General features: G+C 34.6%; 1 protein-coding gene across 2 annotated transcripts; it reads right to left on the reverse strand.

Moving 5' to 3' along the window:
• Positions 1-22320: 22320 nt before the first annotated feature.
• On the reverse strand, positions 22321-108532 carry St8sia4 (ST8 alpha-N-acetyl-neuraminide alpha-2,8-sialyltransferase 4). 2 transcript variants are annotated; one of them, XM_003479392.5, is made up of 5 exons: positions 108059-108520; positions 101568-101699; positions 93952-94209; positions 68511-68804; positions 22321-26676 (listed from the first exon to the last, which is right to left on the reverse strand). In XM_003479392.5, the coding sequence occupies exons 1-5, from the start codon at positions 108169-108171 to the stop codon at positions 26394-26396; spliced, it is 1080 nt and encodes a 359-aa protein (XP_003479440.2). In that variant the 5' UTR covers positions 108172-108520; the 3' UTR covers positions 22321-26393. The 2 variants fall into 2 exon arrangements, with proteins under 2 accessions (XP_003479440.2, XP_063101482.1); XM_063245412.1 differs by lacking the exon at positions 68511-68804 and having other exon boundaries at positions 108059-108532.
• Positions 108533-144179: the final 35647 nt, after the last annotated feature.

Here is a 144179-nt window from a genome sequence, read left to right on the forward strand (position 1 = left end):
TGGCAAACTATTTTCTGACTGTAGTTGCTTCGAGCATATCTCTCCTTGATGTTCTTGCTTTCTTCTGAACACCAACTGCCTCTCTAAGTTCTTATCACTGATCAATATATTCAATGTATTTATCTAAATCCTTCTCACATTAATGTAAAAATATATAAAACTTCAACTTATATACAAAGCTCTTCACCCATCACTGCCCCATTTGGATCCTTTTCTGATGTTCTTTTTTCAATGCATTATATCACCCTGCACACTGTTTTACTAGCCACAGACACAGGAGCTCACCTCCTTCTTTTCACAGGAAATTCAGTCCAATCATTGCTGCTGAGTTAGTCAAAGAAGCCTTGTTCTTTCCTTATATTGCCAACCACTTCTTAATATCTCTAAACAAGTAATTTTCTTCCTTCCTCCCTGATTTCTTTATTGCAACTACAGGAGTCCTTATTCCCTTTATCTTTATTGACCTGAAATTCAATATATTCTTAAAATCTCAGTATCTCCTGCTCTTTATTCAAATTTTTCCATGATTTTCACAAACCTTCAATTTATGTTAGTTTTGATTAGTTTTATTGCGCTTTGATTGTTCATGATTCACAGGTGAGAAAGCTAAGGCTCAAAAAGAGGAAACATTGTTCCTGACATCTCCTATTTAACTGGTAACAAATCCAGGTTTGGAAATCAGTTTTCAGAGACTCAGAGGTCATCCCGTCTACATTACAGCTCCTGCACGTCACAGCCTGTCCTTGACTCCAGTGCTACCCTGTTGCATTAATCTTGTATTTCCATTATTCTGTATTCCATTCTGAAAAAGAAACTTTTTTAAGGCAGAAAATTCTTGTTCCAGTACTTTTCTCTAGGATCGAGGAATGTGGTGCTGACTTCTCAAATTTATAAGTAGTTGCTTGCAGCATAAAACTTACCACTGAGGCAGATCTCAATAATTATTAGTAAATTATGAATGTACTCTATTTTACCACTACTAATAATATCTATTTTCTATCTCTTATGAAGATAGAAACCTTCATGAGTTTAGTTATATAATCTCTAAAATATAATTCTAGTTGTTAATCATATTATTAATTTTTGAAGACATAAACAGATTCTTTCAAGGAAATAGTTCTATAAAATACTTGGGGGGGGGGCTGGAGATTTAGCTTAGCGGCATAAGCGCCTGCCTTGCAAGCAGGCAGTCGTGAGTTCGATCCCTGGTACCGATAAAAAGGAAAAAGAAAAAGACAAAAAAAAAAAAAAAAAATACTCAGAGGGAAGTAAATTTTTACAAATCATTGAATATATCATATAAAGTTCATGGCATGTTTAACAATACGCAGTGCAGAAATATTCAGAGTCTGAGTTCAGAAGTTACTAAATAAATACCAGCAGTGAAAAGAAAATGACCATAGTTTTCTTATGAGTGGTAAAGGATGTGTTCAGTGGCTCAAAATGCTCAGTAAAGTCTCTCTTGTGAAACCTAGAAAGGTCATGAGGTGACCTGCTGGGTATTCTTAATGACCTACGCACCTCCTCCTTCACCCATTGAGCCCGCCTACCTTGGAGATAATAGATAGGTCAGTCTCTGGGTTATAAATGAGTCTAGAATACTTGATGAATTTGAAATTTTGGGGATTTTTTTTTCCTTTTCTTTTGAGACAAGGTGTCATTATGCAGTTCAGGCTGGTCTTGAGATCACTTTATAACCCAGGCTGGTCTCAAACTTGCAATGATCCTCCTGCCTCAGCTTCCTATGTGCTGGGATTACAGGCATGAACCACCGTGCCTAACTTTGCATGTGGCATTTCGAATCTGCCAGGGAAATTCAGTGTATTGCCAATGACTGGATTATCCTTGCTTCCCAATTTTCCACTACAGAAAACAAAACAAAACAACACTAAAGCTCTTTGCTATTCTTCTGTCACTAGTAAGCACCTCTCTACAAGGAACTGAATGACTGGACTGGAAATATGACTTGATTGCGTTGGTCAATATGTTTGAGAAAAGTGCTTCCCGGGAGGTTTTTGAAGATTTTCTTTTCACCATGTGTTGTCCTCAACTTCACACTGTTATCATATTTACTCTGTTTTTTGAAGTCATTCTTGAATGAAGAGGTGAGAGTGAGTCGACTTCATGGCATCCACTAGGAATCTGATTTCGACTACATAAGCAGGGTCCCTCAGAAGTGAGGGCTCTGGTCCTCTAGAAAATTGCTGAGTTGCTGTGAAAAAGAAATCCCCATTCTTACAGCCAATAGCTATCCCAGAACATCTAAAGACAAGAAGGGGGAGGGGTCAGGTATCCAAAGCCAGAGCTAGGCAGGCATACCTCTCCACTGCCACCTCCATCTTTCCAGAGACTCTGGACTTCCCATCACACTACCTCCCTGGGTGACTCCTGACTCCTGTGTCATCTCCACTGCTCTTCCGTCTCTTTGGACTATTTTGTAGTGAGGACTGTGAATACAGCTGACATACTAGCTATTGTGTTTGCTGACTCTGAGTTCTTGCTTCAATTTTCTATAATGTAGCCTGTATTAGTCAGGGTTTTACTAAAGAAAACATACATAACACCAGATATACAAATGTATACGAAATTACAAGATTGGCATAGGCAGGTCAGTCAAAGAGTCAGATGAGGAAGTGTGCAGAGGGTATCTGCACACTGGAGGCCAAAGGATTCAATCCAAAGTCTGGGGTTCAGACCAGTGTCCCATGCAAATCTGCACCAGCAGGCTGATGGGTCTGCAACACAAGGATGAAGTGGCTGTGCTGGAAGGCTAAAGAGTCTATGCCCGGAAAGCTGGAGGATCCAAGGTACAAGACAAAGAGTTTGCACTGAAAGCCAGGAGGTGACATCCAAGCCAATTGCAAAGACTGGAGCTCTACCAAAGAATGAAACTCATTCATTTTTGCCCCTTCCTTTGTGTATCATCCAGGTGATGAGCCACCCTAGGGCGGGTCTTCTACATCCTAAACTGTAGAATTGCTAAACCAATTTAGTTAAGCTTCTAAATGTCTCAAGTCGACATAGCCAGTGAACCAACCACTACATAGTGTCAGATTCCTACTCAATAAGATGAGATAATGTTAATGTTAAATGTAAAAGCATTACATTTAAAATAGTAATATTTATAGGACAGAGCCAACTTCCAGTAACTGAAAAAAATATTTTTTTATTATCTGAAACAATTTATGGATGATGTGAGATTATGATTTGAATGAAATTTTGATACAAAATGTCTTGTGTCCAATGCCAGTCTTCTGTCTCACTCCAAGATAACCCATAGTTCTACAATGTATTTCTGGATGGATTGGAAAACATTACAAGGATAGAGAAATAGCCTTGATACTGAAAAAGAGTTTGCCTAAGGAAAAGGATGGGGCAGGAGCATAGAAAGAGATGTGAGTTGGCTCTGTCTAGGAACTAAATTTTAGAAACTTTGGGACAGATTTCCAAAGAGCAGAACAAACTGAGATTAGAAAAGTACTTAGGGCCATATAAGCAAGATTTTGCAAAAACACTTTAGGGAGACTTGAATTTGTCAGAAGGCATTTTGAAGGCATTAAAAGCAAAGGTAGATATAATCAGTCTTCTCTTTAAATCTATTTCTGTGTGATTGTGCAATAGTAAATTCCAGGACTCTGAGAGTACCTGCATAAAGAAGCATCTTGGAGTTAGCTTTTCTCTCTCTCTCTCTCTCTCTCTCTCTCTTTCTCTCTCTCTCTCTCTCTCTCTCTCTCTCTCTCTCTCTCTCTCTCTCTCTTTTGTGAGAAATTATGTAATCAGGAACTATTAAATTGTCAAAATGTTTGGAGAGAAAGTTATCACTTCAAAGATAGTACAGTTAAAATAAATTACATTCAGTCATTCATAGTGACTGAAAAAAATCAGATGAGTCTCAGTTTAAGGATGAGTAACCAAGAAGATGATGATAGCATCTGCTAAGGTTAGCAGCAGGCAAAGAAGCAAAGGACTTAAAGCATGGAAAGGGTTCTTGAGAATATTGCAGTTGCTCAATGCTTAGCCTTGAAGTCAGGAGGAAGATTCAGGCAGAAAGATCTGCTGTTAAAGATTTTGTTATAAAAAGTCCACTCCTAAAGGCATGGAAATAAAACTGATTTTTCTAGAGAGAGCACACGGTGCATGAGGAGATGAGAGATGCAAACCTGCCTACACAGAGTAGTTTTGTGCAGGGAATTCGGCCTGTGGTTGATGTTCATCAAGTCAGAAGTTAAAATTTGCTAACAAATGAATAAAACCTAACTTAAAAAGGCCTTTTCAGTGTAAAGGTAGACTATCGTATGCTAAAATATTTAATGTTTATGATCAGCTTCCAGTGTGACTTGCTGGCTCCCTGCATGCAGGACTTAGCTGGCGGTAGCCTGACACCCTTCCATGTCTTTAAGGGAAGGGTACAGTGATCATCCCTCTGGATTCCAGAAATAGTTCTCTGTGAGTACGGTCATACAGGCAATGTCTTCTTAATTGTAGGTCCAATAAAAACATCAGTCCTACTAAAATAATGGAGGCTGGTTTTTTTTGTTGCTGTTGTTTTGTTTTCTTTTAAGATACCTTAGAGGGGGTAGAAGAAAAGTAGAACTATGGAATAAGATCAATTAATGGGCTATCAAGGAAATTAAATTATATGGCACAGAAAGAACAAGGTAGGTCCCTTAGACCTAAAACAAAATGCTAACCATTGCATGTGACACTGTTCTTCTTTTGTTGCTACTGATATCATTATCATAACATTAATCTTTCAAGTTAGAATCCACAGCTTTGTATCAAAGTACATTTTACTCACAACTCATGTTTCCTACATGTGATGTTTTAAAATTTTAGAAACGAATTATTTTTTAAACTTTGTCAAGGTATATAAATCATGCTGGGAGACACACACAGCCTATTGGCTGCCCTACTGTGGGTAAGGCTCTCTTCCAGGATCATTGTCTCCTTTCTGACCTTGCTAGGTAGAAGGAGACCTCCTTCTGAAACACAGTCTGCCCAATCACTGGCCCTCAAAAAGTGCTGTGCATTTTGCTCTGAGCTACATCAGCGACTCAAAGGAGGTTTTCTTCTGAGATCTCTCAGATTCTCAAGGACACAAAAGTATGACTTTGAAATGGTGGGTGACATTCTGCTTCTCGTAGTGTTTTCACGCAATGTGTTCTTTGACCCTATTATTATTTTACATGAGGAAACTCCAATGGAGAATATGTTGACTGTATTTTCAGGCACAAACAGAGAAGCTTTCTTTGGGAGAGCCAGATTTTGAGTTTACTCACCCAATTTAGCAATAGTTCACCTGGATGCAAATCTACCATGTGCCACATACTTTCTAATTGCCTTTTGCCTTGCTAAATATATTTATAGATTGCAATGAGCAGTCAGAAAAAATGTTAGGTAAAAAATATGGAGTAAAATAAAGTGTTGGGTTTTTTTTTTCCCACACTGTGACTTTTGTTACTGTGTTATAAAAATGTAGGTTCAAATGAAATGAAGTAGGTTCATCTTTTAATAAAAGTCACCAGGAGATCTGAAGTCAAATATTCTGTTCTCTTAGCCCATCTCCGGTGTGGAGCTGACCTTACAGTTCCATCCTAGAGGAATCTACTGTGATTATTTTGGACACAGGCCCTTAAGGACCCCACTTGAAAGAGATACCAAAGTCGGCATGTCTCTTTTAAGGCTCCATTGTCAGAGTCTGTGTTTGTCAGCTTTTCCAGAAAGCGAAGGGCAGAGAAGATCAGGGGCACTGTGTGAAGCAGCAAGTAGTGAGTTCTCAGGCCATTGTTAGGAAGCTGGCCCCAGAGGTTCACAAGGCCAGCTACAGTACTTACGTGTTGCTCCAGTGGTCACATTAAATGAAGACTGGAGACTGGGCCAGTTCATATCACAGACTTCTCAGATACTACCCCTGCCTGGGACCTGTGCAAGGGAATGTCCCCTGAAAACAAGAATCCTCAGTGTATGGCACTAAAAATTTCTTTCTGGTACCATTCCAGCATAGGGGCACCTGAAATGATGGCTCAGGCGCCTGCACAGGAGGACAGTAATTTAACAAAATGCTTCTTGTCTTACTACACAAAACAGTAGAGATATAATTTTTAATAATTAAGTTTATTAGTACATTTGATAAATGAGTAGACAGATAGCTAGATTGCAGTCATCATAGAGAATATGTACCTGTACACGACGTATCTTAATTCTTAATTTTTCTCATTTCCCTGTCTTGAATGAGCCCTCTTCCTCTCTTTATTTACAAATCTTTGTTTCCATTTTATTCTTCTTTTCTCACTTTTTTCTCTTCCTTTCTTTCCTCTCATAATTTCCCCTCCCTAATTTCTCTTCATATTTGAATATTTTTTTCCTGTTTCACAGAATCTACTTACATTTTGGTTCTTATTATATTTTTGGTTTCTCACACCAGAGAAACAGTGGAGAAATAATTTATCATTCTTTTTCTTTAGTTCCTCCTTGCATGAAATTCAGAGTTCATAGCAGAGATGTAGATGCACACTGACGTTGGAAAGAAGGGAAACAGAGGAATAGAGGTGAGAAGTACAACATGAGAATAATATTTTGGAACAGGTTATTATTAGGCAGCATTTCTCAATTATCTAAAATAGTATACACTGAGGAAATATAGCAGTGAGAATTTTGTGTCAAAAGTGACTGTAATTTCTTTGCCCAAATTGACTCAGTCTGACCAAGTAATGATCTTAATTAGAAATAGAAACAGATTAAAGTTTTCCCAGAAACTTCATGATACTAATTCCTTTTCATGAACAGATAGGTGAAAATCATGACTGTTTCATCACCTGCTGTAGACACCACACTGACTTCTTAGCACCCTGATCTAGGATGCATCACAATGTCATTGCTAGTAAACAATGTTTCATTTATCAGAATGGAGGACTTTACATTTTATGTGCATTAGGATAAACTTGCCTTACCATCAATGGATTTTATGTGCAAAGGGAAAAGCAAGCCTGAAAAATGGATTTGGGAAGATAGTTTTTATCAAGCTTTTGAAAGAAATTATCAGTGCAGTTGTACACTGTTCCGCATTTATCAGTCATCTTAGTGAGTGGCCACACAGACTATTTATAGGCTTCAGTGTATAGATCTTCTCTTAGACTGTTTCTCTAGATATTTCTTTGTAAAGATATACTAAGTGGAATTATGTTCTTGATCTCAATTTTGGTTAAGTTATTTGTGTATGTATGGGACATACACCTTTGTGTGTTAATTTTTTTATTTGGTAACTACTGAATTCATTTATTATATCAGATAATTTTTGGTTAGAGACTTGGGGATCTTCTATTTAAAGGATCCTGACATCAGAAATAAAAACAATTTTATATTTTCATTTCTGGTTTAGAAGTTTTTAATTCTTTTCCTTGTCTACTTGCTCTTGATGGTGCTTCCAGTACTATTTCTGCGTAGGAAGAGCAAGTATTTTCATCCTTGTCCTGTGAGGGAGGGAGAGAAAGGAGACGGAAAAAAGAGAATTGAACCAAAAAATAGGGTTTTTACAAATGAGAGGGCACTAAGCATTCAAAGAAATAGGTAGGGGTAGAAGAGGTTGGGGACAGAAATATTTTAAGTTATGTATTGTACATATACCAATTGCCCACAATAAGTGTGATCATTATTTGCTTCAAATACATAGTGATGAGAAAGTAAATAAAATGAAGAGCTTTTACTACCTCCCAATTGGTTATGATATTAGATGTGAAGTAAGTAAAGGATCCCCATAATGTTAAGGAAATTTTTCTATACATAAAAGGTCAGAAGCTCTGGAATTGTGCTGCAGTATGGATATGGTTCATACACTGGAAGCTTGGTCTCAAGTGTTGGAAGCTTTAATAACTGGTGTTCAATGGAAAATGATTAATATGTTGGAGGTGCTTCCCTTGCAAAGGGTGAATGTTGGTCTCAATGAATAAGGTAGGTTTCATGAAAGTGGGTTGATGCAAAACAGCAGAGTTGATCTCACATCCTATCTGGCTGCCCGTCAGATAATGTCACCTGTTCTGAGCACATCTTTACCTCTGGGATGCCTCCCACATGAACCATCATCAGAGCCAAACCAATCCTGACGTCAGCCTCTTGCACTTTAGAAACCATGAGCTATGTAAGCCTCTTTTCTTTACAAGTTCCTCAACTCAGGTTCTCACAGCAGTAGCAAACAGACTAGCAATATGTTGTTGAATGTGTGTGTATCTGTTTGTGTGTGTAATGTTAGGGTCATGTGGTTTGTGTTTTTCAATCTGTTAATGTCATGCATCACACTAATTGATTTGAATATTTTAAACCAGCCTGCTGGCATGGCGTCTGGATGTTCCCAGAGCCTCATGTGGTCTCGAGGAGTGAGCTTTTTGGAGGTAGCTGAATCTAGAATTTATGATTGATTCACTCTAATGCTGAGATTAAGGGTGTCAGTACTACAACCTCAAGAGTGGGTAGCCTGCAAACAATATCAGGAACAGAAAGAGGCTTACTTTCTTTTCCTCTGGTTGTTTTCGATGTTTCCACCACTGAAAAGGGTTGCTTCTCTACCATATGACACCCTGCCTTTGAGCGCACTGATTATAGACTAAAACTTCTACGAGCTATGAGTTGAATAAACCTTTCTTCCTTTAATCTTGGGTACTGGGTATTTTTCTCAGCCACAAGAATAAAATTAAGACACAGCCTGATTTATGAAATGTAAATCTCACTTCCTCAAAATAAATAATCTTTTTTATTTGATGTTAAATTTGACTTACTAAGGTTTTATTGATGATTTTGACATGAATGTTTACAAAGATATTGGTCTCCTCACACACATATGAGAATATTATTTCTAGTTTAATATTAAGGTGATATAAATAGAGTGACTTCTGTTTTGCTTTTAATTTGCTTTGCTTTGTTTTCTGTTATTTGAAAAAGTGTAAGAAATACTGATATGAAGTTTTCCTTGAAATTTTGTTAAAACGTGGCTCTAAAAACATCTGCTACTAGACTTTTCTTTGTGTACAGATTTTTAAATTACTACTTCAATCATTTTAAATATTGCTTTGTTTATTTGCTTCTCACTGGTTTGACATTTGTAAATTGTTTTTATTTCTGAATTTATGTATTTTTATCTAGGTTATCAAATTTGTTGGCATATAACTATTCTTAATAAGCCCTGGGGACCACTTTTACTTCTGAGTCATCTATTGTAATGCCTCTACTGCCACTTATGATTTTATAAATTGAAGCTCTTTTTATTGCTCTTTCTTGCTCTACCTCTCTCTCATTTGTCTAGTCAATTTTATTTTTTTAATGATTTTTCAGATCTCTAGTTGATTTGTTTTTGTTCTGATAATCATTGCTTCCTTCTTTTTGCTAACAGTGAGATCATGTTTTGCTTTTTCCAGTTTCTTAAATATGATGTTATTTATTTGTAACATTGCTTTTTCAAATGTAGGCATTTATCACTATGAGGTTCTATCTTTGTTGATTTTGTTGTGTTTTTACTATTATCTTAAAATATTTTAAATTTTCTACTTGATTTTTACCTGTTTGCTCTTCAAAAGTATATTGTTGTTTTTTACACATTTGTAGCTTTTAAAATATTTCTCCTTTTACTGATTCCTATAAGAATACTCTTGTGATCATAAGCAATGTGGAATATGATTTAAATCTTTCTAAATGTGCTTAAATTTTTTTCTGGCTTGCTATATGGTGTATCCTGAAAATTTTACAATTCACACCAGGGAAGCAAATATATTTAGCTGTCTATGTATACTTAGCATGTCCATTTTGTTTAAAGTGCCCCTAAAGTCCAATATTTTCTCATATTTTCTGCCTGGTGGATGTGTGCATTGTTGAAAGTGAGTGAACTTCCCTGCTAAATTGCACTGCTGCCTCTTTCTCTGTTTATGCCAATTAATATTTGCTGTATGTGGCATGTGTTTTAACATTGGGTGCGTGTTATGTTCTGTTATTGCCTCTTCATGAACTGAACTTTTATCACTAGTTATAAGTTTTGCCTTTTATGATAGATTTTTACCTAAACCCTAATGCATGCTGTTTAATTATACAAATACAGTCGTCATTTGCATAGAATATTTTTTCTATGCCTTCACTTCCTGCCTGTGATTGTCATCAAGCCTAGAGTCACTCTATGTATCCTTCATCTCTGTCTCTCCCTCCTCTCTCTCCTTTCTCTCTCTTTCACTCTTGCTCTTCATTCCTCATTCTTTCCAAAAAATAATTCAAAATAAATTTTAGATATAAATAAAAATTTAAATGTAAATACTCTGTGTAAACCCACATTTCAGTAATGTCGGATTGCATAGCCAATCAAAAATTATTCATTAGAAAGACAGTCCATCAGGGGCACATATTCCAGGAATTTGATATTAAAAAATTGATAATTCATCTTGAAAATCATTTTAATTTCTTTCTGGTATCTTATGGCATATTAATATTTCTACTTTTTATTTCATATGTAGTAGGCACTATACTACATTATGGTTGAGGTCTCTGAGAAACTTCCTTATTGCTGGTTAGAACTAACTTGTTTTGTGGTCTCAGTTTGTGGATAATCTTGCTGTATTTAGTGACAATATTTATCAGTAAGGTATTTCGACTTCTTATTGATCAAACTTTGAGTTTTAGCAATTTATAGTCAAACAAGTTAATACTATATTAAAGAAATAGTGAAACACTGGTCTAAAGAATATAGATAGTACATAAAGGAACACTAATTGGTGATTAATAACAGATTTTTACTACACTTATTTGTTAAATTTCACACATAATAGGCAAAAGATCTTTCAAACTTCAAGTACTTTCATCAACCATCATTTCTTTGTAGAACCAATGACGTGCTTTCTTTCACTTTATGTGAAATTAAAATAGAATAAACCTTCAATTAATTGCCAATGTTAAGCAGCACTCTCATTTCAGAGAAGTCACAATATTCAAATGTGTCATTTGCAGTCAGTTAGACATAGTAAGTAATTACTAACTGTATGCGGGTTTATTGTGTATACCTAAATATATGGAGGACCTAGTGTACGCAACACTAGTGATAACAATTAGCATTAATAAGATGCAATCTGCATCTGTAAGCTATTAACACCCTGTAAGAAGAAAACTACTTACATAAGTGATAATAATAAGGCTTGGAGAGTATTGTTATAGGGGAAATATAGAGCGAAGTTTAAGACCCGAATGGTAAATTGAGGTTAGATTTCTGTGGGAATTGATTGTCAGGAAGGACATTTAACTGAAAGAAATAAGACCAGAAATAGAAAAAAGATGGTGTATTTAAAAGTTTGAAAAAAGTACTAGTGCTAAAACATACAATTTGGTTCTGGCAAAGTTCAGAGAATCTTATCTTAACATATAACATCTTGACATTGGAGAAAACAGCGGAAGCAGAAAGGTCACTCTTATGTTTCTCTAAATCTTCTTCCTTGAATCAGGCTACAAAATACAGTCCGGGGAGATCACTGGGACTTCCTTTCACTTTTCTCTGTGGGAGCAAGTCAAAAGTTCTTTGTTAAAGTTACCTTCCCTGTGCCCAGACGAAAAGAGTGTCTTTATTTTCAAAAACACAGTATCATGGAGAAGAATGTGAATAATTAGGGTGGGTTAAGTTTCAATATTTAATTGTACTAAATTGTGCCCTCTTCTAATTTTGTCTCATAATTGACAGCACTTAATCATCATAAGCATAAAAGTATACAGGTTTCCCTAGTTTTGTTTTGTTTTTTTGCTCCCGCACATTGTAAAACTTAAATAAATTTATGTGATTTTTTTCTTGTTAATTTACTATTATGGTTTATAAGTAAAACTTCCACCCAAAGTTTCACGTGTTTGAGAGGTGTTTAGATCATGGGAAGCTAAATTCACTGGTGGATTCCTGTACTGATGAGTTCAGTGGTTCCCATGCTGTTAGAGGAAGGACTTGGTGAGAGAGGGGCCACAGGGGAATGGACTAGAAAGGTTGTCTTTCTCCCTGACCCTCCCCTGCCAATCCGATTCCTGGTTATTTTGGGGTGAACAGCTTTCCCCACGTTCTTCCTCATTGCTGCTGCTTCTTTGGAGCCGTCAACCGTGAGTGGAATGAGATTTCTGAAACAATGAGCCCAAATCTGAGTATTTTTCCTCTGTGACAGGAAAGTGATTCTGAACATAAGAAACTGATACCAGAAAAGTGGGGTTGCTACTGACTGCATCTGACCAGAAGACACTGGAAAAGTTCTGTGGGAGGAATTTGGAAAAGTTTGGAGACAGAGATTACAGAAGGCCTAAATGTTGCGGAAAAAAAGCTGGACAGGTGATTTTGGTTAGCGCCCAAGAGACCAGAGCACTGATGGGCATGTGAAAATTTCCAATCTCAAGAAATTTCATTCGAGAATAAGGATTTCACTAGCTGTTGGGCTAAGTGTCATATTTGTTATGGAAAAGTTGTTTTCATCTTGTCCATGTCTTAAGAACTTGTAGGAACATACTAACTGATTTTGAGACATTTCAAGACATCCCAACATTCAGGCTATGGCATGAGCATTTATGATTGCTTTTAGACAGATCTACAGTGAAAATCTAGAACTAAAAGCAGACCAAAACAAGTAAACTGTTTATAATTTTGCCAGAAAGAAAACACTTGAAAGATGGGGCAAAGGAGGGTGGCCTAGTTGCTGAAAAGGGTTAGCATTAAGAAGCAGCTGAATACTTAGCATTAGGATAATTGGAAAGGTGATGTGAAAGCATCTCAGGAATTGACCAGAATTATTATTCTTAGGATCAAGGATATACAAAGGTAAACAGCTCTGTGATAATTTGCTTTAAGAAGAGAGTGTCAGGGAGCTTATTGCATTCAGAGTCAATTGTGAAAGAATATGCAGGAATTTAGCCATACAGCCTCTCAGACATCCCTACAGCCATGGTTCAGAGGGGTCTGGCTACTGCTTCGGCTGGCAGCAGAATTTGGCATCCTCTACATGGTGCTGGTTTTCCAGCCATACAACATACAAGAATTATAGAGGTCATAGAGATTTACACCAGATTTCAGAAGGAGCCCTGCCGCCAGCCGAAGCAGTAGCCCGACCCCTCTGAACCATGGCTGTAGGGATGTCTGAGAGTCTGTATGGCTACTTTTCTCTCATGACTAACACAAAAGACCTGACACCTAAAGTTAAACTGACACCTAAAGGAAAGTTTTATTTAGTTCCACTTTGTGGAGGTTTCAGTCCATAATTGGTTGGCTCCAAGGCAGCTGGCATGGCTGAGGGGCAACTGTCCATGGCAGTGGAAGACTGCAAAATCACTAACATCAAAAAAAGGGAGAGCAATCCTCTCTTTTCCTCCCTTATATTGTAAGCAGGCTACCCCCTAACCCCCGCACAGGGCAGGTTTAGGACCCATACAATTTCCTTGCCCTCATTTTGCACAGGATGAGGATATTTACAAAGTGAGGCCCCTGACTCACTGCTGAGTCACTTAGTAGAACTTTTAAACTTCTCAAATTGACACAAGGTATCAGTCATTAGGTCCCAGCAATGGCAAAGGGACTAATACAAACTATTGTAAGGGTCTCAGCCGTAAACCTAGTAATGAGCACAGAAAAGTAATCTTTTCTCTTTACATGTAATAGAGTTGAAGCACCAAGAAACTCAATGAAAGAGACAGAGAAATTTTGAAAGGCTGATGAGCAAAGAACAACAAAAATCCACATTTAGTCATGTAATAGCTATCATTTAATAGTCAGGGAACTTGTCACCCTGCATGTATTTTCTCCTTGACATAATCTGTTTCCTTTGGAGAAAATAGATTTAAATGTTCATGATGAAGGAAAATGTTTACCTAGAGGACCACTCAGTAATTAACAGAACTTTTTGATTTGAGACATACAGGTGTGCTCAAGGAGAGTATCTTGATACCTGCTGCGAAATTGGCTTTGTGTCTGGAAATCTGGAAGCAGCTTTTCTCTAATCCTTTTATTTGAATGCTTCAGCAGAGTATATAAGACAGGGTCTTTCTTCTAGTTCAGGATAGATCTGATTTTGTGATATTCTTGACTCAGTTTCCTGAGTGCTGGGATTACAGGTCTGCACCACCATACCCAGTTTAAGATTTTAAAATTTATATCCATTCAGAGAATATTAAATATCAGAAAAATATCATCAAATGGTAAGACATACAACATTACCAAAAGGGCTCACAAATATCACGATAACAGAAAAGTTCAGTGGAAAAATGATAACAATCCCACTTTTCTTGAGCTTAAAAGCTTAAAATAAATCACATATCAGTTAATAGTTGAACATGGTGAAATTATGAAAAAAATTGAGGTTTCTCTACTTTACTATGAATATATTTTTAAATTTGTTATTAGTTTGTGTTTTAATATATAATGAATGCATTCACTGTGGGGAGATTGTCCATATGCATATCACATCTTTTCTGTTGCTTTTATTTTGTATTAGTATATGTTTGCAATGTTTAATAATTATTTTCATTGTGATACTTTGGTATATCTATGTGATGCATTTTAATTCATTCTCTTTACTTCCCTTCCTCTCCTCCCTCTTTTGAGTCTTTCCCATTTGAGAAAGATCTATCTACTTGTATATATATATATATCCCATTATCTATCTTTTATTTGGCTCTTTATCTATATTTTGGGTTTAGATAGGAAAATAGATGTTTTATTAGGTTTGTGTGAGATTCTTCACAGAGAAGTCCCCCCAAAAAGTCCACCAAGAAACTCCTAGAATTAATAACTCAATTCAGCAATGGATCAGAATACAAAATCAACAGACAAAAATGACTTTGTAGGGAAATAAATTAGGAAAAACTAATATTCATAAAAACACCAAGAAAAAATTAGATTCTTAGATGTTAACCTAACTAAGAAAGTGAAAGACCTCTACAAAGAATCTTTAGTATTCTGGGAAAGAGATCAAAGAGGAAATCAGAAAATGGAACTAGATCTGCTGCTCTTGGATAGGTAGAATGAATGTAGTTAAAATGATCATATTTCCAAAACTGATATAGAAGAAAGGCTTAATGAAATCTAATTAAAATACTAACAGCATTTTTACAGAAGTGGAGAACACAGTCGTAATATCACATCTTACTCCTTTTTACTTCCAATGCCCTCCACTCCTGCCTGTGCTGCTTACGTTTCTGTGTACTGTTTTAACACACATTATTTGTTAAATAGGCACCATTTCCACTACATTATCCCATCAACATATCACAAAATTTTTCTCACCAATACAATAATTTTCTGTTGATTACTAATCTCTGCATGTCTAAGTGTCAGACTTTATGATGGCATAAAGAGTTTTCTCAGTAGATGAAGGAGGAAGCAAAATACCAGGTCTTTTGCTATGTAAACTGAAGTTCCAGCCTCATAGAAATAAGCTGACCACAGACAAGGAGTGTACCCACAAGCTCGTACACACGCACGGTTTGTCAAAGCGGGAAGATTTTGAGCTGCACTGTCAACTCAGCAGTCACTAGCCCTGTGTTGCTATCTCCCACAATGAGTGTATTTCAGGAAAATTGCAGTTTGTCAGCCTGTGTGTCAGACCCTCATGCTTTCCTATCCAGGACCTTGATTTGACAAAATTAATTATTTTGAGTGAAAATTTGATCTTCTTTGTATCTGGGATATTCTGCTATTATGATGATTAATTTAGGGACCCTAATTTCCCTTCTCAGTGCAGAAGAATATGTAGGTTTGGCCTTGTATAGAGTCTTTTATCACTGCTACCTTTTTTCTGATTGTCTATTAACTGGTGGTGACTTCTTACTATCTTTTTAATAGGGCATTATATTGCATAAAAATAGCATTTCCTCCTACAATATTTATAATTGTCATCTCCCATATTCTGCAATGTACCATATCAATTCAGAGTCAAGATTTACAATAGCAGGACACAAATTTATGCCGACAGATATTTATGTTCAATCACTAAAATTAATAAAATGAATTCATTTCTAATTAGATGGCATCTTATAGCTTGATTTCTCTAGTACTCCCAGGACCAACCATCTTTTCCAGATTGAGTTCTCTCGAAGCAAATACTGCAATGGAATTTTGTAAACTAGGTATTTGTTAGGAACTAGTAGCTATGAATTTAAAATGGGAAAGGTTGTTTTGGCGGAAAGCAAAATCAAACTCCATTGTTTTAACTGAAGCTTGCTGTGGAGATGGCTTGCTAACCAATGGGATGGATAAAGGTTCCAGAACTTACAGCAGTTTTCATAATTGTCTCAGATTGATTCCACGTGATGAAATCTTCATGGCCTTGCCTCGGTCAATAACTGATATGTGAAGCTTTGATGCTGGGGATTAAGGGAGCTGTCCTCTACTGATGTAAACCCTAAAAGACTGATTATTGAAGTCCATATAATAAATCTAGGATAACACATTTTTGCCCCCACAGTGCTAATTAATCACTTTTCCCTATCATCTAAATGTCAGACTCAGATTTCCAACTTTTGCCATGATACCTTAACTCTACATGAGCCCTGCACTAAATCTGAAGGTTTCTTTTCTTTTATTTTTCTTATTTATTTCTTTTTGAGACATGGTCTCACTACATAATGCAGGCTAGCCTTGAACTCGCTTATGTGACTCAAGCTGGCTTCGAACTCACAAAGATCAACCTGCCTCAGCTTCCTGAAGGCTGGAATTAAACCTATGCTCTACCAGGCAAGGCTTGAAGCAGACTTATTGATACATTTCTTCCTTCATATTGACATTTAATTTGCCAAGCAACATAGCCAACCATTTCATTCTAAGATCATGCCCCTAATGTCAAACCACCTGTCCCCATGGTTAATGTGATTTACTAAAGTCCAAACCAGCATGACATTTAAATTTGAGTATTAAACTATTGCCTTAAGAATCTCACTGATTCCAACTTGTTCAATTCAGCAAAAATGGTCTTATTAATGCGAATACTCATTTTCTTAACAAAAACCTTACCTAGGTCTTCCAGGAAAGGAAATTATGTTCATAACCAGTCAGTTCATGACAAATTGTTTCTCACTTTATCACCCATTTTGTCACTCTCTAATTTAAAGCCTCATTCCTGTCACACTTGTTCACTTTACCCCCAAGTGCATTGAATTTTTGATACTTTAGCCATTTGCACATAGATGTTAGCATATAAATATTAGGCCGACTCAGTCAAACTATAACAAGTTCAGTCTGATCAAGGCTGTAGACAACATGAGTTATACAAATTGTGGCCCCGAATCCCATTTAAACTACATTAATTGAACCTCTGTTTATCCTCAGTTCATATCTATGCCCTTCTACAGAGTAGGAGCAAGTAACACATTAAAAAAAAAAAAACAGGCTTGGTTCTCCAGTGCATCAGCTCAGCAGATAATGTGAACCGAAAATGTACTCTGATGTAATTACCCCCCACTCTGGCATTGTTTTAGGCGATACTGGTGGGGTGAATCTTAACCGTGACCACAGTTAGTAGTCATATTCTTGGTCATTCCCTTCATATCAAAGTGACAAGTAATTATTACTAGTTGAATTGGGATTTAAGCTCACAAAGATGGGTGAAACAATAAGCAAGTCCAAGGTATTTTATGCAGTGGATAAGGAAGAAAACATAATTTGTGGATTACTATATGGCTGATAGTAGTATCTTACAGAGCCCCTCTTAGCACAAAGGTGAAACAACGATAGATGATCAATCATGGTTTATCCTGCTCATATCAACAGCTTGCTTCTTAGCTGCTATAGTGTTCATGTAGTCAATCTAACAATGGGTTGTCTAGGATGGCAAGGATATGACAATGGGGAACACCATAGAATAGGCTGCCTCTCACTGAGGCTGAATAGACATTGCCATTGCCAGACAAACAAACTGTTAATGACAGTAACAAAACATACCCAGCCAATATGGTATCACCTATAACTGAATGATTTGCAGGTATTTGAAATGAAACAAGCTGAAGGTCTACTGAATGCTTTGGAGAAGTCAGTAATTTAACTATCAGAATTGGTATGATTCTGGGTATGAATTTGCTTTCCGAGACATAGAATTTTTTTCCAATCTTACCAAAAAGGCACTTGCAAAATCATTGTCAAACAGTTTCTAAATGAACTATTTCCTAGTAAACAAGAGGAGGTAATGGGTGTATTATAATTACCATGGGACCCACTTATCGCGCTACACATTTCATGATCACAAATTACTATAATTAATACAATGAGGTGACCTCTCTGTTCCTTAGCTCCTTAGCAAAGTGACATACCCCATCAAGACATCATGTAGAATTGGAAAACACAAGGTACTGTGCCTTCCAAATCTACACTACTAGTCCTACAGACAAGGAATAAGAGTACCATTGGGCAGTCTTCCCATTACTTCTGTTAATCCAATGAGGAAAACACTGTTTCTTGGATGCAAAAGTTCAAATTTTATTATATTCAGTGTCCTGGTTTTTAACAGGGTGGTAATTCATCCCCAAGGGGCATTACAAATCACACCAACTTGAAACAAAGATCGCCACCTTATAAATTTGGACTTCTCCTTATGCAGCAGCCAGTGGACAAGGAAAGGTGTAATCCTGCTGGTGGGGGTAAAGGGTACCGACCATGAGAAAATGTTGGAATTCATGATGCACAGTGCAGGAAGGGAAGGTTATGTCTGGATGCAGAAAAGTCACTCAGTATCCTTTGGTGCTTTCATTTATAAAAAATAAGTAGATAATTGTGGCAATCAAAATGCTACAAAATGATAGCTAACTGACCAGATTCTTTAAAGCAAATGTTTGAGTTAAGAAACTCATACTTACTGAAGAGTGGTCCAGAATGAATGCTGAAAGAGGATAATGAATAGAAATAAACTTAGAATGACTTACAGACAGAGGAACTATAATTGCTAAACTGACCACTTAGAAATACTAGTTCACAGCATATATCTTGAGTATTTGGGCATGTGGAACTGTAGATTTGTACATTCTAAAATGATCTTAAGGCAAATCTTAAATTCATGGAAAATTTGGAAATCTCAATTAAATCAACTAAAATAAATCATTTAAGGCATTCATTACTTGGAATTAAGTATAAGACATTTTCTTTTATGGTTCATTCCTTCAAGCTGCAAATACAAATTGAATAAGGACAGTTGTATCATAGATGATCAGAATTTCTATGTTGTTCATGATTCCAGCATCTAAAATCAAGCTGCCCAGATGAAGCTGTGCTAGCTCCTGGAGTTACACATGATTAACAAACATTTCATAAAGTGTTTACCACATAGAATTAAGCATGTCTTTTAACACTCACTTCAGCAGTCACTGGTCAGAAGCAGTTTTCTTTTTTTTCTCTAGGCCAGGATTTATAAATCCATCTACCAGTATTCTCTGTGTTTCCTTAATTCTCTGGATACACTACAAAAGTCTTGTCACCAAATGAAGATTTTTGTTTTATGTCCATTCTTTAAGTTCTGACAAACACACACCTGTAGAAAGGAATTCCTCACATGTAGGAGAGTAATTAATAGGTAGCATTACTTTTGAAATGTTGAGTAAGTGTAATATTTTTATGTGAGAATTTATTTTATCAGAATGCGGAATCAAACTAAGGACCTCACTCTTGCTAGGTGGGCGAAATGCCCTTGAGCTATACTCCCTGCTGCTGATAACTTTTTTTGAGACAGTTTCTCACTACATAGTTCAGACTAGCCCTGAACTCCTTACGTAGTCCAGGTTAGCTTGGAACTCACAGCAGTCTTCCTCCTTCAGCCTCCCAAGTGCTGGGATTACAAGTGTGCATCACTACACCTGGCTAAGATATTTTAAAATGTTATAGGTCATCAAGTTTTGCAACTACATATGTATCAATTTAGTTTATAAATTTTTGTAACAAAACCATGCTATGAAGTCCTGATAACTCAATCAAAATTCATAAACAAATGCTTAGGATCTTTTTGATTAAAAAAACAGGACTGTAAAGTATGGATGCAGCTGAGTTATTAGAACATTACCCAAGAACATTAACTTGAATTACACCAATAACTATAGAAAACCAGAAAGAATAGTTTTTGCCCACTAAAACTTAACTATTATCTTGGAGGAGCTCAGAAAATAAGATTTGAAAGTAAAAAAAAAAAATGTTTTTACTTCACTAAATTCTTGACCTTTTAAGGTTTCCTTTAGTGATGTCTCTAAATGCATATTTATAGTAAATATTTTACAAACATTTAAGTGTTCACTCACCCTGTCGTTGCTGTCTACCTAAGAGACAAATGATCTGTTTTAACTGGATGGCCTGATGCCCAACCACAGAGATTAACTAACATAGAATGACTCCAGCGGTAGTGCTCTTTCCTGAAAAACATCTGCCAGCAGCTGAGGATGTTTACGCTATTGGCAGCCCAGGCGGATGCACTCATAGTCAGCCCATCTGTGTAGTATGGGAGGCCTGGGCTGAGGAAGCTGGGTTGGACACACAGCAGTGAGTGTGTGTAATAATCCGACTTGTTCCTGAGAATGCAAAATAGCACCTCACAGCAAGGTTTCCTTCCCATGCCACCAAATGCCTTAAGCATAACTGATTTGTGTGTATTCCCTAGAAGGACCACTGTTTAGTGGAACGACTGCTCTTGGAAATGTAACTGTGACACACAAATATGTACAAAAGAAAAATCATTTCCATAAAAATAATAAAGTATGTATGTTTAAATATTTTTAATATTTGAAAACATAAAATATTTACTTGAAGGGAAAATAGAAAATTTAAGTATCAGTTTGTGCAAATGAAAAATGTTTTTTACTTTCATTATAAGAATTGTGTTCTTAGACATTAATTTCATAGCTAAGTTATTTTAGAGATTATGACTTTTTAGAAAATAGAAATTTCTGTTTTTAGCAAGATAACGGTTCTTTCACAGTTAATGTATTTTCTGAATTTTCAAGAGAGAGATTCATGGAGATGTTATTCACTAAATATGTCTTCTTGGAGTTTATCATGGGCTGCTGTAATTTTGTGTTTGAAAAGTTTTACATTAGAAACTGAGTCATGAATTACCAGGCTGGAAACAAAGGAAATAATTAAATGTCTGTATTTAAGAATTGCACATGATTAGATTATCGAACCTCTAGTAATTTAGGAAGTCAAATGATTGAAACTTTCATTTTTTAAGAATATGTCAAATGATAATTTTCTTCCTATAAACAGGATTACCTGGATTTCATGAATTCGTACACAATGATGGGAGTACATGGAGGAGGTCATGAAATTGTTCATAATTTGAAGATTAATATCTTCTATCCCCAAGAAGAAAGCAGGAAAAAAAAAATCTATCAAAATGAGAGGTTTTTCCCATCTAGAGATGTTTAAATTTAAAAGATTTTTGTAAACAGTTGCTAATGGAGATGAGTGAAACACCCAAATTCCATAGAAATATTTGGAGAGGATCCTCAACTTTCAAATGACTACAATGTGATGAATTTTGTGGTACACAAAATAAGATTCTAACATAAGAGGAAGCTGACTTGATAGATATACAAATCAACGTGACCAAGATTCATGTCAAAAATTTCTAAAGTTTTCCTATAAAATCATAAAAGTGAAATTTGCATGATGAGATGTGTTTGTTTTCCAATAGGAGCAATCCATTTCCAGTGGATTTTGAAGTAAGAGGCAATTACATAGATAGAAATAACATCTATGTTCACTGTCCATTATTGGTGATTCATTGTAGTCTACTGAAAACATTTCAAAATCACCGAATGCTGAAAGTGACCTCATGGAATGAAAGTATTCTTCAGAAAATAGTTTGGTATAAAAACAAACTTTTAAGTTACAGAAAGATACGGGAAAAGATTTAAGTATGTAGACTTTCAAAATTATGACCTAGAAAATAATACAAAGTGTACCAATTTGCATGTAAAACCACAAAGCAAAGGCCAGTCCTAAAAATCCATATTGTATAGGGATCCATTGACCTCGTCATCTGTAGAGCTGAACTGACAATTATCTCAGTCAGAGAGAGTACAAATTGGCTATTAAAAACCGTCATTTGTGTAATATTTCATTCCCTGAACCATGACCAGAATGTACCACATTCAAAGACACTGTTCAATTCTATGTCCGGTGATCACAGGAACATTTATATTGTGTACATTCTGTTGCATTGCATATTCTTAAAAATTAATGAATGATTAGCCTCATTTTGTCAATGAGTGGGGCAAAGAAGAGAGGGGAAAACACTATTAGAAACTTGTCTAAAATCGTAGCCCACTATTGACCTATAAAGTGAAATCAAAGACTTCTATGTAAGAGATGGGAGATTTAAAAAAAGGATTCAATTTATTTTACAGTTTTACAAATGATAAAACAAGAATACCCAATTGCTGTACAAGACAATAGGGAAACAGATTTGAACAGAATGAACCAGACAGAATAAACCTCATTTTTTAATTTCACAAATGGTATAAGAAATATTCAGTAGCAATTATCCTGTGCAGCAGTGCTATCTCTGTAAACTCTTTTTCTTCCCACTATATACATTGGAAACACTTGTGCTTATGCCTACACACAGAAACTGTATTTATTAAAAGGTGCTACTTAAATGAGGAACACAAAGGCTGGAGCCCCAATCTGCAAACTGCAATTCAAATACATTGCCAACTTGAAAATATTTTTTTCTTTTTTTTTTTTCATGTTTTTTTTTCCTTTAAGGTTTGGACACACTGTTTCTCATTGTAGCTACAGGTATGAACAGCACAAAATTCAGATAGAAAGTAGATCTCTCGTAAAGCAGATTTCTAACAGAAGTCTCAAAAGAACTTCCTTATTCTAAGGTGGTCTTATCTCCAGGGCAGTTCAGAGTGCAGACCCTGAAAATATCAGCATAACACAAATCTAGTGTGTAACATTACAGACTCAGTGTGTATACACACAGATACACATATATAACATTGTATATATGCATGGCATGTCTATTTGTACTATATAGGTATATCTATAGCACATATAGAATAAAATATCTATTTCTAGGTGGGCTTTATTTGGATTTTCTGTTATCAAATACAAACAATAACCCTCACTCAGATTTTAAAACGTTGGTATACTGAAAATATATTATGGGGAAACTTCCAAACTGGTAGAGATAACAACTAACTATACACAACTCTTCTTATGTTCCTTCCACAATTATAGACAGTCCTTACAAAAACCACACGATGACAACCCTTTCATGAAGCAAACACCACATTATGTGCATTATGACTAACTGGCTCAATTGAAAATAAATTACTTTCTTTACTTTTTTTCCTGTGTAGTAGCTTGGAAACTAATTGGTATGTACACTATTGATAGCACTATTTAGATAGATCACATCCATAAGCAGATATGTAGAAATTCTCACTAACAGTTGGTGCACAGTTCATATGATTTACAACGCACAGAGATGTTGGAATCCCTAGCACCTTCTTTCAGACAGAAAAACAAAAAACAAAACAAAACAAAAACCTTCCACAGTAGTTTCTTTAATCTTGTGGGCTGAATCATCATATTTGCCCTGAAAAACCTCTTACTGAATTTTGTTTTCTAATTCAGCAACTTAATTACTGAACAGGCTGGAGAACAATGATGAAAATGTTTCCATGGCCTGTTCACCTCAACAGCACAGTAACAACTACATTAAGTAAATGACAGGAATGTTTCATAATTAGCAGCCTGAGCATTGCCAGGTACAGGATTAATCATGAAAAATAAATTTAAAAAAAATGAAAGCTGTAAATATATGATATCTGCAAAAGAAAAAAAAAACACTTCAAGTATGTGCTTATGATTGGATCTTGTTATGATCCTTTATGCCCATTGTTGGTGAAAACTCAATTCTGTTTATCATTCTTGATGGTCATTTTCAGTGATCTCCTTGAAGTACGTCTGTCTTTGTAAGGAGGCCACAGGTGATGCTGCGGGAGAGCAGATGGCACAGTTTACACCAGGGAATGAAATGGTCCCGTAGACTTTGTCTTCTTTGAACACTAAATAACTTTAATTGAATTCATTCGAGTATGGAAAGTTCCCTGAGATGAACAAAAGTAGTCTCAGTCAATACTGAAGCCCTTTTATTTTATGCTGAATACTTTCTGAACTGGGCGAGTATCTAGAGAACGCACAGCGTAGCATAACAGAACAACAAGAAGAAGCTAAAAAGGCACTACCCAATGCATCTAGAAGATAAACTGGAGGGTACAGAACACTGAAGGGCTGAGATGGATTTGCTGTGGCCTTAAGATGTTTTGAATGCATTTGTTGAAAACACAGTAAAAATGGCAAGGTATTTGTACATTACTGCTGTTTGTAAAAGACATACTTTGAGTGAGTGTTAAGTTGGATTTTATATGTAAGAATTGGCTTGTGATTTTCTGATTTTTGTTGAATTCAAGTTAAAGGTGATTATAACAACATACTATCTGCACATAGTCCAAAGATTCCATGAACCACCTGTATTTTATTTGTCAAGTAAATCAGACTATTCAACTTTACATTCAAATCATGTAACTATTTCTTTTAAAAGTTCTAACAGATAAGAGTTTCACGATAAAAATACAGTAAAGTCCTGTTCATTTTCAGCTGTGGATCTTCCACGTGAATTTTTTTCACTTCGCTTTCTTAGAGAAACGGGAATGTGCACAAATACTGTCTTCTGCATCCCTGTGTTCTACCATACAATATTTTTAAAAAATAATATCACATATTATTAAAAATATTGAAAACTGTTCTATGGTGGATGTCCTTTCCCATGATAGCATGAATATAAATATGCATTTATATTCATACATATGCTTTGTATTCATTTTTTAGAATGCCGTCTCTAAGAAATAAAGCATGTGTATTTCTCCTGCTATTTCTTCTTTTCTCAGATTGCCTTCACCAAGAAACAAGAAGCACATTAAGTTGTCTCTGGTGAAGAAGAAGTGAGAACACAGTGCTTCTGCTTTCTAAAGAAATAAATTACATCAGAATTACCTCTCAGTGTGTTGCCAGAAAACTGTTTAATACTGGTATATATCAAACTGTTTTAAATCACTTTATGAACTGATTCACTTTCCTTTAAAAACACGATGTGACTTAATTTAACTATAGAATACTATTGGGAAATTGGGTATATTTTAGGTGCAATTTATTGACACACAGTTTCATTGTCAAATGACTTAAAATTAATCACCTCTGCTATGAAAACAACACTGTATTAATCATGTTATTTCTGCACTAAGACATTTAATAATGATATAAACAATGTTTGAATAACAGGAAGAATACTTAAGAACTACAAATCAGCTATATCAATCAAACATTTATTCTAAGGGAAAATGCTCCCATAAAATTATGAAATCTAAAAAGTATAGAAGTTCTCCTTTAAATAAAATAAAATTTTGAACATTTTATAATACTTAGAGACAACTTTTACATTAGTTGGATGATAACACATTCATGTAAATAGCATTATTTTCATGAAAGGAGAACGGTTTGTTGTGTAGAAACATGAATATAATCTTTGGTACCATAAGTGCAATTTTTGTCTGCTTCTTTTACCATCTCAGGTGACATGAAACTTCTTAGTTTTAGAAAGGTTCATTATTACTGAAGGGTACAAATTAGCTGGTACCTTTTGCAATGCTAAAAAATAAACTGGAATTTTAAAGTTATGCAAAGTAAAACTTCAAAAAATCTTTGTGCGATTGATTGATATTTTTAGAAAATATAATAAAACCATAGAGATTATCACTTGACATTTCCCTTATTTCATATGTATTTCTTATTTGTGTATCTCAAAAATGATTTCTCATCACTCACTATTCCAATCAAAAGAGATTCTAGAAGACAAAAATAAGCACAAGCATAATTCATGATCAGACCAGAGTCCTAACCAAAGGCATCTGCTTGAGTTGTTTATTCTTCTGGATTTCATTACTTAAAATGTTTCTATCTTGTTTTCTGCTGGCAAGGATGGTTTGATTTTCCAGTGGCTGAGTTGTGTTTCTGGGTTCCTCTTCCAATGTGCTTGGCATTTCAGGGGCAGCCCGACAAGGATGAACATATTTGCTTCTTTAATTAATGAGAAGTGCATTGTTGGATCTTGTAAACACTACTGATTATACATTCAAACTGTATTCTTAGTGGAAGTGGCACTTACTAGGACCCTTGAAGTCACAATATTTACTTTTTTAGAGCACTTTGCAGGTATTTCATCAGCTGGTAGTGGATTTCACATGAACTTTTATCAACCTCTCAGTTAATTTGCCAATGCTTAAGTCCAGCTTTGATTTGGATCCTATTATCAAATCTTCAGAAGCATCCTCAGAAACGAAGTGCATATTGAATCTGTTTTCATGTTTTAAAATGTGCTTTATTGCTTTATACACTTTCCTGTTGTCAGTTTTAGAGCTCCTCTGTTATGTAGCACATTTAATGTTTTAAATTCTAATGGCATTCTGTGAGGACCTGCATTAGAAAAGTACCTGTATTTTAAGTCATCATAGTAATGATATTTAACAGCTTTTCCATTCAAATCCTTAGGGAATGGCCAGAATCCATACAGGTGAATTTCATCACAGAATCTTGTAGCAAGTGTGTACATGAGGAGACCCGTACTGGGTCTTTTGATGGGAACTTTGTTTGTCAGCCAGTAACTGAAAGAAAAAAAATCAGAAGAGGAGAATTTAGAGAAACATGTAACATATTCTACAGCAACTATTCTTTGTTTTTTTATTTTGAGGAAAAAAAGACAAAAATAGCAATGAAACAAATTTTCAAAATATTCTACGTAGAAAATTTTCAACAGTATCTCAATAAGACATATTTCAGGAAATAATGGGAAAATAATATTTTAGGCATTTAAAAAGTCGCATGCTTTTTATGTCCTCTATCCTTTGCTGTTTATTCTTGAAATCATAAAATACACTTGTGGGATTTGGAGTGTAGTTAAATATTTCTCTTGAATCTCAATTTTTTTTAAAAAAGCACCAAATATTTATAATATACAGAATCAAAATGACTTCTAAAAGTTAAATATGATAGCAAAAGCTACAATAATTGGGTATAGATGAAGTAGTCTCCCTAGAAAAAAACTAATTTAAAGTGATACCTACAGATATTCAAAATATCAAATACTTCAATTAAAACTCCAAATAAATGTTTAAGCTCCATAAGACAACTGTTTTGTTCAGTCTGAGTAGTAAAAATCACATTGCACTTCAGGCAAATTAAAAATATTACCTCCACCAACAGAAGAAAAACAACAAAAATAAATAAAATACGATCATAGAATAATGGAGAAAAGGCTCATTACAGCTTAAAATCTTGTTAAATAGGTAAGCTGTATTCATATATAAAGTAATAAAATAATTTAAAATGTTTACATCTAGGATTGCTGCCAAACTGTAGAGCTGAAAAAGCACACGAGCTCTCAAATTAATCAGAAACTCTGGAGGGAAGGGGGCTTCCAACACTCTCAGAGTATTTATTTCTTTAAAGACAGCAATCTGATGTGAAAATGGTTCAAAGAGGAAAGAGTATAGATTGTCTCCAATTTTAAATGTCATCTAACTACAAATACAATAAGTTTAATAAGACATTTGTTCTTAATACAGTAAATTAAATACAATTTCCTTTTATTTTTGTTGCTGTTATTATCAATATCATGTCCTACTTGAATAACTATACAGTCATTAAAATGTAATGGGGAGTTTATGTTAGACTCTAGCCGTCGCTATGGTTAATATATTTCTTTTTTTGTTTTGTTTTTGTTTTTGTCTTTTTTGTTTTTATCGGTACCGGGGATCAAACTCACGACTGCCTGCTTGCAAGGCAGGCGCTTTAGCGCTGAGCTAAATCCCCAGCCCCAATATATTTCATTGTGGATTGTGCATAGTAGTCTTCCTTTTTTCTTTCTTCAAAGCTTTTATCAAGCTTTCCAGAGAGAAATCAAATGTATCTTCAGTATCCTATATAAAAAAAACTCGAAGCTTAAAAAGTTTTTTTAATTTCAATTGCTTATAGAAAGTTTGAACTTTCAACCTCACCAGAAATATACAAAACAGGGAAGCTATATTTAGTCATCATCATTTTCTATTTGAATCTTTCTTTTTCTCTCTTATTTCAACCAGCATTAAACTTATACATCTTTTTTTTCATTTGATGAATGTCATGGGATGATTGCGCAAACTATGCAAATTGCATTATAAAACATTTTACAATTGTTTTGAGAAAACTTACTCTGTGAACATTTACAATGGAGTTTCAAAAGAGACCACGTGAAAATTTTCTCATCTAAAGGTAGTTGAAAGAGTAAAAATCAGAATCTATATATTGTTAAAATACAGACAGAAATTCAATGCAGGGAGTACGTTAAACTTCAGTTTGATGGCTTTGAAAATAATGATGTGGCTGAGGATCTCTGAGTCCTAAAAATTCAGACATTTTTAATATAAAATAATTATCATGGAGGGTTTTGTCTGGTCTGTGAATGGTTATAAAGGTTATCTGATGAAGTTGGCTAGTTTAAAATGGGTGTATTTATAACTTTTAAGGTAGACTAAGTAAATTTAAATTCAGTCATAAAATGATTATTATTATAAGGTTATCAAAGATTATGAATAATCTGTCAGTATGAGTGTTATGGTGAGGCTTTCTAAAATGAGAAAAAATATTACTAACAGGAAATAATATAATATAGTTTCATTATTTGTATAGGATTCCATGATCTTATCATCAGTAACTGTTTTTCATTCTATAACTCTGGTAAGATTTTATAGAAGTCCATGTAACTGTGTTTGGACATAAATAAGTACCAAAGCAACTTCTGCATGTAGTGTGAGTTAGTAACTGTGAAGTCAGGAAGAAAAGCTAAAGGCAAACTTTTGTTTTTTTGTTTGTTTGTTTTGTTTTTTGTTTTTTTTTTTTGTACTGGGAATCAAATTCAGGACTTTGTGCTTGTCAGCAGGTGCTGTGCCACTGGGCTATATACCTGCCCCCGGGAAAACTTACTAATTTAAATTCTTCAAAATAGTGTCACGGGTGCTCAATAAGGAAAATAAAAATCTGGGAGGACTCATAAGATACCACAAACATACAAGTCAGTAAAGTGGTCAGTAAAATATCCTGAAAATTAAATTGATTGCAAAGCATTCTGTTTGAAAACAAAGAATACAAAAGCTTCAAAAACAATGTAATATTTTTCAAAATTAAGTTATTCAATGCAGTTAACATAGATTAATGAATTTACCTTTAGAAGTATAGTAGAGGACAAAACTTTTAGTGATTGGCTTGCAACAACTAGAATAACTTCAAAGAAAACTAAACTACCCACTCGTCAGATAGTGTTGGAGAAACAACACAAAATAAATGACATTTAATTCATTGATTGCCAAAAAAGGATCAGTGGAAAATAGATGTCAATAAATGACACTGATTTGTAATAGATAAGTTGATAGAAACCTTAAGGCAGTGCACCACATACAACTCAAAATTTCCTTTCATGAAATTTAAAAACAGAAACAGATACAAATACAGTGAGATCTACTATAATTCTTATAACATATAAGAAATTCTACAAATCAGTATAAATTATTGAGCTGTAAGTATCTGACCAGAAATAAATCCCACATTAGCAAAAGACAAGCATGTAATTCTTTAATTCTGTAGCACAATCAGTTCAATAATTCTGGTAACTTTACAAACAGTAATTTTGTAAAAAAAATCTACAGAAAATATTCATTAAATATGGTAACATTTAAGAATATTAATGTTCTGAAGAATTTAGCTAAAGCATCAAGAATATTAAGTTGTTTTTTAAAAATTTCATTAGGAAATCGTGAAAATAGTGCGCTGACATTATGTTAAGTGAAATAAGCCTGACTCAGAAAAAAATATTATGTGTTTTCTCTTTTGGTGAGAGAGAGAGACAGAGACAGAGACAGAGACAGAGACAGACAAAGTCAGAGAGAGTTAAAGTCAGAGAGAGGGAGAAGGAGAAAGAGAGAGAGGTTGACGGAGAGGGAGAGGGAGAAGGAGAGGCAGAACAGGAAAGCAGAAGAAATATTAAACAGGAGGACAGAGAGGAGAGAAGGGCAAGGGGGTTACTGGAGGAGGAACGCAGTAGGTTGTTTGAAGCTCCTTGTTTGCACATGCCCGTTATTATGAATAACCACTGTGCATCAAAAGAAAATGTATTGCCACAACAGTGAGACATTTACACTCCAATGCTTTGTCTTTTTTACATCACATTCAACTGTTATTTTATAATTAATATTTAGCAATGCTTCAATAAATGAATTGCCTGGTTTTCATGTTTGTATTTCTTTTTAGGTAAACTGATTTTCGGAATTAAACATCCATGCAGATTTCATGTAGGAAATACCAAGAAAAATAAATGTTTGAGGAAGAATTACATCTGTTCTCATTGACAGGCCTGGTTGCTGACACCATATTTGTTATTCAACTTCTTCAGCTGATTAGAACCTCAATATATGTTATGCTCATTCGCAGACATATACGGGCTACTTGTATTCAAGGAAGTCTAGTTTTAATACTGAAAGTATTTCCTCACTCTCCTTTTTCTCACCCTCCTCCTTTCTTTTCCTTCCTTCTTTCCTTCTCCTCCCTTCTTTCCTTTTACCTCAGTATTACAATAATCTCTTTTTATGCAACAAAATTGCTCTGAATATTATGTTTAAATTGAACGTTTATTACATTTTACAAACATGATATTCTTCATGGATTTCATTGGTCCCAGTAAGGAAGCTCTATTCTTGCAAACCAAAATGTTTTAACTACTCTTCCCAACAATTAATCCCAGGTTCTACTTCAAACAAACACAAAACTTGGAATGCCTCTCTCTATCAAATCAGTAAGATACAGGAGACATTATTTACAGTTGGAAGTTGTGGTTCAAATCTCTGACATAATGATTATCGTCCTTGGAAAAAGCTGCTCCATTTCTTTTTTAAATAACTTTTGTGGAGAAAATTGCAAAAAATTTCATAACAAAATAATAGGAAAATAATAATAATTAGTAGATTCAGTATTGCTACCTTTAGTTACTCAGATATGGGCGTAACAAACTCTCCAAATAATATTAGCACAAATATTTCTTTGCAATGAACTAAGAGAAAATAGTTTAATTATCTTGTATTTTTTATTTTCGTTTTCTCCTAGTTCCTTTTAAAGAATTTTTCCTATTTCACAATATCTATTGTACAATTTAGACCTTATCTACTCTTTCAATTTGTCACATGAGGAAGATAATGTGATGTCTACATATATGAATCTGATTTATTTCCCTTATGAGTATGGTCTCATATTATAGCCAGCTACTATAAAAGTCTTAAGTTTATCTTTCTTTATGGATGAGTAGTACTCCAATGTATAAAAACATCACATCATTTTTATCCCTTCTTTGGTTGATGGGCATTTGGGTTGTTTCCAAGATTGAGTTATCAGAAGTTGTGGTGTTATGAACATGTAGGCACACATGTGGCTGTGGTATGATGCTTTTAATTCTTCTTAGAAGACACCCAGAATGGGGATTGCTGGGTCAAATGCATCTCTAATCCTAGTCTGTTGGGGAATCTCAAACTGATTTCCACAGTGATTGCACCAGTCTACACTGCCACCAACAATAAAGTGTTCCTTTTCTCCATAGTCTCTCCAGCATTTGTTATTGGTTGATTTTTGCAGTGTAAGATGGAATTTGCATCTTACAACAGATCAATGATACTATTAATTCTTTCATATATTTATTTGCCCTTTGTATTTTTTCACCGGAGAAGTGTGTATTTATGCCAGATGCCCATTTTTGGATAAGACTTAAGCTAATAATTTTACATTGAAGACTGTTGCTGTAATATAAAAGAGAAATCCCCCAGGAACCATAAGCATAATGTGCCACCAACAGGTAGTAATAAAAAAATTAAGAAAAAACAAAATACATAAACAAATACAGCATAATACTTGACACACAGTAGGTGTTACTAGTTAACACTCAACATATTTTAACACAATGCACTCTTCAGTTCCACACACAGCTCCCACTTCTCCCTTCACTCATCTTTCTTAGACCTACAAGTTATGGTGACAACATTAACCTCAGTGAATGTGTTTCCTTGGCTGAGAAGCATAAGCATTTTTTAAAAATTTTATTTAAGAGGAAAAAGAGAAAAACACAAAACAAAACAAAGCGGTGTAAGGTTACAAATAATACAGAACTACCAAAAAAAAAAAAAAAAAAAAACATAACAGTAAGAAATCACCTGTTAATAGATTACGTATTATCATCTTGGAAATAGTTGCTCAAATCACAGTATTAAAGAATACAAAGTGGACATTCAAACAGAGAGACTGCAAACAGCTGTGTTCAGTGATCCAAAAACATTAATATAGTCAGCTATTTAACACCCCTAAACATACTTGCTGTTATATCCGTTAGAGCTCTTTTTTTTTTCCTCCCTCTCTTTTTTACAACAAAATTTACACATTTTGGATTTTATTACTCCTTAGTTCTTTTTACTTTTTGGGGTGGGAGATAATAAAGTCAAATATGGCAAAACAAAGCTGTCAGTCAAAACCAAGGATAGACATAGCACATGATGTAGAACAGAGTACAAGGTTATCAACAATGGTTATCAACGTTGTCTCTTGTTTCCTTAAAAAGAATTGTCTATCTCATTAGATATTATAAAGTTGGACAAAACAGTAGAGAACAAGACCAATAAAACTGAGGCATTGTAAACATTACAGGACTTCCAAAGGAGACAATAGTCAAACCAGAATGGGCATTCTCTCAGACAAGGGACTCTTGTCTAAAACATATAAAGAAGCATAAGCATTTGATTCAAAGGCTTGAGTTTCCTCTATTCATGAAATTCTTACTGTGACTTAAAAATCTCTCTACAACCACCTGTCAAAAGCCTTGACTCCTACTCTGATTCTACCTCACCTTTCTACTCTTTTACCTTCTTTCAGACTGTAATATATTTCAAAGCAGAGAATGCACTTAATAAATTCCTCATTTGAAAGCTAGTAATAATTTAATTATAAAATCAGATGATTCTCTGATAAGTGGAAGTTCCTGAGGATTTCAAGCAACCAAAATTTTAGAAAAAAAGCAAAAAATGCTATACTTTAAAACTAAGTATGCTGATGTCAGTTTATACCCAATATTGGCAAATGAATAATAATATTCTGTATTTATAAAGAGATCTAAAAGTTCACCAACAATGTAATTCTCCCTTTAAAATCCTTTTCTTACAAAAGATAAAATAGGACAATTCCTAAAATAATTTTATATAAAGAATGGAATCTCACTGTGGAAATGTTTTAATTTAATGCTTTATTATCAGCAAAGTTTCTTTTTATGAGTCTAGAAATTCTTCTGACTAGGAAGTGAGATGATGCAGGAGACAAAGTGCATCTTTGTGTTCTTTGTTCAGATTCCTCTTACATTTATAGTCTCAAAGCTGAGCTTGTGCTTGATTCCATGAAAGGCTGCGAAAGTAAACTCCATGGGTCCTGGCCCTTTTCTTTTTAAAAGAATTTACTTCCTACCCTTCCTCCTTGCTGGAGATATCTGCATCTCCATTCCCAAAAACCTAGCAGAGACCATCCATGATGACATGACATCAAAAATTACTCTATACAGAAATAAACGGATTCTATGGGATATTGAAGTCTGCATATTTTTCTCAGTATGTTAGTTCATTCACATGTGGAATATATGTAGATCAACCATACAGTACGAAACTTAGGCAAAGATTCCAGTTGAAATAGAATATATCCGCTGTTTTCTTCCCAAATGTTAAAATTTTCTTTTCAGCATATTCCTGGTATACAATAGACTACATAAAGTAAATTGATTTTTTAAAGTGTATAAAGCTTAATAATGTTTTGAAATTGTTTTGGTAACTTTAATTATATATTTTAAGATTATGTGATAGTTTCTGTTACCACAAAAATTAATAGTAAGTTACTTGCAGAAAAATGGAAATTTCAGCAATGTAGTCATTGAGAATAATTTAATGCCATATATATCAGTCTTTCAAAGAAAGAAGGAGGAATAGATTTTTAACTCTTAATTCTAGTGTGATGAAACAAAGACTAAAAGGCATATTTAATGTGATTTGACAAGCTTATAGTAAAGCTGGGGCTATTGTGAGATTGTGAAGAGAATAATAATTTATTGAGTATTTACAATTGACCAGACACATTTCTTGTCTTCAACTCTACATTTCTTTTTTCATTTACTTCTCACACCAAATTCTGAGTAATTACTATTTGATAAAGAAAGACAATGAGACTCGAGGGGGTAGGCAAAGTGAAATAAGCAGTTTAAGGTCCTAGAAAATGTGACAGGAACAGAATTTAAATTGCATCTATCTGGCTGCAATCGGCTCAGTTTCAAGTAACAAGGAATTGAAAGTTTCAGTTCACAGGAGCACACAGCTTGGAACAGCAAGTCATGGAGAGTATTTTTTAACATAGAGGTCACCGGTTTGAAAAAGAAATATCTGTGTGATATGGTGATTAACAGGCTGATGTCAACAGTGACATATGCCATGCAGGGAACTTTTTTGAATTTTATCCGTAAGGTAAATAAGATATGACCAATATAATAGATCCACTTTTTCTAAGGTAAACTCTCAAAGTACGTGAAGTCAGAAGACGAATTTGTGGTTTTAATATGTAATTTACTTCACCACACTGCAAATGCCAAAGGCAGTGCCATTATATCAAAGGGTAAGAATTTCCCTTTAGTTATGGACAAGGCTTCCTGAAGTATTATGAAGTGTCAATAAAACAAAAACAGAAATTTCTAACCTCAAGGGGTCTTTTATCAATATTTTTTCTATGTGCTCTTTGTACGCAGAGCTCTGTATTAAGTAGGAGATTTTTTTTTTTAAAGAAAGAAAGAAAATAGCCTTTTCTGTGCAGGCCCTTCCTACAATACAGTGTTCTATCAATGTTACAGATTTCATATGACAGAGTTTAAGCCTCTTTACGAGACTCCCAAAATGCAGCAAGGATTAGGCATGCTATGTATATAGAATTGATTGAAACAGTCACTGTGGAATAATGATTTCTATAGAATAATCCTATATTCAAATTAATAATATGCATGGTACTTGATGTCTACTAAAGGAGAGAAGCTTTGCTCTTGTTTAGCTCTGAATGTCACACCTTTCTTTTTAGGTGGCTATGAACGTTGTCAATTTGATTGTAACTGAAGTTTCAAATTATATATTGGTTTGCCTGGTTCCTCCCATATTTTATCAATCAACAAATAATTTGTGCCATTGAGAGACTGATAATTCTCTTCATAGTTTCACAATACTTTTAAATAATCCTCATACAATTTTGCAATATATATTAGATTCTATGTACATAATGAATATCATCTGTTTCAGAAAAGATAAATTTATAGCTCAGCAAATAAAGTAACTATTCTGCTCAATCAACTTTGTACAATTTTATGTACACAAAAGTTTAACAGTAGACAGTGGTAAGAGACAGACTATGCTAATGATGTGCAGCATCTGTCCATTGCTGTGGTGTAAATATCTCCAACCCTGCTGATTTCACTCTTCCAATTTGACACTTGTGAACATTCATTTGGAAGAGATGCACCAGATAGCTCCAGAATATCCCTGGCAGCAGAAAAGAGTCAGAAAACATTTGTCCTCACTGATACTGCAATAAGCCTGGGTCAAGGGAATTCAATAATAAGTAAATATTCCTTCACAAAAATTTCTTAGTATTAGTTGTTTGCCTCATTAGCAAAGGCAGAAAATGCGCTGAAGGGTGTAAGTTTTATCTTACACCCTTCATATTGAAAACACCCATCATATTGAAAATTCTAACATTATCATGTAGTGAAACCAGAAGAGAGACAAGTAATGCTTCCATTTGTGTCTGATAATATTTAGCACAATGCTGGATACACCCTAAGAATTTAATATGTATTTATTTGCTTACTGGTAATTTAGAGAAGTATAAGTGTTAATAAAATGCAACATATCCAAGATCTGACAATCTCAATATTCAGTAGTGGGAAAGCAGTGGAAAAGGTAATATATCTGGGTTTGTTCTATTGTTAGCTGCCTCTGTGATCTTCAGCAAACTATTGAAGTATATTCAATTTCAATTTAATCACAAATAAAATGAGCTTCTTAATAAGGTATGAGTACATCTGAAACTTGGGTTTATAAATATTCACAAGTAATCTGAATTGAAATTGAGAAGCAACAGTGTTCATCCATCTATGACAGCAGTCTAATTTTTATATTTGCTTCTATTCTCTAACTGCTCCTACTTTATCTGATGAAATAAAGGTACAGAATTGTCTTCTGCTGCACTGTAGGACTGTTTCTTAAAATCATTCCTATGGAAAAACTTACAACAACGTCTCTAGTTTCCTGTAATATCTGTGACTAGATTTCATTAAATATTATTTACTCACAAGTTCAAAATGATTTTTTGACCATCTATGAATGGAAAAAGATCAAAAGTAAAGCTAATAAAAATAATAATGCAACAGGAAAATGGAGACTTTCTGAGAAGCAAGAGAGTTTAAAAATAACAGGTGAAAATCATCTGACATTTATTTATATGTTATAATCTTGAAGGGAATTAAACCTCTCCAAGCTTACATAAATGGTGCAAATCATTAGGATTTCGCTAGAGTTTGGTGGAAAATTTTCTTTTTAATCCATCATCCGTAGATGAATTCTATGGGGCATCTTTTAGAAATTCTCAACTATAATGCTTAAAATTGCAACTGGTAAATGAAAGCTGTAGCAAAATTAACTAGTTGTCATATCACAAGTTTTAATGGCTTTCTAGTTCATTGTACTTTAATTTGGAAAGGAAACTGGAGCACATAACCAAAACTGCTGGAAGGAGGAAGTAGTGATGTACAAAAAGTGAAAGACTGGAAACCAAAATAGGATGACTTTCTGAAGAATACTGGGATAGTTAAATGAGGTTTACTGAAATATAACAGCAAAATAGTTTTTGAAAATTAAAAATTATATAAGCCAGACCTTATATTCCTAAGATAGAAAAGTATCACAAAGCCATAATCCTACAAGGTAGTAAAAATTCATGCAAAGCCAAGCTAACCCCAAAACTCAGTATAAGTACATTAGCTAGCAGGAGAGAAAAATGACAGAGGTTGGAGGTGGGGATGTGGCTCAGTGGTAGAGCTCTTCCCTCGCCTGCGTCAGGCCTTAGGTTCAATCTCCAGCACAACCCAGAGAAAATGACAGCAGATGTTCAACCATGCAAATCTTATCTTTCTATGAGCATTTAGTTCAATTTGTCACTCTGAAATTATAGTTCCACATTCCCTCCCATAAAGGACATTTTATTAATAAAAGTCTATTTTGCTACCAACATAGCTTATTTACTAAGTAGGTAGCTTTTCTAACAGCAAGATTATCTCACTTTTGATTGAGTTGAATTATTTACAAATGGATATGCCCAGTTGCTATCAATGTCAGGTTCCACTAACCTCCTAGATAGTTGTGCTAAAATCCATTTCAAGAGAACCAAGAGCCAACAAATGTGATCTGTATCTTATTCAATGACATAAACTCTTCTGCCTGCCAAGTGTCTAAATTAAACATCAGAGTTCTCAAAGCCAAGTAAAGAAACAGAACTAAGATGGCCACGAGCAAATTCTAAATAGTTCTTTAAAAATTTTGCATGAAGTATGAAACTTTTGCATATGAAGAGACAAATCAAATTTAGACTATTTTTATTCTTGCCTAAAGTTTCAGATGCTTAAACAAGTGCCCATTTTATAAATGGCCGTGTCCCTGGCATAAACTTACGACTCAGTAAAGGGTCTTCTTGAGCTATAAACTGAGAACACATGGAGTTTCTAGCTAAGGGCAACCCTGTGAAGGACTCAGGGCAATGCCTGGAATGAGGCCTTGGGGTCTGAATCACATACCTCACACTAGGAATGCGACTCCTGTGAGTTCTGCTGCACCAGATAAATTTTAAATTCTTACTGTTGATACTGTGAAGGTTCATATGATGATATACAATATTTTTAGGTAAGTCAAATTTAACAGATATTTCTCTTTATTTATTTATTATTTAGAGTCAATGTTGATATTTTTGGGTAATTATTAAGGCACACTCTCCTAATTTATAAGCCACATTTAATAAACGGTTGCTGAATGGAACAACATGATTGCAGACAATTTTTTTTAAAAGCAACAAACACAGCTGAATTAACAATGTGAAATGCATTATCCTTTGATACGAAAAACATGAAGATGAAAACAGTACTACCTAATCAGGCACTTATGAAACAACCTACAATTGCTTGAGACTTTCCATTGTTAAGATATTTCTGATGTAATATTGAAATGTTAATTTGAACCCCTTTACTACACCCTTTCCAAAAATTACAATGGTTTGTAGATTTAAATTTAAGAGCTTAAACTCTAAGAAGAAATACAAAATATAAATTAAAGTATTGTGCATTGGGCTAAATATTCTTAGATATGACAACAAAGCTTAAGCAAGAAAAGAAAAAAAAAAGATAAATTGGACTTTTATGCTTTGATTTTGTAACTTGAACAACTCCTTCTAAGATAACATATAATTTATCAACTAGCGACTTTTTAGTGTTATTTTTTGAAATTCTGTATTATTTTCTACCCTTTTTTCTGCTTTTTTTCTTTAAATAAAATTTAAAAGATTAAGCAAAAAGCTCGTAGATTGGGGAAGGCATTAATAAATCATAAACCTACTAAAGAACTATCTTTTAAAATCTCTATGTTTAAAACCCAATTGAGTCAAACAATCAAATTAAAATTAAACAAAATTTAATTAAACTAAAAAAGATCAGAATAGATGGCTTCTTAAAAAAGATATATAAATGGTCAATATGACAGATAAAGATGGTCAACACTAGAATAAAATATGATTTCACCCCAAACAAAATGATTATAATAAAAAATTCAGTAATCAATGTTGGTAGCAGAATTGGAACTTCAGACATTCCTGGTGGGAAAGAAAAATGGTCAAGCCTTTTGAAAAAACATTCTAGAAGTTTTTCCAAAGGCTAAAATATGATACTATCATGTGTATTCCTAGGTATATACGAACAAAATTCTTTCCTTTATCAAATTTTAGTTACTCTCATAAGCTCTTTCCTCAATTAATTCTCACTATTGGTTTCTCATGCCCACCTTTCCTAAATCTAATATTACGAAAAATTTTACTAATACAATATAGGAAGATTCCCCTTCACCCTGATACTGCCTATGCCTGATAATAAATTTTTGTGTAATTGAGGGAAATTTCTATCTAATTTAGGAAAAATTCTTGAATTTAGAATAAAGTGAATTAGCAACTCTGATATCTAGACTTTTATCTATCTTCAGGAGGAAGAACTGTATTAGAGCTGTAGAATCCTCTCACCCTGGATGTCTTCTCTTAGTACTTTTTCATGCCTCACTCTCTTGGCTGTAAACCTCCACTGGCCCTTTCTGTATTTCAAAATGTATTTGGAATATTTTCAGTCTGTTTTCTCTTACTGAAATAGCAAGTAAAATCTGCCTTTATTTTTGTTTTTGAACCTTTTTCTTATATTCAATACTCAAGAGAACTCAAATACTTTTGTCTAGCCAAAATTTGTGCAAAAATATTTATATCAACAGCAAAACAACCAGCTAAAAGCAGAAGCAATTCACATTTTTATCAGCTAACGAATGCACAAATAAAATGGTGTATATTCCTGCAATGGAATAACATATGACAAATGAAATAGGCACTGATCCATGCTACTACAGAGATTAAACATGAAAAAATAGCAAAAGAAAGAAAGCAACTATAAAGAACAAACACAATATACTTCCATTTATATGAAATATGTAGACTAGAAAGCTATATATAGGCAGAAAATTAATGCTGACCATAGTTGGAGGCTTGTAATAATTGGGATGAAACTTAATTACAGTCTTTTTAGGTGAAGAGAATGTTCTAAATTGGTCTACCAATAAACAAATGATTCATTTCATAATTTAATGGATAAGTTTTATAGTATTTCAATTATATAAAAACTGTAATATAAAAATGTAATATTGAGTTTTTATTACTTTATATTGGTAAGGAACTACATTGATGGATGGAACATTTTACCTTAATGCTATTAAAATATTTGCAGAACTCAAGAATTACATATTCTAAGAACAGTGAATAATAAGCAATATAAAATGGGTATTATTCACTTATCAATCCCCCAGCACCTAGAACTATACATTATTTATGCAAGTTTTATGGATCATTTACTTAGTACTTATAACTTCAACATGAGAAGTGGAAAAAGTATCTCAGAATAATAAAATAAATTTTATGGTACTGAAAAATTTGACAGTCTTGGGACAAGGTAAAATTCTTGTATTTAGAATAAAGTCAATTAGCAAGATGTGAATTCTGTCTCTTTTGCCTTGAGGCTTGGCTGGTCATTGTTAGGTCTATATTCTAGACTTCTGCTTTATAAATAAGGGTAATGCATCTTGACATCTGCAATACTGGAGGAATTGAGAAACACTGTACAGATAATTCAATGAGTCATAAATCTTTCTACTTATGAAACTTAACATATTATATTGCTACATCAGCATTAAAAGGGTTCAATCATATTTACATGCTTTTGTAACATTCAGCTAATGAATCTGACTTCAGTTTAGGTGAACTCTTATTTTTGTTTAAAAACCTTAGTTATTTGCTGCTTGTTTACATTATAAAACTAGGGCTTGGAAATCATCTGGTGGAAAAAAAAAAACTACACAGGAAACGATGAAAGAACACATAGTTACTTTTTTCACTTTTATAGACTGATCAATTTTAAAAGGCAGGGAGAAATCATGAGGCACCCATCTTGAATGTTAACAATACAATTCAACTTAACACAGAAATCATAAGATTCACAGAAATGTAAATAGAGCACTGTCTAAGATACTCATTTATTTCATACAGTTTGTTTTCCTTTGGCTACATGCACTGATATAATAGAAATTCAACATTGGGAGTCACAAACTTTTTTTCAGCCTCTGGAAAAAACCTAAATTGATATGGATAATTAGCTTAGACTTCATAATAATAAACTTTAAAACTGAAACATAATTTCCTTTAAAATGAAAACATGATTGAAATCGCTTTTTGTTGCTGTTATTGTTCAAGAGAACTATTTCCATAAGAAAGCACCTCAAATCACTTGTTTGATGATCAGTACAACTTGGAGAGAAATTCTGAAGGCGAGCAATCTGAGGGTTGGTCTACAAAGAATGTGTACAGTGTGCTTGACCATCTGCTTCCTCCGCTAGTTCATTCACATATTGTTGTCTGTATGCTGACTCAATTCTTGTATAATCTTCCACACTTCACAAAAGACATGTAGAGTAAAGAAAGCAAGAGCTGAACCTTGGAAATGTCTGCCCAGGAAATGAGTTGAGAATACTTATAACTTACACTTAAACACTGGAAAAAGGAAGATTAATTTTACTGTATTATTAAATCTTACAGCAGACCACTCAGGGTGTTTCATAAAAGAGCTATAAAACATTTCAGTTGGTATCTTAGTACATTTTATTTCAAATGAAGAGAACACATGAAACTCAACACAGAAGAAGATTGGAAACTTTTAAAATTTGAGGGAGCTCTCCAGAAGGGCCTGCATTCTGTAAAGGTGAAACAAAGCCTTTTAAGTTTTGGCTTAACAATGGGCTATCGAAGGAAATTCACAAATTCAGAGGTTGACCTACACAAATATTAGCTCTTAAGTTATACATTCCAAAAGAGGAAGTTAGTGCTGGGGCTATAGTTCAGCACAGTACCTGCCTGGAAAGTGCAAATTCATGAGTTCAATTCCTGGTACAAAACACAACTCAAAAAAACAAAAGAGGAAGTCCAAGTTAGTTAATGATCTCTTGACATTCAGTTGTGCATTACACTTAGGAGCATGTTATTGTTGAGAAAATGTTTACAAACAGAATATCCATGTATAAATAAAGCATATATTTTCAATCTGTACCGTCAAGATTTATCTTAGGGACACATGTTTGGAATTTGTTTTGTTTTTGGAGATAGTTCTCACTGTGTTGACTACACTAGTCTCAAACTGCTGAGCTCAAGTGATCCTCCTGCTTGTTTGCTGAGTATTTCAGACTACAGGCATGCACAAATATGCCCAGATCTTTCATCATGTTTTTAAACAAAGGTCATTTAGCGAACTTGTAGCATGGTGACAACCTTCCTTCAACCTTAACTGCCACAAGGGTTAATTTGAGTTGACAATTTTGGGTCAAATTATAATTTGTATGAATACATAAAAGAATAAACATATCCTTGCCAGGGAAATAGTTCACCAGCACTTCCTGCATTTCCAAAACTCTATTTTTCTTGAAAATATTCTCAACAGAGAAAAACATAGACTACCTGATGAAAGTTTGATCGGTTTGCGCTATTATAAAAACATTTTTATATGCGCTTCTGTAGACTGAAGAAACTGGATCCTCACTGGAATACTACACGACAGTCTTCCGGTCCTATTGCCACACACCCTGTCTCGTTTCCCTGTTCTGTGCTTCTGGTCTGTATTTAAGGGCTGCCTCCATATTTCAGTGTGGGAAAACATTGGCCCTTTACAAACAGAAATTCTATGTAAGTTTCAATTTCCAGTTGATTCATTCAAATAAAGCTGGTTCAGAAAGGGGAAAAATACAAATTGCTTACATCTGTTCAAGCTAAAATATTATTCATGATCTGCCAGTGATGATGGCCGAGCCATCTGGGGACTATGATAGGGGACTATGATAGGTGTTCAGGGAAGAAAATCTGCCACAGTGCAATGAAGAAATGACATGTGTGAAGGCTTCAAGGTTATTTTATAGTTCAGTGACGGTTCACAAGTATTTCAGAATATATAAATTCTAAGTGTAAACATAGGCACATGGATTATAAGAACCTATATACTGAGCAGTTTTACATAGAATGAATATACTTGGATAAATTAATGAATCAGGACTTTCTGAGATAGACTAGTAAAACAAATTGATGCAGGTTACCTTTAAATAACAGGACAATTCATTCTAATTAACAAAATGAATAAAGATATATAGGAGAGTATCTATTTAAACATGGTTATTGAATATATGTTATGTGCCATATTTTATATTTGTAAATATGCAATACATTAATAGCTACTCATATAATAAAAGGTTATATATAGGACATATATCTACATGTTACTCTATGAGGGTATACAAACATATAACTTATAGACATTTTAGAATTAAATAAATGTTAGAATGGATAGTTGACATTATTAAGATGAAAAGCAATTTAGGATATTATGATGGTACATAACATGGTGTTAATTGAAGCAAATGATTCTTTTTTTTTTGTTGTTATAAGGGTAAAATCCTACAAAAGCAGATCTGCAAAATTCCCAATAATATTTTGGCCAAGATTGTCTCATTTATTATGAATTATTTATAAAATGTTAGAAATTTTTTTCAAGAATTAAAAAATAACATTTTTATCAAAAGTAAAACTACATTTCCTGCCCTTCAAGAACAGCTTTTATTTTGTTTTTATCAGTGCTGGGGATAGCAGCCAGGGTCTCATCCACATTCTAGTCAAGTGCTCTACCACTGCGCATATCCCTGGTGTGTTTCAAGAGGTTTTAATCTGCAGTTAAAGTGAATTGGCTTTTGAACTGCTTTATTTATCCTTACTGGAACATTATCATTCTGAACATGAATTCTTTACTATGAAAACTCTTGTTTTGTTTTTTGAGACAAGGTCTCACTGTGCAGTTCAAGTGGGTCTTAAACTCTGTGTGTAGTCAAAGCTGACCATGAACTCATGGCGATACTCCTGCCTCCCTCCCCAAATCTGGAATTACAGACATGTGCCACCTTGCCCAGCAGAGAAAATGCTTATCTAAACTCAAATCTTACTCACTGGATTTCTGTTGACATTTATGCTGCAAGTTAGAAGTTTTCATGTTGTATTACAAATTTTGGGCTGATAACTTTGCAGTAATGAATATAAAAATCTAAATGTCAAGGAATAAATAAAAAGGTAACTCTTTTAAACCTACGTTGCAAAAACATCTCTTTGAAATACCTTGGAAGATGTGTCACATTTTCACCTTGCTTTAAGGAAACAGCAGCTGCATGTCTTAAATCTGTATGGCTTTGAAATCTTTCCTGTCCCTGTCACACACACAAACTAAGAGAAATCTGCCTCCAGAAAGTGCCAAGCAATCCATGAGAACAAGTATGGCAGGCCAGTTCCAAGAGTCTGCATATTTAATACTGACTGTTTTTTTGTGGGGAAAGAGAATGTTCCAATCTAACTGGAGCTTTGCATTTGTAGTCATTGCATCATGGAAACAGTTTGGATGTTTTCCTCTGGGGACTTACATATCTCAGTGGCAGCTGCACTGCCACCGTACGCTGAAGTGGCTCATCTCCACAGGTCACATCCTGGATTTCACATTCTGAATGGCAGCTGGGAGATGCCGGTGAGTTTTCTCACAGTTTATTGGCCTGGTGTTTAACCAGGCCCTTCCTAGTCTCCCAGACAAGCTGCACATATGGTCACAGCCAACACTAAGCCATCGGATGTGCTTTTATCACTCATATTATTCCCTTAAATAGCAGTGGTATTCACGATAGTAATATCTGAAGCTCTACAAGAAGAGCATGTGGTGTCTCTGCAGATCACAAATGCCCTGTATTTCATTGAAGGACTCTGCCTGGATGTCAGGTACAGGCTTAGCAACATGTGCACAGCTGATAAACACTGTTTAAGTGATTCAAGTTTCAAACTGAAATCTGTGTGAATCCCCTTATCTATGTATATATAGATGTACAGACTGAAATAGAAAAAGACAAAAATCTCTTTACAGTTCTGGGACCACCTCATCAATCTAAGCAACTCTGTGGTTACAGCTACAAAACATGAGCCTATTCCTCTTCACCGGGATGTGAATCACCCACCCTGGGAAAGCCTCACTTCCCAGCACAAGATGAAGATGGAGCAGATAGGAGTTTTATGCTTCCAGTACATTACTGGATTGGAGGGGGGGGGTCTTGCATAAGGCAACTACCTTGCAGAAACCTAACGAGCTGATTAGAAATAATTAATACATGCTGACATCATGAAAGTCCCTCTCATCTGCTTTCAGGATTCCTCCGCCTGCTTTGAGCACATAATTTGAGGTCACTTACCCAGAACACCTGAGAGAGTAACTTTGTTACTCCTGTGAGCCTGGTTTCACTTGACTTTCACTGTGACCTCAACAAGCAATACTTCTTTGAAAAGCTCAAAGCAGACTTAGCCACTTTGGAGTTAGATGGAACCAGGTTGAGTTCAAGAGTTGTAAACATATCTTTACAAAAAGGCCTCATCTTAGGTCAAAAGCGTGGTTTGCTTCCTAGATTTCCTTCCTTGCAGGAATCCAGAGCCATCTAGGATCACTTCTGTTAAACATTTACTTTGCCTATTGAGAATTTACATAGAATGGTTTCAGAATTCTAGAAAGAAATCTATGATTTGCATAGGATAGGGCAGATTCTTAGTCGAGAGCCACTGGTTGTGGTCCAGAAAGGTAAAACACAATTCCCTCACTAACTAGGGATGTGTTCAGGTTTTTCAGCGGCCTGGTTTCCTGTGAAATTTTCTTAGTAAATCTGAGACTCAGACAAATTGTCATTAGCTTAACTGTAACAGTCAGGAAAAGAACAAAGATCTGTCAAGTGACCTACTAGGAAATAACCATAAATTCTGATACAGAGAACATGTGAACCTAAAATATGATCTAATGCCCTTTTAAAGGGGAGTCACATCAGGCATGTGTACCAACAGGAAAACTCTTTTGAGTCTCACGGCTTTGCCCATGAAGGTGAATACTCGGTGCACAGGACAATCAAGTGTGCAAGACTGCTCATTCTCACCTGAGCCCTATGCTCTGATCCCTTTTGATGATTGCTCAGCAATCATAGCTAGAAACAGAATCTGGGAGTCCTTACAGGACTTTGTGATCCAATCAGTCTTCTCTAGCATTTTCTCCTCACTCAAAATAATTTTCTATTGGCTTGATCTTAAAAATAAACTCAATTCCCTTTCAAATGTAAGGCATGCATCCACTTTTCCTTAGCTTCTCCCAACTGTCGCCTATGTGCTTTGGTAAAACTTCACATTTGTGTGAACTTTTGTTTTGCTTTGATTCTCTTTTGAAATAGTCACGATTCAAAAACAAAGACTATTGACAGTGATACATATGTAACTGAAGAAAGGAAAATCATATATGAATAAGGAAATAGACAAAACAAGACTGTTGTCCTGACCTCTACTATGCTTGACATGCCAGTGTGTCCTTCAGAATTACTATCATGTGTCTCTTCCACAGAAAACCGCTCGATTAAGGCAAAATTAAACAAAGCAAACATACATAAAGCCCCTACTATTGATGCTACATTTTTATTAGTGTGGTCATTATATGTTTCTGATCCCTGTCTATAAATGTACAACAATGCAGATAAACTGTGTATGTGATCCATCCTTAGAGTTTTACTATAATTTCTAAAATTGCATATAAGATGTGTTTTTTTTTAAGGGGCAAGCAAGTGAGAGGTGACAGAGATTACCAAGACCTTGTAAGTAGTTCTCAGTACCCTTCTGGAGGGAACTGGATAGAGTTTATTAGAGTTTGAGAAACTGCTTAGCAGGGGAGCTCTGTGTACTTCCCAGCAAGATAGTTAAATTTATTATTGTAGTTCATCCCAAAATCAAAACAATTGGGATAATATTTACCTTATGTGGATAAATTATATAAGTTAAAATTATGTAGCACTTCACTATCTGCCACATTGTAGTATTAGTTGTTGAATAAAACAGCCAAGAGTCTCCATTTTGAACTTCACATTTTTGAAACCCACATCGTTTCTAAGTTAAGAGGTGTGCTTACACAGCAAATGTCTGTATCACCCAAACACATTATTCCTCTGAATACATGGTAAATTTCAAGCCAGACTATACCAATTTCACATTTTATAATCTCTCTGAATTTTAAAGAACATATATTTGGTAGTCATAGACACATCATCAAATGACCTGACTACTCAGTATAGTGTTTGGTAAACAAAAACATTTTTCTGAATAGTTGAGTTATATTTGTGTATGTTGTGTGTTTACATAAGTGTACAGTCATAGAAGATATCTGTGTGTGAAAGTGCAACTAAAATTAGTTTTAAAAATGACAAAGTTAGTCATTTATACACAGGCATGAAATAAATAACCATAGGTATAGAACTGTACTTTTGCAGGACTTCTAATATAAATGTTATATTTTTATATTTACTTAGATATCAATATGCACAATATTTTAATAATGAATTGCTCAAACATGATGTAAGCAACCTGTCAATTCTTAAAATGTAGACCTATCTTGCCTCAAGTAAATCCAGCTGCATATACACATGGGACTTCAGTAAAATATCCACTGAAAACTCTTTATAAATATTAACCAATAATTGAGTTTCCTGGTTTGTGAGTGTCATATTATATTATTATATTTAACAACATAAACTAATTTTGGAGTGATTTTCACTTATTGTGCTAGTTCTTCAGCAATCACTTCCTTTGGAGGGCTTTCTATTTGCCAGGTGTTCAGATGATGAATAATCCAAGACTGGATGCATGCAGTCCTGAACAAACAACCTCCACCCAACAGCCTGAGGTTCAGAGAGCTGCGGGTCAGATCACAAAGCACTCTACACACTGCCTTGGCAAAGCCGGACCAAGAGAAGTCAGTAAATGTAACAATAAACATATTAGCATTGGATATGAGGTAGTAAAACACTTTTCTATCCTGCCAACTTTGTCTGGATACTTGTACAAGCTTCCTACAATTGGTGAACCTCAATTATTGTCATCTTAAAAGCAGACTTACAAAAACTGACTGTTTTATGACAAACATTAACATTAAACCTCCAGTAAGTGGAATTATCACTGTCGTACTTCTGCCCATGCATGCATACAAGTCAGCCCACAATACCTTCCATCTCCATCCACTTTGGCATATTCCCCCTCCTGGATTTCTCATTATTTTTGCTCTACATTTACATCGAGCTGGGGTCCAAATCACAGCTAAAGTGCACTCAGATATGTCAGGCCTGATCATCTTTGATGGAGTTCCAAAACAAAACATTTTATTTAAACAGTGTTCCTCATCTGATTCTTCATACAACTTTTCTACAGATTTTTTTCTTGAGGAGCAGGAAAAGGACAATTACGTAGAAAAGAATTAGGACATAACAATGTTCTTTAAGTAAAAAGTATCTGAGTATAATCTCAGAATCTAGAATCACAGATTTATTTAAAATATTCACTCTGTAAAATACTTGGAGTTTATCTGTGATTTTAAAACAGACTATAGTTTGGCTTAAAATTTTTTTTACTACACGTAAGTATTATACAATGAGAGTTTTCATGGGGAATTGGTTCATCTATTTTTAAATATATTTTTGAATAGAGACTTAGTATTTGGATTCATTGTACATATTGTGTTACACTTAAAGCAGGAACTTGGATACAAATTGGTTCACACTTTAGGTTCTATCTTTTTAGTTAATTCCATGTGGACTAGTTTTTCTTTTGGGACCCTTTTGGGGCTTCACAGTCATTGAAATTATTACTAAAACATAAAACTGCATATCTGGGACATATGCCTGAGGGAAGCCTTTCCAACACTTAAAAAATATTAAAGATATTTCAGTATCACAGATGTTTTCTTATTGAAGATATTTTGGTATCACAGATGTTTCACTTTCAAACGTTCTTTGGACCACATAAACTGCAGTAACAAGAAAAATTTCCTATCCCTGTTACTGAAATGAAGAAAGTTGTCCAGACTCTCCTTCTTTCAGTTAATGTAGGTTAGTGCACTAAAATGTATCACAGCATTTTAAAAATTTAATACAACCCCATCTAACTTCCCTCTCCTTTCCCTTCTTTTCTTGCTTATTTTGATCTGCTTTAGATCAGCACTGTTGCAAAATGTTTAACAAATCACCCTTTAAAATATTCTTATGTTTGTTTACACCATAAGACATACAAATTTACATTAATCATAAAACTTTATAATCTAATCTCATCACTTATTTATTTAAAACCCTAGTAAACATCTATTTTCAAAAAAGAAAAAAAAAGGTGCACCATTCAAGTCCTTCAGGCATCCTGCATTGTTCAAACTCTCACCACGTGCTCAGTATTTTCAGTGAGTTCTCTAACTTTTCTAGTCTAATGCTTTTATTCATCTTCGCTTGTGTATTTCAAATTTCATAGCTCCTATTATTCTTATTACCTTCCAATAAAGACATCCAATCTTATATTGAGGCCCTCAATGCCTCCTTTTAACAAAATATCCTGACTGTCCTGACGAAAGTAACTCTCTTGATACCACATTGTAATTTAGTTACTCACTCCATCTTCCAGCAAGTGTCAGACACTGCTCTGAATTCAAAGTGAACAAGGGAAATCCTTTGCTTGCATATTTAATGTCGGTGGTCTACTTTGTTGCTTTCACCTAAGTTTTATATACTCTTTTTTTTTTTTTTTTTTTTTGTCTTTTTCCTTTTTATCAGTACCGGGGCTCAAACTCATGACTGCCTGCTTGCAAGGCAGGCTCTTATGCCACTGAGCTAAATTCCCAGCCCAGTTTTATATATTCTTATTTGTTTTCATATTACCTTACAGGAAAAAAGATCTGTCAATTCATTCAGGGAGACATAAAAATAACATATCTTCATATCTGTGGTTTCTAGAGCAGGGGTTTGTATACTGCCAAAACCAGTAAGGCTTTGTGGAAATGAAATGAAATTTTAGTCTTACTGTTGACGTCTAACTCCTGATAAATGGTACACAGGCTTTCTGGTGATTTGTAGTATTTTAGCTATAGTAAGTTAGTTTCTTCAATGAATTTACAGATTTTTTGGACTACAAAATGCATATCTGCTGTAATAAAATAATTTTTTACTTTAATACACTTGCACTCTAAAAGGTGGCATGAATTTCAAAGACAGAGTTTAGATGATGAAACCAAGCTTCTTGTCTTAAATCCTAGCATATCTTTTATTAGCTAAATACAAAGTTATTTAACTAATAGATTTCTCAGTTTCATCATACATAATAACGGAAATAATCCTGGAACTAGCAAAATACTTGTTTACATACTGTGAAAATACCTTCATAATGACTGGTATACAGTCAGTATTTTTATGGCTGTTACCAGATATTATACAACAAACGTGATTATAAAAAATCATTGGGTTTTTGTATGTGTCAAATTTTTCTGCATGAAAGATGTGTTCATATCCCTCACATTGATTAAAGCATTAATTTCTCCAGCAGGTCTTTTTCTTTTCTACTCCTGTTTTCATTTTACTATGGCACACCTCCCAGATATGCATGTCATCCTTGCCCGAGGCCTGAGCTAGGCTGCTCTGTATCAATCCAACATGCTGCAGAACCAAGCACAGAGCTGTCTTTTCAAAAACTGACTTTCACCAACTCAGTGCTGTTAGAAGAGTTGCTCACACATCAGTCACTCCTCCTTATCCTTATCCTACTGCGATGTCTTCACACTGACACAGTTATCTAGTGAGATGAATGCATCTGTTTACTCCAGCTTTGTACCCCGGATCCTGCAAAGTCCCTAGAACATGGCATATGTGCAACAGCCATCTGCATGAATATATGAAAAAAGTAAAGCATCATGGATATGCTAGAAAGTCATCCTAGCTAAGTACTGACAGAACAGCAATAAAAAGAAATCCTCTATTATAATGCAATCCAATCCAAACATATATGAGTCTTTTTCGCTTTTTATAGAAGTGATATCAGGAAGGCCTCAACCTCCTGAATTCAACTGGTCCTCCTGCCTCAGCTTCCTGATTACTTAAGAGTACAGACACGTAGATGCCACTGTGCAGGACAATGAGATCTATTTTCCCTAGAATTACAAGGATAGAAACATGAAGGAATATGAAAACATGAAACACTTTAGGGATGAAAAAAAGCAATCATTACCTTGTGAGGCATGGAAAAAAGCAGAATGCTTAGGAACTAGCTTTTTGTAAATCTTCATGTGTAGTAACCTCAGTCATAATTTTGCATTTAAAAAAGCATTATTTGTGACAATGATTGTAATTTGATATCTAATGTGGATATTAACATACTGGTAAAAGGTATTAATATGGCACATAGTTATTTGAATGGTTTTTGATTAGCTGAATGCTTTCCTATTTTTTCTTTTTGTCATTATTCACAGAATTGACTCTGTGTTATTCAGTTCTCCATCCTTGAGACAAAATATGTGATATAAATCAACTTTAAATGAGAAAAAATTGATTGTGGCTTACAGTTTCAGGGTGTCAGTCCACAGTCTTTCAACTTCATTATTTTGAGCCTGAAGCAGAGCAGAATACACTGATGGGAGCCCATGAAGCCAGCTGGTCATCTCACAACAGACAGTGAGCAAGGAAGACAGGAGGAAAACACCAAAGCAAAAGCAGACCTCTCAGAGGCTCGCGCTGGAGGGGCTGCTTCCTCTGACTGGACTCTCATACCCCGTTTAAGCCTTGGGGCTGACCTGGGGGCTTAACCCATGGACGAGGTTAGTGCTCTCATGATTCCATCACCTACCCTGGCCCTGCCTGTGAACGTTTCTCTATTGAAGATGAACACCTCGACACCTGAGCCTTCGGGGATATTTCAGATCAAAACCATAACACTCACTCTTTGGAGACAGATTGTGAAATGCAAAGAAACGAAGAAAGTGGGTCTGAGAAGTCTTCCGTTTGTATTCTTATTCTTACACTTGTAATGCCTTTACATGTAAGACATGAAAATAACTTAGTTTATTTCATTGTACAAAAAGTTCTCACTCATAAAATCTAAAGATACCCATATATCTCATCTATTAACAAATAAATTTCTTCCACTGTATAGTTAATACAGCTTGTTTAAAGAGATATTTCTGCCTTGGATTATCATATGGAGTTACTCAGTTATTCATGAAGGTGAAAGACATTCTGAGAGCCACATATTCTGAGAGCCATTCTGAGAGCCCTCTATTTATTTGAAAGAAGTGCGATTTTCAAACATAACCAAATTGTTATTCTCACATAAACGTAGAAAACTCAGAGTAGGATAATGGACAAGAAAAAAATTAAAATTAAAAAAAATACTGTTTTTCACCAAAATAAATATGGTTATACCTGAAATTTTAAAAGGTCAGTGCTATCAAAAATAAACATTGAGCAAATGCGGTATCACTGATGACTAAAATAAGTTTCTCTATTAAGTACTACTCATTGTAAGCTTTTCATCAGAAGTTGTACTTGTCATTCCTATAAAAATCTTAAGTAAAATTTTAAAATGGACAGAAGTCTTTAGGGATGATGTAGTTATCAATTAGCTTTTTGAGAAATAACACGGCAAAAAGCACTAAAAAGTATATTTACACCTGGTATAGATTTACTGAAACTTCCAAGTTTGGAATAGACATTGTCCTTTTGGAAATACATATTAATCTACTATTAATTTTTACCAAAATAGAAAGACAAATCACATTTGATTTCAATCCAAATAGAGAGAGATATATAAGAAGTGAAAGGAAAATAAACTCAGAAACATGGACTAGACTACTTTCTGAAATCAAGATAAGGGAAAAGATGTGATCACTTGATCATCTATTTGTTTCACTAAACAAAGCTTTTATTTATTTCAAGAAAGTTTATTGGAAACAATTGTAGTTAGTTTAAATAAAAGAGCAGAAAGAGGCAGTAGTGCCTGGAGCTAGGAAAATACCTTAGGAGAGGAATGTGCTTTCCTTAATTGCCCAAAGGAGTATTTACTAAATCTCTTTCTCAGTGACACATTAATTAGAGCGAAAACTTGCTTAGCATTCATTATGTGCTACTCTGTCTTAAATGTTTTACAAATGAGTCAAATGAGATTCTCAGCCTCTCTATGATGTGGGCACTCACATAACCCAACTTTACCAATGAGGAAGCTGAGGTGTACAGAGAACAAAGAGCTAGGCTAAAGAAACAGACCTGCAGAACTGTGGACTTTGGAAATCAAAAGCAATCTGGCTCTAGAGTGTCCGTCCCAAAGCACAAGGGTAACACGAATCTCTATAATACAATTAACTTGCACATACCGTTTTAGGTTGGGTCTATTAGTTTCAAATTTGAAACAAATTTTTAAAGAGCAAGATGTGATCATGAGTGTAATGTGCATTTTATGAATATTTTGTGGTACTACAAGATTAGTCATTGGGTATGTTGACCTAACTGATAAAGTAAAACATTCATGGAGAAAGAAGATTCTTTCTCAAATCTAATGTAGAAAAGTTTATCATGCTTCCTAAGTTAAATACACAGCACTCTCTAGAATTATGCAACTTTTGCTCTTCTGCAAGTAAATGTTGTATCACATATTGACATCTTGACATCTTTAATTTGTCAAATCAAACATATCATTTCATATTCCCAAGAGAGATAAATTATAGAAATGTAAAAACTAATTTACATAATAAACTTGAACTACATACAACTAGAAAAAAATCTAGAAAAGCAACAGGCTGTTGCTCAGTCAAAATGACAATGAAAGGCAAACATTTGAATTGAGGCAACCATAACACTACAACTGAAGACAGCCACAGAAAAGGACTTTTAGAGCTGGTTCAGAAAGTGGCAAGAGAAATCACCTTTGAAGCCAAAGGAAATATGCTGAGGGAGATTAATCGTAATGTATCTTTTACTGTGATTAGAAAAATTTAGATAGCACTTGTGTAATGGCACATCATAGATTTGTTATATCACATGTATTATCATGAATTAAAGCATATTTTCTTTTTATGAGAAACTTATATCACAAGTCATTTTTCCTCCTTTTTTAGTTCAAAGTAAATGACAATATAATTTTACTTTCTTAAATAAAAGGTAATCATTTTTTACTAGTATCATTTTGGTTTTCAAGTTAAGTCATTATGAAATCAAAAATTTTACTTTATGTAAGTAAACATACATTTTTACCTGTGGGAATCCATATCATAAATGCCACACTTCTTGAATAAAATGGACGAATTTAAATCTTGTATAAAATTTCACAAATAGTAGACAAATCACAATATATAAGTTGCGTTATGTCATAGCAATAACTATTAAGATTATAAACTTAAAATTACAGGAAAAAGATGAAAATCTAGATAAACAATAATCTTTAGAATATATATCCATTTATGTCAAACACTATAAGACTTAAATATTATTTGAAAGCATTTAGTAAGGCCAGGCTCAATAAGAAAGTGAAAATTTCATGTGTTTTTTTGTTTCTTTAGTGAATAACGCTTAAAGCTTACATTTTAAGGGTTATTATGTAATATATCCATTATGCATTCCTCCATTTGATTAGTGTAACAGACTTGAGAAGAATTAAATAAAAGTTATTGATTTTGCTTTTATAGAAATCACTAGTCTCAGTGCATTTGCATTAGGCAATCTAAATGATGATGGATATAGCAAAAACAAAATAATCTAACAAATGAGATGATATGTCATATGGAGTTTCCAGTGTATAAGAAAGAATTCCATTTTATAAGGCTGAATGTCAATAGCTTCAGTGTTTTTTTCTCTTAACACACACACACACACACAAATCTGTTTGAATTGCATCTATTCTGGTGTGCTGAAGCTGGCTGTATTGATTCACAAAGCTGTTGTCAAGTTTTCTGGAATTTACTAAGCTGGTTGATATCCTTAATTGGATACATCGAGAGTACTTACAAATGAAAACAAGCAAATGTTAAGAAACCAGGTTTGTGTGTTTTTCAGACAATTCTTTGTTAAACATTTATTAGCCTATATTATCTAAAAAGAAATTTCTGCAACTACTCAATGTTGTTTCTTAGATATGTTTAGTTGACACCAGACTATTGCATATATACTCTTAATATGTCTGAGCCAATCCAAGACCATCTTTATTGCACTTATTTCAAATGATTAGAACATTTGCAAAGTATTCTTCTAAGAGTGTCTGAATCTATTATCATGTGTTATTTCACTGTACTCCTAAAATACAAATTAAAGAAATTAATAGCTATAGAACTAAATAATGTGAAAAGCTGACATTAATAAAAAGCTATAGAACTGAGTAAAACCAGAGACCAGCATTAGTGAATACAGTTAGTGTTGTGATGGAAGAGACATAGGAAACATAGTGTTGTGAAGGCTTGGATAACAATATTCAGATCATACAAAACAGCTAAATTTAGTTCTGCATTACTATTATTTAGAAGAAATAAATGTCCATTGTTGCCATATATTCTGATTTTTTAAATTCGAAATTTCACTTTGAAATATCATCCTTGTTAAAGTTGGCAAGAAACTTCATTTTAAAGTATCTATGTTGTTAAAAAGATTGGAAGACTAGAATTAAATTGTTAGTCATTGGTTTACTGTTCTGTAACCAGGAAGATGAATGGAAACTACAGAATACATTTTTTTGAGGCTTTCATAAAGACCAATATTATACTGCATAAATACATAAGTACCAAATGGCCATTAAATAATAACTTCCTAATAATTTGTTTTTACTGGCAGTAATATTTAAATTATACTTTAGTCATTCAAATTCAAACATCAGTAACTCATGTATCTGGAATACTACAGTAAAAAAAGTTAAATTAAATATAAATTAAAATTCGTAATAGTGAAATGATGATGTTGAGCTAGAATTCCAGAGATTTCATTGCAAGTCATTGTCACTGTCCTCTTAGAATTTTTTACTCTGTCACTTTCCATCACAAGTACATATGTTCCTGTGCATTTGCATAAAACAGAATAGATATACACAAAAATAGTCACTATGTATTTCAGCAAATCATAAAGGCATTTTTTTCTATCCCTGTGTAGTCCGCATTGAATTTTCCAACAAAATTGTATTTATTTTGCTCTAAAAGCAAGATTTCTGTATTATAATATTTTTTTCCCTCTGGCTAGATAAATATTTTAAATTCCTTTATTTGATTTCAAATTTCTTTTAATATAGCATATTTCAAATGTAGATGGCTTGAGCTTTACAAATAATATGGCACGCCATCAATCAGTTTTCCATAAGAGATCTTGATTTTGTTCTGCAGATGTCAGCTGAAAGCCTGAGTAGATAAATGATCTTAAATTTAATGAAATGCTTCAGAAATCAGCTACAGAACTTGTGCTATCTCTTTTAGAATTGAAAACAGATAACTGTTGGAATTCTAATTTAGTTAGAATTACTTAAAAGTTTTGAGATAAGTTTGGGTTTGAAGTCTAGATGGACAGTTTATTGAGTTATTTCCTCTGTGAAAAATTGTCGTTTTTTTTTTTTTTAATCTTTAGCCAGAAAACACAAAGCAGAAGCAGTTAAATATCTGTGATAACATAAAATAGGAAACCATTCACTTAATGAATATTATTTTGGCAGACTGCAAAAGTATATAAGTCAGCACTATTGTATTGAAAAGTCATATATCAAAATAAATGACAGAATAAAACAAAGATTATCAGGTAATATAAAGTTATGTTCTTCTTCAGAGGCATTGGAAGAGAAATGCTCCCAGGATGAGCAATCCTGTGCCACTAATAAGTGTATTTTCTTGAACAAACCTGAGCCTCTGAAGTATGCTGTACAAAATAAGAATTAGATTATGCTAAAAATAATTAAAACTTTCCCTGCATGCATTTTTTTAGATACATATATTTTTTATCATTTAATATTTTCAATAAATCTATCCTTTAAAAAACTTTGGTGCTAATCCTGAACTTCTATATCATACCATAATCATATTTGATCTTCCTAATAATCCAAAGTCTGAAATGAAATTTTTCAGTATTGTTTATGTGTGTCTAGATCACTCTTGCAATTCTAAATTCTCTCTCACCTTTCCAAAATTGTCTTCTTATTATTAGAAGATTGCAGTGCTGTAGTTTTATTTCAAATCTTAAGTAGTTAATATCATTATTTGGTCATATGTAAATACAAATAGTATTAATTTTAGTGTCTTTTTAAGGGGGAAAGATGGGGGAATTTGACACAGTCCAAAAACTTGTCTTCAATATGTTGATATAATAGAAGACCAACCTATAAAAAAATGTGCTCTCAGTGTATCAGCCAGCAACTTGGCTAGAAAATCCCCGATCAACTGTAAGTATTACAAGATCCACAGCACTTGGCAGGGGGAGGTGTGCAAAAATTTCCCCAAATAGCTCATTTCATCATGAGTCACAGTGCTTGAATAACACCGTGTCATTTCCTACCACTTGGACCACTGGAGAGGAAGCTAGATGTCATTATCCACAGGCCAGTGTAGGTAGCACAATATTTTAATAGTTCTATCACAGAATGTGTTTCCCACTAGATCTATATTTGCTTCAGGTCTCCATGTAATTCAAGGATAAGAAAAAAGCGAATCTTCAAAGTTTTATTATATAAATATCCAAGAATGAAACAAATGAAGAGAGTTTATAGAGTTTGTCTTTTCAGAAAATTGTTCTGTTCTCCAGGAAGTTCCTTTTTCCTTGTCCCCCCAATCTATTTGCAATCACAGTACACCTAAAGATCACATTCTGTCACAATGAGAAATCCAAGAACTCATTTCCAGTGCACATCAAGTTAAATGAGCATGCCAGCAAAAAAAGAAGTGTCAAACCCACCACTTGTCATGATAAAGAGCGAAGAGAAAGTCACAAAATGGATTTTGGACATATTTCTGTTACCTTGGATTGTTTCTAAGTGGTACTCATTTAAATAGTTGTACAACAAGTACTGTTATAGCCTTCAAACCCTTTCTAGCATAAATGCCAGCATGGGGGATTGTAGGGTTTGGATTGTGAAACTTTCATAAAGTGGGACTTAGATTAGGACTATTTGTATTCAAGGCATAAAGTACTGGAACCATATGCTTCATTTTTATACATTAGATGATCATGCAGAACAGGCATAAGGATGGGTCCTACTGGAAATTGCAGGTGAAGAGTCTTTGCTGATTTTTAATGTCTCTTGGAAACTTTCTGTGACTCTCTGAGTAGCAGATGCCGTATCTCACTGGATAGCTCACGGGATATCTTAAGCACTTGACAAATCCCTTGGGATACCATTCCCAAATTATCCTGTCCCTTCTATAAGTAATCCTCTGGGCTACCAAGCTGGGACTTCTGTCACTTGAGGAAACACACGCTTTTGTTGTCTTCTTTGCAGTTTCTGCCCCAGCCCAGCTCGGGGTACAGGCTAGCACTCCGCAAAGTCCATTGAAGCAGCGAATGTGCTGCAGTAGAAGTGGATCCATTCTTATTTTTCTAATGTGAAATCATGCAATTTAAAGAAGTTTGCTGCTTCAACCAGTTTGATAGGAGTGCTTTAAATGATACACTGCTAAAATATCTGTATAAACATATTCTGTGTTAATTATTTTCTGTAACACAATCAGCTTTACAAATTTTGAAATTAGTAACAATTCTGTTGTCGACATCTGTTTCAGGAAAAACAAAAAGAGCAAATGCTTGCCTGCTTGAGCACACTAAGATGTCTGCAGGACTAACCTTCCTCATAGTGACTTTTATTAATGGAGACCTGATAATGGATTATTTGAATACATTACTCTGGAGACAGAGACTTAAAACTTGTCAAAATGTCTTAAATCTCCAATTTTTAAAAAAATGTTGACTATTAAGAAGTAAAAATAAGTGTTTTTGGTAAAGTTTCCACAACTCACCTCAACACTGTTTCCCCAATTTTTTATTATTTTAAAATACATATTCTCAAGCATTTATTATCATCATATGCTTTTCTTAAGGACTGCTGAAAAGCACACTCTATGATATAAGCTTAGCTCATCATATTTTATATGTGGCTATAAAATAATTTCTACAGAAATTTACAGAACAGTATTTAGAATAGCACATTCATCAAAGGAAATAGTACAAATTTAGAACATTTGCTATAAATAATAATTTTAATAATTTCCACTAGAAAGAAGGAAAAGGAAAAAGAGTTAGGTTGTAATAGTCCAAATTATCAAAATATTAGTAAGATCAATAATGTGAAGTGAATGCTTTGCATTTTAGATTTTGTTAAGATATACCCTACCCTATTGTCACATGATTGTTTGGGTTATTTTAACTTGTTTATTCAAGTTCATAATTGCTGAAAATATATTTCAGTATCTGATACAAGGAATTTCTAAATCCAAACTCAGTTGTTTTGTGCCATCACTTAATTAATTCTGGCAAATTACACTGAAATTTTATAAAGGTCAAGGAAATCCAATCCAAATTCATTAAGGGGAATCTTACATAAGCGATGCACCTAAGAATTCTTAATTACTTCATTACAATATATCTATTACTTTATTTTTTACAAAAGGAGAACTGGATCCCTGCACTGACTTTATAGTGACTGCAATGGGGCAACATTTTCTCCAACAGTGTATCTGAAATGAATGGGACACACAACAGAACTGTAATTTCACTATGAAAACAATTCAGTGTGAACAAGGAAATTGCCCTGAGTAAAATCAGTTGACTCTGTGAAAGAATTTACTTGTAGTTAGTTTACAAAAGTTTTAGTCTCAAGGAAAAATCACCATCTAAACTTCCAAACATGAGATACTATAAAACAACTAAGAGACAGTAAGCTATAAATGCAAGCTAATTCGTATTTAAGGTTAAGTAAGTAAGAAAAGAAAACTCTTCATAAAGCCCTTATGAATGGATTTTCGAGACTGGGGGAAGAAATGAAAAGTACACAAAACATCAGTACTTCTAATTTCTGTTGCTCTTAGTAAGCCACACACAGTGTGTCTTAAGCCAGTTGGAGCCTAGCATGGCATCGCTGTTAAGTTCAGTACCAAAACATTGTAGGCAATTAGCCCCTTCTCTGTGTGGGTGGATTGGTTTTACGTTTTTGTGGGAGTCTTCAAAAAAAAGACCTAATTAGTTCAGCAAAGGTATTGCTCAATTATATTCCTTGATTTAGGTTCTTTGGTGAAAATATCAATCTAGTTCCCTTGTTTTAATTCAATTATAAACTCTCAATTCTACACCTCCTTGAAATTTTATTCTTTAATGTCAAATATTATTTTTTTCTTTAAACAAGAAATAGAAATGTGTTACTCATACTTTATGGTGTAGTTAATTTATTTTCTTTCTCGCATATTTGAAGTATAGATGGTGATTTCTCATGGAAACAAAAACCCTTTCATGTTAAACAGAACTAAGGTCTTTTGAGGGATAAAGAATCCCACAAGGCATGCACAGACATTTTATATTAATAAATATCTATCTTAATTACAAATAGTGACAAGTTTATGTTAGAAAACCATAGTTCCTAAGATGAGATCTCCAAAAACTAAGGAAAACACATTAGAATCTTACTTTTAATTATGCCACACAAGTGAGGCTGCTAGTGTAAGATTACTTAAAGAAAAGTATCCTGATAGTTAACATAGATCTTAAAAAAGTAAAAAAAAAAAAATCAATACATTTTGTCATATGATTTCATGCAACAGTATTTTCCACATATATGAACAGTCACTTATTATGCTTAAGTATCATCATCATAAAATCATATTGAACCGCAAACTCTGTATCTTGAAGGAAGAGTCCAAGAGAGAAAAAGCAATGTCATTTCACATATTAGCAGGGAACACAGAGTGATTCTGGTGCTGTGGGCAGCCTGGTTAGGACACAGCAATGTGTTTTTCTTCTTGCTAACATTGTTGTTCTTAACTGGGACTCTACTACTGTGATGCTTGTCTATTGAGTATTCTCAATTTATGTCATCTATGAAATGTGAAAATGTAAATGACAGTTTTGAGAAGTCAACCACAGGGTTATTTTGTGCTTGTATTTTTGTTTTTGAGACAAGGTCTCACTATATAATTCAACCTGGCCTTAAATTTACTGTGTAGTCCACGCTGGCCTCAAATTTGTGGCAATCCTCCTGCCTCAGCCTCCAGAGTGCTGGGATTACAGGTGTGCACCACTATGCTGGGTTCGGTGTGTGTGTGTGTGTGTGTGTGTGTGTGTGTGTGTGTGTATGTGTGAGCATTTATGTAGATCAAATTAGAATGCCTTAAAGCTAGAACATCCATCTCATTACTAGTCAACCTGCTTTCCAATTCTTCATTTAAGTCCAGAATTCAAAGGAATTGTAAGAAAGACACTAAAATATTTCATAGTCAAATTCCCCAAACGTATTTCACTAAAATATGCTGACAATGATCCATAATTTAAAAAAATAAGGTAAGATTTTAGAAAAGACAGAGAAAGAGACAGAGAAACCTCTTCCCTTGATCTCTGGGTAACAAGTATCATGGTATGCAGGCACAATGGTCTCTCAAACACACAGAGAATCTATCAATAGCTTGTGTCCTACATAGCAGTTCTAATGGCCAAATCCCAAGAGTTTTTGTCTTATTCTTTTATTTACTGCTGATCTATTGAGCTGACATTACAAATATCGGTGGACCTAATTTGGAAGTTGTGGCTGCGGGCTCTGACAATATCATCAACCACCTTAGAAGCGAATGTCAGTAGAGCGAAGCTGATTGATTACTTGGGAATACCCCATCTAAGTCATTACTGTCAAACCAAGCTCTAACTAAAATATTTCAGGAAGACAAGAATTTGTAACTTTGTAAAGATTTATAGGATACTTAATAACATGTCTCTGCATATTCACACGGTATCTACTCATGATGACTGTCTAAAAATTTGTTAAATATTTTTTTGTCATCTACCATATGTTCACACTAATTTTAATACACATGTGAACTCTAAATACAGTAACTATTAAATTACATGGTAGTTTTAGGTAGATAAATTCAGTACAGATTTTACATGCTGACTAACGTTCCTCTTTTTTTTCTGAAAGGGCAATGAAACCAGGGAATTTCTAAAATTGATTGTGATTTTTTTACACCCACTAGGAGAGTGAGTCTTGACATCAGAAAGAAAATAGAACAACTCAAATCACACAGTGAATGTGACTTATGACAGAGATTCATGATTTTTCCCAGAAATTCTTAAATAAAGCTAGATTAACTTTTCTTCTGGCTACTAAACTTAAGGAAATTATGAAATCAGTTTCCTAACCTGGTTTTTCTTCTAGAAAGCACCATGTTAAGGTTATTTTAAAAATTCAGATCAAATAGACTCAATTATTTTAAAAAAACTAAAAGACTAACATATTATGAAGTACAATATGCAAAAAGACTAAGTTAGTAAATAATATAACTAAGGTAGAAGTCTTAGATAAGTTTGAAAATGCTCAGTCAGTGAATTACCTTTATTATGATCAGTTTACTTTTGAAATCATACCGTGATCATATAACAATTCTTTATGACATATGATCAGCCTACCTTTGAGTCATAGCATGATCATATAACAATTCACTATGGCAGTAAATTTTAGGAAGAACTTTTTTTACAGTTTAATATATACTACATACATTGACATGCATTTATTAAGAGTTGTTGGAAGACATTAAGAGTTGTTTCTGTCCTCACTATTTGTGGTTTAAGCCTTCTTTATTGGCACAGTTCTTTTCTTCAGTACACCTACTTACAAATACCACTTCTAGAGCTACCCAGAGTAATGAGCAAAAATTTTTCAACTCTTCCTGTTTTCTTGTTACTTGGTTGCTGTAGATACTAATTCTGAGCTAAATTTTGAAGTTTTCTTTTAGTAGTTTTGTCATTTTCTGTGACCCTAAGCACCAGTCTTTTATACATGTATCTTAGCCTCCACATAGTATACACAATATATAATAGACATAGAAATAAGTCAATCTTTCCTTTCATGGCTTTGCCCACAAAGTATATGAACAATAGTAACACAGCATGAAGAGTATTTTGATAGGCACATATATCACTTGTGAGAAGAATAAAAGGAAGACAGCCCAGGTCAATCTCAGAGAAAGGAACCTAGTGGATTTGTGCCTAACTGGAATTCACCTTTAAACAGGCACAAAGGAAGGAGCAGAAATGATCTATGTAAACAAAAGAAAAAAAATCATATACTAATACCACAGTATGCTTATATCACGGAGACACCATGAGGATAGGTTTCTACCACACTTCCAAAGAAATTTTTGACATTTGTCAAATCCTTTTCATCTCAATGAATGATAACAAAGAATTTGAAATGCATTGGTCAAAGACAATCCAGGAGCTATGCCCCACCATTTCCAGTTTGAGCCATAATTTGAGTCATAATTTATGACTATCACCTCAGATGTAAATCACTTACACCACCACATTCCACACACAATATAAACAATGGGAGTTGTCAGGAAAAAAATATTGTGTCTGAAGAGTCACAAGGTTAATTATCAGAAAACACTAAAGTGCTAATAGTGTGTAAATCAGTCCTCCATCAAACGAAAGAAATATCCTGTCATGAAAATCTCTTTTGGTTTAAAATGCCTACTATGCAATATTGATCTACTATGAAACATTAAACTAGCACACATATTTTGTAGAAAAATATTACAGCTGTGTTGACAACAGGTCAAAATAGAAGCCATATGGAAATGTTTCTAGTATAAGACTAAATTTAAAACAAATAAGCCAATTTCAGAAAGTACTTAGAGTATTTCCATTTTTGTAGTTTTTTTTTTTTAATTTCTTTTGCATGTATGATTCTTTGTTGCTTCTGTACTCTAAAACAATCCATTTGAATGACTCTATGGAACCCAATTCGTGAGGGTTAGAAATGATATATGTATTTGAGTTTGTATTTTTACTAGTAACTCTATGAGAGCCTATTTTGATTCAAATTGTTAGGCAAATCTATGACATTCACATGAAGTTAATCTGGGGAGGAACATCTTAATTTCATATAGCCTTTCACAAGTACACATGTCTAAAATAGACATGTTTTAACATCTAAAAAATAAGCAGTGACTGAAATTTGAGAAAGGTTATTTTTGTGATAACCATAAAACTGAAAAAGTCAATGCTAGAAGACATATAAAACATAATCTACTTGTTAAAAATCACACTTTCTAGAAAAATGAATGATGTTTATTTTCTTTTCTTTCTCTCTCTTTTTTGTTTTGTTTTCTTTTGCCTTCAGACAAGGTGTTGCTGTCTTTCTCAAGCTTTTCTCAAACTCCTGGGCTTAAGTGCTCATCCCGCAAGACTTCTGAGCAAATGTAATTATACAAAGGTGTCAGCATGACTGGCTTCTTCCCTTTTAGTCAATAGCATAATATTTTTCACCAACTCAGTGAGCAACCCAAATGAAAGGTCAACTAGAGAAGTCATTTGATTTGATTTCTGTAAGAATTATTTTTCCCTCCTATTTTAGGTAGAAATTTGAATTTTCAACACCACATAACATACCTATTTTAGGAATAACGTGACTAGAAAACAAAAATAACCACAATAATCCAGTAAAACCCTGGAAAATTCAGACCATACATTAAATGAATTCCATTGTTGAACCTAATTATTTTAAAATGAAGAAGTAAGAATGAGACTCGAAAAATACAGAGATCAAGGAATTACTAGCTTATATTCTGCATAAAGTAATAATGCAAAAATTTCTATGTTCTCAAAAGAAAATGCAATTCTGAGAAATAAACGCAGTGTAGAATAAAATACTGATAACATAATCTTATAAAAGGGAATTTTTGCTGTCTTTCACTTATAGTAAAACTAATGTCTGAAAACCCCCAAGTGACAGCATGTTGAATGTGAGTCAGCAATGTGTCATCACTATGTGGAACGACAATTATATTATTGACTTACAAAATGTCTAATGAAACAAAATAAATGTCATAATATACACGGATACTGTGAGTATATCATAAAACAATATACATTGGCATATATTACATTCTTTCTGAGAATACATTAAATGATAGTAGTATACAATAAGGAATTGGCTACATAACTACCTGAGATGTCATTTCTATGAAAAATTTTTGTTTGAAATCTTTGAAACCATCTAATAATCTACAGCATTGTTGTTTGAATTGGGGTTCAAATATATATTTTGAAGGTCCTGAAAAATGTTGTCTTTAAAAGCTTTGCAAACTTTAAACAAACTAAAAACATCAGAATAGAGAAATTTTCCACATTATTTAGTAATACTATTCTTAAGAAAGTTTGAAATAACTTCTTCCTTTCTGATTTGAATATTGTAACTGAAAGTAGAATAAAAGATTATTTAAATATCTTTAGTCTTGGTCATCAAAATAGGGATATTGACAGAATAATTTAGATTCATTTGAGCTTCAAGTTTTGCCAATTCTATACTCTAAATTGTCCTACTCATGTAATATTTGAGTGGTCAAAAATGTTTGTACTTAATTTTCTCACGCATCTTCGGGAATATTATCGCTATAACCTCCTAAAGTGGCACATGTACATTTTAATCACAATAATGATAGAAATGGTTCATTGAAATATTCCTTCTTTAAAGTACTTTCCTCTTGGTAGAAAACTAATTTTAGCATATTTAACAATAATTAATTTAACCCACCCTATTATGAGTGTTTCTTCTGCTTAAATATGTACATGAGCATGTGTGTGTGTGTGTATGTGTGTGTGTGTGTGTGTGTGTGTGTGTGTGTGTGTATCATAGGCTTGGGATATAGCTCAGTGGCACAATGCCTGATTCACAAGCATGAGCACATGCTTGTGAAGCACGAGGTCATGATTTCAATTCCTGGTAACAAAAATAAAAAGCAAGTATTATAAAATTATAGGTCATGATTTCAATTCCTGGTAACAAAAATAAAAAAGCAAGTTAATTATAAAATTATAGAAAGATGTTTGTTACTGAATTTGCTTTTTCTATGATTTTTTTATAATTATGAAGCTTTCATAAAACGCATAACTTAATAAACATGAATTGTGAAAATATATTCTTGGATTATGTAGTTAAATTGTTGTATATTTGAAAAATACAGTAGACACACATGTATAAATATACTATACCTAATATATATATATATATATATATATATATATATATATTCTAATCTCCATGTGTAGTCTCTCGCTATATACATACACATGCATATACACATAGAAAAAGTATATATATAATATATAATGATCCTTTCATTCAACTTTAAAAGAGCATAAGATTTTCAAATATGATGGTAAAAGCTTGTCCACAAAATGGTAAAGAAAAAAATAAAAGTAATTCTTATTGTGTAAAAATGCTAAACATGGGGGCTGGAGGTTTAGTTCAGTGGCATAAATGTCTACCTTGGAAGCAAGCAGTCGTGAGTTCGATCCCTGGTACCGATAAAAAGGAAAAAGACAAAAAAAAAAAATGCTAAACATCTATTTGAACTAAAGTTTTATTCTCTTAAAAATCAACTTGATGAAAATGTTCAATACACTAATGCTGGTATCTTTAAAATGCCTTGCTATGATGAGGACATTATAGAATATTGTATAGTTTTATTAATATTAATTATCATGTGTGAGTTTTCAGTCCAATTGTTTATTCTGATTAACACATAAAAATAGTCTATCACGACAATGTCAGACTAGTTACAATTATTTTTAAAAATAATTATTACAATTTAGTGACAAGATAGGACAAATATCTTAACTTTTAGTAACTACAGTACCTGGAAGGGACTGCATATTTTAAGCATTGGAATTAGGTTCATTCCAAAATGCATTTACTGTAAGCTTTCATGAGAATTAACAAACTTCAGTAATCAAGAGAGGATATGAAACTATTTTACCAAAGTGCAGTAACCACGAGGTTTCAGAGAGATAAATCAAGAGAGATAAAATAAATACTTAACAGGTTTCTAAGGAGTTTGTCTTTGCTTTCACTTCATATAAATCTTTTCTATTTCAGAGTACTTTATGTTGAAATAGAATATTGCACACGTTGATGCATTAGTTTCATTAGTTCCATAAACAAAATTGCCTTTAGGCACATTGTGTGTACACATTTCCATCTCATTTGAAGCGATAGGTGACACTAGAGCTACTTTTACATACTTGGCAATGGCTCAGAACTCAGTCCCTTGACTTTAAGGAAGGATTATGCAAATATATGAGTAGGAGGATGGTAAGACACATTCTCTGTGGAAAACTCAAAAGCAATCCAGTCAAAAATACCTAAAAAGCACCCGAAACAAAGCACATCATTTGCTTGGACAGTGGTCAGATGTTGTCTTGGGTCTTCAGACTACAACATACAGGAATCAGTGACATACTTCACATTCAAATGGCTTTGGAAGAAAAGTAAATAACACGAAACAAAGAAGAAGGGGATTGATAAATTACTTAAAGGATCTGCAATTTTTATGTTTAAAGATATCTGATCCAGGGATAGTGGTGCCTGTCTCTTGACCTGATACTCAAGATGCTGAGACACTGGATTGCTTCAGCCCAGGAACTGGCGGCCAGCCAGAGCAATACAGTCAGACATTGTCCACAGCAAAGTCTGTAAATACCTGTACAAATTCCACTGTTGTTAACTTTATATAATTTTAACTGGACCCTAACATACTGGAAATCCATTGTTTCAATCTTGTTTCTGTTTCATGTTTTGCTTTTGGTATTAAATGCAGAAAATATACTCTTGAAAATGTATTCCTTTATTATGTCTCAAGAGTAGTATATGCCACATTTTCTACCATAACTTCTGTGCATTCCTTAAAGAGTGATCAGATCTTAATCAACTTTCTGTGTAAAGTACTGGGCAATGAATATACTTTCAATAAGTACATATGGTTGCTTATATATGAATGATCAATTTTAAACACAATTGTGTGTGTTACTGGATTTGAACTTTAATTTAGTTTCCTCTTCTCAGTAAAAGATTTTTTTTTTACCATAGTTTTCTCTTAAGCTTATGTTTAAAAGAGAAATGTTTACTTAATCCATAAAAGTCACATCTGTGGCTTAAAGTGTACTATCTCAGCCAACCTTCTCTCATACTTCCAGGCCTCTTAGATATAGATGGGACTTAACCGCTCCTTATAACATGTACACTTCTGTGAAATTGCCCATTAGCCAGTTAGCACTCCTGTTGTAGATTCTGTCATTCTAAACAAGTCAGTTTTACCATGGGTTCTCATTCCTCTTTAGCACCAAAAAGAGAGATGAGCAGTTTGTTCATGAGCAGACAAAAATAAGTGCAGTGTTCCACAATTCTGCTTTTCAATAAAGAAGATAAGTTACAATAGTAAACATACAAATAAAACCCATGCCTGAGAGTGAGGTAACCGTTATGGAACAAGGAATCACACATATTGGAGGCTATACTGGAGCTCCTTTTTGCTTAGGGAAAATTAGCTATGTGTTGCAGTGTGCCAAGGACAGGCTGGTCCTTTCCAGTCACTTACCCTCTGACAGCATGGATAAGTCTCAGTGATGGATAGGCAGTGCGCACTTTCAGTTTATTCTTAAGGATTAACGCATTAACCCATTCCACGTGCTTCTCTCCTCCTTTGACCATGAAAGCGGGGATCCAAAGGACACTGTCATTCAGCATGGAAAGTCTATGCACAAATTTTGCTTTGTCACTCTCATTCCGAAAGCCTCCAAATGCTCTTTGCACAACTGATGGATTCATGGTTATAAAATCTGATTTAGTTCCCACATCTGCAGCAAACTCCACCACAGGAGCTAGATTACACCTGAAGAGGAAAAACATGAATGGACAGATGAAAAATAAATATGAAACTTTCACTCATAAATGGTGCATATGGAAAGGAAGAATGAAGAACGTTTTTTGTTTTTGTTTGTTTTGTTTTTAACCAGGTGAAAAAAAAAAGTCTAAGGACAATCTGCCTGGTAAACTATATCTGCACTGACTTGCTATACATTAAGGAATGTTGTTTTCAACAGAGACGCACTCCCAGCACAAAGTTCATGTTGCCACTTATATTCAACCTGTTGTTTAAAACTATTTTTAACAGTTATGTTCATAAGACCACATGATGTGAACTCATATTAAGTGAATGTATGACAGTAAATTTACAAGGGGTTTTTCCATGGGATGGGCAATCTAAACCATGCGCTGTTTCATAACTAAAACACATGGGACGTGACATTCCAATCCGCACTGCTGGCCACATTCAAGACTTTTCAAAAACTTTATACATATGCCTAAGTAATCTGGCTTTTCTACACTCCAAGGTTAAGGGGACAGTACAATTTCTTATAGCATTTTCCACAGACATATTTACAATTGCTTTCTGTGGGACAAAATGATAAAGTGAGAAAAATGAAGGTATTCTAATTAGTATGACTTCCTGAGATTTATAACTAATGTAGAAAGCCTTTGCTATCAGATCAAATATCAGCTTTCCTGGACCTTTTGACATTCTTAAGGCATCTCCTTTCTTTGTTAAGCCATATGCATCTCTAAGGGACACATATATAGGAGAAAACAGGGTTTGTGATTATAATCTCACCACAGGAACCACAAGGCCTTAAAAAGAGGTTGTACTTGATCTTACTTTTGCAGTTTGATTCCAATCTTATCTTACAAGACAACTTTGGAGAGTAGTTTGAGTTTGTCTTTAATTAATTTGTGATGCTTTGATTTCATAACATTTATCTTTGGATATTTATTTGTTATTTATTTGTGAATATTTGTAAAAAGGCAGATTTTAATCAGGTCCTGTATGAAAATAAGATTTTTAATAACAAAGAATCACTATCTTGGAAGAAACTACTTGAATATATTCAATCTATACCTTTGTGAGAACACACACATCACATACATATACACAGTAAAAAATAGAACTTCTATTTTTCTGTCTTTTATCAACCTATCCAGGAGATCAAAATTCAATAGGTTTATTATTTCAGCCCTTTGTAAGTCTGATTTCACTACAAGTTCTCACACTGCTCCAGGTTGTACATTTTGCCATCTTAAATAAATCCTCAAATAGCTTAAGTTTTAATTTAAACATGTGTCATACTACTAAGAATACTGCTTGTTTATCCTGCTTTATCTTTCTTAGTACATCTTATTGCTTCCTATATCTCTTGAAACATTTAGTTATAACAACTAATCTCTTTCATTACAACCTGTTAAGCAAATTCTGTTATCTAGAGTGAGCTACTGAAAGAAAATAAAAGTATTATAGAAAAAAGATTACTATCTTTTCAATTTCTATGCATATTTACATACTTTCTATCATATAATAAATTATTTATTTCTCCCTAAAACAATAACTAATATTTTTAATTTCTACCATGATAAGATATCAGAAATAGGACTGCTGTGTAAAACCATTGCTACACATGCATTGATACAACAGTGAACATCCCACTGGGAGATTCATGGGAAATGGAGACTTACACAAGTATTAAAGTCATAAAATGATTAACATACAAATATTAAAGATATTCAAAATCCTAATCAAGCTATCATGAATTTGGGTACTGCAGGAAACGATGCTTCCTGAACATGATTATTATAGACATATTTCTTCATATATAAAATGCAGAAGGTGCTCATTAACATTAAAATTGACATGCCTTTGTTAGGGGAGAAAGGATCCTACATATCTTTCTGATATAACAAATTCTCAGTGCTTTCAGAGAATTCTCGCTTTAAAAAAATCAATCTCTGTCTTCATAACACAAAAATAATTAGAAACAAAGAAGCTGAGGGGAGTAAAATCTATTTTATTCTGAATTATCTTTTCTTTTCAGGATAAATATTAGTTATTTATTGTCATGGTTTATGCCAGTGGCCCCCAAGCTGCATGCAATTATGGACTCAACCAAATCGAGCCTTTGTGATTGGTTAGTTGTCTCATGCTTGGATTGGCAATGTGAGTGCTACACCTGCCTAGGTGTGGTGCCAGGATATGATGTATTGGCGGGAAGAAGGTCTCTCTCTCTCTCTCTCTCTCTCTCTCTCTCTCTCTCTCTCTTTCTCTCTCCTGCTGGTTCATGCCTTGCTGTTTGTGGCTGCCATGAACTGCAGTCCCGCCATGCCACCCTGCCTTGGAACCAACTGTATATGGTCTGAAACCTCCAAAAACTGTAAGAAATAAACCTTTCCTTCCCTAACTTTCAGATTCAGGTATTCTGTCTCAGCGATGAGTAAAACTAAGACAATTATTTTATACTTTTAGTTACATTTCCTTGCCACATACTTAAAAATATTGCCCCCATTCTATGTTTGACACATGATTACAATTATCTGGACATGCATTTTCTAGGAGGCAATAAAAGGGTCATTAACTAAATCTGAATGTTGGGGTTAGGAACTTTCGACTGAAAATCAAAAACAAGCTCGTAAGATATTTCTGGAGAATGGGGTTGATACAGGACACTAAAAAATGCAATTAAGGAATGCTGAACAATTATGAGAGAAACTGGATATGAAAGAGTAATGAATTCACATTTAAAGGTTTTTGAATTCAGAACAGCCCAATATTTCTTGGAGAAATGGTAGCCAAAGCACAAGACAAAAAGACGCATCATAAAATGTAACCTGTGCTGTATCGAGGATTCCAGTTTGTCATTTTCTTGGGAGGTGTTAAGTGTATTTTTTTAGTGGAAAGAATTCAGTGGATATAACATGTCCACATGGGGCCAATGAGTTACTCTGCGGTTAAGTCTGATATTTCATCATATATTTAACTGAATGTCACTTAAACAAGCCAGAATAACCAACCAGCTGTGTTGCACTCCTCAAGTTCAGTAATTTTATGAACTTGAGAGCAATGCTGACAGCAATACTGCTTATTGAGCAAGAATATACATGCATTCTCAATCACAAAATTTGCATCTTTCTTTCAAAAAAATTTCAGAGGTTATAATATTAAAAAGCAACAAGAATTTGTCTCAAACACTTATGAAGCGATACTTGATTACTCACATTATTCTTAACCTCACAGAATGGAAGTGTGGCCAAGTCATAAATGACAGAGCCTTTGAAAGCAAAAACTGCTAAATCCGGAGGTCTCAAGCTCTATTATTTTTGCTCAAATTAATTTTTATACTGCTAAACCAGTTTTTGACAAAATATGAAAACATACACACAAAATGAGATGCGATACTCAAACTCCCTATGTACTCTAAACTGCTCTGCTATCAATTCATGTTGATTCCCCTTTGTTGATTAAACACCTGCAGCAGTACATCCTAGACCTCTGAATTTTCCTCTGTGATCTCACACTGCTTGTCATGAATTTTCACTTTCCTTTATGGTCCTAATGGAAGTTATTTTCATTTATTTCAAGGTTATATAAAATATTAATTTTAAAACTCTTGGAAAAGTCGTATTATTATGTACATGAATGCTGTGGGGACACAGAATTCCACACCAAGGATTATCTTTCAGATTTGCCAACTTTCTCTATATTTATTTTAAATATCCCTAATCTATACCAACAGGAATTGTCTCCTTTATTTACCCAACAGGCCTCTACTGAAAGTTCATAAAGTTAACACAGTGTTTATTGCTCAGCATTCTTTTTCTAGCTATTGAATTATCTTTTTTTTTTTTTTTTTTTTTTTTTTTTTTTTTTTTCTTTCGGTACCAGGGATCGAACTCACGACTGCCTGCTTGCAAGGCAGGCGCTTATGCCGCTGAGCTAAATCCCCAGCCCTAGCTATTGAATTATCCATGGTATCTTAAAATATATGCTCTATACCAAATATAAGACTTTAATAACTTTTATTGTATCAGTAAGAGAAGGCTTATCCTTTTAGTCATCTATTTCCTCATTGCATGATGTACTTTATATCTGAGTTCTGGGTACAGAATTTGCCTTCTAAGATAGTGAGGTAAAAATATCATGTGGTTATTACATACTTACAGATGTAACATAGATTGAATTATAAAGAAATGACTTCTGGTAGGCTATAGACCACTCCTCCCACTTTGGTTAATATTCAGCCAACTTACAGACACATGGTAATTATCCTTTTACTCTTTGACTTGATTCCATTGTGTCTTCCCTGTGCTAACTTCTCTTCATCACAAGTGTGATATTTGCCAATCCAGTGGGATATGAGAGAAAGTCTTTTATATCTTCTGCTCCCAGATGAAGTTTATTAATTCTGTCTGCTCCCTTATTGTTTCTCAGCTTGAAGAGCCAAGGGAAAGAAAGAATCTCTTAGCTATCTTTTTTTCTTCTTTGTGATTACCCTCTCAGAATTGCTAGGAGGGACTAGAATATGCAAACTGTTACTTTCTGACCATTCTGATATGAAAATAGACTCCAAGTACACTGGAAACTAATCATTTTTGCTTAAGGTCAGAAACAGTTCTACCTCAACTTTAGATGAAGAGCTGAAGTCAAAGTGATTAGGAGACATATTCAAATACACAGAGTTTACAAAGAAAATCACAGTCTAATTTGGAATGACTTCAGGATGGGAGTTTTAACTGGTTATGATTTATTTCAAAATTAGGAGAAAATGTCTTATGTTCGTCTTTGACATCAATCTTCACGTAGCAGAAAGGGTGCTTTATCATTTACTCTTGGATTTTAATCTCTGACATATTTTACAAAGCCAATGTCACACAGCCTTGAATTTTACAAAATTCTAAACAGTTATTAAACAAAAGGTTTTAATATCTGCAATATTAGCATAAAATCTATATCTCAGATCATAACATCTATATTTCATATCTTCTGAGGGATATGATTTCTAAAATATTAATAAAAATATTAAGTACTTGATAAAACTTTTTGATGTTTGAAGTATAGGGGTAAAAACAGATTTAGCTGTGGTAGGCCATTATGTAGCAGACAAAGTATAAAAAATAACGATGAAAATCATGTTAAAGGTTGGCATTTTCAGTGCACACAAAATACAAATATATAGCATGTATGATATGCTTGCTGTTAACATAATATTTGATATAATCCTTAACTTGATATAAATAAATACAAACAACTCACAATGATGTGATTAAATAGAAGAGAAATTTTTTTTTTCACAAATGCAGATTTGTTTATGTTACTGGCAAGGGTAGAAAGAATCAGATCATATAATTTCAAGGGAAATCCACAGAACTAAAACCATCACCACTACCACCATGACAAGAAACCCAACTCAAAACCTAGGGAACAGAGCTCAGCACACCCAGACATACATTAAACTATGTCAGGTATACATTTTAATCAAAATAAAAATAGAATTTTTCTAATTTACTGTAATTACAATTTGAAAAAGTTAGATTTGGGAGAGTAGAGAATGATGGGGGAAGAAGGTTAAAAAATGCATATATTATGTTTCCATTTTAAAATATTAATATATCTAATATTCATCCAAGTTGGGGTTATGCTTTAAAGCACAAAATATACTCAGGTTCATATCTGTATTCAGCCATCTCTAACTGTAATCATCAGGGCACGGACACTAATCTTATATCTCTCTGTGAGATTTTAGCTATTTTTTTACTTTGTTGGTATATAATTGACAAATAAAAAAGTTAAATATTAAAAATTTTGCAGAAGTAATGCTTCACTATATGAAAAGTTGTTGAGAACGTAAAGGGAAATAAACTTTCAGCTCAAAATTTCTTCCCCTGCATTAATAATACTTACTAGATATGCTAATTTCTTTCACATCATGCTTTTTTTCCTTTTACAATCTATTGTGATTATAAATCTTGAAATATATGTAGACAAATTAAAAGCAATGCCAAATAGGGAGATTATTTTGAGGGATAGCATGAGAAAGTCTAACTTTCCTTTATAAAAGCCACTAGTGGTAGAATTTAGGTTTTGTTTCTAAGAAATTGGGGTTTAAATGGCTGTTGGGGGCCAACCTGCAAACCTCTCTCTCTCTCTCTCTCTCTCTCTCTCTCTCTCTCTCTCTCTCTCTCTTTGAGACAGTAGCCAACACTGGCCTTGAACTTGCAATTATTCTCCTGCTTCAGCTTTGCTGAGAATTCAGGTATGCACCACCATGCCCAGATTTGAACCTGTAGATATCTTGATAAGTAAACAGAACTAGCTTGATTCTATAGAGATTATGGAAAATGTATGTCAGTTATATTAAATATATATATATATATATATATATATATATATATATATGTGTGTGTGTGTGTGTGTGTGTGTGTGTGTATATGTATATATGAAATATACATATATACACACATGTATTTCAAATATTCAGGCGACTAAAGTTATCTAACTCAACCTCACACTGTAATAATTGGGTAACTGGTATGTAAAATGTTAAATATTTTAGCAAGAAAAATAATAGCTAAGTTTTTTGTTTTGTTTTGTTTTGTTTACTGAGACAGGGACTCACTCTATATCCCAGGCTGGCTAGAACTTGCTTATCTACTCAGGTTGGCCTCTAAGTGACAACAATCCTCCTGCCTCAGCCTCCCGTGTATTGAGATTACAGGTGTGCACCACCATGTCCAAGTGAGTTGAGTTTTATTTTATTTTAATTAATTAATTAGTAAGGTAATTTTTTTGTATACCAGGAATCAAATTTAGGACTTTGCCCTTGCCACGCAGGCACTTGTGCATTGAGTTATATTCCCAGCTCTCTAGCTGAATTTAAAGATATCTTATTATGCAACAAGCACCCTGGCACCTGTAATATCATGGTATTCTCCCACTGAACCCATGGCAGGCACTATGACTATATGCTGCAGTTGCTCAGAATATGGAGTTGCAGGTAAATTGTTGAAGACTACATAACTTTACAAAATAGAGGCAGATTTTTAATCCCATTTTCTTAAACTTTATATGTTACTTAATCCCCTGGTATGCCAAGGAAGCAACAGAGTAAAAAAAATTAATATAGAAAGTTTGGTCCTAAGTACAGTTGCATGGGTAGACACAGTTGAAATGTGTGTTTTTCCTTCTTTTCTGGAGATTTACTTATTAAATGTGTACAAGCCATAAATGTTATTGCTGGAAGGCCAAATATTTAGCATTGGAATGAAGATAGTTTTGAAAAAAATAATATACTGAAATAATTCTCTCAAACCATTAGAAGAATACTAGGACATTATTCTTTTTAATAAATTCAAATGTATTTCTGTATGATACATAAATATATTCTTTGATACAAAGCAATGGGTGACAGAAAGGCCTAAAATTTCTGTTTCTAAGTGATCAGCTAAAGACAAAAGAAAAAGGCCTTGTTTCATATGCTAAATTGCAAAACCCAGAATGCCAACAGAGGAGAGTCTGGATAATAGGAACATAGCATTATAGTCAGAGTATTTCATTGTAAATTCACATTTTCTTAAATCAAACTCAAAAGTCACATTCGGCAGCTTTGTCTTGGGAGCCTATTAAATTTAAGCAGTGTTACTGGTTACAAGTCAGCACTTGTTTTCCATGAAAGAAAAAAAATAGAAGACAAAGTGAAAAGAAGTCCAGGGAGAAGAAGACATCATCAAGACAAGGATTAACAAACATTAAAAATAAAGGCAATCTCTATCAGTTCATGACTGTGATCAAGGTAAGGCTCTAACTGCTTTCTCTATCCGGCATTTGACAGTATCTTTATAAATAATGGCAGGAAATTCTAAAATAGCACTGGAATGAAGGGTCCTGAGCCAATTGGTCTGGTTCTTTATTGCATGCCAATTGTGTAAGACTCACAGCAAAGGTTCACTAATTACTTAGTGGGAATTAATACCTTTAACTCTATTTTTTGTTGTTGTTTGTTTGCTTGTCTGAGACCTGGTCTTATGGTGTAGTGCACACTGACCTTCAACTCACCGTGTAGCTCAGGCATGGCATTCCTCCTGCCTCAGCCTCCCAAGTGCTACAATTACAGGCATGTGCTATCAAGCCTAACTAATATCTTTAAAGAGTTAAAACTAGCATTACCTGTGAGAATTAAAATGTTTCAACTTAATGCTATTTTATTCTTTAAAACATGCAATTATTAAAACCTTCCTTATTATTTTCCCTTGACATTTGTTTCTTCTTTGTGTGTGTGTGTGTGTGTGTGTGTGTGTGTGTGTGTGTGTTTCATTTTTATTGGTACTGGGGATCGAACTCACGACTGCCTGCTTGCAAGGCAGGCACTTATGCCGCTGAGCTAAATCCCCGGCCCCTTACATTTTTCTCTTCTTTTTGAACTGCAGTGATATCTCTACCTCCTGTTTCTATTCTTACTTCTTGGGGTTTCTTGTTCCCATAGCCAGAAAACAGCTATGAATCAATTAGAAAAAAAATATTTATTAGAAAAAAGCTGAAAATCTCAAAGCCATCAGCAACCTAGCAGGTCCCCAAAATAGTCACCCATGCCAGTCCCTGCTGGGGTACCACCAGACCTTTCTGTCTGATCCCGTCTCTCCCTGTTGTAAGGCAACAACTGGGAACACCTGGCTAGACTGTTGCACACCCTCTTACTTCCTTATTTTAAGGATGAGAAGAATGAGCCTATCTGTTCCATTTTCATTTGTAGTGACCGCAGACCTTTCCACATTCACCAATCCTGGTCAAACAACCAGAATGACTGGTCAGATGTCAAAGAGTCAAAAAGGCCAAAAAATATTCAATTAATCACTTCTTTTCACTTTTTTGCTAATGTTTTCTAGAGTTTGGATAGAGTATTACCCATCTTCTCTTTGAATCCACATGTTGCCTCTTAGAGGAGCTCATTATGTGGCTCCTTCAGTCAGTGTGACTGGGGAACCTTCATCTGTCTAGTAAGCTCCAGACGCTGACCTTCCCAGAGACCCTCTAAATCAGCACAGTCAGGGTGGAAACCAATGAACCAATTCCTTTCTTTATGCCCTAATACTATGTCCCATCACCCCTGTTATCACCAAAGCAAAAACATCTAAGATCCCCTTCCATGTCCTGTTCACTTCTTATTGCCCTTATTTTAGGGTTATTTTATGTGTCTGATTAAGCTGTCTGACACATCCATTTCATTCCATCTATATATGACCTGTGTAACTTAATCTCATTGCCAGTACTAAACTGTAGTTATGCATTACCTAGGAATTTTTACAGTTTTAAGGTGTTTGCAATGTCTAAACTCATACTCCTCTAATCAGTCCTTCTGTTTATGATCACTGATTACTCATGCTGTTTATGATCCGTAGCTCCTATAAAACTTCAAGTGAAAATCTTATATTCTGAAATCTACTTCAGTTGGCAGTCAAATCATGTTTGTTCCTTATGGCTCAACATCCATTGATAAGCATTTTCTGGCCCTTCAAAGCAACGTGACAGAACCTGGTTTAAATAATTTTATTACTGTTTTTGACCAGGTGCTATTTGGTCTTTACTGAGACAACAGTAACCCAATGAATATTTATCTCTGCCTCTAAATTTATCGCACTGTGTCATAATGATATGGTTATGTCAGTTTCCTCTTTTAGAATGTAGTTTCCCTGGTCCACCCTAATTTCTCTTCCTGGGCCCACCGGCTGAAAGTTCAAGCTACAATAAATACTAGTGACATGATCAACCAAATATTGTCAAAATGAGTAGAAATAAAGTTAAATGTACTATTTCATGATCAGCCATATACTTGTCACATTTATATATATATATATATATATATATTATATTTATAAATATAATATATATTATATATATAATATATATATAATATATATGTTATATATAAATAATATTCCTTTTCTTTCAAAGACTAACCTAAAAGATCCTAGCATAAGTAGAGCTAATGGGTATGAAATATCTTTTTTTCAAAATGTTTCAAAAGGATATCTTCATTTTTATTGAAACATTTGTAAAGAAATTGAACAATGTTGACTATCCTTTACAAAAGTTAGGTATATATACACAAACACACATATACACACACACATATAATTATAAGTTACATGTATATTTTCTATACTATATATAGACATATATAGTAGGGTTTATTTTAGGCACTCTTTTTTTTTTTTTTTTTCTTTTGAGACAGGGTCTCACTACATATTTCAGACTTGTTTTGAACTCAGTGATATCCCAGGCTGGATTCAAACTCATGGCAATCTAGATACAGCGGACATTTCACTTTTTAAAATAAAGTCTGTACTGAATTTATACAGACATTTTATTGATTATATTCTATATAACATAACTACATAAAATTGATATTATACTGTGAAGATATTTTAAAGTATATGATGAGAATGTGTATAGGTTGTATGCAAAACCACACTACTTCATACAACCATATACATTCATACAGTGACTTGAGAAACCTGAGATCCATGAAGAGTTCCAGAAACAACTCTTTATCATGGATACATATGCTCACCTGTCCACAAACACAAAGACACAAAGACACACACACACACACACACACACACTCACTCACTCACTCACTCACATAAAGCAAAATCATTTAATCCTCATTATTGCACAAAGAAGTGATTTCTTAATTACATGTACTTGAAGAAGAGTAAATTGAGACATACACAGAAGGTGTTTGCTTATCCTAAGGTCATTTGGTTTTTGTGTACTAGAGCTGAAGTTGAAAGCTAGTATAATTCCTGACTACACTCAAACTATTTTAACTGTTGATGGATATTTAAAATGTATGCACTTTTACATTTCCAGAACTCTACTCTTTATGCATATTGTTAAAATGTTGCAATTTTTGTTACATAAATTGTCAAAATAACTTGATTAATACCATTATTTTCCCCATGTGCCATAGTTCCTTAAAAAACAACGTGCAGTTCTCTTTTTTTTTTAACAAAAGTGAATATGGATGTATATAAAGTAGAAAGTTAAGATTTATTCAAATCATTATAAATGTTTCTAAATTATATATAATATTAACATCACATATATCCACCTAATCTTTAATTTGTAATTAAATACAGACCTTTTTATTTTTTAGAGAGGTGTAAGATATAACTGTCCCTATTTTTCAGAATTTTCTATACATTGTCGTAGGTAAAACTACATTGTTGGGAGATTTAAGGGGTTGGAGAACCAAAAAAGAATTCTCAAGATACGCTATAAAGCAGTCTTTGCATAATCATAAGGGAAACTGACTACTCCATTGACCTGTGGTGGTTGAACAGTTACTAGTGATTTATAGAAGGATCTGATTCAGCATGGAGTTTATGTCCTTCAAAATGATGTTGTGCATGAAGCAGAAGAAAACAGCATTCATGAAATAGTATTGTTGGTACTTTAATCATTCATCTTGGAGAACAAATGTGGAAAAATTACAATTTTTTATTTTACAATTCATGTTGTTAGTAAATTGCATAGAAAGCATTAATATAGTATACCGTCATTATAGAACTAGAGGGAAGCACATCTTTGACCTCTGTATCTTTTACTGATGACACCATCAAAGCTGCTACAGCAACACTGCTTTGACATTCAATTTTCTTATTTAAGAAATATTTTAAAACTTGATAACTGTTTTGATCTGTCATTTTTAAGAACACAATTTTTTCTACTTTTTGAAAGCATAACCAAAGGTTCAGAAAAAAATGTTTTAACTCGGAATGTATAAGTTATTTAACATTGAATCCCAGAAAAACAATATAAATGATCAAACATGACTGTACAAAACTGCTTCTGATATCACATGCTAGAACACATTCCTTACCCAAAAGGACTGCCCTGAAGCTCTACTTTAAACTCGCACTTTGACTTACTTGAAAGGCCTTGATCCCCATGACTCCTTTTCCCCACATCTGATACATTATAAAACCCTAAAAATTCATGTCAGGTATCTGTTTGGAATTCATTTCCTCATCTCTGTTCCTGTCAATATTATCAGCTAAAGCATTTCTGTGTTTATTGGTCCTACTACTGCAATAACCTTCTACATAATTTTAAAACAATTAATTAGGTCCACTGGTGTGTCATGTGTTATTTTGATCTCACTGATAAGCAATTTTGAAAACAATGACAAAGAATATAGTGGATTATAATAGAAAATGAAAATATTCCTTTCATATAGTTTCATGAAAATTTGTGTCAGTCCTTTGTGTGTGTGGCATTTTTTACCATGTATCTTTGATAAAGTATATTGAAAGACAATGCTTTGTGAGTCCTTTATCATAAAGAACACTCTATCACTTCTCTGTTTCACAGATTCCATTATGCTGTTAAAGTTCACCTTTGATCCTGTTATTACCCTAACTAGTGACAGGAGTTAGGATTCTTAACCCCCACTCCCTTAAATTGTTCCTAGTCTTTTCAAAATATTCACTCTTTTCATCCCATTGCCTATCATAGATGCAAGACACATCAGCTCTTTTAGCTATGTCCTTGTTTACGTTTATGTTGATGTTTTTGTCTGAAATGACCTAAAACCCTCCCGTACTCAATTTAAAAGGAGGATATTTGTTTTGAAAATTAAGAGCTACTATCTATTGCTGCACTTCATATGATTTCTTAGGTGGAACTAAATGCTTTCATTGCTCCGGTTTAAAGTTCTCATATCTTTATTCCACTACATACGAAACTCTGACAAATGTTGATACTTGTCTATGCCTGATGTCTTTGTCAAATTAGTAGTGCTAAACGGAACAATAACGTGGCTTATCCTGTGTATTCTGCACGTTACAGGCATGGAGAAATTGCTCCCAGCAGCATTTGATCCCTCAGTCTTCTAGGACCACTCCAGATGCTCCAAAGGAGTTCTTGGAAACACAGGGCTGTAGTGTAGGGATTGACATAGTTCTAAAATGTGGATAATTTTGCCTGTAGAGTCTGCAGTTAAACAAGTGCTTGTGATGACTGATGCCAAATAAACAAAGCTGCCACTTGCATTTTGTAGGTGGGTACTGAATCTCATCTCAGTATAATCACTTTAGGTGTTTTGATTTTAATGCGCTGTTTCTACCAGAAATGTTGAAGGTATTTTGTTATAAAACTGTTATAAGATTATGTGTTTTAGGAGAAGAGCTAAGGAAAATTATAAAGTATGTATACTTTCTCAGTTAAACTGAGAAAATGTGTGTCAAACTGACAAAATGTGTGTCAAATGGACAATTGCTTTTTAACTGTCCCTAAAACCGTACTAACTAAAAATGAACCAAAATTAGACTGGAATGTAACTCAGTAGTAGAGTGTTTGGCTACTATGCGGAAGGCCCTGGGCTTGAACTCCATCTCTGCAAAATTAATTAATTAACTAGTTAATTAATTAAATAGCCCAAATTGAAAGAAATATCTTTGGCTTTGGAATCATCTATGTTTAAACAAGCAGTATGATCTGCTGCATTGATATACTCATGTTAGGTAACCAGTATTCACTGCAAGCAGATCTGGGGGTTTCCAAAACAGTTCAAGGACATCAGAAAATTCTAAGACTGATTCATTTTTCATTCTGACTTTTAACAACACACCCAAATCAAAACATTCACTAGAAGAGTTGGCATTTAGACATAAGTGTAAAAAGGACACTATACTATTTAGATTTCTATCAATAAGCTATGCTGACCTCTTCTCTGTATTTTTAGTTAAGCTATGAGTTTAAAGGTGTGTTTCATAAACATGAAAATACAAATTTTCATTCAGTATTGTTTTATGTCAAACTATTAAGATATGCTTAGTTATCTTTTATATAGTAAAAGTATTGAAGATCTAAAAATCAGTCTCCTCAGACAATGAAAGACTAGAACAACAATGTCATTATATGAAAGCCACTAAATTAAGCATCCCAAGCTTTGCTCTTAATTTTCATTCAAAAGATCATATTTGGGCACTCTGAGAAGCTAAAGTGCTGTAAAGGTGAGGCACATATTAAAAAATAAACAAGTGAGTAAAAAACAGCATTAGTATTAATAATCTTAATCACCAAAGCTAAAAATCTTAAAAAGTGTATGCATACAATCTTTGGTAGGATGATGAGCATTAAGAATGAAGGTAAGGGGGGCTGGGCATTTAGCTCAGCGGCATAAGCACCTGCCTTGTAAGTAGGCAGTCGTGAGTTCGATCCCTGGTACCAGTAAAAATGAAAAAAAAAAAAAAAAAAAAAAAAAAAACAAGAATGAAGGTAAGGAAATCTATGATGTATATAAGACGTTTCTGTTAGGCATTATTTCCCCTTCCTTAACAGAACTACCTTAGCATTCAGTTTCATTCATTTTTATAACACACAGATTCTGTCTCACTGGCAGCACAGATTTTATCCTATCTCTATTATTACTGTCCTGGTATTCATTCGGTTATTATTCTCAGCATATGTCTTTCTTTTTAAAGTCCTAATACAATCGGCCATGTAATTTGTCTTTGTTTCCCTAGTACTTAATAAAATTGCTCCAAACTTAGAACCTAGTGATCACTTGATAATCTTCCATTAAAAAAATACTTATTGAATTAGTATAACAAATTAATGGAAATACTACTTCCAATTTAAAATATAAAATATACAGATTTTTCTATTTTTATAACTATAATATTCAGATTATTATACACAATGTGATGCAAATTTTCAAAAATAATTATGATTCTAATTTTCAGTTGTTTCCTAAAAATTTATGAATCTTACTACAATAATTAAATTTTACTTTTTATAAGATCACCTGAACACTTCTGTCTTAAGACAGTTTTCTTTAGGTTCATCACGTGCATAATACATTAAATGTGCTAGCTATCAGTTATATAGTACCTGGTACTACATACATCCGTATTATCCAAATCTTAAAGAATACCTACATAATGAGGCATTAGTAGCTGTATTTTATAAATAAGGGGGGAGGAATTCTTTCAGTACTAAATATTTAAAGTTGGAGTTTGAACCAAATTTTGAATCAAAAGACACGGAATTAAAACTGTATCCTCCAATAATGCAATTTCAAATGGTTTTAAATATCAAAAATATATATTAGGCCTCAGAAAAATGAAACAGAACCAAAACAGCAGCTACAATAACAGTTGGCACCTCTGAGAAAACATGTAAAATTACAGGTTATAAAATCTCACAAGTCAAATATGTATATATTTTATAATGACGTGCTCAATATCAAAGTGTTACAGCTGAAATATAAAACTAATTCTCCATATTCTCAGAATGATGTCACACTTCCAACATGTGTTCTTCACATTTTAAAAAATAAATTTTAAATTAAAATTCTTTTTGTTCCAATTCTAAAACAGTACCTATACTCACTGCATGGAAAATCACATGGACATACACAAACTAGAACACAGGATCACACAAACAACAAAATGTACTCTATTAAAAACAGAGGTAATTTCCATGCATAAACATCCTATAATCATGATTACAATGTGATACCCTACTGAATGCACTGCACATGTAGGTGTATCTGTGAGGTTCCTGGAACAGAATAAGGCAAATATTATGTAAAGATTGTGTTCGGTAAGTACAAGAAAGTTGGTAATTGCTAATGAAGTAAATATGGGAACTGAGATTTGTTATCTCTGACAAAAATGTTAGGGTCTTTTCTCCACAACTATGGTAAATGATTTCTTGCCACAATACTTGCAGTTTACTGGGTCTTTATACCTTGTACCTACTGTAGCCTCTCATAACCCTGATCTTGTCACATTTACAATCACCTGTACGACTCTATAAAATTATGTTTCTTTTACTCTGACTAAGCACTGATACTCTTTACCTACATCTTTTGTACTTGAAGTGTTCCTAAGAAACCCGTGATATTCCAGGTCCAAAGGAAACGAAACAGCCAGGTCAAAGGACAACTGCACAACTACGCTGATGAGGAAAAATGTATTCCTAGAATATGGCCATTAGAAGAAACATAATTCAGATTACAATGGAAGCTGACAGGACTTATTCTAAAGGAGTCTGCTAAATCACAAGAAGATACAGGCATAGAGTATCAGAGCCCAAAAGGCATATATGAGATCATTTATTTCAGCAGCCTCATTTGACAGAGCAGACAAGGAAGTTGGAAACCAAACTGGTTTACAGTATTTGTTCCACAGCACACCATGTTTAACTGCAATTCCGAAAGAATGGTCCACATTTCCTAACCAGAAAATGAATACTATTTCAAATGATAGGTGTTATTTTCACACCATGAATATGCTTCAATCCTAACCCAACAGAAAAAAGATTTACATGTAATGAAAACTGAGAAATTTGTGGTATGCTGTTACTAGGCACTTTCACAGTGTTTCAGTTTGTTTCTACTCGTGAAGAAATAAAAGATATGGATGATCTTTCTTATCTCAGAACAATTTGAAATATAAAGAAGTTAGTCACTTCAGATTGAAAGCATATTAAATAAAATACTAGGACTTCAACATCAAGCTGCAAATTTATGTTGTCTTATTAAGGTGTTAAGACCCTAGAGGTCAAGAATTACCTGCTTACTCATGTTTAGAATATTTTGATGCGTTTTTGGCGTAAAAGACTTTTCACATTATATTCTGGAGAAACTGTTTGACATTATAAATTTTAGCTCGTATTTTTTAACTTTTTGTTTCTCTGAGTTGCAAAAATTGATTTGTTAACTCACACTTTGAGGAATTAAGGGTACTTTCTTAAAGTATCAAAATGATATTCATTGTTCTGGCTTGCATAAAAATTTGGAATATACTACTAAAAATATCTTACTTGTCTCTTTCAGGTTTCAGAGTAAACATATAGCTATAAATCTCTCAAAAGAAAAACATTGTTATTCACAAATAGAGGACTTAAGTGTAATATTTAACTCTGTATTTGGAGATAAAGCTATGCTGTTTTTTGTTAATATACTGTATACACATAAAGAACTCATTCAGACTTCTTGTTTCAAGGAAAATTGTATTTTGTTTACCTAAGCATAACTTGATGAGAGAAGTTCTAATGAATGTACATTCTTTGTGATTATTTTGTGTCACATAAATTGCATTACTTGTCTTAGATTGTTTTCAGTCTTATAGGTTGTCCATCCTTAATTCGAAAATCCAAAATTAAAGTGCTCTAAAATCTGAAAGTTTTTCAGTGCAACACAATGTCACAATCAGTGATGATCAATCATAGCCAGAACACAGGTATACTAAAAATATTGTATAAATTAACTTCAAGCCCTGTATGTAAAGTGTATGTGAAACATAATTGAATACTATGCTTTAACTTGGGTTCCATCCCCCAAATATCACAGTATATATGTGCAAATATTCCAAAATCAGAAGAAGACCAAATTCTAAAAGATTCCTTTCTTAAGTCAAGCAGTTTAGAGTACGGATATTCAACCACAACCAGTTTTATCTCCCTTCCATCAATCAGTTATGTTAAATCTTTCTGAAATGCCAATTTTATCATACCATTCCTCTACTGAATGGCATCTTAGAGTACTTGAAAAGTTCAATTCAAGTCTTAATCAGGACAATGGACCTTGTTCTACCTTCTGACTTGATCTTCTTGTTAAGCCTTTATTTTTTTGGCAACTAGTTCATGTGTTTTTCTAGTTCTGAATTTGGATGGACACAAAACAGTTCCTATGTTTAGGCGCTTTGGCACTTTAGAATTACAGTTTAGACTGTAACTCCCTCTGTTTTCTCTCCATTCTACGTTTATCTTCTCGGTGTGTGAAGCACAAGTTGGTGTTGCTTCCCTCAAAAACTCATCCTGACTAAAGTAATTTGTATGTGGTTAGGTCATTAGCTGGTCTCTTTCACCTAGACTAGATTGCAATCACCTCTAAAAGTGTGGACATAGCTGTATCATCACATCCTGACATGCTTTTGAATAAAGTGAAGGAAAATCAAAACAATAGCCCGAAAATATGCTTTTGTTTGGCTTATGAGTACATGTGACAATCATCTGTTTATGGATGGGTCTGATAGTTGAAATATAGCAAAGACTTAACTCCAAAACCAAGACCACCTCTCTTAAAATGTGTCTTAATGCACCAATTCATATCAGATAAATATATTTTCTGTATCATTTTAACTTTACAGTACATGAATCATATCGTCAAAGATAGCCTTTGTTATTTTCTTGTCTACCATGACCTGAATCTCATCATTTCTACCTCAACTGATATCTTCCTTCTTGTATTTCTTTACAACTGAGTTCTTTCCATTTATAAATATACTCTTTTCTATACCTCTGTACCCTTGTTCTGTTTATAATAAAACTATAAAATCTAAAGCAAAACAGACAAACAAACAAACAATACACACCCCCAAGGTTCATTTCTGGACTGCTACAAAAGATCATGCCAATTCTAATATTGTCTAATCATTCTTCACCATCTCACATTCCGCAGAATTTGACATTTCCCCTTCCTCACAGCTCTTCATTGCGAGCCAACAGTAGAGTGTCCCAAATTCTGTCATTTCCTAAGACCAAGGAAAGCATCTGTCTTTATGTTTACTTGTTTCACTGGCTCACAGTCCTCTACTCCACATGTGGAGTGGCTAATGATTCAGTTGTACAAATATTTATTTAAATTTTCCTGTAAGTTATAATAATGCTTTTACTCTTTAACAAATACAACTAGAAAGAGTGGATAAAGAACTATGACTAACTTCTATGACTTTTAACAGGCAATAGCAACTTGATTTTACAAAGGTTTTATCCACTTACATTTTTGGGTGCATTTCACTGAAATGCCAATTTGAGGGAAATATGCATTGCAAATTTACAATTTTTAAAGTCATTACTGGATGAAAATTAGCGTGCTTATAATCTTGATTTCTAGAAATGAGTAAACATTGTTTTAAAAATTAGAATAGTCTTAGCAATTATCATTTCCATTTTCATAATTACACTGAATAAAATGCATTTGCCTGAGGAATAGCATTAGAAAAATAATAGTTGGATATCACATCACAATCCGTAACAATTTCAGATTCAGCTTTGACTTGGATTTTAAAGAAAAACATAATTACAAAATTTATATTCAAGCTTATACATGGGACATGGACTTTATTATTAAAATCAGTAGAAACAAATGCTAAGCTAATTAGTTTCTTAAAACATAAAACCGCTAAGCATGGTGTTGCACACTGATAACTTCAGCACTCAGGAGCCTAAAGCACGAGGATCACCCTGGGTTCAAGCCTAGCCTGAACTAATAGCAAGACTTTGTCTCAAAAAAGGAAAAAAAAAATTCATAGATGACTGTTAGTAATAAAATATTAGGCAAAAATTAGAAGGAAAACATATAGAGCAAGTAACACTTAAGCAACGTTACAGTCCCTAAAGTATAAAGTTATTATTTATATTAATTTAAAAAACTGAAAAATCTTCCTCATGCTGCAGCCTTCTCTGTTTATTAAGAATGTAGTTATTTCCTATTTTCTCTTCAAGGTAAGAGAAGAATATTCTTTGCAAGTGTAAGCAGAAAGAGCTGGGCAATCTTTATGAAGCCGATAAGAATTTACCATCACTTTTCTAATAAAGGCAGGGAGGAGGGAACAGGGCAGCGGAGAATAAGGGGGAATTCTCGGCCTCTCTCAGCAGCAATTCTCATTCTTAATTGGAAAAAAAAAATATTTTTTTTGCAAAAATGAGTTTCCTCTTTTTTTTTTTTAAATAAAAGAATTAGCAGTCATAGAAAGTCAAGAGTACAACGAAGTTTATCATAAACTATCCAATGGGGAAAATACAATGTTGATTGAATTAAAATTGCTTTGTTGTGGCCAAGTTTAATCAATGCTTCAATGCCTCATTTTTGAAACCTAGAATTCTTCCCAGTAGGAAAACAGATATCATGAAGTGATACATTTTTATCATATTGCCTTAGTTTCCACTAGATTAACGTAGCTTCATTACTTTACTGTCTAATTTTATGCATTCAGATTTTACAGTTAGTTTTGTTTGCCTTTGCATAACCAATTGTCTCACATACTACTCAGAGTCAGTTTTATGCCATTAAAAGGATTGTACTTAAGTTAAATTTGGATCAAAAAGGATACTTGTCATTTTTCAGAAGTGCAAGTGTGGGCTGAACTATTTTGTAACACAGCTCCTGTAGAAAGTACAGTGACTTTTGAGTGCAGTTGAATACTATTCAGCACCTTGTAAGGGAGAACAAATCCATTAGTTGTCTGAACAGATTCTATAGATTTTTGATTATATAGATTCTTTAAATTATGGAGATACACGCTGTAAATATATCTTCTGGTTGGTACATAGAAGCATGTAGTCTTATGACAATATAATAAGACTTCAAAATTTTCAATTATATCTTCCTAAAGTATATTTTATGTGCTACTTATAGATTAATAATGTATTGATATTTATCCTGGAATATCTAAAAGGTTTTTGGTAAAATTAGGAGTTCGGCCCCATGTAGTACTGGTATCATAACTTGTTTTCTTTACCACACATTTTATAATCCATCTGCATGATTCAAAATAAGAGAACTGGTTATAGACAAGTGTTTTAAATTTGCTAAGACTCTTCAAAGAGCCTTTTGAGTGCAGGGGTACCCTTCAAGTCCTTTAAAAGAAGTGTAAAGACATTCAGTTCTGTAGTCAGGATCTGCTCCTGACTGGTGCAAGTTTCACACAATAAGATAATTGGATGAGTAAGAAATGTAATGAGTTATCAGTAATGTTGATAAAAGGAAGTTAACATTTATCTTTTAACAGGTTAGTTTCTTTTCAAATAAGTGCAAGAATACAAAACCTATCTACTTTGGCTGTTATAACTTTAGTTAATGTGGAATGTGGGTAAGAGATAAATTTCATGAAATTAGTTTTGGAGCTGTTAAATTCCTTGATATTATAAGTACTACACAATGAGCTGTGTTTCAGTGTTCCGCAATTTTAACATCAGTTATCTTTTCCTTCTTTCACTCTGCACACTTATTGCTACTGATGTTAGAAGAGTAGCATCAGCCAACCAAATAATTGGAATTTGTCTTTTATTAGTGCATAAAAAAAGGCTGTATGGTATTTTACAATTTTTGTACTTAGCAGTATTAGAGACACAGATGTTTAAAGAAAAAACACATTAAACTCAAAGAAGGAGAATTTTGTTGATAAAATTGTACACGTTACTGGATTCTTTTTGTACAGTGCATGGTTTATATCTGCTGTTTGTGAGGTTTCTTGCAGAGCAACTTGCATTTCTCTGTAGTTTCAAGAAATGCATGCAGGGCACTCAAAATTAGCATTCATATTTGAAGAAATAGATCTGACAAGACTAGAATATTTTTATCCCTTCTGCTTCCATTTGCTCTTCTGATTGAGAGCTGGGATAAAACTGACATTATTAGTCAAAAGCATGCTCCTTGGAAGCAGTGTGACACAATGTGAAACTTCCTGAGAACTCTATCATACAGAGTGAAAACTGTTTAGAGAAAGTTGCAGGTCAATAGGTTATTTTCTTTTTTAAAAAAATAATTTATTTTCAGCTAGAGCTTGTTATTTGCTTTATTTTTCGATCTTAACTGTGCTTTCTTCCATGCAACATGACATTTGTCTAATCAAGAAACCAAGTACAGTACAAGTTATCTTGAGGTTTGAACGTGTACAAAAAAATGATCACAATGTTCTCAGTAATGGTTTTAGACTTACGGTTTTAGAAATTTCTAATAAGAAATCAAATTTTCTTCTATTTGTGTTCAGTTACTAAGATGCTTGTGTACCTGGCACTCAGATTTAAGAAACCAGTGTAATATTTAGACATGCATTAAAGAATCAAAGACAGGGTTTATTTTATTTAACTTTCTTTATGTTTTGATTGCCATTTGTACCTTAAACTTCACCTAATGACCTAACTAGAATTCCCTTTTGTTTAATATTCCCTGGCCCCCAGCATTTAACATGATGGATTAGTGAGTGATACAAGAAGCCACTGAGTCAGTGCCATTTTTAGGAAAGGAAATGGATTACAGTGTGTTGGTTTCCCCATGTAACATCAGTGCGTTTCCCAGACTGATCATAAAATGTTCTTTACAAGACATCAGGAAAAGTCTTCAATTACTGTCATTTATGTGATCCTCACTGCTGCAGCTGAAAGAAAAACTATCTGGCTCAAGACATTTTGATTTGCATGCAGTAATGTCTTCTGCTATATACCTAAAGAAGATTTCATTTTATTTCATTAAATCCCTTCCCCCTAAAGGTCAAGTAGAAACCTAATTAATGTTTAAAGAGTGTTTTATCTTAAAGTAGTGCTTTGATTTGTAAAGTCACAGATCGCTGGGTGAGCACAATACCTTGGTAAGTCTGAATCAAGAGGCTGTACAGATAGTACACTCACAAAGGGTAAAACTAAATAAGGCATTCATTGTACTCACAAAGTCTGAGGTTGAAAAGTAACTGTGGAGTCTGTGAGGTTCTCACATAATAAGTGGTAAAGATCTTTTTCCCATTGTCCTAAAGCACTTGTCCTAAGCTGATGTAAAATAGAGGCTCAGAAATCAAAACTAGTCCCTGAAATCTAATCTCCAGGTACCAGTAAGACTGATTAAGAACCACAAAATATGACTTAAAACCAGTCCAGTAGAATTTGCTGGAGTTGGATTCTGTTAGAACCACCAAAGAGTAGTTTAAGGTTAGCACCAGACTTTATTAATCTAAAGCAGAATAAACAGTTTTTTTAAGCCTAGAAATTAGGGACAAAATTAGATGCCTAAGTCATTAAAGAAGAGAAGACATATGCATTAACTAAGTTGTTATAACCCTGATATTTTGCTAAAGGAGACCCACAGTAGGTTAGAGGTGACTCAAATGCCCAGTTGTACACAGAACTGCCAGGGCATTGCCAGCTGGCCTGCTAATCCTGCTTTGCAAGTGAAACAGAAAATAGGCAGTAAGTTTAGAATAAAAGAGAGAGTCAGCAGGAATTCATGGAATCACATCTTGCTCACAGGTGGACTAGAGACTAAGAATTTTGAAACCTGAAATCTGTATATTACAAGAGAGTTGCTACAGTACAGGTTGTGCAGTTTCTAAGAAACGAATGGTAGGAAAACGAAACTGTGATATAAAGTCAGGATGATCACTTGTCACTGTTAGGATGGAAAGAGAGTAGCAATGCTCTCACCAGAGACAAAATGCTGTGTTAGATAACTTGGTAATTTTAAATTGGCACAATTAAAAACTTGGTCTAAATAAATCAGGTAATAAAGACAGCAGAAAGCACTATCAATGAACTGATTCTAAATTTAAGTAGTAATACCAGATCTCTCTCATTGCTCATATTTAAAAGCAATCTCCACTTCAAACTCAGAGCTGGGGTTAAACCTAACAACTTCAATTAAGTGCCAATACCAAAACTAAAATGGATACAGGAGAAAAACCTGTCATGGTCAGTTTATTGTCCTCTAGTATTACGCACCTTAAAGTATAATTTGCATTATCTTTAAAAGATTTACTTCATCTTACTTCACTTGTCACTCTAGTCACTTTAGAAATTCTAAGTCTTACATTTTCTGCTATACAGACATCAATATTTTTTTTTTTTTTTTGTCTTTTTCCTTTTTATCGGTACTGGGAATCGAACTCACGACTGCCTGCTTGCAAGGCAGGCGTTTATGCCGCTGAGCTAAATCCCCAGCCCTAGACATCAATATTTTAAGCACATTGGTTCCACATGTTTTTATTCCACAATCAAAGTTCTCTTTCCTGCTTTATATGTAATTTTATTTTTATATCTACAAGGAAACTCAAATCCACAGGTTTTATTTTCAATCCAATCAATTTCTGAGTTCAGTATTTTAAAAGTTCAACTGGTTTTAAATCAATATCTAACATTAGGCTGAGAAAAGGCAAGATAATAAGGTAAAATGCCTAGTTAGAATTATAAGTATGAATTGAATCCACCTGGTTTTTCAAAGATAGGATTGGCTTTTGAAAAAATTGAAGTCTAATTATGCCAAATTATATACACCAGTGGTACTTCGGTTGAAACTTAATTTGTTCTAAGATTTTGGAAAAGACGGCCACTTTTGTGTTTGTGTGGGAAAGAGGGTTATGGCCCTGTTTGTCACCTAATGCAGTGTTTGTAAACAAAATCAAAATTTTGTCAAATGTTTCCATTTGGGAGCCAAACTGTTTGCAAATAAAAGCATTCCTGAACAGAGATAGCACGTTCATAATCAATTTAATTTAAGACTTTTTTTCAAAACATTTTATCAAGATCTCTATATGCATAGCTTGTGTTAATAGCCTACCCCCAAGAGTCTCCAAGCATTTATCAGTATGACAACTGATATACTGTATTATTTTTGTATTATACTTTCTCATAATTCAATATATATGTTTAGTTCACTCAGCAAGTGTTTCTAACACTAACAGGAAAACCTCCACAGATATAAGAACTGGAACTTGAAAACTGTTAAAATCTATGATGTAATCACAACCCTATTTCTACCATTGGTTGAGTTTATTCAGTAAATAAAAAGTTAACCAAACATCTAAATCACCAAATATCTGCTGACCATCGATAAAAAACAGGTATGTTCAATTATGTGAAAAACTAAAATACTAAACTATATTATTATAGACAAATATTATTAATAAGGAGTAATAAAGGGAATTTGGCTGATATCATATATAAACTTGCTAAAACACTTTCTTTGAATGCTACATAATTAAAAACTAAAATTAGTTTTACATGTATGACATTGTTGCAAAGTAATATTCTCCACTGTTATAAAACAAATGAAGTTACACCAAACTAATGAATGTAAAGGTGAGGTTTTACTTAATTATTATTTGAATGTTAAGTGTATTAAAATTGATACCTGCCTCCACCCGTCTCCAAAGCTGCTGTGAATCACTGTTACAATGCAGGCAGCTTTTTGAACAGTGATGCAGCAATTTCACTTTTCTATTCCAAGCTAATATAGGTCTGGGTGTAACACAGAGAAGGATATCACAGATAAACATTTGAGGAATAAAGCAAATTTTATATTGATTTTTAAATTCAAACATTTCTGCCAGTTTTCCATTCCTAAGTAAAGGGTCTTTGAAGAAATTACAATCTCACTCACCTTATGACAAAGTTGTGACTGTCAATCTCCTTTCCACATCCACTCCTTAGCAGAATGCCAGAATTTCCAACAACGGCACAGGTCTTAAACCGACGATTTTTCATTGGTGAAACTTCAGGTAAGAGGCTGTGCAGATCATGGGAAATATTTAGTGTCCGGCGTCTGTCCAGCACATAGTGTATGACATCACCTGGTTTAAAGCTGCTCTTCACCACTGAGACGTCTCGTTCTGCATCTAAGAAACGAAGGATGTTTTTCCTGTATTTGAAACACAAGCAGGGTCTCACGTCATAGCATATCCAGAAACTGGTAATGTCATTTGTCAAGCATGAAACATAAATCAGTAAATGACTGATCTTGAATTTTCAAGTGGTAATTACATCAACCAATTAAGGATGTTTTACAGGAAATTAAATATGTCTTTAAAAGCAATTTGTGCAGACTTTATAACAATTTTGTTGGTATATATATATATATATATATATATATATATATATATATGATTTTTCAAAGTTAGATGTTCTGATACCAGCTTTCCATTTTCTATAGTCATTTATTTTACTCATTGTAGCCTAATTCAACTAAACAGAAAGATTGTAAGTATTTTGAATTTAGAGCGTATTTAACATTACTAAAAAGATTGACCTTTCCAATAAACATAAATATTTATAAAACTCACCTAGATTTAATAAATATGTGAACAAAATGTAAAACTATGTCACTATATGTATATGCAAGTTGTCATTCTAGTCTGAGATTCCAGGACATAAATCCAGTACAGTAAAGGAAATGATGGTTAGTGGAATGCTGGATTGCATACAGCAGACAGAGTCAAATGCTGCTTATGTCATCTCTGTCTCTCGGCTGTTTACTATTTGAATTTTTAAGATTTTATATGAAAAATGAATTCTCAGAATACTTTCAATATTTTAAAATTTAAATACAGCTAGGTTTGGTTGTATGAGTCAGCTTTGTTAAGGGGGATCAAGCAGCTCATGTGCATGTATATATGACAAAGAAATGAAAATCACAATTTATTTGGCCATCATATTTTCCATCTTTCTTATAGAAGCTCATCTTGTCAAAAGCTAATATATATCCAATTATATATTATAAATATTATATATATATATATATATATATATATATATATATGTATATATGAAAAATGTGAAAATAGGCTGGGAAGATGATACATCCTGACACGATATAGAAAAATGTACTTGATAAAGCCACTGTCTGTCATGGTTTAGAAGTTGTACCCTCTACCTAAAAAATTTGTTGTTGTATTTGAATATTTGTTAAAAAGTGTTCTTTTTTTATTTTAGAAGGGGCCTGAAAAAGGTGAAGTCAGGCATGAAATAACGAAGTTGCAAGCTAAGCTGAAAAAAAATATATCTGCAACAATGTTTTGTAATCTAAACTGTTTGTAGTCTAATACTTTGGATTTTTAATTGTTTCTGTAATCCAATTAACAATAGACTATGACTGTAAATCAGAGTCAAACCAACAAGAAGAGGGATATTGACTTTTAACATGAGTCCAGAGAGTCAAATGAAAAAAGGCAGCTGCTATTAATTACAGTGAACTAAAGGATATCTCTAAATAATTGGGGGAGCAAAGCAAAATAATCTTACTGTCATTTATTTGAAATTAACTACAAAGTAGTAGGCCAGAATCCTAGTAAGCTCTTAAGAAAATTGTATTGTCAGAAAATTATGGACCTGGCCAATCAAAGTTTGTAATTATTCCATAGAATACCAAACAGCAAGAAATAAGTAGAGGTAATTTTACATCAGTGTTGGAAACTGAATATTATTCCCAACGTGCTTTTATTGATTTTTTTTTTTTTTTGTGGTAGTGAAAATTGAAAGCAGGGACTTTGTACTGATCAACATCACCACATCATCAGTCTTTATTAAAATTTTTTATTTTGACATAGATCTCACTGAGTCACTAATGTGCCTAGGCCGGGCTCTAACTTGCTGTTTTCCTGACTTAACCTCACCGAGTGCTACAAGTACAGGTGTTCAGGCCAGTACTGTTGAAGTGAAAAAACCAGTCATTGGTATAAAATTTATGATCTAACACACTTTTCTCTATGAATATTATTGTTTAAGCTTCATCATAAGTGGCACATTTTTAAAACTAAGAACAAAATGTCCTCTGTTCAAGACTATCTCTGTTGATAACTACCAGAATAATTCTTTTCCAGCTTACACCTTTGGCCTAGAAAGATGATTAGCAAAGAAGGATGTAACGTAACAAGCTCATACCCTTCTCATTTTGCTTGACTTTCATCGAACCAATTCTAGTTTCATGTGTGATCTAATTAGAAAACCAATTGACTGAAAATTCTCTACAGATAAGAGATATGTCTATCAGCTCTTTGGAAAATAAATATATTTTAAGCATAATTGTAAAGAAAATTCTGTACCAACACCCTACAAAATAAATCAGAAAAATTATCAGAAATGTTATCAAGCACCATAATAGTTAATTTTAATGGTACAAAGAGTACATAAGATGAGAACTACAGTTGAAATCCTCAAAGATGGGCTTCTGGATCAAGGAGGAAATGGAGAAGTCTTTTATTGTGTCACATTATGTCACTTTTGTGATTCTTTAAAAAATTAATAATTAGTACCCAGAGGGGAAAAACACAGAAATCTCTGCAGATACTTATTAGTTGTCATTTATTTGTCTGTGGAAAGTTAATATTTTGACAAGTATGTTTCAACATAAATTTCTCATTTCCTGTGAAAACGACAAGACTGGCTCTAAAGAACAGACTGCACGGATGTGGTTGAGCCAACTGCATGATGTTATCGCTTTCCTGTGCACGTCATTTGAGCAGGTTGCCATAGATGTTCTTGGAGATGTAAGTGCTCCGATGGTGGATGTTTGCAAGTCTGAGGTGAGTAAATTAGAGGTCTAAATATGGAAGAAAATATGGTGGCCTGGAAACTCTAAAGAAAAAAATCACTTCTACCCCATCAAAAAAGTTAGCACTTATATGACTTTCTACTAACAGCAAGAAGGACTTTCCAACAATTGTGCCCTTTCTGTGTGACACAAAGCAGTGAAAATACCTGAAAACACATCTTATAAACTTTTCAGTACAACTGAGCTTCTCTATGTTACTCCTTTTTAGGAAAAGTAGTACAAAAAGGGGCCTACGTTACTTGAGAAAAGCTTTACATGCACTATTTTGTGACATCTTGAAGAAAATAGTGCTTAAAGGGGCAAATAATTATTACACTTTAATGGAAACTTATATTATGTGTTCTTCTAACACTATGTTAAAGGCTTACCACAGTTTATTTTTTAAGATAGTAGTAAAAATAGTAAAAGTACTACCAAAAGAAATAAAAAATCAGTAACTCATATTAATCATAATGCAAAAAATTCTTAAATAAAAATCAAAATAGTCGTTAGGGATACTATTTGCTTTTTTAAACTGAAAAGGGAAAAAAAAACAAAAATTTGAATGACTCCAGTAAGTTCTTTTTCTTATATTGAAAGAACTGCTAATTCTTATTTTAGGAGTTAAACCTAGATGTAGAAAATTGTCTGAGATAAATGGCATAAGTGGATGAAAGACAGAAAACAATTAATACCAGTGAATAATATTGTTATGGAAGTGCTTAAAACTGTTTTAAACCGTAAGGAAAGATTTGTTTTTTTCTTTCTGTATCAGGCTGAAGATATCTTTCAAGACTATAGATGTAATGGGCCGTAAAATCTCCATGTGTTTGCTAAATATTCTTGGTATTTAGACTATAAATATGTTGGGGAAAGTAAAAATAAAACTTTAGTTTATGTATAATAGGCTAAAAGTCATTAAGACCATGAAAATAGTGCTTTAAGCATCACCAAATAAATATATGCTTTTGCTGAGAATATGATTGATAAGAATTTGACAGTCCAGCAGACTAAACTATTTCTTAAATAAGAAATAGAAAAACTGAGATAAAAGCTAAGTTTACTATCTAAGGTCTAAAGAAAATTGAACCAATAAAAGTTAGTATTTAATGTATGAGGCATACCCCCATAAATTGTGTTAATTTGTAGTCAAATTACGACCAGATAGTCAAAGCAGGGAGTTGAGTTTCTGTGCGTATCTTGGAGAGCAGCAAAGTTGCTCACAAATGCCCAACTGTAACTTTTTGGTCCTACCGCAACTTCTGAAACCTCTGTTGAATGTTAAAGATAACAGCAAAAACTGAAAATGTTTTGTTTTCATTGACGCTAAAAATATTAGTCATATGAACCTTTACTGTTAAGCAACACTGGCTTAAACCGAAAGGTTGGTTTTAGACTGTTAGGCTGACAGGAATAGATTCTATGTGAAACTTTTCAACTGAATTTTCAACTACAACTTCCCTTTCAACAAAACTCATGGCTTGAAATAGCAACTGAAGAGTGCCTCGAAACTAGTTTACTAAACATTGTTTTCTCACTTGTAACTAACCTAGAACCAGATGTCTCTCTTTCTTCTCTGTAGTTTTACTGTTAATAATAAGCACGTGTACTGCAACAATTAAAATTTAATCCACACAGCACAAATCAACAGAAAGTAATGTTTGACAAATCTTACAGCAGCAAAGCATCTCACGCTGAAAATCAAATTAGGTTGTGATATACATTTATAGTCAAATTTTTCAAAATTTGATAGACAGGGACTCCAGATCAGCCTCCAATTCAATCAATTCAGTTGCTAATGATATAAAGAAAAAAATGCTAATGATTTTCTTAAGCATTCAGTAAACAAAAAGAACACACCAATTTTTAGCCCAAAAGGTTTGCTTTCCAAAACAAGTTGCTTCAAATCTGTAGAAGAATGAAGCGTCTGTTGACTGATTGGGACTTCTGAACTTGCTATAGTTGGAGACATTCTAGTAACAAAAGAAAAACCCCAAGTAATCATGAGCAAATTAAAAGATGAAATTGCCCAAAAAACTTAAAGAAAACAGTTTTCCCTTCCACTCCAGGTTGCCGTGTAAGTCTTAGTCCAAAGTTTGGTAATATTTGATGAATAATATTGTACGTTATTTTAGAGCAAAGAAAAATATTATGCTCTACATGATCATATGTTAAATTATTCATATTATTTGCATTAAAATATAGTATTTCAAGACATATACTTGCTAGTAGTACACTGTCTGAACAGTCAAACAAGACTGGGCTTGTGTCGAAGAAACTTTCTCACCCAAGATTGGCAGTAATGGTCATTTAATGAAGAAAGTAAATAGAAGATGTTTTAAGTATTATATATAGACCTTTTTCTAAAGCAAATTCATGCATACAGTAACAAGTTACTTTTGAAAGGTAAGCTTATATAAATTTGCAATTATGTTCAGTTAACTGGTAAGTCTTAGCTGATTAGGAATTTTGATATATATTAAGTATTGAAAATATTTTTCTAATGATGTGTTTAAGCTGTTTTGATGAGAAGCCACACTTATCTATTTCAAAACATCTGTATTTGGCAGTTTACATTTCTTTTTGCCTTTTAATTAGTATATCAAAATTAGAACAAATAATCCAAAAGTGGAAAAATATTGTCACAAATGTTAGACTTGGTCAAATAATCTCTCAGTACAATGTTCACAGATTTACTCATAACATTTAGCACAAAAAAATGACATTTCTTCATTTACAATAATAGTGAACTGTTAATAATAAAACTAGCTATATGTACCTAGAGTCAGAATAACAGCTATAGTATTAATATTATAGTCACTGGAAAGTATGGCTAGATGTAATAATTAAACTAGCGTCTATTACTGAGAATTTACATGGCAGAGTTCGATTTATGTGAAATATCATTTAGCATGGCTAGATATACTCACTAAACTATTAGTTTCTTATTTTACTTTATCTTCTTATAGTACCTCCTTTGATTCATGTCACCTAAGTTAATTGCTGTCTTCTTGTTAAACCATTCAATTAAAGGTTTTCATTCTAGACATACTATACATCAAAGTTTTCCTTTTGGATCATCCATATTTCTTACTTTTTAATCTACCTTCAAGAAACATGAATCCTTACACTAAATTTCATCTGGGTGTAGGATGCCACTTGGCCTCATTCCTTATAACTACCTTGTTTCTCGCAGGGTTTCTAAACTCAATATGGAGTTGGAAGGTGAGAGAGGAAGACACTAAACAGACCGCGTGGGAGAACACATTCCGTGGTCCAAAAATGTCAGAATGAGAGAGATCGCTCCTCATGGCCCCAGTTCACTACACATCAGGAAAAACACAGATCCAAGTTGTAAAATCTTTAAATTTATGGACAGATTTGTAAAGCCATACATCTATAAAGAATTTCCTGAATTTTTAAATGTGAGTTTTAAAAGTATTTTTCTAGCCACTTTAGAATTTTCTTTCAATCTGTATTCTGCCCAAGAGACATCAAATTATAAATCATCATACTCTACACATCTCCTCATTCTTGTATTAGAACCATGAATATACCAAGTTTTCCTTAAACTATAAGCACTCAGGCACACAGTACTCCACATTGCAATGGGCTGATTCCCATCTCCAGTTCCTATCCCTTCCAGAAGTTTAATACAGAGTAGCTAATCATTCCTGTCTTTCTCTGACATCCATCTCTTTTTAATTTCCAGATACTTTCAGGTACATTTAAACCTGTCGGAAAACGCCTTTGCTGAAATATACTCTGTGAATTATTGTGCATATTCTAAGAATTAGCATCATAGATCCTTCTTTCCGGTTGCTTACAACCTGTACCATGTATAGGTAAGAATCAAGGAGTGAGCAAATAGAAACCTAGACAAACAGATCAGCCCCTTTCAATCAGTAACACACTCTTACAAAACAAATGTTACCATCCAGCCAGTGAATAATTTACATTTTTCCATATTAGAAATATCTAATGATTTTATTCTATAAAAGATGTATTATCTTGAGCTTTGATATTGAAATGATGTAATTTAAGCATATCAATCAATGCAGCCAAGTGATGCACCTATTTTAAAAACAGTTTTTGTTATTAGCATTAGGACTACTACAAAACATGACATAATGAATATACTGAGTATAATTTCAAGAGTTTCTTTCAACTTAAATGCTTTGTCTAATTGGTAAATCAGTATTCTAGAAAGCTTATTTCCTGATTTTTAACCATTTTTCACATGGCAGGTTGACATAACCATTCATAGGATAAATCAAATGTATCACATTCATCAACAAAATAGGTATTACGTGGTCTCTATTTTCATTTAGCTGACACAACATGAGATCTGAATAGAGTCTCAAGGATAAAAACTAATTCAAAAAGTACTCCCATCATGAGCAACTGTGTAAAAGTATGTTAAATATTAGTATTTTGTTGAATATTTTATTTCATTAGAATAAAAACCATATTTTCAAATCCACATATTCATCTTTAATTTTTTTACTATATAATAACTTCATTTTTATGGTTTCATATTCTTCAGTGAGCAAGGTTAAATACAGCTGGCTCACTAATTCACTAAAATATTTATACTTAGCGTATAACTCAGATGTTCAATAAAAGTTTGCAAGTCCAATAGATTTGAGAACATGATGTGAAATTTATTTTACTTTATTAAAGAAACTCACCGTATCTCCAAGACCAAAGAGGAATTGATCTTCCAGCCTTCCACAGAGTGCTGGAAGATTGTTGAGCTCGCCTTTCGAGTAACTTTATCAGAACTATTGACAAGTGATCGGCTGGAACACAATTCACCATCTCTGGAACAAAACAAAAATGCCAGCTTTGTGAAAAGAAGTATTTTCATCTAGGCCATATAATATATAATGTGATATATATCACTGGTATGTAGATTTCCAGAGGTTGGAAAGAAACAAGCATGAAGAAAGGTGTTAAGCCTTAAGTGAATGGACTTCATGACAAAAGCCTACTCACAATCATTTTTAAACTTAGCTGTTTTTATAGAGAAGACAAACAAAGACCTCTTTGGAACTTAAAGAAGAAAGGAATTCTCATCAAAGCTCTGTTTCCGACTGAGCCCCCATCTGACTCTTTTTAGACAATAGAGACAGGATGTTTGGTCAAATAGTCTACATTTCTGTACCTGTGACCTCAATGGTTAGTTTTACTTTCAAGAGCGACATATGGATATAATGCCAAGAGCTTTTTTCTGAGGGTAAGGAAACATGCTATCAGGTGACCTGTGTGCATTGTTAATTCTGTGATTTGGTAGGTAGCCTTGTGTTGCTAGAAAATATTTTTCTAGGCCACAAGGGCTTTGCCATAACCTTGAAATCCAGTCACCAACTTTCAGTCAACATGGTGAGGCTGGCATACCATGTGTCACAGAGTGCTGGAGTGTAGCAGGGTTGATCACTCTGAGAGAAACCTATGAGGTCATTTATAGCTGAAGGACATCCGTAGCTCAACAATTGTTACTCAGTGGACTTATTTTTGCTGTTTTACAGAGGTACATGCAGATTCAGAGTGCAAAAGCCACTTTTATAATACAGACACAAAAAACAATCCATTCAACATATGGATTTATTTTTTTACATACACCTTTTAATTTTTTGAATCTCAAAAGCATAGTAAAAAAGTAACACGACTACTTGTTCAATCACAAATTCTAAATCTGTGCTCTTTATGTAGGCATTCCTCGCCTACTATCAATGGAATCATTGCTTGTGTAACAGCTGTTGAATGAATTCTATAATTGAAGGCTTATACTTTGGTATTTTGGTTTGCATTCTTTTTTAAACATGTAGTTTAAATTTGAAGCAGCTCGAAGCATCATATGAAACCTCTCCCTGAGAAATTTAGAACTCTGTAAAAATAATGCTTTAAACTGTCTTCCTGATGAAAATGATATATTTGCATGCCTGCATGCAGCTAATAATAATCCTTTTACAGAGGTTATTTAGGATGCAAGGAAATATAGAGCATTCGTCACCATTCAGTGGCCCAGCAGTCGATATTTGTATTATATGTTAATGATAATAATTACATGGCAATTAAAATATGGATAAACATAGACATAACCTTCACACTTTACACGATATGCCTTTAACAGTACAGGGAAAGCTGGATTCTCTGCTCAGATCTCTAACTCCAGTGTCTGCAAGGCTGAAGCAGGAGTATCACCTTGACTACAAGGCCAGCCTGGGTTACATAGTGAGTTCAAAGTCAGTGGACTACATTGCAAGACTTTGTGAAGAAAAGAAAAAAAAAAAAAAAAAAAAAAAAAAAAAAAAAAAAGGAAAACAAAACAAAATAACAACAAAATCCCAGCATTCACCATCATATGTTCAACCATTAATAACAAGTCAGCCCATATCACAGATTACTATTCTTAACACAGATTACTATTATTACAATGATTATTTATACCATCAGTAAGTCCTCATGAAAATAAAACTGTACACAGAGGCTTGCCTTTCCTTTAATCTGTAGAAGACTGTTGGAACTGACTTGTGGATACATTTTTACCTGCACAGTGATTGTTGTGAAATGCTAAATTGCATGGAGTTTTCCCAGATTGCCCAAAATGATTTTTAAACTTTATAACTTATTTATATAAACACAATGCTATGATGTTGCACTGCTGTTTTGGTTGTGTTTTTCTGAAGATGCGATGGGTTGTGAATATATGGCTGTTATCACTGGAAAGAACTCGGAATGGAAGTATCAACAAGTAGTCACACTCCTCCATAACAGTAAGAGAGCTCACAAGTAAGAAGACCAAGTTCAGCGCTATCTGCAGCTCTGGAGAATTTTATTTTTTGTATAAAGTTAAATGTGTCTCATGGGCTTTCCCACATGTGACCTTTGTAGCATTTCTGTCTTCGGAAAAATTTCCTTCCCATGAATACAAGGCAAGAAGGATGTTTCATTACAGATTGGATGTGACTTTTGAACAGCTGCACTGAAAAAATTTGGGGTTTATTTTTTATATTTGCATAATACTAAGCATGAAAATATCCAAGTTGGACTTTTAAAAGGAAAAATCACAAAATACACAAAAACCTTTAAAAAGGGAAAATCACAAACCAAAGAAGTCACTCAGCATAAAGCACATATTACAGGGTTGTCTTGCTTAGAGGAACTATGGAAACTCCAGGCAGAGGGTCAGCTGTGACATACCAGTGATGACAGCTAATGCTTAGGATTCTTACGTGGTACACAAAAATGCTTTTGTCTTTGATGTGGGTTTCCCAGCTTCACACTATTAGCTCTGCAGTATATAACAAACATGATTGATTTCTGTTCTGAAAGAGGTCTCAAAAGCTCTCCATCCAGCTCCACTGATACTCTTTCTGCCTTAGATTTGGAATGAGCATGTTCCCTTTGGACTAGGTTAAACTTTCTCCTTAATTTAAAAACTGAAAAGTGATTTAAGAGAAAAGAATTGCTTGAACACAAACAGAAGGCAATTTTGTGTTTTTATTCCCATGATCCAAACTACAAAAAATAATGATGAGATATTTTACCTCAATTTATTGCTCATAGGTTTTTGGTAGAACTAAAAATATAATAGGTGAAGTGAAGTGCCAATTTTGGAAATCTTGACTTTCAAAAGTGTGCTCAACCCTGAGCAAACTGAAACGTGGCTGCTATTAGAAACATTCCCATCACCACTGTCACTCTTATCATTGATTCAGAACTCACTCTGTGATGAGTTAGAACATAACCCGAAGTAAGCAGTTTTCTACCTTACATGGCTATCTCTGGATGATAAGACAACGAAGCTACTGTCTCATTTTTCATCAGCCAGGAAATAATGTGAATGAATTTCACAAGAAAAATAACACTCAGAACAACTATTTGTAACATTACTTTTTTATAATTTAAAATTAGTTTTTTGTACTTTCGAATACTTTATCTCATTAAAGGAGCATACCTACCTATCTTATCTTTCATAGTTTTTTGTTTGTTTTTGTTTTTTGAGACCTTTTTGTCATATAGTCCATTGACCTCAAACTTGCCTTAATAATCCTTCCTCAGCCTCCTGAGTCCCCGGACACTGGGCCAGCCTCTACCAGAGTTTTGAAAACCTTTATCAAAAATACTTCACAGTATAAGCAGAGTCAGTTAAACCCTAGGCCCACTGAGAGGCCATTAATGGTGTGGGGGGAGTCAAGCACAGATCCCAATGCCTTTATGTGAACTTCATTAACCCCGTATTCATAAGAGCCAATTAACACATTTTTGTGGAAGAAAATACTTAGGTATCCCGGCATTTCTTGACCAGCTCTGGCATCATCCCTCTTTCCTTTTAAAAATCGCTGCTCCTTTTCCTCCCTACATATGAAAAGGCAGCTGTTTGATGGGAAAGCTGGACCCCTCTTGCCTTTCCTTCCTTCTACCAAGGATTGCTCAATAGCATATGCAAGAAGAGTAATACTACATAACTACTAGCTCATACTGGCCTTTTACAGTAAAAAGAGGTATCGAATAAACAAAAGATTGCATGCCTTTTGGAAAAAATATGCAAGCAGGAAAGCTAAATATGAATTTAGGAGAATATTCTAAGACTAAAGAACGATGGAAGGCCTTGCATTGAAACTGCTGGCCACCCACAAGGTACGCAGTGCCCCCCAAAGGCCAGAGTCTGCCTCTGTGACATCACTTTTAAAGGCCTGGACCAAACCTCCCATCTAATTCAACTGCTTTTAAAACGGCCTCTCCACGTGGCAGGGGTGGAAAGCTAGGCAGTGAGATGATCAGCTTCATGACTCAACTCTTCCACTACTGGGGAGTTAAAATCAGGAGTTTGGGTCACAAGCTTTTCCACCCAACGTCTCATCCTGGGAACAAGAGGAAGTGTGCTGGGACAGGAGCTGTCCGGCTCCAAACGCTCCCCCGCAACGCCAGCTCCGAGATCCGCGGAGCAGGAGGGGCGACCTGGGCAGCGGGGAGCCCCAGGGGTACTTGTGTGACACCGCCCCCACCCCCACCGGCTTGCCCCCCAGAACTGCAGCCGGGCTTGAATTAAGGAGGAGGAGCTGCTGTGCCGGCTGAGCAAGAAAAGTGATTTGTTTTAAAGGAAGGGAGCTGCTTCCTGCCCGCGTCTTGCTCCATCTGCCTGCCTCGCGCTCAGCCGTCCGGGAGGAGGGGACTAGCCGCGCGCGCACCTCCTTCCTGTTTGGTTAACTCGCACAGCCGCCCCACGCCTTCGAAAACGAACTGGGGAGAACCCGCAGCCGGCTCAGCGTGCAGAGGCTGCTGCAGGGTCTCAGCCTCGCTGGCCGGATCCGCGCCAGTGCGCCTCTTTTTCCTCCGAGCCCTGGGCCGTGCCCCCCCAGGGAAGGGTCGGGAAGAAACGCCGCTGCTGGCGCACCTGAAGCATCCTGGGGCTGTGCAATGATTGCCCCGGAGGCTGGGCGACTCTCCCTCCCCGAGCCAGTTTGGAGAGGCTGGCGAGGACGCCTGGGCTGGGCTGCGCTGGGCTGCGTCAGGCCCCCACCCCGCCCACTCCTGCTCCCCGAGGTCCCGCGTCCCCAGCGCAGACTCCCAGCATCTGGGCCAAGCTCGGCTGCTTTGTCCGGGCGCAGGCTTCTCCTGGAGCCCACCGGCCCGCAGGGAACAAAGAGCCTCGACTCTCACGCCCCGGCCTTGCCTGCACCCAGCCCGCCCGGGCCAGCACCTCCCAAATACCCCTTTGTCTGCCTGAGGGGCGCAGGTCTCCCCACGCTGCCCGCCGCCCCTCCTGAACCCCTTCTCTGACAATGCTCAGCACGGGATTTTCAACCCGCCCACTCCTGTGTAAACGACCTCATGGGGTTCTTTTATTTATTTATTTCTTCCTTCCGAAGACTAGACCCTGGGTAGATCTGTGGATGCATAACTACCATTCAGGCCACTCCTCCTTAGCTTTTCATTCTCTGCCAGTCCTTGCCTGTACCACTGTTGCCCTGGCTTCCTCCCCGTAAATACTGAAACGCTCAGTACTCAGGGAGGAGCAGGAATTTTAAGACATGGACTCCATAAAGTTTAAGAGCCGGTATTTAGCAGTTCCATCACACACAAACACACACACACACACACACACACACACACACACATACACACACACTGGCACGCATGTACAATGACAAAGTCCCTTCGCTTTAACCAGTGTCAGAGAAAACAAAACCCAGGATGGCATCTAGGTAAGTGTAGAGTTTCAGCTAGCGGACGCCTCCGAACAGGGAGGATTTCCGAAACAGGACTTTTGAACAGAGCTGACAACAATGTACACATCCTCAGAAAAAGCTTCCAAGCTCTATCAGCCTCACAAAGTTACTACCACCCCCTGGGTAAATTTCAAAGGCAAGAAGTTGAAGGGAGGGAGGAAGGAAGTGGGATATTTAGAGAAGTTACTGGGGCGGGGGAGATAGGAAGGAACTCATCCAGGCAAACCAACAAAATAGTAGCAATACAATCAGTGAAGATACAGTAGCCCAGCTTCTTTCTAAAACTATGACCGCGTTTTATCCCTGGAGGTGCAAATTAAGGAATTATACTTGGTGATGGTACTAGAATGTCTAATTCAAATTAAAATGCACAGATCTACCGAATCTCAAAAAAAAAAAAAAAAAAAAAAAAACACAACCAAAAAAAGTAGAGAAACAGAAGAGACCAATTTCCTTCTGTGTGGGCTTTAACTTTAATCTTTCAGAAACCAGCTACCTTCGTTTCTCGCTGTAGCGACAAGGGTGGGGGTGGGGGGAGACAAATAGAATAGAGACATCTCAGCCAGGGCTGAGTTCTGCCCACGGATTTAAAGGACAAGGGCAAACGTTCTTTGTTGACACTTCTGCAGTGATTTCTCTGGCGTATGGGCATCCAGTGCCAACACAAGTGACACCAGCACCCCTGCACACTGCACAGGGCAAGTTGAACTCGCGTGGAGAAACACAGGCACACAGGCGCACACGCTCAAAGATGCGCGCACACACACACACACACATACACACACACCCCTCGACAACAGCCTTTGTTATTTAATTTGCGAGAATCTCTACTCACAAGCTCCAAAGCACACACTTAGAATCCCAACCCTGACTCTACCGCCTATACACACACGGCACCTACGCCTTTACTTTCGGTCATATCCTGAAAAGGAGCTTTCATTTACCCGATGAGTTGCGTCTCCTGGTGCTCCTCAGTTCTTGCTATTTCTTTTGTCTTATAAAAGATCAAGAGCAGACTTATAGTGCAGATCGTCCACCTCTTCCTAATGGAGAGCATCTTGTGTGCCCAGAAAAGTCCGGGCTGCTCTGGCTCAGGCAACCTTCTCTATAAAGGCTCCGTTTTGGGGAAAGAGTCGGGGGAGGGAAGTGGATCTGAAAAATACGAAGAGAGCGTGGAAGCCGGGATCCCGGATGGGTCACTGGGGTCCGCTGCTGCGGTTGCGCTCCCGGTCCTCCCGCGCTGCCCAGCGCCCTGCGCGCAGTTCGCGCCAGCCCTGCCTGGTCGCTCCGCGCCGCCTTCCCGGGGCTCAGGTTCCTTTTGAGATGTGACACCTTGTGCTTCGGAGGTGGCGGCCGCTTCTGCAGCTAGGTTGGGGGCGTCGCTGGCCCTTCCCTCTTCCTAGCAGGGAAGCGATGAGCAAAGCCAGCCAATCACCGGGCGCAGGAGGCGGAGGCTGCTGTTGCCTCGCGTTGCTGGCGGCTGCTCGCAGAGTAACGTCGCCGGCTCTGTGTGCGCGGGGCCGGGGAGGAAGCTCCCGGTCGTGCGCGCGCCCGCTCGCACGCACTCACAGAGACACACACACGAATGCACAAGCACCATCTCCTAGGGCGCCCGCTCTTTGCACCCGGGAGCGCTGAGATAGTCCGGGGCACCAGCATGGAGAGCGCGCTGCTAAAACGTTAGAGACGCGTCCGGTAGGAGGAATGCTGCTTTAGATGCAGCTGGGGCTTGCCAGAGGGATGGCTTTCTCCAAACGACTTTCGCTAAACGTCTACAGGCGCACAGGCGAGTACACCCCCTCCAGATAGAGGGAAACGGATCGCGAAGGGGGAGAAAGGGGACACCTTAGAACTCAGCGCACAGCTCGATCAGGCGAGTACAGATGCACACACAAGCCCTTTAACAGATCACTTGCTCAGAATGAAATGTAGGTGACGACCCTGTTCAAGGTCTTGCAGGGAACGAGTGATGACAGTTGTGTTTAGGAACTTTATGGACTGGTATGTGACTCAGTGTCATTTGGAAACTCCTTACTAAGAAGTCAAGGAAACTCTAAGACCATTTAAACTTCACTCCGGAGAAACAGAAGTCTGAGGAGGGAAACAGTGTCCCGCGGTCCTCCCTCTTAGATTCAAGCACTCCCACCAACACGTTCATCCAGCCCAGAAAGAAGCCAGGAATGCGAAGAGGAAGCGCAGTTTCCTTTCTGAAAGTTACACTGATCCTGATTTTTTAGCTTCTGTTTAGCCTCTGTTTCTCACTCTCTCCGCCCTCCTTCCATACTGTATTGCGTGACAGAGGCACTTTTCAGTTTCTGTGTTCAAACCCTCAGGGCCAGCACCTCTCCACAGACCTTTGGTTTCCCGCCTTGTAACTCAGGTCAAAGGACACTTTGGTATGAAGTTGGGGGCTCTGCAGACACCGAAGGCAGGGTTTCCAGTCCCATTGCTCTGATCCTGGTTCCAAAATGTCAATTTCCAGCAGGCTGAAGGGTGGCTCCATTGGAGTTACAGTGTTTCCACCACCGGAAATGTTGAAGCACATCACGGATTCCCAGGCCCTCAAGAGTCCAGAGGAGAAGTTTTAGGTTACTCCTTCAGGGACAGCCTACAGTAAGAACAGACTGAGGCCTTGTTTAAGAATTGGAGGCCCCAGAGTGAGGGGACATATCTCAGCGGAATCAGGGGTAGAATTATCACCTAGCATGTAAGTGGGAGGCCAGGTTCCTACTCAGCATCAGGTACTCCTCACATCACTATCCTATGCCGGTGCTGGCCATTCTTTCCCCCTTGGGCAGGGGTAGGCCATTCTTTCCCCCTAGGGCAGGCGTAGGGAGCTCAGAATTAATGAGTACTCCAGAGCTTTGTATTTGCAACCACTCAAGGTAAGGGGCTGAGTCTAAATGCTCCTAGGAGCAAGTCATTCTGAGTCTTTACTGGCCTCCTGGGAACCTTTGAATTGTATTGATATCTGTGTAAATCTTACTTACATTAATGTGCTCCTGTTTCAATGACTCAACTAGCAGAAATTGCTAGAATAAAAGAGCTTCTTATTTAAGTTCAAGAACTGAAAATTGGGGGACTGAGGACTCGGTTAAAAAAAGTTGAATTCTCTAGGATTAAAATTTCATCTTGAAACAATAAACATATTTTGGATTTTAAGTAAAACCCAATTCTTTAACTGGTATGGAGTAATATGCATCACTTAATTAAATTTATCCAAAATTTCTAGAGCTATTGGTATGGACCAGGTAATGTATAAGCACAGTGATGGTTTGTGTGTGTGTGTGTGTGTGTGTGTGTGTGTGTGTGTGTGTGTGTATCGTCACCAGACAAAAATCAAAAATCCCACTCACTAAGAGACAGATAGCTTCTAAAATAAAGTCTTCTGTATGACGATATGAATGAGAAGTATCATTTGGCATATATACCTCGCTTGGGTAAGAGCCCAGGGAAATGTCAATGTAGTGTTTTAAGTCTCTCCATAGGGCAAGTGAGGTTTCTGCTGAAGTGAACATAGGGACTCAGATTTTCAAAGCTATGGAATAACCCAGGCAGAGAAGCTAGACCATTGCAAGGAGAAAGAGTTACCTACAACTTCGGAGAGAAATGCAAAGCTAGTGTTTGGGAGCACTTTGAAGCAACTCAGTAGCATCCAAACAAAGTGTGAAAAGTGAGTGGTGAGTCATAAATTGTCAGTGTGATCTTAATATTCTGCAGCTCCACAATATGGAAGTGTCAGGTCTGATGGGAAAGCCACGAGGAAATCTTCAAGTGGAAAGCAGATTTAATTCTTCTGTTTAACTTTAAATCACAGTAAGGGAAACTTTCACCTGTACCAAAACTAAACAAACTAAACAAAACTAAACTCTAAGAACTAGTTCAGAGAGCAAATATGACTTAATGTCCAGAGGAGAAAAAGTGAACTCTGAATGTTGGCAGTGCTGGTTACTCATGACTTTGAGTAAGGTAAAGCCCTATCAATGACTCAGATCCCCATATTGAAGCAATTTACTTCTGGGAGTGTAATTTATTGCCGTCTATTTAGTGTTGTTAGATCTTTGAGAAAATATACCCACACAATTTGTCAATTACAAAAATACAGGTCAACACAGGACAATGGGAGGATAGTGTTTCACTGTCCACCACAACTAGCTATAAGAATTATAAATATTAAGAAATCTTGTCTACACACTGACTGTTTTGAAATCACTTCCTTCATTCCTATGCTCATTTTGATGATCTTAAGCAAAGTTCTTCCTAAATTTCCACTCTATATTTGGGCTGTAAATTCTAGAACAAAAATTTTGTGTTTATCCAGGACAATTCTGTGATTATGATTATTGTGCAAATAAATAATAAAAGTAGTGACCGTTGGTTTTTAAATGGTATTTTGTCATTTGAATTAATGCAAATTTATATTTTACCAGCAGGCTTTGCCCTCAAATTTAGTTGGCAAAAGTCACGGAGAGACATTTGTAGGTTTCTTGTGGAGTTTTCAATGACCTGTGACTTTTTCATAGAGTATTTTTTAGAATAGTTGTAGATTTGCAGAAAACACACAGTTCCTTGTACCCCTATCTCACATCATCACGGTTCAGTTAATGTTGTATATATCCTATGGATTTTGACCAATGCATAATGAATTTACCCACCTATCTAGTGTTTTACAAAATAATTTCACTGCCCTGGAAATTCTTCAGCTCTGTCCCTGTTGGTCAGCAATCTTGTTTAGAGTCTCATAGTTTTGTCTTTTCTGAAATGTTATATTCTTGGAATCATATAGTGTATCACCTTTGCAGACTTTCTTCCTTGGCTTAGTAATGTGGCCCCAAGTTTTATTCATGGCTTGATGACAATATTCAAGTACGCTTTTTCCATAGTTTAAAAGTTCATTTGTCTTGATGCTGTTAATATTACGTTGCATGGACATGCCACAGTTTATTTATACTTTGGAAGCATATCATTTTCCAAATTTGTGTAATTATAAATAAAGCTGTTATAAATGTTTGTGCAAAGTGTTTTTGTGTATACATAAAACTTTCAGCTTGTTTGAGCAAATAATAAGAAATGTGATTGGTGGATTCTATGGAAGAAGTATGTTTAGTTTGTGAGAAACCTACTCAGTTGTCTTCCAAAGTGACTACACATTCCGCATTTCCACCAGCAATGAATGAAAATTCCTGCTTCTTCACATCCTTCACACAGTGTGAGATTATTATGCTTTGGCTTTTGAAACTTGTGATGTATGTGTCGTAGTATCTCATTATTGATTTAATTTACAGTTTCCTAATGATATATGACATTGGGAAACTTCGGTAGACTAATGTGCCAGGGTGAAGTATCTGTATTGGTTAAGATCTTTTGCATAGAGAGGTTCCTAAACAAGTTGTGCAATTGTTAATGTTCATTTTGAGTTCTCTGCATATTTTGGATATTAGTCCTTTTATCACATATTTCATTTCAAGTACTTTTTCCCAATTTGTGCCTCGCCTTCTCACACTCTTGAAAGTTTATTTCACAGAGCACAAAGTTTTTAAATTTCATGCAGTCCAGGTTACCAATTCATTTTCTTTGCACTTTTGATGTTGTATTTAAGAGCACAATCTCAAGGCCATCAGGATTTTCTTAAGCATTATCTTTGAAGCAGTGTGTTATTTCTTATGTTGCATTTAAGTTCATATTTTTGCATGATTATTCATATGGATGATCCAATTATTTCAACACTATTTGCACTGCCTTATTCCTGTGTCAAAGACCACTTAAATATACTGGAGAGAGCCTTTTGATTGCCTGTATTATACTTTTCTTCATATAGATTTTAAACATATTTAAATTTATAATTCTATGTACATCATCAATTTAGAAACAAATATAAAATGCTAAGTTTTATTTCAAATGCTAATTGTTTTATGCTGGTCCCTGTGCCAAATTTAATAATTAGAATGATAGATGACACACAATTAGAGTTCTTATCAAACATAATAAGGGATTTATACAGAGAGATAAATATAGGATTTGCTTTAAAGAATGAGTCCGCATTTTGTTTTCAGCAGAGTAAGATAGCAGGAAGGAGATGGAGGGAAGAATTGATGGTAACGTTTGAGTGTCAACACAGTTTAGATGCTGAATTTTCTTTTGGGGAACTTACATCTGCTTTTAATTAGGCACTTCAACTGACTTGAGGATCTCTACTCACATTGTGGAGAGTAGTTTTCATTACTCATATATTACTTATTTAAGCACTGTGAACCAGAGTGATATTCAACCACGTGACTAGGTGTCATAGTTCAGCCGAATTGCCACGTGAAGCTCAGCCTGACAGGCAGGTTGCAGCATCTGTAGATGATCTTCTACTAGTGAGGCTTATTCTTGGCTGACCCTTTTACTTACGAGTCATGACCAGGAAAAGTAAAAAGCAAAATAACGAGAAAAGTCTGCCATTCATCACTAGGCAGTTTTGTTTCCTTTTGATTTGAACAAAATATCTAATTCTAAAAATGCTTTCCTAAATTCGTCAATCTTCACATGAACACGCATAAAATATGCATGCATTATTCTCTAAGTATTTATTGACTTTCTTTTGCTGTTTTGAGTACGAGAGTCAGAAATAATAAGCTAGAAGACACAGTCATAAATTTAGTATAATTTCTGATAACAGGAGGATTCCGTCATTGGTATTCTCAATTACTCCTCATTGTTTTGCTTATATCATTCATAACATTATCCTTTGCATTTAGTACTCTGATTTCCACTTAAACAGGCATGGCTTTTCTGAAGACATTAAATACCATTAATTGAAGATTCCTCAATGTTTTATAATCAGTTGGAATTTTTTGACAGACATTTTAAACTACTGCTGGTTAAATATACTTCAGTTTGCACAATTTTAGTTGCTCACACTCCACAACTTTTTTTTACAAAAAATCACCCTCTTGAGTTCTCCAGTCCTTGCTTATTTCTTCCTTCACAGAAGCCTGCAAGGCTAAAAATACACAGGTGCACTACCGCACGCATTTTGGGGAAGTCCCACTTTCTTATCTGGAATATATATATATATTTTTATGAAACTCTTTCTGCTGTACTGTTCTCATCAAACTAGAAAAAGGGACCGTTTTGTAAGAAGAGAATAACCATCAGGCTAAATATTCCTGCAACCTAATTTCCTGTTGAACAGTGAACCTTTAGTTGGCAGTTTTCTGTGTCCCTGTCTTTAGGGAGTATTTTCTGGATGCTTTTTATTTCATTGATCTTTAGGAATTTTGTATAATTTTTTCTTGTCTTTTTCAGTCAACTTGTTTTCCTTCTATTAGGAATTTTCTTTTCTCACATTACCTAAATTTATTACTCTTTTAATTAGCAATTTTAATTACTAATTTCTTCTTTATGTGAACCAGTTTCCTTTTATACTATGTTCAATCCATCATATTGAAAGCAAAATAAGAAATATAAATTTTAAAGGATAAAACTGCTTGTGAAAATCTTTCTCTTTTGAGACCTGCATATCCATGTAACATCTTATATAATTGCAACAATACACAATTAACATTTTGGGGATAGATACTTCAATGTACATATATATCATTTTCATGGAACAATTTTCTGTCCTTTGAATTTTGTAAGCCACGTGACATTTAAGTGATAATATGAATTCTGTTAAAAGAAGACCCTAAGATATAGGGTACTGTATTCATTGTTAGCTGGAAGACTAGTAATGAGTGTAATCTGCCAAAGATTTTTCTTTTCCTGAACAGTACATCAAAATTAAACACACTCAAGTGCATACAATCATGCACACAAACACATATACAGTTGCCAAGTTTTATAAAACTATTTAACATCACACTCTGAGAGGACCACTTAAGGCATGAGCAGCAGCTCTGTCTTCCAATTTCTGTGTAATTTTAGTTTGTGGAAGGGCTTTTATTCATTGTTTTTTACTACCTTGGCTTCTGTATGAATTTGAGTTTGTAATTTCTAAAGTGTATTTGCGTTACAGGTTGTAAACATCACAATTTTCCTGTTTAATAGATTGGAATTGTAGTAGTCTAGCTTTTTAAGAGTAAACAGTTGATATAGTAGCTAAACGAAGCCTTTATGAAGTAAAAGTTTGCATGCCAATTTTAAAGATGCCAAATCTGTCAAATCTGTCTGCTGTGGGAGAATCAATCGATAGACATTTATTGTAGAGAGCCAGGGGGAATGAAAGAAAAATAATGAGTCTAATTCACATCTGAACTATGTCTTTCCAATACAATATAAATAGTTGCTCTGTTGTCTGCATCACCACAATCATAATTCCCAGTATCATACCAGAAATAAATACGTTAATTCCGATGGATAGTGCATAAATTGTATTTAAGTATATTATGTTCACAAAAATCATAGTTTATGCAAATCATGACAGCTTACATTAGTAGAAATTGTAATTTCATCATTAGAAAATAAAAGGAAATACATTTTAAAATTCTACAAGTAACACAAAGGTCAGCTGGTTCACCCTCCGAAGCATAAATAAAGTGGCAGTTTTCTATGGTATAATTTTTGTGAACCAATGGTTGGCCACCAAATTTACAGGCTCAGATGTGTGATTTTATCATCAGGACACAAGTGTTTCATATGTCAAAAGGAAGACATAGTATCAAACTCATGGAGCTAAATGCTTGCTTTATTCATCTCAGGGTAGGCATAGTTCTCCAAACAATGTAAGTATATTTCAGGCCAATGGCCAAAGTGAACTTCCCACAAGACCGTGCTAGGCTAGCAACTGTCAACACTTTAACCAAGTTTCTTTTTACCTGATTTTTGGTTTAATCTTAACCCTTCCTGAATGGTGTACTTGTTCTTCAACTTTATAGTCAGGTTACATTTGTTATTGACAGTGTGTGGTTATAGATCTCCTTTATGTAATAATGTATCTCTGCTCTTTAATTTTAAATTTTTTTCTCAGAAGACAACCATAATCCTGACCCATTCTATATAATGCATACCTCAGTGTACTTTCAGAGAATCAGTAATATCTTTACATATTCCTGAATCTTAAAGACAAAGAAACATTTTCTTTAGTTAGAGCCCTTCAACAAACAAAAAAGTATTTACATTTAAAGGACAAATCATAGATATCAAGTGAAAAACTCAAAATACTTCATTGATCAAGGTGGAAAGATTTCCTTACATGAAGATCAATTAACTGTGAGCACAGAAGTATGTACAAAGGCATAAAATCAATTCGTCATTTCTTATTTCACATTCTGAACTTTAGTCATTTTTACTTGTGTTGAAATAATAATTTGTATTTAGTGAAATACACTCACCTTAAGGTAAACTGTAGTATAAGTTTAGTAAAAAATATAACTCGGATCTAGTTTTCTGATTAGAGCATAGAACTTTTCTATCATCCCAGAAATGTCTTGTTCCTCTTTCTGGACAATGCTCCATTATAAGGAATTACACTTTATTCTTTATATTTTCACAAATCAGATTCTCTGGACCTTGAGCTATGCAAAGATGTACTTTTTCATGACTCAATTTGCAAATTTCCAATATTGTATGTATTGGTAATTCATTTTAAAAATATTGTTTAAAGTAGGCAGGACAGTGACACTTCTGGGATCCCAACACTAAGGGAGGCTGACACAGGAGGACCACAAGTTTGATCTCAGCCTAGGCAACTTAGCAGCTTAGTGACTCCTTGTCACAAAATAAAAAATAACAAGTGAATGGGGGAAAGGCATTGGGGATGTAGCTCAACACAAAACCCTGGCTCAATCACCAGTACCCCCCAAATTTGTAGCATATTGCAATACTTTTCTCTAATGTGTGGTTTTCTTTTTCATTTTCTTACTTACTAAAAGTGAGCAGTTATTTTAAATTTGATAACACCACAGTTATCAAGTTTTCTTCCATATGTAGTGCTTTTTTGACTTATCTAAAAATATCTTTAGCATTTGACACATATCCTCCCCTGCATTTACTTCCAGAAGTTTTAGAGATTTTAAGTTCTAAATCAAGATCTTTTAAAATTTAGTTTGTATGTTGTATGAATTAGTGGTTGAGATAAACTCCATATAAACACACAGTTGTTTTAGCAGTATTGGCAGACAAACCTCTGCTCTGAATAGCACTATCTCACACGTTTATCAAAATCTAGTGGATCACAAGTCTATATTCTGAATTTTCCGCCACTTTACTGATTCATTTGTTTATTATTGTATTAGTTTAATATTGTTTTCATCAGCATAGTTTAATTGTAAGTCCTCAAGTAAATAGAGTCAATCTTCTATTTTTCCTAGAAAACTTTCTCTTTGTTTTCCTATATCTTTAGGTACACATTTTAAATAAGTTCGTCAATTTCTAAACAAAATTTAAAAATTATTTTGATTGGACTTTATTGAGTGAATAAATTAATCTAGGGAAAAAAGCCTATGATCAATATCATACCTTCTAATCCATGAACATGAGAGATTTAACTACTCATTTAGGTCTCTGAAATTTATCTCAGTTATCAATGAATGCGTCTTTCACATTTCATATGAAATACATTTCTTAATGTGTTCTTTTTAAATGATACTATGAATACTAATTTTAAACTTTACTCATGAATTATTTGTTCATTTTATGTGAAAATACAATTTATTTCTAAAATGCTAGCTTTTGATTAACAATAGTATCAACATCATTAAGTTTAGAAATTTTTTTTGCATTTTCGGTGTATTTTCTTCAAAAATAATCCCATTGATTACTTTAATTCAAGCAAGTTTTCTTTCCTCCCTTCGAATTACTGCATAAGATCATATACAATGTTACGGATATGAAAACAGACACTTCAGGCCATCTTGAGGTTGTTTTTATGCTAGACATTCAAGAAGACCGTTCTATTCTTTCTATTCCATTCCATTCTAATTCACAAATAACTGTCATCTGGTTAGAGGTATTCTATTTTATTCCAACTTTTTTCTTTAATAATTATGAATGAACTTTTGAGCTTGAAACATGATTTTCCCTTCTGCTGCTACTGGTAAGATATTTTAGATTTTTCTCTTTATTCAATTATGCATTAAATTACATTTGATAATACATATGTTGAATGTAACTGGTGTTCAAAAGAAAGGCAGGCCAAAAATTATGTGGTTTATCCTCATGAACTTAGTTGACTGCAGTCAGCACCATGTGACTTCTGGTTCTTCCTCCGAGTCAGAATGACCACAGTTCAGCAACTGGAGGCAGTCAGCACACCACAAATAAAGACCTACAGGAGGATCTTCAGCACAGTTTCACCAAATCACAAGAAAGCTAGGATGTGTTTGAAGCAAGGAGGAGTATTTTGAAGAGGTCTAACTTCAATATCTTTTACTATAATAATTTTTAAAAAATAAAGTTTTATTATATGTCTCAATCATACCTAGTGGTCTATCAGGATTAACATTTAATTTATACTTGAAGAAATTGTACGTTTTAATCATATTGTGTAATATTTGATAAGTGTCTTAGGTCACACTGGTAGTTTCTCCAAATGTGAATGGTTATTGCTTTATTCTATTAGTTTCTGACAAAACAGAATTAAAACATTTTAATGTGATTGTGATTTGATGTTATTTTATTGTATGTCAAGTTTTGTTAATACACTTTTACAATTTAGTTGTGAAGTATTATAAACAGAAATTTATTATACCTTCCTATTGAGTTGTTCCTTTATCATAACAAGTTATTTCTTTTTAACTCTGGTAATAATTTTTCCATGAAGTTTAATGCGTGTGGTTTATGTCCTGTTTTTATTCTTATGGCTTATGAAATATATTTTTCATTTTTTTTTAACTTAGCTTGTCCACTATATTTAATGAGAATTTTACGGCAGCATGTACATGGGTCTTGATAATCTAAAATCAATTTTTGTACATTTTTCATTTTAATTATGGCTTTTGATATATTGAATTTATTTAGTCTTTTTAGTTTTAGTGTAATTATTAATACATATTGGTTTAAACATGCTGCTTTTCTACTTGATTCATTTTGTTGTTGTGATTTTCTTTTCCTGTTTTTCTTTCCCTCTTTTAAATTAGTTTAATAGGTCTTTTATACTATCCCCTTTTTTCTTTATATGTTTGAATATATTTATACTTGGTACTTTTAAAGAATTATAATACTGTTTTAAAATTTATTCTTAATTTAAATTGAGGACATTAAAATTATGAAACTTCATGTAACATACAAGCAAATTACTAATATATAAATTCTGTTTATTAACTGTCTTCATTGTTTTGGGTTTTGCTTCAAACAGTGAAGTAAGAAAACTGTTTATAGTAACCCACATTTTTACCATTCTTGGGAGTTGTCTTATTATTTTATGAAGATGTGAGTGTTCATGTTGCACCATTTTTCTTCAACTTAAAATATTTCCTTAATATTTCTTGCAATTCAAGTCTACTGAAAAAAGTCTTAATCTACTCCATATTTTTATAAATATTTTTGCTTGTTAAGAGCACTGATGAGTACTATTTATTATTCTTGTTCTACATCTACATATTTTATTTCATAATTATTTCTCCTTTACTTTTAATTTTTTTGTGTGAAGTCACCCATCATCACTCACAGGTTTATTCCTCTGGGACTTTTAATCAGCCTTCTTTCAACATCATTTTTGTTATTTTGAGTAGTTTGAAAACTGTCTCTAAAAGATATCAACAATCTTTCTGAACAATGAGATTTTATTTTTCACTAATTTGGGATAGTTTTGGCCATGATTCTTAAGGGTTTTTTGACCCATTTCTTTTATCTCCTGTGAATGCCACTCATAGGCATCATACCACCTGGCATTTGGTCCCTACCTACTTTTTAACTGGCAGAATTTTGTTCTGTATGCCTAAGCTTTGCTAATCTATATTGTGTGGTGTTTCTCATGCTACAGTTTATTTCCCATTAAACTTGTCCAGTGACTTTTCATTTCAAATATCATGCTTTGTGTTATTGGATTTCCATTTGATTCACTTTTATAGATGTTTTTATCACTTCTGTGGGTCCCTTTCTGTCCATTAGGTCTAACTTTCCTGGAAATACCTTCATTATGTTTATTACTGCTGTGTTAAATGTTTTTCAATAATTCCTAAACTTGACTTATCTTGAAATATGTCTCAGTGCACTCTTCTTTTGCTTGCTGGTGGATCTCTCATTTTTCAGGCTTCATTTTTTTTTAATTGTTTATCGGCCTCAGGTGATAAATGGCACATTTTAGAAATCTCTGGATGTGTTTCAACCTCAGAATGAACCATTCTTAGGATTCACACATGTGATAGTTCACTGTTATATCATGCTGCCATTTTGGAGAGCAGCTTAGAAGTAGGAATTTGCCTGAACATATACTGGTTCCTGTTACTCGTGCTTATCATGGTGTCACATTTTGTATTTATCACCTCCTTCTTCTTTTATCCTCAGTTGTTAACCCTGTGGGCTTGGTAGCTTACACTGAGATATGGCTTTACCTTCATTAAAGAGGGATCTGGCACTTTAATGATCATCAGGACAGTGTTGCTGCGTGCATCTATTTACAACTGAATTAGAGGAAAGAAGTAACTCTTGTGTAAGTGAGTCACAAAAATTCACATGTATTCTTCTCTGTACTCAATATATTCCTGATCTATGTATTATCATACCAGCAAAGTATGATGGGGCATTTTTGCAAGGCATGACTGGTGTAATATTTAGCTGTTGGGCCTCAGTTTGTACTACTGTCTCAGCTTTGATTTAGAATTGCATCCTTTTTGCCTCATGGGGAGTGGAAGAACTATTCAATATCATGATCTTAATGCATGTACGTGCAGAATATATTTGGTACTATTTGTGTTATTCCCATCTCCTGAGATGCAGATATCAAAAGAGAATTAGGTTAAAACAAAACAGGGAACAGTCTCATGAGGAACTGCAGAGACATCAGGGAAAGATTGGGAATGATACAGAGAGAGAAAAATGCAGGGTGTGGTAATGTGGTAGGAAGTGTCACAGGTGATATGCTACTGACACAAGTTTTGATAAGGATAGTGAGGAGTCCTTCAACCACTGCTACCGCGTTAATCCTTTGTCTTAGAGTGAAGGCCCAGTAATTTACTGAGAACAGCTTGTGGGGAGCTGTCCTCAGTGTGGGCATGACACTGGACTCTTCATGAAGCAGCTAGGATTGTCACTAAATTGCCAGCCCTACAGTAGAAAATCTGAGTGGCTTCCACAACAGTTCTTTTTTTTCTCCTGTTGTGGTAGCTAAATATAAAGATTTTGCTTGCTGTGAGAAACCATACTGATACTTACTTTGGAAATATGATTTTTGTAATATTCTTATATGGCTTGAATTTGGAATCTACCTGTGTGTGTGTGTGTGTGTGTGTGTGTGTGTGTGTGTTACCCCAAATGTATGCTACTGCATTGTCACTAGGAAGTTGGGCTCTGATAAAGTGAGAAACTGGTCTCACCTTTTTGGTGCTTAGTTCTTTTTGACCTTGATGAAAGAATTCAGTTAAGATGTATAGGCTGTGTAGAAGTATAGGTAGAAATGATTATAAAGTACATAAACAGAGTCATGTCTTCAAGCAAAAAGGAGGGCAATACTACCAAGGCATCTTCTCAGTGTGTGAGTTTTGATAGGTTTTTACGTACTGAAGACTTTCTTTCAAGGCCTGGAGAATTGAATGTATTATGATTTTTATTAATATTTTACCTAGATACTATATTGGAGTTACAAAATGCCTTCTTGTCTTTTTAGATACTCAATGTTTTCTCAGGGTTTTTTCAGTTGTAAGAAACTTGCAAAAAGTGAACTCTTGCTTTAAACCAGACCCGGTTTAAGAGAGTCTTAAAACACATTTTCTTCCCTGGAGTCATTGGGTTGTAGGCCCCAGCAGCCAGGAATGCTGTATACTTGTTTGGTGCTAGACTCTCAGGCATTCGAGGCTGTGCATGATGCATTACTTTAAAATATCAGTGTGCTCTGTGAGATCACTTCCGACCTGAGGCCTATGAAATGACTTTAAATGTAACACATTGAGGTTTCTGTTTCTTTTAACTTGCAGTGCGCTGCCATTCTTATACCCTCTTCCATTGTTCTGCTTACATCTAAGTATCTGCCTATCATTTCCTCCTCAAGAATTAGAAAACTAAATATTTTAGAGTATTGGGGAACTGAGTCATGTTGGCTCTCCTGCTGAGAGGGATCACTAGGGAAGGGAGTTAGATTTCCTGCTCTTGCTGACCCTTAGATTTGGAAGATTATTCAAGGGGTCCCATATACTGGACTGGCTAAGAAAGTTGAATCACTGTCTGAAAATGGATCGACTATGAATCAGAAGAAATAGAGTTTAGGAGGCCTTATGAAAAAAAAAAAAAAATATATATATATATATATATAAAGAGAGAGAGAGAGACAGAGAGAGAGAGAGAGAGAGAGAGAGAGAGAGACCAAGTAGAATAATGAAAACAAAAAAAGCCTGTTAGAAATAGCTTTTTTTTGTTTGTCTGTTTCTTAAAAAGGGAGCCTCACGATTAAGCTTTCTAGAACCAGGTTTACAAAGTCTATTCCGGGCATTAGCAGGTGAGCTTGAATCCCCTGGAAGCACAAATGAGTAAAAGAATAGTTACAGTAAAGGCGTCTAGTCAGGAAAACAACACTCAAGGTGCACGTGGGCCTCTGTGGACAGGTAGGGCAGGAATGGTAAGTCCTTTATTTGACTGAAGTACACCTGGACAGGTAGCTGAAGTCTCTTGGCGTTTGGCTTTCTCAGGATGAGAAGGTTTCTGGAGGGACTTCTCCCTTGATGGATTTGGCCTTGGCACAATAAATCTAGCAGGCAGTTTCTAGAACTTCAATAGCTGTCAGAGAAGAGAGAAGCAACAAGAATGGGTCTTCCAAAGAGGAGTTGACTGTTGACTGCCTGGGCCGGGCCATCTGTATAAGTTTTAATGAGAGCTAATGTTCTAGATTGTATAAGGGATCGAGTTAGAGCTGGCAAGAGCAAAGGAGGTGACATCCGCCCCAGGAGAAGGTGCTTAACATAATAAAAAGTAGGCCCTTACACAATGCTATTACCACTTTTATTTATCTTGTTGATGTGTTAGCCTTTTTGAACACTTGAGGTCCTCCACAAGGTCACAAATGCATCAGTGAAAGTGTGGATTGTCTGGGTCGCTGGTCTTTCTTGGTCCCCTGTGGCAGAGGAAGAGACTGGAGGTCTAGAATTTGCATAATACCCTTTTGTCACATGAGGGCAACAAAGAAGTTTTAGGGAGCAACTCTTAAAGTGTAAAACTAACAAGAACAATACAAATGTATAACAGTCATACATATATAATTTTAATTTTCAAATTTTCCTCCTTTGAACTCTCTGCAACTTATTCATACTTTTTGGAATTTATATTAACTTTCTGATTCTGTCCTCATCTTTCTTTTTTCTAATCCAGTTTGATAACATTCTAATATGTAAGGCCAGTTCTTATTCAAAATGTTATCTTCTTCTTTCATCCTTTTTTTTTTTTTTGTACTGAAAATATCCTTATAAAGATAGGCTTATTCTTTTATATTTTTTTCTGTCTCCTTTTTTCTAATTGCTTTTTTTCCTACTTCCTGTTTAAATATCCTGTTTATTCTCTCCCCCTCTCTTCCAAATAGCATCAGGACAAATCAGATTGATGACCTGTGCTGATGTCTCTGTAGATAAATACCAGGTCTCAGCAGTGTCTTTGGGTAAAAGAACAGCACAGCTATCTTGTTAGGTGCCCATTTCTTTCATAGGCACTACCATCACTAAACCTGATTACACCCTGAGTTACCAAGAGACTGGTCTATGTAGGTGTATATGTTTATATTATCAAGACTACCACTGACAACTTCTTGCCTGGGGGCTCAGGAGAAGGAAGCAATTGCAATCAGGAGTAGGAAGCAAAGAGGCAACACCAAGCTTGCAGTCCTTTACATTCTAAAAAGAAAGTTGCTTCATGAGGGTTGTGCATGGCGAAAACACCAAACTACTCTTAAGGGATTCCTCTACCAAAAGAACCAAAGCAGCTGTTCCCCCCATAAATGTTCACTCTGCTGCTGTGTGTATGCCCTGTGCTAAGTACCCCTGAGCCATTCAAATAGGAACTAAGCTCTGGAAAAAGATCCCTGAAGCTATACCCTGAGTTTCTTACTCCATAACCGGTTTCGCAGGTTGTGAGTCAGTCCCAAGAACTTTGAGATGAGAGGATTTTAAGTTTTCCTAAATCTATTATTATTCCTGTTTCCAGAAAAGAGGACTTAATTTGATTGTTCTTTTCTTTCAGGGTCTCCTACAAGGGCTTGGCTCTTAGGTAAGGGATCACACCAAGGGATTCAAGGCTGACAGTAGTCTGTTAATTCTCTGGAATTGCAAAGTTGCTTCCCTAAGGGCCTGATGGGCTTATCTGGCCTGCATGTGTTTTGTTGAGAAAGCTGAACATCCTGTAGTTAAAACAAATTCCAAGCAGTTGACTCTTTGGGACAATAACTAGGCCTTAGGCTTTGAGATTCCATTTCATTATCAGGTAGAAAATTCGAAGTCTGAACCAAATGATTTTGAGCCACTGTTAGAAAAGTGGAACAGGAAAGATCACCCACATATTATATGATAGCCCTATTCATTAAGGCTAGGTCACTTGTGACCCTTATTAAGCCCTATTCAACACTATGAGGAACATCTCTGAATCCTTTGGGGAAGATCGACCAGGTGAGCTGTTTTCTTCAATCTAGTTATCTCCTCATTGAAAGATAAAAAGGTTGGGGCACAGGTGCTCCTGGAATGCAGAAGCAGCCATCCTTAAGGTCTAGGATTACAAAGCATTGTGCATTTAAATGTCCAGCACAGAATAGGGGTGAGGGCTTCCTGGATGGACAGGAGTAACTGGCCCACTTATGACATAGGGATCTTCTCTAAATGGCAGTCACCATTAGGCATTTTAAGAAATGCTATTGTGTTTTCTTCTAGTCTCTGATCAATGGTAACCAGCTTACTATGATTTATCAGTTTGACTTTACTTGACTTTTAGCTCATCTGGAATTCAGATTATAAAATGTCTGAATTTCCACATACTATCAAGACATTATAATCGCAGTGAGTAACAGCTACTGAGACAGCCTGAACCTATAAGGGTCTGTCCAAAAATATCACTGACGTCCTTCTAAAATAGTTCATAAACATGAATAGTTTGTCAGAGGCTTTTATATAGTTACCAAGATCATCAGAAAAGCTATACAATTCATTTTTTTGATTTGCTTAAAAATCCTGCATGGAGAAATGTTGCTGACCTCTAACTGATACAGATGCACTCAGAAGCTCCTGAGAAGAACACGTGCCTGCCTGTGGGGCTGTAACATATGCTGGGGACTTTCAGCCAGCAGCATTAGTGCTCTTCCTTCCTTTAGGAGATGATTCAAGAGAGGAAAAATCACCCAACAAAGGCGTTCAACTTTGTTCAGCAACTCCACCACACCTGGATCTAATTTACATTAGGATCATAGATCAATATTTTTGTGTAAAGGCTGAGAAAATTTGCATATGCGATACCACTGAGCACTTTCTTGCCTTTCTGAAAGAGATATGACTGGAATGCTGTATATACCTTGTGTTTCCGTTCTTTTCGCTTGATTTCTTAGCTTCTATTCTATTGTTCTTTATTTTTTAGCTTATACTGAGACCAAGCAGTATAACAAAATAAAATAAGCATTTAAAAAAACAAAAAACCAAAACAAAACAAAACAAAAAAAAAACCAAAAATTAAGTATCTGTGGTTCAAACTAATCTCAATTCCATAGAGTTAAAGGGAACTAACTTGAAATTACCAATCTGCAAAGAAAAAGAACACTTGTTCAGAAAAAGTGTAGCCATTCAATTAAATAAATAAATAAATAAATAAATAAATAAATAAACCAGTACCAAGAGGAGACATAGAACCTGTTTATGGTTTCATGAGGGGAGTGTGACCTATCTTTCCAGAGTGCCTAATCTTGGAAGTAGATCAGTCTGCAGTACTAACCTTTGTGTTTCCTTTGTAACTAACAGAAAACCCACAATGTCTTTCTCCAAAAAAATTACTTCTTCCTGTCTAGTCACACATCCGCAGGAAATCAGGCCTGACATTTCCTTTTTAACACATAGACTAATGTAACTAGAGCATAGTTATAAGATCCATTGAAGAGGTGAATATATAAAAACCTACTAAGAATTCCCATCTCTAAGGAAGAAAATAAACTGATAAGATAGAAAAAGGGCATTCCTCTTTCTCTGCCTATGGGGACAGGTGTGATGAATCTTGCTAGAGTCTGACATTTGAGTGGGACACCATCTTCGAAACAGGGGACAAACCAGAATGCCCTCTCATGAAATGATGCACTAATTTGTATGCTGTCAAATATCTGTAAGGATGGAAGCCTGACAGTCATTTTCCAACGCAAACACTGTTGTAAAATGTGTAATATAAGCAAAATATTATAGCAGTCTTTAAAACCATTGCCTCATAAACCAGATTTCATATTCTATACAGAAGCAAAAGCATCCTCAAAGCAGGATTGGCATAATAAAGTTAGCGGAGGTATTAGAGTATGCCATCTTCTGACCAAAAGTGGTGTTACACTTAAAAAGTAATGGGAGAGTCAAAAACCCAAAATATCAAATTTCCTTTATGGCCTGTCATATACAGGAAAAACCCTAAACCTAAAGACAATTGTAGTGTAATGTAAATTCAAGGAAAATGAAGGATTATTTAACAAGAGAGACAGAGAAAAAAAAAAAACAGACACAGAAACAGAGACACATACAGAGAGAGAGAGAGAGAGAGAGAGAGAGAGAGAGAGAGAGAGAGAGAAGAGAGAGAGAGAGAGAATTGAATCTCCCCACAGTGCATCAATGATCTGAGTCATGGCACTGAAAAGTTCCCATACAATGAAGAAGAGTGGCCTCAAGTCCTTGTTCCTTGATTCTTTCTGTCCTTAATAAAAGATGTAGTTAAAAACTTAGGTGGTGCAGAAATACAAGTAGTATTCATTACAAAACAGAGACAGAGAATGAACACCTTCAAGTGGGAAGGCGGGCCGCCCCACCCAGACATCTACCCTGCATGTGACTTGGGATACATTTTTATGCACTTAAGAGTTGTTCTTGGGTCTGGAGATCTGGAGTAGTTATAATACTTATCAATATTTTACTTAGAAGTTACTTTAGAAATTGAAACACGACTTCCTATCATTTTTAGATGACTGGGGCTGTAACCATGTAAACTACTTAGGCAAGATAAATTATTAATCTAGACTATGTCCAACAAAGGTAGGAGCATCCTTAATGGACATTTGCTTTCCTGGCACCACTGGTCTTTACTGCATGCAACCCAGAGCGCTGTATGTCTTGTTTTAGAAATAGACAGCCAGGTATCAGAAAGACGAAGGAAAATGTGAAACCTTAAAATATCACTATGCTCCCTGGAACCACTTTAGTTCTGCGACCTAGGAAAGAATTATGAATGTACTCTACATTAGCATCTTGGTTACTGAACTTAACTAGCAATGTAGATTATTTTGGACCCTTCCTCCCATTTGTCCTTCAACCCTGCCAGTGCCTAATTTACTGCCTGGCAACACAGTTTTGAAAAATCAGCAACAGGCATTTACTCGGGAACTGGTACATATTCACAGTAAATCATGACCTTCCTTGTCTTTCCTATCTTTCCAAACCCAAGCAACAGTTTGGTTCTATCTACTACACAGGACACTCGGGGTGATTAGGAAGGTCCTCCTATTTGTCTCTTTCCTATTTTTTTTTTTTTTTTTAATTCTGATGGTTTTTCACAATAGATTTTTTACTCGTCTAATCTCGTCTTTCTGTCCTTCTCTATGATAATGTGACTAATGAAATAGCACAAAACTGACAGAGATCATGAACAATGTATCACAGACAAAACAGACAGAAGCATACAGTTTATTCTAGAGTGGCAAAACTTTCTTTGACTTGGTAAATGGCTTGTAAGGATGAACTGTCCCCTATAATTTAATATTTTGAAATGTTAGCCACCAGTGATGGGACTGAGGTGGGAACACTGGGATGTGATCAGCTGATAAAGATAGAATTCTAGTAAAATGTCCTCTAAGTCTCTTTGGTGTCACATAAGGACACAGAAAGGTGACAGAATTCTAAGAAGCTGTAAGTGGGCCTTTACCAAACACAGAATATGCCAATACCTTGATCTTGAAATTCCCAATCTCCATAACTGTGAGAAATCAGTTTGCTTAGAGAAGTTAGTGGTGTCCTTGTTATAGGTTTCCTAACTCAAAGTCAAAAGGAATCTTTTTCATGTTCTTACAGTGCTATGAATATCTAGTGGAAGATACAGGATGAGGGAAAAAGGAAAAAAAATAACTAAACAATTTAGGATATAGATAGTAAAGTTGACATTATCCTGCAGAAATATAAATATATGGAAAGTATAACTATTTGGTGTTCTAGTAATACTTATTCATTAATTTATTTATTTAATCATTCCTTCATTCCTTCTTTCAGGGCTGTGTACTGAAGCTAGGATTTTAGCCCTGATTTGCTCTTCCACTACCTCTATTTTTAATGGTCTCTTATTTAATCTTTTGCCAAGGTCTCATTAAATCATTAAATTACTCAACATGGGCTCAAACTCTTCTGTCTCAGCTTGGCAGTGTACTGTTACACGCATTTTCCACCAAACTTGGCCTTTTCTCCTTATGTTCAGTTATGATCACCACGTACCATCATAAATGAAGTACCCTAGATACACAGGAATGAGTTCTAAGGGCAGTGACACTACACTGCATGAGAATTACAGTGTCAATTCCTTATTCTAAATATTGTGATGAAGACCTCCTGAGATTTAAGCAAGTTCAGTTTTCCAGCTGAGCTAATGAGACCTCAGCAAGAGTCTGAATTAACAAAAAGAATTTGTTTCAATTATTAGCTAGTAAAATTCTCATATTTTCCTTGAGGAGTGTGAACTATATTTGATACAAGAAACAAACTGCATGAAGATGTGCATTTAGAGAATTTGTCGTTGCCTTTGTTACCGACACCTGTGTTGGTGTGAAGCAATTTAGTTGGTGCAAGGAGGTGATGGACTACGATCTGAGTCTTAAAGGACAGTCTATTAATTAGAGGGCCTCTGAATCTGAGTACGTCCTTCAGTATTATCAAGCAGTGAAGCAAGGGATCAGATATTTATTTACTTATTTTTTTTATTTTAAATACCAAAATAGATCAACACTATACAGAATTTCAAAAACATAGGAAATTAACACTAGTTAATGCATTGCATATTGTTATCTTTAAAGTAGTTGTTCAGATTGCAAGATCTAGGCATAGAAAAAATTGATCAATCAAACAATAGAAACACAAACTGTTCTTTTTGATCAACTAACAGGGATTAATAGTATAGTTATCTAGCTTGCATATACACACATACACACATATATATGTGTACATATACACATATAATCGTTTCCCTTCTTTCTTTTTTTCTTTCCCCTATGCCAGATGTTTTTCCTTTTAAGCATTTTCTATTTCATGGTCACAATATCTGTTGTACATTTTGGATCTTATTTACTCTTTCAGGTTGTTTTATACACTCAGGTGGTGATATGATATTTACAAATGCAAATCTGATATATTTCATTTATAAGTATGGTCTCAATTTGAATCCATTTACTGATAAAAGTCTCATTTATTATTACTGAGTAATATTCCATTGTATAAAAATACCACATCATATTTACCCGTTCTATAGTTGATGGGCATTTGAGTTGTTTCCAAGATTTTAGCTATTACAAACTGTGCTGCTATAAATATGGTTGTACATATATCTCTGTTGCATGAGGTTTTCAATTCTTCTTGGAAAATACCCAGAAGGGCAATAGCTGGATTGAGTGAGACCTGCACTCCTAGTTTTTTGAGGAATCTCCACAATGATTTCAACAGTAGTTGTACCAGTCTACACTGCAGCCAACAGTGGAAAGTGCTCATTTTTCCTCACAGCCTGGTGAACATTTGTTATTGGTTGATTTCTTGATGACAGCCATTTTTTCTGGAGTAAGGTGGAATCTCAGTGTTGTTTTGACTTGCATTTCTTGAAAGACCAGTGATGTTGAACATTTCTTCATGTATTTATTTTCTATGTGTATTTCTTCATCTGAGAGGTGCAGGTTCATTTCAGATACTCACTTTTGGATTGGTCTTTCAAATTGGGAGGCCTGACGATTTTCAAGTCTTTATATGTTCTACATATCAGTCTATTGTCTAAAGGACAGTGAACTAAATTTTTTCCCATTCTGTGGACTTCTTTCCACTCTGTTGATGATTTCTTTTGATGTGCATAAAACTTTTTAATGAGGTGAGATCCCAATAACTGATTCTTTGAAGTACTTCCTGCATGCTTTGTGTTTTTTCATCCACTCTTTGCTTGTTCTTATGTCTTCAAGATTTCTATCTAATTTGTCTTCCAGAGATTTAGTGTTTCTGTGTTAATATTTAAATCATTTATACCTTTTCACTTTAGTTTAGTGCATAGTGATAGACATGTGTTTCTTTTAGTTTCTGGCATGTGGAAAGGCCGTATTTCCCAGCACCATTTATTAAACACATCATCTTTCTTCCAGTAGACATGTTTAGTTCCTTTGTCAAAGATAGATGGTTGAGTGTCTGTCTAGTTGTATCTGAATGTTCTAATTCATTCCACTCATTCTCAGGTCTCAATTTTTACCAATACCATGCTGATTTTATCACAATAGTTTTATAGTATAATTTCAAGTCAGGGATTGTGATTCCTACAGCCCTGCTTTTGTTGCCCAGGATTGCTTTGCTATTCTAGGTCTATTCTGTTTCCAAGTGAATCTTAGGAGTGTTTCTCCTGGATCTGTGAGGTATGCTAATGGCATTTTAATCTGGACTGCATTGAATCTATATGACAATTTTTGGGAGTATGGCCATTATCACAGTATTGGTTCCTCATAATCATGAACAAGGAATGTATTTCCATATTTTGATATTTTCTTCAATCTCCTTTTTTAGAGTACTATTGTTTTTAATACACATATTTTACATCCTTTGTTAGATTGTTTCCTAAGTGTGTCATTTTTTGGATACTATTATGAAAGTGTGGTTTCCATTATTTCTCTCTCAGTGAGTATGTTCTTTTTGTACAAGAATATTATTGATTTTGAGTGTAGACTGTATATCCAGCTATGCTGCTGAATTTGCGTATTAACTCTAGTAGTCTTTTGGTGGAGTTTTTGGGATCTTCTCTGTAGAGTATCATGTCATGTGAAAGTAATGATAATTTAACTTCTTTTCCTGTATTTATTTGTTTTATTTCTCTTTCTTGTCTAACATTTTCTGGCTAACATTTCCAGAACTATATTGAGTAGGAGTGGAGATGGTGAACGTCCTTGTCTTGTTCTTGATTTTAGAATTAAAGCTTTCATTTTTTTCTTTTTAGTATAATATGGGACATTGGTTTGTTATCGATGACTTTTATCAGATTGAAGTACAGACCATCTATTCCAATTTTCTGCAGGTTTTTTGAGTGTTGGACTTTATCAAAAGCTTTTTCTACATCTATTGAGATGATCATGTGAATTCTTTGTCTTTGACTATGTTGATGTTGTATAGTACATTTATTGATTTTCACATTTTGATCCATTTCTGTGTTCCTGGGATGAATTCCACTTGGTCATGGCATATTATCTTCTTGATAATTTGCTGCTTTCTGTTTGCTAGGATTTTAGTGGGAATTTTTATTTCTATATATTCATTAGGGAGATTAGACTGCAGTTTTTCCTTTGTTTGATGTTTCTCTGGTTTTTGCTATCAGAATAGTATTTGCCTCCAGATATGAGTTACGGAGAGTTGCTTCACTTTCAATTTCATTAAAGAGTTTGAGGAATATTAGTGTTGCATCTTCTCTAAATTTCTTGTAGAATTCAGCTGTATATCCTAAGCACCCGTGCTTTTCTTGGTTGGTAAGTTTTTAATTATGTTTTAATTTGAGTAACTGAGTAATTTCCAAAATTTTTATATATTCCTGATTAAATTTTGGTAATTGATATGTTTCCAGGTATTTGTCAACTTTTTTTCCTGTGTTTTCTGGTCGATATGAGTAAAGATTTTCTAAGTAGGTACTTGTGATCTTTTGAATTTCCACAGGATCTGTAGTAATTTCACTCTTTTCACTCCACATTGCATGGATTTGAGGATTTTTCTCCCCTTTCTGGATAAGGTTGCTAGATGTTTATCAATTTTGTTTATTCTTGTAAATAACAGATTCTTCTATTCATTTATCCTTTGTATTATTTTCTTAATATTTGTCACATTAAAATCTGCTCTGATCTTTATGATTTCCTCCTTTCTTTGGTCCTGAGTTGGTCTTGACTTGCTTTTCTTTTTCTAGAACCTTTAGGTGTAGGATTAGGTTATTTATTCATGGTCATGGTCATTCTGTTTGTCTGATGTGAGAATTCATTGCTATGCATTTCCCTCTTAGGGCCACTTTCATTTTGTCTCACATATTCCAGTATGTTGTATCTGCATTTTCATTTAATAGTAGATATCATTTAATGTGTTTTGTCAAATTTTACCAGTGGCCCATTAGTTGTCAGGAGGGTATTATTCAATTTCCATGTGTTTATATTTTTGCAATTTCTTTTCCATTGATTTCTAATTTCAGTGCAGTATGGTCAGATAATGTCCAGGAGATAATTCCAATTTCTTTGCATTTGCTTAAGATGTTTCTTTGGGATAGCATATGGTCTATTCTAGAGAAAATTCCGTGTACAGCTAAGAAGAATGTGTTTTCAAGTGTTGTTGGATAGAACACTGAATATCTAGTAAGTACATTAGTTCACAGATTTGATTCAGTTGTGTTATTTCTTTTTTGATATTTTATCTAGTTGATCCATCCCTTTGTCACAATGAGGTGTTGAAGTTTTCCATTACAATTGTGTTATTGAATGTTTGATTTTTCATGTGTATTAGTATTTGTCTATATAGTTGAGTGCTTCTGTGTTTGGTGCATATATATTCATGATTGTTATCTTTTTTTCTTAAATTTTTCCACTAATAAGTATTTAATGATCTTCTTTATGTCTTTTGATAACTTTTGGTTTGAAGTTCACAATGTCTGCAAACAGAATAGCTACTCCTTTTTTTCTGGGTTCCGGTCACATGGAATATTGTTTTTCATCCTTTTATTTTCAGTCTATGATTGTCTTTTAGAATTATATGTGTTTCTTGTTACAATGTATTGTTGGATCATATTTCTTGATCCATTCCACCAATCCATTTCTTTGATTGGTGAATTGAGGACATTTACATTGATAGTTATAACTGATATGCATTGGCTTACCTTTGTCATGTTGTTTTCCTGTTATTGGTTCCCTGCTTTTCTCCTTTGTTTAATTGCTTGCCATGCCTAGTGGTTTCTTTTTGCAGTTGTTCTGGGAATGGTGGTCATTTTAGTCTCTATCTAGAATACTTTTTGGTATTCTTTCTAGGATTAGTTTGGTGGACATGAATTTCTTCAGTCATTCTTTATCATGGAAGTATTTCTCTATTCATTTTGAAAGATAGTTTTGCAGTGTACATCAGTCTGGGCAGAACGTTGTTTTTCTTCAGGGCTTGAAATACTTCATTCCAATCTAGTCTTGACTTGAGGGCTTGTGATGAAATATCAGCTCTGATTCTAATGGGCTTTCCTTGATAGGTGATCTGTTTCTTTTCTCTAAAAGCTTTCAATATTCTGCTTTTATGCTGAATTCCTGGGGTCTTGATCATTATATGTCTGATGTAGATTTATTTTGGTTAGGGTTGTTTGGAGTTCTATACACCTCACTTATCTGCATATCAGATTCTTCTCCTGTGCTTGGGAAATTTTCTACTACTTCTGCAAATAGTTCTTTTGTCATTTGTGTTGACTCCTGTGTTTTCATTGATGCCTTCCATTCTATTGTTTTACTTTGCATAATCTAAGATCTGTTGAATTGTTATTTTGTGGTCCCTTGTTATTTTAAAAAGTTCTTTCCTTTCATGATTGCTTGCTGCAATACTTACTTCAAGATCTGAAAGTCTATTTTCAGTTGAATTCGAGTGGTTTTTCCAGTTTTCAATGGAATTTTTAGTTTCTAGATATCTCTTTGAATTTGTTTCATGCATTCTATTTCTTTCCTATCTTGTTCATTTAAAGTTTCCAACATTTTCTCATGATCTTGTACTTTTTGTCTGTGTGTTCTCTAGCTATGTTGAGCAATTCTTTCATTAAGGTTGTCATTGCTTTCTTTACTTGAGAGATTATTTCTGATCTGATTTCCTCTATGGCCTCATGGATATGTTTCTTTACTTCACTTGCCATCTTTTCACAAATTTCAAGCATTTGACTTACAGTGTCATCTATTTTGATGTCTCGTGTACTTTCTTCAGGTAGGCTAGGTGTTTGAGATTGAATTTTGCTTTTGGTTTTGTCATTTTCACCTCTTGGTTGATGTTTTAGTCTTTTCAATCTCACTAATCTTGACTATGCATGATGTGTGTCTTAGGATCCCAGTGTGTGCCTGACATTAACCCCTTTGCTGGGTCCTACAGTGCAGGGAAGGGGCCAATCATCCTGCAGTGTCAGTCAGGTGAGTCATATTCTGCCTAGGCTGACTAGTCTAGGAATATTGTTAGCTTAGCTTATATTGTTACTGTAACTTTAAACAGTTCCAGGCCACCAGACCCTCCTGTCTATGTTTGCTCCTGCTAGAACCCCACTGTGTCACTGGTTATCTTGCAGGCTCAGCCATATTCCTTTTGGTTGCAGGATGCTTCACTGGTGCTTCAGCCACCCACCTGAGGTTCTCTGTATAGAATAAGGGCTTGCTTGTGCTCTCACTGTCCCATCAATATTCTCAGGGTGTGGGAAGGTTCTTTGAGGTACCTGAGGGATGGCTCATGGCACTATTGGACTTCTGAGTTCATCTGTGTAGGGAAAGGGATTGCTGAGGGTCTTATCAGACCACTGAGGTGCTGCAGGTGGTAGAAATGGTTGTGGACACTCCCAGGCACTGCTGAGGTTATCATAGTGTGGGAGAGGGGCAACCGATGCTCCAGTTGGCTGATGACGTTGTCTGAGAGTGTAACAGAGGCAACCAGTGCTTTTATTGTCTGCTGAGGTCATCTGGGTGAAGGGAGGGATAGCTGACATTTCTGTTGGCTGCTTAGGTCTCAGGATCAGGGTTCAATATTCATGTATTGATGAGTTGTAAGATATTGGGTACTTCATGGTAGATATTACTAAAAGTGAGGCAGTTCCCTTAACTTAAGGCAACTCATGTAAAAGGAATTCTTATGGAACCATTCACTGCTGAGTTCTTGCTTTGTTCACCACAACTTCAACTGCAATCCATAATTTTACACATTTTAAAATTATTCTTATAGTAATTGAAGAGATACCTAAAGAAGTCTACTGTACTGGCATGCATCAGTAGTCCCAGCACTTGATAGGATGAAACAGGAAGATTATGAGTTCTAGGCCAGGCTAGACTACGTAGAAGACCAAGACATTGTGTTCACAAAACAGAGGGCAAGGCAGAGGGAGAAATGGAGACGGAGAGTGAATGGAAGAGAGAGAGAGAGAGAGAGAGAGAGAGAGAGAGAGAGAGAGAGAGAGAGAGAAGAGGACAGGGAGACAGAGAGAAACACAGAGAGACAGAGACAGAGAGAGACAGAGACAGAGAGACAGAGAGAGAGAGACAGAGAGAGGAATTACCAACTCCACCGCTGCAGTTGGTTGTGAGTGGTTTCACCACACAGAAAATTTTCTGCCACTGTTACTTTTTGAGGCCACTCTGGAGTGGGTTATATTACAATAGTCAATTAAGTTCAGTCTATTCCTCTTTCATGAGCTGGGGAAAAGAAACTCCTGTGGAGGTACAAAGAGAGCTAATAGTGGTGATCTTATGAGGATCTGAGCCACTTCATTTGTTTCTGCTTGCATTTTGACTCCGGGCAGATCTTAAGCATCCCATTTCCATGTTTGATGTATTTCACATAGGTCTGCCTTGTTTATGACTTGAATGTTTTGATAGAATTTACTATAAACTGCCAGTTCATAATTGACAGTTTATAGTGAATGTCAGTTAATTTCCTAGAATTATAGACTTCCCTTAACTAGGACTTAGTAACATGCCACAAATATGGCTGTATTATTTTTAAATTTTTTTAGAGTTGTGTAGAATTTTCTACTTTGTCCTGAAATAACACAAATAATTCTTTCTCATAACCTATATTGCTAACACTATATGGTCTCCCAAGTTGCTGTAGCTTTTACCTTAGCTAGATTTTTACTAGACACACCCCAGGTCTCAACAGTGATGATTATGTATCTTATTTTCAATGATTCCTAGAGCTATTACATGCGTGACAGGTATTGTATCCTATTTTACCTCACTCCATTACCTCTAGCTATTTTTCTCAGTGAGCTCCAATTAGGAAAACTGGCTAAAGGTCAGAAACTATATTGAAAATCAAGGGTTTCTACTTTGTGAGAGGTCCTGACCTGGGCAGAATCTGTTTAGTTGAAGGAAATGTCTTAGACAGAGGCTGAGTTTCTTAATGCCACACATCATGTTGCACATGTAGGAATGGCACCGTGTTGGTGGTGACTCCCTGGTTTTATATTGAGAAGGATTTTAAGGCTCTTTGACTCTCTATATTAAGTATAACATCTGGGAGAAGTAAGAATGTTAATTCATTTTTCCTCATGTTTATTCTCTACTGTGGGCAATGTTGACACAGTGAAAGCTATTTTAAGGGATATATGTTAAAGTTTTTTTTTTTTAATTTCTAAGGGAATTATATTTCATTTGTATTGAGAAACAGATTTTATTTTTACTGCAAAAAAGACAGCTCATTTCAGGCATTTCTTCCAAGGGTTGACTTCAGTATACACGGTGTCTCTTCAGGTTTTAATAGGGATTGTTAAATAATTCTTAGAGGCCTAAAGCAAAATAAATTGAACTAATGGAAAAATAGATACTACCTACAGCTTACCCACAATGGATTTTGTTCATTTTGAATCATCTCTAGGCTAACTTTGAAAGCTTTTTCCTGCAATTTTTAACTTTCAAATTACCTTCATGCCACTGAGATTTACTGTCTAGGTGGAAAAAAATCAAGACAAGCCACAGGTATGTGAGTGGCGAGCAACTGTGTTCTATGTCTTTTCACAGTAGGGTAATAAATTGCAAGTCCGTTGATCTGGGTACCATTGAAGAGGCACATCGCTTGTCTCAAAGCATAAAACCCCAAAAGAAATATGTGTAGAATCACACACTAATAACATATTTAAAAGCTCCAGAATCAGTTAATGTAAAATGTTATAGTTTAAAAAAGAATATTTTAGTGCAAGTTGGCACATTCAAACATACTGAAAGTTCAGTGTGGCATTTATTTGATTGAACAATGAAAAATTCATCAAAATGCACATGAATAATCACATGGGTGCACTTAATGTTCAGTAATACTTACCTGAATATTTCCATATTCATATTCAGGGGTAGAAAGCACACATTTGAATAGATGGTGGCTAAAAACTGATGGAGTTGATATTATTCCAGTAACATCTACTCTTTTTAATGTATGAATAGATATTTGTATAAAATAAAATGTAATAAGCTTGCTTTAAGAATAGTTTTACAAGTTATTCCAAGAGAATTTTGAAATAAAAAATATGAAAAATTTGAGTCATTTTAATGTTTCTTTATAGTTAATGAAATATAATCAGTCTTTTTCAAGGAGTGTTTTAGAAGTTTGTGAAAAAGTTCATGGCTTACTTCCCTTTTAGTATCAGGAGAGTGATTGTTAAGTGCTGACTGAAATTCTGATTCTGTGTTTCATTATTTTCACCAAGTGTGACTGCATATCTAAACCAAAATATTCCTAATCATTGACCAAAGAAAGCACATAGCTAATTTGAAAGTGAGGGATTAGAATCAACAGCAGCATGGCTGTTTCATACATTCTAAGATCCACAGAAACAGGAAAATAGAAAAAAACTCAGTAAGTCTTCTTGAAAAAAAACAATATTATTCAAATATCTTCATTATTTTTCCTGTGTAGCTGACAAATAAAAATTCTGTGCAGCTAAGGAATATATCATTGTGATGTATAAACAGGGAAATCCATAATGAAAGTAATTAACATTTATGTTGCCTCATGTGTTTATCTTTGCACACGTATGAACATTACTCAAGTTCTAATATTCAGCAAATTTCAAGTGTGCAGCATTGCTAACTATAGTTAACTTTTTTGCTCCTTAATCACTACCATCAGCCTGTTAATCTACTTCTATTAGTTTGTCTGTTTCAGACTCCGCACATAAGTGAAATGATGCCTTATTTGCCTTCCTGTCTTGCTTATTTTCCTTATCACAGTGCTGTACAGAGTTATCTACATTGTACCAGGCACAGGAATTCTTTCTCTGTTAACCTTCAGTAACACACAAACGTGCACACAAACACAGGCATGCACATGCACATGCACACACACTCACAGACTGACCCAGATACATCACATTTTTATATATTTGTCCATCAGAAGAACTACAATTCATTTGTGTGTCTTCTCAATTGTAAATTGTTTGCATTTTAAATGAGATTACAGATAGTTTTCCAATATTTATTTTGTATTTGTATTCAGAAGTGACATTGCTAGACCATGAAATTTTCCACCTGCTTTCCTAATTGTTCTCCACACTAGGTAAAACACTTTCTATTGCCTCTAATAGTATATTAAGATTGCCTTTTTTCCAGTCCTGGTCAACACTTGTTAACTCATATTTTTTTATAATAACTATTCTGACAAGTGTGATGTGATGCCTTGTGACTCTGATAGACATTTGTCAGACAATCAGTAATGCTGAGTACTTTTTCATATACTTATTGGCCACTTGTATATTCTTTCCTGAGCAAGGCCTTTTTAAGTCTGTGGCTCATGACATCAGTTTTCTTATTTTCAAATATATTGCAAAGTTATAGTATCAAAATGGTATGTTTCTGTCATAAAACCAGAAGAATGAAGCAATGGTGTGGTACGGATCTCTAAATGAGTCCTCTAATGATCTACTGAACTTGACATGAGTGATAAGAACACCCATGAGGAAAGTAGAGCCTGTTCAATAAATTCTATTGGGAAAACATACAGAAGAAAAGAATTACATCCTTATCTCATACAATATACAAAAATCAGCACAAATGGATGAAAGTCTTAAATGTAAGATCAAAAACTCTAAAGCTACTAAAAAACATAGAAACAAACTTTTGGGTATTGTTCTAGGCAATGATTTTTGGGTATAACACTAAAATCACAAGACTAAAAGCAAAAATTGAAGAGTGAGATTCCATCAAACATCAATGCTTCTGAACAGCATGAGAATTAATCAACAGGGTGAAAAGACAAAATTCAGAATGGGAAAATAATAATATGAACCATAAATCTGATAAGTGACTAATATCTAAGTTTTGTAAGGAGATCTACAGTTCAATAACAAAAAAACAGTTAAACCAATTTTAAAAAGGATCACTAATTCTTTAGCTTTTTGTTACAAACAACTGATACACTTTCAGGAAAAGCAACAAACAAATATGAATTATATGATTTGGTAATGGAGTAGGAATTACTTTAATGAAGTTTAATTAGCTATTTCTGTATGTAGTATAATTTTCTTTTGGATAAAACTTACACTAAAAACTAAGTTTAAAATTTTCTTTGCCTTATTGTAATTAAAACTGTAGTACAGGGCCAGAAATTTATCTCAGTGACACAAGCGCTTGCCTGGCAAGCGCAAGGTTGTGAGTTTGATCCCTAGTACAAAAAACAAAAAAACAAACAAACAAAAATCCAAAAACCAAAAAACAAAACAAAACACTGTTAGTACTGTATCACATGAACTGTACAAATTTTTTTATACTTTTCTGTGAATTATCTGAAGTTATTAGCACATAGGAATCTTCAAAAATTGATTTATAGGAGAGCTTCAAAACAACAGGGGACCCAATGAAGATTTAATAATAGAAAACAAAACAAAAACTACATTGTTTTCCATTACAGTTTGTCTATTTGCTGAGATTTCACATTTTAATGCCTTTTCTCTATTTTTTTTCACATTTTACTGCTTTCTCTCTGCATAGCATTATTTTTCCACTATATTTTATAAAACAGACATTTTATTAGTTTTAAGCAGACATGTCCATTGAAATTTTTCTCATACTGTGGATATCAACAATTTCTGAAAGGTTTTCTCATACTGTGGGTATCACCAATTTCTGAAAGGTTATGGTTATAGTTAATTTTACAGGTCAGTTTTTAAGTTGTTTTTGGAGGAGATTAACCTTTCTAATGAACTAAATTTGGGGGGCAGATTGTCCTCTGTGATGAGTGGGCCCCATCTAAGCAGTATGAACAGATTTCAGTCTGCATGAGGAGATGGATTCTGCAGCAACCTATTTGGACTTCACCTGCACCATTGTTTCTCTAGGCATCTGCCCCTCCAGCCTTTCTATCAGAATAACATCGGGTCTTCTGAACCTTGAACCAGTAGACCCACATCACAGATTTTGAAATCACCAGCTGTAACAATAATCACAGAAGCAAATGTCTTATAAATTCTTTCTACATATATTGTTACATAATATATATGCATATATTGCATATAACATGAACATTATGTATGTGTATATGTTATAGATAATTTAATAAATGATATATGACACATAGTATACAATGTGTCTGTGTGTGTAACCCACAAATATATTATTTCTCCGGAAAACTTTAAATTGCTATTATATAAAACTTGGATATTTGAGGTAGATAAAAGTATATTTTAGAAACTGGCCTATGATAAGATTATGTTCTTTCTTCTCTGACTATATTCTAGGTCTTTAAATACCTCTGCTTAGCTAGCATAGCATGCATAATGGACAGATTGTGTCTCTAATTGTATAGCAGAACAGGTTTATGTCTACACATCAGCCTTCTGTCTCTGGAAAGTGACAGTGAAAGCTGTTTCTCTCATAGTTGAATTCACTTAATACAATAATAGCAAATGAAAAAAAAGAAAATTAAAAGTGACTAAAAATATTAACATCACCTATTTTAGGAAAAGGATGACAATTATGGATACTGAATAGATAGACAAGGCAAAAACTCCTAACTCATTCTTAAAACCTGAGTTTTCTTTTCAAATTCTCTCACCTAAACACTTTTTTACCTGGATAAATTAGTTAGATACACACATTTTAAACTGTTTACATTTTATAAAATTATGGTTTTATTTCTATTACAAATTAACTAATATATATATATATATATATATATATAAGAAAATATAAAAATGTTGTGTTGATAGTAACTCTACCTAAGATTACTTCAAAAGTAGTAATCTCTCATACTAAAATACTAAAAATCTTCTACAAGCCTTTAATCTTTTATATTTTTAGGGAAGAATAGTAATTTATCTATTCTAGACTTTAAAGAGGTGTCTTGTATTTTTTCCTCAAGAAGAATATGGATATGTAATGGCTTTCTGATAAATATTTTATTTTAAAAACTAAATGGAAGACAAAAAGTTAGATTGTTTTTGGATACCAGACACCATTCAAAACAGGACGAAGGGATGAGAGGAAAAAAATAAAAGAGATTAGTCCATGATCACTTTGGCTTTCTCCCTACAGACAATTTACAATCCAGCAGCTCAAAGGGACAGTCCACAAAATTTTTAGGAGACTTTTTGATTGGCAGAGAGAGAAATGAGAATATGAAGATATTGCAATGCCTAGAGTACTAAAGGAGGGATTACTCGTGGGGAGGGAGCTACACCGAAAGAGAGCTACAGAATGCTTCACAGGACCCTGGGGAGTCGTTAGCTGAATTCCAAACTGCAGCTAAGTTAAATTTCATGAGGCCAGACAAAGGAAAATTCCAGAAGAAAGAATCATTTCCAGGTATATATGAACTAAACAATGCTTACCCCTCCATCAGCATCATGAATTCATCCGAGTCACAGAAGAGTGCTGAAAACCTATTGAGTACACATGCATTTAGTAAGGATGCCCAAAGTAGTGTGACATTATAGGGCTCAACTAGTTCTGCAGAATAAATCACTCTAGATTAAGTTGGCCCATAAAGAACCAAATCTGATTTCCTATTACAACAGAAAGTTTCACAGCAAAATGGCTTGTCACACCTATTATATGTTACTTTTGGGGAATTTTGAGTTATAATACTGGGGATGTTTAGTTATGCCATGAACAAAGTAGCCTGAAAGGCTTAAGATATATATTGCCTGGCCCTTTATAGATATTATTTGCTGCTTTCTCCAATGGATGTGCCATGACCAAAGGACTTTTATGTCCATAAGTAAAGTTCAATGTAATTAAAAGTCAGATGACAAAACCTAAAAGCCAAAAATTTAAGATTTACTTCTGCCACCCAATCAAAAATCACATACAAAGAAGTTGGAAAGTATCTCCACATTTAGTATAAATAAAGAAACTTCTCCACATTTAGTATAAATAGTAGACATGATGTGATATGTACTGCAGACATGGATTACTAAAGAAAATGAAAAAAGTCTTAAAATAGCCTTAACAATGCAGATTATATTTTAGTATTTAAAGAAAACATGAACATGAAGCAGAGAATAATTGAGATGAAAAATAAGACAAAAAAGAAATTATAAAGATAAAAGTATAATAACAGATTAAGAAATTACTATAGATTGATAGAATAGAATTTATAACAGAAAAAATGTCAGTGAAATTGAAAACATAGGAACATAAATAAACATAGGAAGATAAATAAAAATGAAACAATTTTTAAAGACAAAAGAAGTAGAGAAAATGATCAGCTCATTGGTCTTTTGGATAACATTAAATGTTGGAAAATACGTACAATAGAGTACTAAGATAAAGGAAATTTAAGAAATGAACATTTTTATTGATCTATCTTTTGGGACTCTGAGTATGGAGGTTCCAGTAATTCTTTTCTGGGTTTATGTGGCTTCTGCTATCAAGTCGCATTCTAATGTAAGTACTCAGAATAATTTAGTATTAGTTTCTTATTCTCTTAATTGTTTTTAAAATTTTTAACATACAATAGTTATAATTACATAGTGTATATTTTTTCTGATTACAATGTTAAATGGCTGCTATTTAGCTTAAAATGTTCTTTCTTTCTAATCAATTTTCTATTTATCCCTTAAGAAGTTTATCCTTGTAGAATATTGGAGATCCATATTATACCTATGTTTCCTTAATTATAACTCAAGCTTGGTATTTTCTGAAGGAAGCATACAAGTAACTTTAAGTATTTTGGAAAAAAACAATTGTATATGAGTAACTTTGAGCTGATCCAACAATAGAAACAAAAAAAAAAAGTATAAATAATATAAGGAGTTGAAATTTATTTTGGCACGAGAATCTCGGAAAGTAAGCCTGGAGAACACTGCCATCGACCGACATCTGTCACATATTTACTACCACTTCTTTAGTATTCTTATACTTTGTTTCCAATCATGTCAATATAATCTATTTATCTATTGTTATCAACTGATTAAATTGTTCTATATCGAAAGTAAGGTAAGTTTATAGTATATCTTGTCGTTTTATAGTTTTATAGGATATACATTTCCCCTACACCATCTTGCATTACGTGAGATACATAAATTGATTTGCTCAAATGGTGTCTTTTTTCTTTTATACAACAAAGCTTATCTTACATAATAAATTTTCAATATCTTCCGTTCATATTTGTGGAAAGGAAAGGTATCAGCCTTTTCAGGCAGAACTATCATGTATTCTTTTTGTCACTGGGTGTTAGAAGACCAGCTGAAATGTTTGGTTGTGTGCATTTCTCATGATTCTTGGACCAACTGGCTTGACAGATCATGTTAGTCCCATAAAACCAGGCTTGCAAAAAAGAGCACTTGGAATTGATTGACTGACGTGATTCCCCATATTCTATTGGTTAAAACAAGTCATAT

Source organism: Cavia porcellus, unplaced genomic scaffold, assembly GCF_034190915.1.
Source record: "Cavia porcellus strain 051 isolate PalLab524CR breed Dunkin Hartley unplaced genomic scaffold, mCavPor4.1 scaffold_2, whole genome shotgun sequence".
NCBI classification, from domain to species: domain Eukaryota; kingdom Metazoa; phylum Chordata; class Mammalia; order Rodentia; family Caviidae; genus Cavia; species Cavia porcellus.

Excerpts from the sequence above, each read along its gene's own strand:
- St8sia4 (XM_003479392.5), bottom strand. The coding sequence starts at position 108,171 with ATGCTCTCCATTAGGAAGAGGTGGACGATCTGCACTATAAGTCTGCTC. Across the intron at positions 94,210-101,567 it reads TCTTTGGTCTTGGAGATACG|GAAAAACATCCTTCGTTTCT; the intron begins GTGAGTTTCTTT and ends TTTCAAATACAG. Across the intron at positions 68,805-93,951 it reads AGTCACAACTTTGTCATAAG|GTGTAATCTAGCTCCTGTGG; the intron begins GTGAGTGAGATT and ends TTTCCTCTTCAG.